Raw genomic sequence first — 119,234 nt, 5'->3', positions numbered from 1 at the left:
CTTGCTTGTCCTATTTTGCTCTGTGTGTGCTCACTGCTCAATGATTATCTATATTACTATTGTAATTGTTTTTAATAACCTGCCCAGGGACTGCGGTTGAAAATTAGCCGGCTGGCTAAAACCGGCACTTTTACTGAAACGTTGATTAATGTGCCATGTCCCTGTAAAATGTTTAAAAAACTTGAACTCAAACACTCCATTATAGACAGAATACCAGCTGACTGCTTCTTCCATAAATATTTCTTGCATAGGTTGGAGCTGTGCTTTGGGTCATTGTCCTGTTGTAGGAGGAAATTGGTTCCAATTAAGCGCTGTCCACAGGGTTTGGCATGGCATTGCAAAATGGAGTGATAGCCTTCCTTCCTCAAGATCCCTTTTACCCTGTACAAATCTCCCACTTTACCACCATCAAAGCACCCCCAGACCATTACATTGCCTCCACCATGCTTGACAGATGGCGTCAAGCACCCCTCCACTCCTCCAGCATATTTTCATTTTTTATGTATCTCACGAATGTTCTTCTTTGTGGTCTGAACACCTCATACTTAGATTCGTCTGTCCATAACACTTTTTTCCAATCTTCATCTGTCCAGTGTCTGTTGTTTAACCCATCTTAATCTTTTCTTTTTATTGTCCAGTCAGATATGGCTTTTTCTTTGCAACTCTGCCTAGTTGGCCAGCATCCTGCAGTCGCCTCTTCACTGTTGACATTGAGACTGTTGTTTTGCCGGTACTATTTAATGAAGCTGCCAGTTGAGGTCTTGTGACCCGTTTGTTTCTATAAACTAAACACTATAATGTACTTCTCCTCTTGCTCAGTTGTGCACCGGGGCCTCCCACTGTTTCTATTCAGGTAAGAGCCAGTTTGCACTGTTCTGTGAAGGGAGTAATACACAGTGTTGTACGATGGAATAGCCTTCATTTCTCAGAACAAGAATAGTCTGACGAGTTTCAGAAGAAAGTTATTTGTTTCTGGCCATTTTGAGCCTGTAATTGAGCCCACAAATGCTGATGCTCCAGATACTCAACTAGTCTAAAGAAGGACAGTTTTATTGCTTCTTTAATCAGAACCACAGTTTTCAGCTGTGATAACATAATTGCAAAAGGGTTTTTCTAATGATCAATTAGCCTTTTTAAAGTGATAAACTTGGATTAGCTAACACAACGTGCCATTGGAACACAGGAGTGATGGTTGCTGATAATGGGCTGCCGTACGCCTATGCAGACATTCCATAAAAATCCATTTGATGTTATTTTAATGGACCATAAAAATAAGATTTTCTTTCAAAAACAAGGACATTTCTAAGTGACCCCAAACTTTTGAATGGTAGTGTATATCCATTGATTCTTGAAGGATATAACTTATGAATGCCTCATGAGCTTAGTTCAACAGTCACACTTCATGAGAACCCAAAATATAAGCTTGTTTTACTCCAATTTTTTGCCTCATAACATGGTTAAAACCATTTTTATATTATGGATGGTCAGTCCTTGCATCCCTAGCTCTGTCTATTAATCTGAGAGTGGTCACATTTCTCCAGGCCCATCCATCAGCTTTTTACCAAAACAGAGGCAGGGCGATTTGTTATGTTTTCATCTGTGGATTTGCCCTTTAAACAGATATCAAAGTGTCAACAACAAAAAGGTAAGCAATAGTTCTAAAGCAAATGCAGCATATGGCATTCATTTTGGCAATCACTAGCCTGCTATTCAGTGGAGTGGGTGTGTGGTCTGGGTTTCAGAGTCTCTTTTACAAGCTTAAAAGGGTAAACATTCAACATTGGCCATGCTGCCACGCTCAAAACAAGTGGAAACATTGAACTGGGAAATCTCAAACTTCAATGAGTTCAAGACAACTGGGAACTCTAAAAAAATGTTTTTTAAAGAGCTCCGGATGGGAAAATACATTTTGAACGGTCATTCAACTCGGAATTGCAAGTCAGGAACTCGGGCCTCTTTCTAGAGTTCCCACCTGAAGATCACTGATGTCATCATGATTCCACCTGTTTTTTTGTCAGAGTTCACAGATATCTTTCAAGCACCATAAATCCAGAGAATGCCAGACTTTGACAAAGATTGATGACAAAATTATCCCTATGAAGGACCCCCGTGACACCTTCCTGTTCAAGTGAGAACAGCACAACAAGGTGAGTCCAAATGTGTTGTGTATGCTGCTGCATAAATTATGTAATATTCCAGAGAGATATGTTTACTGTAGATAAGAAACTAAAACTAAGTGTATGTTGTAAGCTGTCAGTAGCCCATTTCAAAAGCACTGAACAAATAGTTATATTGACTACGTCTGTCCTAGCTTGCTCATTAATGTCTAAATTGAAATTACGGATTGCCTCTTATCTGCTTGTTGTCCCCTTATGCCACAGTTTGTACATCTCAATCAAATTCAATCAAATGCATTTATAAAGCCCATTTTACATCAGCCGATGTCACAAAGTGCCATACAAAAACCCAGCCTAAAGCCCCAACAGCAAGCAAATGCAGATGTAGGAGCCCGGTGGCTAGGAAAAACTTCCAAGAAAGCCAGGAACGTAGGTAGAAACCTAGAGAGGAACCAGACTCTGAGGGGTGGCCAATCCTCTTCTGGCTGGGCCGGGTGGAGATTATAACAGTACATGGCCAAGATGTTCAAACGTTTATAGATGACCAGCAGGGTCAAATAATAATAATCACAGTGGTTGTAGAGGGTGCAACAGGTCCACACCTCAGGAGTAAATGTCAGTTGGCTTTTCATAGCTGAGCATTCAGAGACAGCAGGTGCAGTAGAGAGAGAAAAACAGCAGATCCGGGACAATGTATCACGTCCGGTTAACAGGTCAGGGTTCCATAGCCGCAGGCAGAATAGTTGAAACTGGAGTAGCAGCACGACCACGTGGACTGGGGACAGCAAGGAGTCATCAGGCCAGGTAGTCCTGAGGCATGGTCCCAGGGCTCAGGTCCTCCGAGAGGGGAGGGAGAGAGAGAGAATTAGAGGGAGCATACTTAAATTCACACAGGACACCAGATAAGACAGGAGAAATACTCCAGATATAACAGACTGACCCTCGCGCCCTGACACATAAACTATTGCAGCATAAATACTGGAGGCTGAGACAGGAGGGGTCGGGAGACACTGTGGCCCCTTCCGCCGATACCTCCAGACAGGGCCAACCTGGCAGGATATAACCCCACCCACTTTGCTAAAGCACAACCCCCACACCACTAGAGGGATATCTTCAAACCACCAACTAACTACCCTGAGACAAGGCTGAGTATAGCCCATGAAGATCTTCCCCACGGTAAGAACTCAAGGGGTGCTCAAACCCGGACAGAAAGATCACGTCAGTGACTCAACCCACTCAAGTGATGCACCCCTCCCAGGGACGGCATGGAAGAGCACCTGTGTGCCCATGACTCAGCCCCCATAATAGGATTAGAGGCAGAGAATCCCAGTGGAGAGAGGGGAACCAGCCAGGCAGAGACAGCAAGGGCAATTCCTGCTTCAGTACCTTTCTGTTCACCTTCACACCCCTGGGCCAGACTACACTCAATCATAGGCCCTACTGAAGAGATGAGTCTTCAATAAAGACTTAAAGGTTGAGACCGAGTCAGCCATATCAGCTATGTTTTTTTAAAGGCAGTGAATGAGGCTGAATGAACTGTTTCGCTGCCAGACAAGGAATCGCTGATAGCCACATGTAGCGTTGGTAAAGTGTTTGGACTCTGCTGGTACAGTTTTCTGTAGGCCCTAATAGTTTGTGGGCACGGTTTGTCACCATTATAGTGCAATTAATATATTGTTCAGTGTTGTGTTGTGTATTGGCTTTCTGGCATACATCAAAAACAATGTATTTATTTTCTTCCCCACCAAGATTTACATGCTAAAATCGTCACTGGTTGCTACCAACCAAATGAAATGCCAAAATGAAACATTTGTTTACCAAAAATATTGTTCCCACTCATTAGTGCTATTTAACACTGTAAATTAAAGGAATGAGTGGTTTTGGGTGGATTTTTACTTTATCCCAAATCCAAACCCTAGCTTCATGTCCACATCCCGATTCAACCTTAACGTGCATTTCACAGTAACTCAAATAGCAGTTAGTTGCCTGGAATTTTCTGTGAATTGTACATAACCTAACTGACAACCAGCTGTCGGTCAGTTATTGTAAAAATCTCCGTTTCTTAATAACCAGTAACTGCTAGTAACTTACTTGCAACTAGCTGCCAGTAACTGACTGAACTTTTCTGATTACAAGATAGCTTAACATTAGTTAACAACTACTATGCATTCTTTGTGGTGAGCACACTTGGGACTAGGTCGGTTCCCGAAACAAAATAGATCTTAGTCGACCAAGAATCGTATATTCTTTCCACCAATCGAATGGTCGACATTTTAAACGTGTGTTTTTCCATGAATAGACACCCTGTTTGTCATATCAATTTTTTCTCTCACCTGTGTGCACCTACGTTGTAAACGTTCATTCATAGGCTAGGTTGCAGCAACCTCATGATGGGCATAGTAAACATGTGAATATCATGTAGTCGCCTAATCCCATCGATGTTACATTGAACTGCGTGAATGGAATATGAATGATAGTCATCCAACATGCTGTAATAGAAACAAGGCCATGATCATGAACCAAAAAAATTGTCCTCCCTCATAAACGGCACTGACTGCCACTAGATCACACCTACAGTGTTATGCGTTTTGGTACACCAGAAGTACCTACATTAATTTCTAATGGAACCCTGTGTTTGCCTTCTTGCAGTGCGTTCTGTGTGGCACATACATTGGATTTATCTAATATGCATCAAACTGTGTGCGTAGGCGGCTTGACAGAAATGGTAGCAGAATGATTACGTTTAACACATCCAGATGATGCTTACGTCCGATTTTGCGCAATGACATCGTTGGTGTGATCGAGGCGTCAGATTGAGATTCTGTGACGCTTGCCAAACAGAGCGCCCTCAAAGTTAGGAGAAGCAAGCCACCTAGAAACCTTTTTAGGCATGCTTACTGGTGATATTACTGCTCCTACTTTATCAGAAGTGGATTCAAGTTGAGGCTGACTATACAACTGTGTAATGCTTTTTTGGGAGAAAAAGTAACCTGATGGAGTTTATGGACGATGCAATCGTTTGTTCTCCTCGCTTCTCTGTGTGGATGCGTCCTTTGCTCAGGTACATAATTACTGTTTCTCTTTTTTTAAATGTCAGTGTAGGTTTATTTATAACGGTGGAAATCCGGAGTAATAATTAATTTCTTAATTACTGTCTCGTTGCCCCAAAATCTCTCAATTTAAAGTTTATAGTCTAGAATAAAATGAGATTTTTGAGAAGCCTTTTAGCCTACCCAACTAAATCCATGCGTTAAGGCTTTCTGCTAATATAATGTATACATTAGGTTCTAAAATGATGCAAATATGAATGCAATCGCTTTAAATGTAGACTAAACATGCGCAATTACACACAATGACAGAAATGAATGATTGAACTTGTTTTACCTTTGGAGTCTGAGCCAACATGTCATAATCATAATACCAGTCGGTGAACATGATTAAAATGGCCATTCTGTCAATCTGTCATTCAGACAGACGCATGACTAATTTCTGCTCCATCAACCTTATAGTTAGACAGGTTAATATTTTTGTTTGAACTATGGCTAATGCAATAATAATGTTTAGCCACATTGCATTCATATTTTATAGTTAATGACCTGACAGACAGAGACAAAGTACAGTACCGTGAATATAGGATGTAATCCGTTTTTGGGAGGTCAAATTAGTGATATAGCGATGTGTTTTACAAAGTGCTCCTATAATGCGTTTTATGTGTTGCAAGCAATATCCATCAGATCATGCAGGCATAACATATCAATCAAGCCCAGATAGTCAGAGGAAGCACAACAGATCTATTCCAAACGTCTGTTGAACACTAGCTGGGTGACTGGACTGATTACAAATATGGAAGCATGGTTGAGTGAGTCAAGGATTCTTCATACTAATGATTATCTCTGTATTGGCTGTTGGGATTTGGCATTTCACCACAAGTGACTGGATAGCCTTCACATTTAAAAGTGCATCTGAATATCTCCTTTTCCTGAGACAGTGGTCATAATAATAGTGTGTTAAGATGAGTAACACTGTAGTTGAAAAAGCAGTGGTTATAGCATTTTAAGCAGGTTTAAACCTCTGCTGTTTTACTGTCCAATCTGATTGAAAAGGGCACTGGACAATGGATTAATCAATGTATTTGAGGGAATAGGCATAAACAGAAGGAAATGGCTCCCTCTTGTGGAGTTTCTGCACTGCATTATCTCCATGGAGGTTGCTTGGAAACACGTACTTCCATTCTCGTGCACTGTAACTAGATTTCCTTCCATGTATTTTAGGCATCACAATTAGTGTGTGTGCATGCGTTTCAGTCTGGCCTTATCAGATGCAGTGTTACCACTGTGAAGAGACTCTGTTGGACAATGACTGTTCAGCTCCAAAGTTCATTGTCAACTGCACAGCAAACATCCAGAATGCCTGTCAGAAGGAGGTGATTGTGGGTGAAAATGGTGAGCCTTGTTGACTTTTTCTGACCTCAAGTCAATTTATTCTAGTAGGTTAATAGTAAATAACTTTTGTTTTACAAGATCTAAAATGTGCACCCTTTGTGTAATTTTTGGCCAAGGCTTTGTCTTCTCTATCTTCCTCTAGGTGTGATTTACAGGAAGGCCTGTGCCTCCTTCTCCACCTGTCTGATTGTTTCAGCAGGGTATCAGTCTTTCTGTGTCCCAGGTCGGGTGGGCTCTGTCTGCATTAGCTGCTGTAACACCCCCCCTCTGCAACGGACCCCGCCCCCCAAGGATCTCCCTGGCCCCCAGCCATCCCCCCACCAGACCCACTGCGCTCCTCCTCATCATCACTGTTTCCATGGCAACACTGCCCTGATATGGACACTGGTATTGGCTAGATTGGACTGAATGTTCTCAGGTGTGGAGGTCCCTGGTGTTGGAGCAAACACTGTCCTGAGAGATGACTGGACAGGGATTCTGAAATCAAAGCAACAGAGCTGTCCGACACATACCGGTCCGTTGAGGGGGGGTGAGAAATTTAGGAAGTATATTCAATCTGACCCAAAAGTTCATAAAAATGTTGCATCCATAGTAAATTACACTTTAATCATTAGTGCAGACTGCACCAAATCAAAGTGTTTATATCCCAGAGATGACAGGGTACATTCAGTACTATACACAATGTTTACAGTTAGGATGACACACTTGTGTACAAAACAAATTAGGAACACTTTCTAATGTTAAGTTACACTCCCTTTGCCCTCAGAACAGCCTCAATTCATCAGGGCATGGACTCTACAAGGTGTCAAAAGCGTTCCACAGGGATGCTGGCCCATGTTGATGCCAAATGCTTACCACAGTTGTGTCAAGTTACCATTTTTGACACACACACACACACACACACACACACACACACACGAAACAGTTGTGCATGAAAAACCCAGTAGCATTGCAGTTCTTGGCAGAAACCGGTGTGCCTGGCACCTACCATACCTCGTTCAAAGGCACTTTTGTCTTTCCCGTTCACCCTCTGAATGGCACACATACACTATCCATGTCTCAAAGCTTAATGTCTCCTCCCCTTCATCTACACTGATTGAAGTGGATTTAACAGATGACATCAGTAAAGGTTCATAGCTTTCACCTGGTCAGTCTCATGGAAAGAGCAGTTGTTCCTAATGGTTTTGTACACTGTCAGATAGAAGTGACTAAACCCTGTTAAAAATCCCCATAGGGATGGAGGTGTGCTACTTTGCAACCATTATTAAAACATGAGCATAAGTGTCATTGACTTAATCAAATTTTATTTTAACAAATTTAAATTACATTAAATGTAGCAGAATTACAAAAGTAATTCCCATAAAAGCAAAACAAATTTCACAGTATAAGATATGCAGTTATTTCATTTTTGAAACAGTAAAATCCTCAGTTGAAAAGCAACAACAGGTGATTAGTTTGGTAAACTTGTATTGTTATTGGCACTTCTAAGAAAATAAAGCCTTGAGCTGCATAGCAGAGGATGTTTGACTGCCAGATTATCTGTTCAATGTCATTCAATTAAAAAGGTTAAAAATTAAAAAATGGACTACGACCCATATCAGAAAAAGTACATTTCACGTCATCTAGATTACCAACATCAAGCGAGAGGTTGAAACATTTGTATTGGCTAATCCTTTAGCCAAGCTATTACTTGGCAGATGAGGATACGTTCTGACTGGTAACTGGATGCTATGCCATGTGATTCAGTGAGTTAATTGACTTTGGCAGTACTGCCATACCTTCTCAATCCCGTAACCCATGTCACAGGAGATTCTCTCAATAAAACTAAGTGCACCTTGAAAATAAATGTTGTTACCCCTGCACATAGGGAATAACATGAAGATTAGTGGGATTTCTTTCATGTCACCTAATTACATGAAACACAGATTCTCTACTGATCACCTCTATTTCAAGCACTGAATCTTTGTTAGTAGTAAAAAGAGAACAAGTTTGACAAAATTCATTATCAGGAAAATATGTTACACTTCTCAATACAAGTCCATCCAAAAAACATCACTTTCTTGACACCATAGCAGACGACACCACCAGCAATTACATTGAAAAATGTCATTTATGTTTCAAGAGATGAGTCCGTGCAAGGTCTGAATATTTAACATCGAAGATGCAAATCTGTCTGCTCTATCATTTGCATCTTATTAAAACAAACTGACACGATCCCCTATTGGCACAAACTACAACAGAAAGACTGGTTAGAGCAGCCTCACAGAGAGAATCAATGTCTTAAATTACTCTGATCATTCAAGGGGAAATGTTACGAATGCATGACTTCAGTAAAAAGGGATTGTACTGTAAAAGTACTAGTAATATTTGTCATTTGCTAATAAATGATACCCCATGTAAATGTCCACTTTACAAATGCATCATGTTCGTCATTACGCATCGCAACAAAAAGCCTGTGATGTCATAATGGAGACTAATATAGTGTGTGGCTTATTTAAAATGGCAGAATTCCCAAATGGACAGATAATATTCACAGAATTAACAACCTCACCACAACTCCAAACTGATACTGTACTTTAATCAGTTGGTATATAAAAAGTGTCCATAAAATGATTTGAGGCATTGATTTCCTGCTTAATCAGATGGAAGAGAAAATAACAAATTGTCTCAAATCGTTACTTGACAATGCAAAAATAACTATCGAAATAAGTATGTTAGTTAACTACACCATCCCTTCAAAATGGGAGTAAAAAATAAATTGAAGACACAGGGACATCTAAAACCTTAACATCAACTTTTAAAAACGTCAAACCTTACGCCAAAGCCAAATTCCAAACCAATCGATTCCTAACAATTAAGACACTATATCAAAGTACAAAATCAAACATGGTCTAAATAATTAGAATAATTAAGCAGTTATGTGAATGCACCAGAAGCACTCCTGAAGCAATTCCAAGTCACAGATCTTTTATTTGCTTGCATTCCTCCACATTTACTTCTTCTCCTTCTTCTTGTTGTCCTGCTAAATAAAGAGAACACTTCACCTGACTGACATTAAACCATTATTAGCCTAGCAGTGCAAAGTGCAACATTTCTACAATGTACAATATGCTGGTTTATTGCACATATTGTATTTAGAATGCTTTCTGGTCCTAGGTTCATGTTTTTCTATGGTTCAAAACATAGCAACGTATGAGAGATAGTGGTAGTGTATTATAGTCGGTATGCTATATAAATAGCAATACACTGTCAATATGGTACCTTCTCATTCATGGCCAGAATAACCATGAGCTTCCTGAAGATGGTCACAAAGTCCAAGAAGAGATCCACAGAGTGCCTTCAGAGTGAAAAGAGAAGTTATTGTATATCTTACAAAACACTTCATAAGATCATTGTAAAAGAGCCCCAATTATCAAGTGCATTGTATTGTATGTTTCTGTGTGCAATCTTTTCTTCTCAACCTAAAGCGCAACCATAAACATGCTCCTTAATATTTTCTTGTGCGACCTGGAATTTCTCTTTGGGAGCATCAGTGTGCCTAGAAAAAAACAACCAGATAATTGTTGTAATGATTAAGTGTCACTGAACTGTTGTTTCTGGGTGTCTTAGAGAGAAAAAAGCCAACAGATTCGTCAGAGAATATGGTTGCACGAATACTAGGCCACATCAAAAAAACAGATTTTGAAAGATTCACTCAATTTGCCCAGGTATATCATGAGACATGAACAGAACGGATCAGGGATTCGGATTTCCTACAACCTTCTGAAGATGCAAAGCACAGGAATGTCCCTTCTGTGTGCGCGCGCGGTACCGTTCGTGCGCATGTCTACCACTTCGTGTAATCATTAGCATCGCTAACGGCAACTGCCTTCTGGTAGATGGAAAGGCTTTCTCAAAAACCTTCTCAATTAAATGTTAAGTACAAAGTAGCCTATTGCCTACCTGGCAGAAAGATATGCTTCCTTGCATCAATCCATTGGACATTTGTTTTGCAAGCTCTGCGCGCGCACGCACGCTACAGAGACACTTTTAACCAAACAGTCTATTGCTATAGGTGCATGGTGTGCACTTGAATTAAAGGGTAACTACACAAAAAAATGTAAATATCTTAGAAAAGCAGTCTCCTGATGTGGTTTAAGTATTGTTTTGGACTTGAAACTGGATGTTCTATTTTTTTTTAAGTGAACACTAAACGGATGAAACGGAATTTGGGCAAAACAAAAATGGGAAATTATGTTAACAAAAATAAAATACATTTTATAGGGCCATAACTATGTAGAAATCTAATACTCCAGAAATAACTATTTTCAGTGACGGGTATTTACATCAAAATTTTAGCTTTTTATAAATTAACAAATCTATTTACAGGGTTACCTATTAGTTTCTATTGCACAACATGTGCTTAGTCAAAATCATATATGCCCAATATAAGGCTATATCTCAACAACAAAAATGTTTATCCTTTTTTCTGGTGCTCCAAAATGTTATGTTGTGCTCCTAACTTTAGGAGTGATACCAATTAAACATTTTAATTTACAGTCACGGGCTGACAGACTCATTTCCAGATGACAATGGCAAAAAAAATGTGTTTCAACATCTAACCACTCACCCTCATCACCAGGCCCAGAGAGAGTGTGTGTCCCTTACCAGATGTAGTCTTTGTCTCCCATCTCAGCCTTCTCAATGATGAGTTGAGTGTCAAACAGCACAAATCCACACATGATGACCAGACCGAGGTACATGTGAGCCTAGACACACACAGAGAGAGAAATGCTGGGTGAAAATGACAACCAGTGCACAAGTCATACTGTAACTAATAGCTACGTCCATGAAGAGTAGCATTGTTTAGCAATAATAATGGATCAAAACAAAGCAAACATAACCCAATATTGTTATTTTCCTCTTTACCGTAAACAACATGACAGACCCCAGGAACATGTTGAGGAAAGAGACCAGGAGCAGGATGGACAGTCCGGACATTAGAGTACCTGAAAGACAGAAATATTTTTGCGATAAATGAACAGAATAGAAAGTTGGAAACTTCTTTATTAAGGGTATGTGCATTTGGTAACATTTATTTAGTGAGCACAGTCTCACTAAATCCAGAGTGGTAAGCTTCAGTTCCTTAATAAAAAAGGAAAACTCCAGCACACTGGTAATGAGTACACTTTTTTCTCTATGCACCTGGTAGCACTTCAAGGTGTGTGAGTTTACTTTCTATAGTTTCAGTTCCTTTACATTACACAATATCTGGTAAGCAGCACAGAACACTTTGGTATTCATTAGGATCCCCTTCACTCTTCCTGGGGTCCACATGAAACAATAAAGAACATTATTAGTCAAGGACCGCAATACATACATTTAAAAAAACCATCACATACAGCCTACATATCAGTACATACACACAATATCTAGGTCTAATACATAAGTGCAAAGTACAAAACAAGATATATAAAATGACCATCTCTTCACAGTCCCCTTTGTGCAGTAAGGTGTTCTTTTATCTGTTTTTTATATTTTTTATCTGTTCTTATTGCTAGCTTGGGCTCCCGAGTGGCGCAGTAGTGTAAGCCACTGCGTCTCAGTGCTAGAGGAGTCATTACAGACACCCTGTTTCGAATCCAGGCTTTATCACAACCGGCCGTGATCTGGAGTCCCATAGGGCGGCACTCAATTGGCCCAGCGTCATCCGGGTTTGGCCAGGGTAGGTAGTCATAGCAAGTAAGAATTTGTTCTTAACTGACGTAGCTAGTTAAATAAAGGTTACATTTTAAAAAAAATACCTGCAGTGGCAGAGTTCCATATAGAAGAAGTTAACTTCTTAGTGCTGCAATCCCGTGAACGGGATCGTTATGACAACCAGTGAAAGTGCAGGACACCAAATTCAAAACAGAAATCTAATAATTAAAATTCCTCATCCCACCACAGTGTCAGATTTCAAATAGGCTTTACAGCGAAAGCACCACAAATTATTATGTTAGGTCAGCACAAACTCAGAAAAATTCAGCCATTTTTCCAGCCAAAGAGAGGAGTCACAAAAAGCACAAAGAGAGAAAATGAATCCCTAACCTTTTGATCTTCATAGGGTTAGGGTTAGGACTTCATGTGACACAATACATGTATGTTTTGTTTGATAAAGTTCATATTTATATAAATAAATCTCAGTATACATTGGCGCGTTACGTTCACTAGTTCCAAAAACATCCGGTGATATTGCAGAGAGCCACATCATTTTACAGAAATACTCATTATAAATGTCGATAAATACAATTGTTAGACATGGAAATATAGATATTACCTCTCCTTAACACTTTTTTCTTAAAAATTCTAAAAGCATTGTTGGTTAAGGGCTTGTAAGTAAGCATTTCACTGTAAGGTCTACTACACCTGTTGTATTTGTCGCATGTGGCAAATAAATTTGATTTGATTTTGTTAAGGATGTTAATTATTTTACTGTGGCAGCTCATGTGTATACTGTTGAGTCGTCGGCGGGCATAGACACAGGCTTTATTCAAGGTCAGTTTTTCCCCAAAAGTTTGCTAAGCACTTTTAACTGGCTGATTGGTCAGCTGTTTAAATCATTAAAGTGGTGGGTGCTCTGCTATTCTTGGGTAGCGAAATGACCTTTACTTCCATGTCTGAGGGCACACACACCATCTTCTAGGCTTACATTTAAGATGTGACAAACAGGAGTCACAATGCATTCCACCACCAACCTCAGCAATTTACCATACAGGTTGTTGGTACCAGGTGGTTTATACTTATTTATAGATAGCAAACAATATGTCACCACTTCCACACCCACTTCGTGGAACTCAAAACTACAGTGCTAGTCTTTCATTATTTGGTCCGTTATGCATGAATAAGAAAGTTCAGCACTTTACCTCCAAGGAAGAGGTAGCTCCTGCGCTGGGCGTAGAGGGCACTCAGCGTGAAGCACAAAAAGATGATTGAGGTCCCCAGGAAAGCTGTCACAATGATGCTGGTTGTAGGAGCAGAGAGATGTGAGGGTCAGTCAGTCACCTCAGGAGAAACCCCTCATTGAAAGAAACTAGCTACTATACACATTATTACTGTCATCTTACCTTGGGTTAATAGAGATGACATAATCCATGGTTGGGCCCAAACCAACACCTGAAATGAAGAGGAAAACATTAGCTCATGGCTACTTCAATAGCTAAAAATACATAGGTAGAGAATTGGAATGCAGCCTTTCTTTGGAAGTGTGTACTCGTACCCTCCCCTCATGGGAATATGGGGGAAAACATAGAATTAGAACGGACATGAACCTTCTTATGATGGAATAAAAGGTCAGCCATTGTGATAAGATTATTTTACACAATGAGTTTGAAGAATGATTTTTAATGTTTGTTCACTAGCTAGCCATCCACTTAAATAAATAATTTGAAAAATATTTATGAAATTAACTGCCAATATAAAAACATTCCATTCAAACAATAGTCAATCTACAGCCAAACACTGGCTGAAATCAGTGATATTGTATCATATAATAGCACTCACAGCTTTCCAAGAAAACAAAAAATGGAGACATTTGTCTGTTTACATATTTAGAGGATATTTATACAGAATTTCTAAAAACCTGAATAAGCTGTATTTATAGTTATGACAATATTTTTAGGTTGACAATTCTATTACGTTTCCTGATATCACATGCCTCACTTAAATTTTCCTGCTCAAGTCAAATCAGGATTATGCCTCTAACTAATGGGAGTCATGTGACAGAAATATGCCTGCTTTTTCAGAAACATTTCAGTTGATTTAACACAGCTAACCTGTAACAGTATTTAGTAACTTACAATAACACGCCACGCTTTACGAGCTAAATCAAAGAAGACATCTCCTGACAACAAAGCGCTAGCTACCATGTTAGATGAAGCTATTGTAAACCAACAAGAGTTCATCGCCTCAAGAGTTTAGTGGAGTACAAAAAAAGTTGGATTTTATTCAGGATTACGTTTCCAAGTGCATTACTGATGTTAAAAAAAAAACGAAGGGAAAAAAATTATATGATTGTCAGTAATAAGGAATCAAGGGTGCTTGCTTTGCACATTCAGCTAGAGCTAGCTATGCAGCATATTTTAGTTGTAAACCAGCACAAATGTCATGTTGCTAAGTACCTCAATAGTCCTTTCATAAACAGTTAACCATACAAAGCTAACGCTAGACGGTGCACACAACTAGACAGCTTCGGCAAAAATCGGCGTTGTAAGCTAGTGATAATTCACAGCTTACCTACCTCTAAAAACAATGCAACTATACATGACGTCGAGGCTCTCTGATCTGGCTGCAATCACTCAAATAAAAAGCTACATCATATCAAAATCCGGGAAAATGCAAGGCAAACCTTTACTTCGTCACAGGGAACAACCGAACTGACCAGTCAGTGCAGCTTTTAATGTTGCTAGATTTTTCCTTTGGTGTGGTTTTGCACCAAATTTGACATGGATAAAAGGACGCTTCTCTGGTGGGATTACTAACTGACTGTTTAGAAAGACTGATTAGTTCACATACTACATCAATACTAGCCTGGAGTGAGTTAAACAGCAACGAAGAGAGCTGGCTAGTACAGGAAGATGGACACGAGTCGGTCTGGACTATTGTTAAAGGCGTATAATATTGTACAGGCTGATTAGCTATTCCTTGACTGTCAGTTGATTTTATTGTGACCACAACTGACAGTATGTTCTATTCAAATCCTTGAAAGTTAACAGGTTAAAGTTATTCAAGTTAACTCAGACAGGTAACCTAATATTGATACAGTTGGGATGCAATGGTGGGATTTTGCACAGGCACAGTGTTAGGTACACACTTTAGGTAAATGATAGGGTTTACAGTTGTGTGCATACTTTCACTACAAACAAAACATACGTTTTCTATTATTTTTATTTCATCATCTTTGAAATACAAGAGAAAGGCCATACTTTCAGACAGGAGTCAAGGTGTAATTCAGATTTTTGCCACCAGATGCCAGCAGTGTGCACAACATTTTACACTGATCCACTGAAGAATTACATTACTGCACAATATTTTGTATCAAGCCTGCCTGGAGTTTGCCCAAATGTGCCAAATTGGTCAATTGATACATTTTCAAGTAGATAACTAGATGGAACATACAAAAATGCTATGGTAATATAAAAATACATTTACACACTCCCAGGAATGTCATACATGATGGCTCATTAACTTATACACATCTAGATGGCCAGGCAGGGTGGGTGTGGAGAAAGAGAGTCAAACTGTAGACCCCAGTTCCTACATTTGATTATAAAAATTGATTTTTATCAAACTATGCTAAATATTTATCTCTGGGACCCTAAGGATGACAAATCAGAGCAAGATTACTGAATGTACGTACATTACTTAGCTTCAGAGGTGAATGTATCAAACCAGTTACCGTGAAGTGTTGTTGTTGTGCACTCTACTCAAACAAAAGCATGGTCTTTTTTTTCTGTAATAGCTACTGTAAATTGGACACTGCAGTTAGATTAAAAAGAATTTAAGCTTTCTGCCCATATAAGACATGTCTGTCACATTAGAGCACGTTAGCAACAACCGTCCCGGGTTAGGGACACAGATCCCGTAGAGGTTTTAATGATAATTCAGCACTTATGTCATTACAGTAAAGACTGTATAACTGTCAGGTTTGACAAAAAACAATTGACAGCTGGTTATTGAAGAACTACTGGAGCAACTTTATTTCCCAAACGATTACCTGTTCATTATCATTTTCTTTACTTGTTACTCATGTGCAAAAAAAAGTGTACCTTGCTGATTTTATCACAATTGCTTGATTACAGTATTTAATGTCATGGAGATCAGGTTGGGTGAGTTGGGGTGGTCACCAGGAGGGGCTGGGGTGTAGGTTGATGCAGCACGGGTGGGCAATATACATTGAGTGTACAAAATATGACCAACTGACCAGGTAAAAGCTCTGATCCCTTATTGATGTAACAGTGTATGGATGTATAGGCCATGTGGTCTATTCTAATTGTATTTACCTACTGCATGACCATTCCGGCTGCTTTTTGTTATGGTCTGTGTTCCTTTAAAAATAAATAAAAGGTTGATAACAAAAAAAAGGATTATGCCTAGACTGCCATTCATTCCAATTAGACTGGTTTGGATTTCTCCATGACCAATATAAGATGCGGTAAAAGAGTCAACGGAACACAGATGTTCCATTGACCAGATTGGCCCACATTCAACAAATCTGATGTAACAAAAGGGATATCTGTCATCCGTCAAGTTGTATGTATTGTAACAGGCCCACAAAGTGGTTGCTAAAGTCCAATTGATACATTCATCTGTTTTTGTTGTAAAACATGTAGAAGTTGTCCCTTTTCAGGTTTATAAGAAGCGACTGCTAAATGCTAACTCCCGTTCATACAAGCACTATACTCCTGATTATTAATACACATTTAAACAATAGCCTAAAATGTAACCTAATTTTGCTCGGGGGCAATGGGGTGACTCAGGATCTTGCCACCAAGAGTTTCCATGGCAATTCCATTGTTGTGGACAAGTTCGATTGACCTCTTTACCGCATTTATGGCTGCCAATTTCACCCCATTCTGGAGGTGAGGGTTTATGAAAGTCCCTTTCGTAATTTAATAGGATCTCTATGGTGAAAACTCCCTCCAGCCATGTTTGCACCAATCCAATACATGAGAGTGATTGAATGAGTGCACACACTGGGTAAGCCCTTTTCTGACAGAGCTATAGGGCAGATGAGGTTACCTGTGAAGAAGGCAAAACCAGAGAGGATGGCCAGTCTCTTCTTCTCAGTCACAGGGCTGTGGGGAGTCATAGCCAGCCAAGCCATCATGGCCAGGGAGCCCAGCATGGTCAACATCCCTCCCTAATGGACACAAAAAACACAGCAACAGTTATAATGTAATAACATCAATGGCAATTGTCATTCACCAGTTAAATGAAAAACCTTCAAAGCATTACCAATTTTATGTTATGTGGCCACCTTTTGTAAAATCTATCCCCCTTACACAGACACACTGAAGTTTGTGGCTGTACTGGAGTAGATCGAGAGCTTCAAGTTCCTTGGTGTTCACATCACTAACTACCGTGATCCAAACACACCAAGACAGTCATGAAGAGGGCACGACAATGCCTATTCCCCCTCAGAAGAATAAAAAGATTTGGCACGGGTCATCAAAAAGTTCTACACCATCAACAGCAACTGGTTGCATCACCGCCTGGTATGGCAACTGCTCGGCATCTGACCGCAAGGATTTACAAAGGGTAGTGCAGTGCGTACAGCCCAGTACGTCACTGGGGCCAAGCTCCCTGCCATCCAGGACCTCTACGCCAGGTGGTCAGAGGAAGGCGCTATTTTTTTTTATTTTTTTTTTTAAAGGGTCAAAAGTCTCTAGGTTCCAAAGTTTAAAAAAACTGTTCTCTCTGCAGCCGCTCGGCAAGCAGTACCGGAGTGCCAAGTCTAGGTCCAAAAGGCTCCTTAACAGCTTCTACCCCCAAGCCAACATACATATGAACATATGAAACCTGGTGGTTCCTTTTAACATGAGTCTTCAATATTCCCAGGTAAGAAGTTTTAGGTTGTAGTTATTATAGGAATTCTAGGACTATTTCTCTCTATACAATTAGTATTTCATATACCTTTGACTATTGGATGTTCTTATAGGCACTTTAGTATTGCCAGTTTAACAGTATAGCTTCCGTCCCTCTCCTCGCTCCTCCCTGGGCTCGAACCAGGAACACAACAACCACCCTCGAAGCAGCATTACCCATGCAGAGCAAGGGGAACAAACACTCCAAGTCTCAGAGCAAGTGACGTTTGAAACGCTATTAGCACGCACCCCGCTAACTAGCTAGCCATCGGTTCACATCGGTTACACCAGCCTCATTGTTACTATAATTGAATTATGCCAATGTGCTTTCATCAATTGAAAGCCTTTAATCTATTTTATGAGAATTTGTAAGATTTCTTGTTTGCATAAAAAAGACGCAGACCAGTCTTTCAATAATAGGTAATACAATTTATTCTCGGAGCGCGCTACCACTTAAACACGCAGCAGTTTATATAAAGAGCATGACGTCATTTCACTGCTTTAACAGAATCCCCTCTCGACCGGGACAAAGTAAGGTGAAAAGTTCATTCTAACACACTCCCAGATAACTTTTGACCCTTCAACATTATCGATCACCACTGAACTGACAGTTTTAATTAACTGAAAAGGCAGTGAGTGCATTCCTAGGTTATCTAAAACCCCCAGAGCTAAGTTTCAGTAGGGTCAACCATAGGCTAACGACCTTGTGTTTACACAGTCCACAACCCATTTGTTTCTGCCTAGTTGGAATGGTGTTCATTAACCTGTTACTCCTACCCCCTACTTTTTTGAACATTCTGTTAAAAATCGCACAACATTTCAGCACCCTGCTGCTCATGCCAGGAATATAGTATATGCATATGATTAGTATGTGTGGATAGAAAACTCACACGTTTATAAAACTGGTTAAATCACGGCTGTGACTATAACAGAACGTGCATTTCATCGAAAGGTGCAGGAAAATCTGATCACTGAAAATGGAAAAGTATATCCATGTGCGACTTGAACCCATTGATAAAGGTGAACCACATTTAATGGGGCTGAGGTTGCAATACCTACAGCTTCCACACATTGTCTAGAGTCTTGTCATTTGCCTACTATTTGTTTCTTGGTCAAACAGACGCAAGGCAGCGCAGTTCTTCCGGTCTCTGACCGGATATTTTGGTTGAGATTTACCCGGACATTATTTCCAGACGGACAGCTAAAGAATATACTTTGCCTCGTGATCAATTTGATCGCTTATTAACGTTTACTAATACCTAAAGTTGCATTACAAAAGTATTTCGAAGTGTTTTGTGAAAGTTTATCGTCAACTTTTTAAATACTTTAAAAATGACGTTACGTTATAAGACGCTATTTTTTTCCGTTTATCACAGTCTTCATAGATCGATATCTAAGCTATATATGGACCGATTTAATCGAAAAGACCCAATAGTGATTATGGGACATCTAGGAGTGCCAAAGAGGATGGTCAAAGGTAATGAATGTTTTATATTTTATTTGTGTGGTTTGTGTAGCGACGACTATGCTAATTATTTTGTTTACGTCCCCTGCGGGTCTTTTGGGGTGTTACATGCTATCAGATAATAGCTTCTCATGCTTTCGCCGAAAAGCATTTTAAAAATCTGACTTGTTGCCTGAATTCACAACGAGTGTAGCTTTAATTCAATACCCTGCATGTGTATTTTAATGAACGTTTGAGTTTTAACTAGTACTATTAGCATTTAGCGTAGTGCATTTGCATTTCCAGATGTCTAGATGGGACGCCTGCGTGTCAGGTAGGAGCAAGAGGTTAACTTATTACTCCTTGTCCGTGTCTCACAATCCCCTCTTATGAACTCATATTGTTAATCAGATATAATAAAGAGTATAAGTTTATTTACAGTTCCATTTTAAATGATTTGTTCAGTCATATTAATCGTAATTTCCTAACACTCATCTAGGGAGTTGATAGGCTTGAAGTCATAAACAGCGTAATGCTTGGCGCATAATGAAGAGCTGCTGGCAAAATGCACGAAAGTGCTGTTTGAATGAATGCTTACGAGCCTGCTGCTGCCGCCTACCACCGCTCAGTCAGATACTTGTATGCTCAGTCAGATACTTGTATGCTCAGTCAGATACTTGTATGCTCAGTCAGATACTTGTATGCTCAGTCAGATACTTGTATGCAACGCAGGACACGCTAGATAAACTAGTAATATCATCAACCATGTGTAATTAACTAGTGATTATGATAGATGTTTTTTTATAAGATAAGTTTAATGTTAGCTAGCAACTTACATTGGCTTCTTACTGCATTCGCGTAACAGGCAGTCTCCTCGTGGAGTGCAACGAGGCAGGTGGTTATAGCATTGGACTAGTTAACTGTAAGGTTGGATCCCCCGAGCTGACAAGGTGAAAATCTGTCGTTCTGCCCCTGAACGAGGCAGTTAACCCACCGTTCCTCGGCCGTCATTGAAAATAAGAATGTGTTCTTAACTGACTTGCCTAGTTAAATAAAGATCAAATAAAAAGGTGTTTAATTTTTTTAAATAATTTTTTTTTAAATACATTTAAAAATCGGCCAAATCAGTGTTTAGAAATACAGTTTTCCGATTGTTATGAAAACTTGAAAATCGGCCCTAATTAAAAATAAACATTATTTTTAACCTTTATTTTACTAGGCAAGTCAGTTAATTACAAATTCTTATTTTCAATGATGGTCTAGGAACAGTGGGTTAACTGTTCAGGGGCAGAACGACAGATTTTGTACCTTGTCAGCTCAGGGATTTGAACTTTCAACCTTTCGGTTACTAGTCCAATGCTCTAACCACTAGGCTCTAACCTCTAACCCTGCAGCCATTCCGATTAAAATCAGTTGACCTCTAATATACAGTACCAGTCAAAAAAGTTTGGACACCTACTCATTCAAGCGTTTCTTTATCTTGACTATTACCGACATTGTAGAATAATAATAATAATAGTGAAGACATTAAAACGATGAAATAACACATGGAATCATGTAGTAACCCAAAAAAAGGGGTCAAATCAAAATATTTGAAATTCTTCAAAGTAGCCACCCTTTGCCTTAATGCCAGGAGTGTGCAAAGCTATCATCCTCTCAACCAGCTTTATGGAGGTAGTCACCTGGAATGCATTTCAATTAACAGGTGTGACTTGTTAAAATTGTTTGTGTTTGAGCCAATCAGTTGTGTTGTGAAAAGGAAGGTGTATAGAAGAGAGCCCAATTCGGTCAAGTACAAGTCCATAGTATGGCAAGAACAGCTCAAATAAGCAAAGAGAAACAACAGCCCATCATTTCTTTAAGACATGAAGGTCAATCAATGCGAAAATGTCCAGCACAGGATATGAAGACCCAAGACCCGCTGCTGCAGAGCATAAGTTCATTGGAGTTACCAGCCTCAGAAATTGCAGCCCAAATAAATGGTTCAGAATTCAAGTAAGAGACACCTCAACATCAACTGTTCAGAGGAGACTGCATGAAATCAGGACTTCATGGTTGAATTGCTGCAAAGAGACCACTACTAAAAAAGACACAAATATGAAGAAGAGACTTGCTTGGGCCAGGAAACACAAGCAATGGATATTAGACCGGTGGAAATTTGTCCTTTGGTCTGATGAGTCCAAATTTGAGATTTTTGGATCCAAACGCTGTCTTTGTGAGATGCATAGGTGAACAGATGACTTCCGCATAGGTAGTTCACAACACTTCCATGCTTCACTGTGGAATGGTGCTTTGCTGGTGACACTGATTCATTTGTATGGCTTAGGTGGCATGTATGGCTTTGGCTACCACAGCATTATGCAGCTATACACCATCCCATCTGGTTTACACTAAGTGGGACTATCATTTGTTTTTCAACAGGACAATGACCCAACACACCTCCAGGCTGTGTAAGGGCTATTTTACCAAATAGTGTGATGGAGTGCTGCATTAGATGACCTGGACTCCACAATCACCCAACCTCAACTCAATTGATATGGTTTGGGATGAGTTGGACCGCAGAGTGAAGGAAAAGCAGCCAACAAGTGCTCAGCAGGAAACGGTTGGCTACTATGAAGAATCTCAAATAAACAATTATATTTTGAATTGTTTAACACTTTCGGTTACTATGATTCCATGCGTGTTATTTCATAGTTGACATCTTCACTTATTCTACAATGTAGACGACAATAGTCAAAATAAAGAAACCCTTGAATCCAAACTTTTGACTGGTACTGTACATCCCACTGTTTTTTTATGCATCGTCAAGACTGGATGGCAGATTCGGGTAAGACGATAAGATTGCGCCACCAGCTGTTCTTGACGCTACCCATCCCTTAAGCGGGATAATTGTCATCAGCAACCGCTGAATAGCATAGCGCCCCAGTCAAATAATATTACTAAAAATATTTATATTCATGAAATCACAAGTGCAATATTGCAAAACACAGCTTAGCCTTTTGTTAAGACACACCCAATCTCTAATAAGTAAGTCTAAAGTTTTTGCTCACCCAAGTTAGAATACCTAACGATAAGCTGCAGACCATTCTATTTACCAAGAGAGTTGTCATCAATATTTACATTAATAAGTGCAACGACGACATCCTCCCCACAGATCTTTAAACAAGTAAACTTTTGCAAGGCAGCGGGGCCAGACAGAACACCAGGACGTGAATAGTCCCCGTCTCCAAGAACGCCAAGGTCATCAGCCTAAATGACTGTCACCCCGTAGCACTCATGTCTATAGCCGTGAAATGCTTTGAGGATGGTCACAGCTCCCGTCAACACCATCATCCCAGACACCCTGGACCTATTCCAATTTGCATACCAGCCCAACAGATTATGCAATCGCCATTTCACTCCTCACTGCCCCCACCAACCTGAACAAAAGGAATACCTGGGACTGAACTAGGGCTGAACCCATTTAGTCACCTGGTCGATAGGCAGTTCGTCAACTGAGATTTTTGAATTGATAAGTTGCAAATGACTTATTTCATGGCACACGAGACATCGGTCTGTTGGCGCCGGTCTCAGACTAATCCATTGCAGAGGCAGTGGGATGGCACAGTAATCACTCTAAGAAATCCATTGGCATTGTAAGGCACCTGTGCCGCAAGGGTATTTTTCCTCAGCACGCCAATCAATTTAAGTGATCAAATAAGTGAAATTGCTTGGTTCCCCATACAATGGCTACTGCTTTGGACCCGACACAGTTTGTGAGAGAATTCCTTAAGCCTACATTATGGGTCTTAGGTAAACATTTTAAAATGTGTCAAGGAGAGTTAAGCTTAGTCTCTCTCCCCCCCATTCATTATCGCTTCATTGTGTGAATTGTTTGCCTCCGATTGTTAATGTTTATCAATTTATTTCATACATAACCAGTAGTACATTTAACCTTAATTTCTAATCTCCGTGTTTGTTTGGGGACGGTAATTTCTGTTAATGCATTAAATAGGTTATTACTAGTCGTTTCTCATTGTCAGAGTGGACAAGATGTTTGTAGAGCTCACAACCTATGCTACACTTATGAGAAACAAGTTTTAGTTGCTTTCATTCCATTTGAGTATTTTGGGAGCGTTCCCATCCATGTTGCGGAAAGACGTGTACCCGATTACACAGAAAGAACTAGGCCTAGGCTACTTTTCCTGCAAGCATATGTATAAATGTGTCCATTTGGGGATGTCTGACAGCATTTCTGATGGTCTTAAAACTCAACCACCACTAACGAGTTGTGGAGCTTGAAAGTATCTCTTCACCTCAAACAAGTAAACAAAGCCTGTTTTTACATCCATTGACAAATAAACTATTGCCAAATGTAGGCTATTTGAAAAATTAACCAAGGAATCTACATTTTGATAACTGAGCATGTTGTGAAAGGGAAATATGTCATGCTCTGATCCAGTGGTGTGGGAAGCTCTGAGGGTCCAGAATAGTTGATACGATGTTGCAAGTTTGCTAGGGGGAGCTGCAGGACATACAATGTTTCAAGTTCGTTGCAGAGAGATGAATGCGATTGAAGAACAATCCTTTTGTGGGATATTTATTTATTTATAGTTTCTTCTTAATTGTTGGCTTTATATAGCCTATTTTCTTTTACCTAGTTGGCAATAGAATAAAAATAATACTGTTCCACGAAAATGTGAATATGAAAATTAGAACTGGAATGCAGATTGGTAGAAATGGTCAGAAATTGTAAATTGCCCTACCGGCAACTTCGGGAGCATAACGGCAGAATCGGCATAGGCCAGCAGGAGGAAGCAGATCGGGAACAGGTTCTGGTCATCTTGACCTCTGGCTCCTTCGTGTCATTTGTGTGTCTTAATTATTTCATCAAACAGTGCACTTAAAGCGTGCAGATTTTATTAAAAACACCTAGGGTGTGTCTATTGTAAAATATCTAATGAGCACATGATGTTTTGGGAGGGGGGGTGACACCCCTAGACTGAACACCTCCCTCTGCAACTGGATCCTGGACTTCCTGACAGGCTGCCCCCAGGCAGTGATGAAGGGCAACACCACATCCGCCATGCTTACCATCAACATGGGGGCCACTCAGGGGGTGTGTGCGAATGCCGCATTCAAAACAACTGGGAGCTCAGAAATCTCCAACAATGTGTGTTTAAAACTGGGACATCAAAATAATAATAAAATATATATTTTATCATCAAGTTCGCTGACGACATGATGGTAGGACTGATCACCGACTACAGGGAGAACGGAGACCTGGCAGTGTGGTGCCAGGACAAACTCTCCCTCAACTTCACGAAGACAAAAAGGAGCCGATCGTGGACGACAGGAAATGGGGGACGTGCTCGCCCCTCCCATCTACATCGATGGGGCTGTAGTGGAACGGGTCAAGAGCTTCGTGTTCCTCTGTGTCCACATCACTAAGGAATTAACATGGTCCACAAACACCCACACAGTTGTTTAGAGGGCATAATAGTGCATCTTCCCCCTCAGCGGGCTGAAAAGATTTGGCATGGGCTTTCAGATCCTCAAAAAGTTATACACCTGCACCACCAACTAGAGGGTTGTGAGTAGAGGTCTTTCCGGATCCGCACGTACCAAAGACCCGATCCAGGAACTAAATGCGTCCGGATCCAGAATTCTAAATAATGTCACGGGTCTGAGTCAGATCTGATTGTTACGGTCTTGATCATGTGCAATTGTAACGGACTTGGCTGGAAGGACTAGTACAAATCTGAACATGACTGCTGCAGTAGGGAAACATTTGATCATTTAGGCTGCTGCTCTTCCTTTTCACGAATAGAGCGTTGCACATGTAGCTTGCTATTGGCTAGTCATAAGTCATCAAAGCAGCAATAGGCTACAATCATAGAGCCTACTCCGTGTGGCAAAAGTTTTTTTGGAATTGTGAAAACCTCTAACGGTGAGTACAGCCAAGTACACCACTGGGGCCTTGCTCCCTGCCACCCAGGACCTCTTTGCAGTGTCAGAGAAAGGCCTCTAAAAATTGTCAACTCCAGACTCCAGCCACCCAAGCCATACACTTCTTTGCTACCGCCAAGGCAAGCAGTTCCCCTGCACCTAGTCTGGAACCAACAGGATCCTGAACAGACAGTTTCTACCCCAAAAGGCTAAGAGAGAACATTCCTTATGGAGAATTCCAAACAGTCTGCAGAATTTGCGATCAGTAAACAGACCAGTGTCAAATCCGCTGAATTGGGAGTCTCGCTTCGTGAACCAAGGTTACAGCAGTCAGGTTCTGTAAGAAGCAGGGACAAGGAGTGGACATCTTGACAGAGAGGACTTTTTGTAGAGAGGATCTCCTTGTGATGCACCAGAGTGTACTTTGTTCTAAAATGTAGCACTGAAGCAGAGAACATTAAAAGAACCAAAAATAATTGTGGAATCATTAAAGTGATACGCTACTACAAAGTCTTCCCAGAGCCACCAGACATAAGCTTTAAGAGAGCTCTTAACCTGAATAACAAATTAGTCCACAACTACCTTCGCAACAGGTAGCCTAGTGGTTAAGAGTGTTGGGCCAGTAACCTAAAGGTTGCTGGTTCGAATCTGGAGCCGACGTGCCCTTGAGCTAGGCACTTAACCCTAATTGCTCCTGTAAGTTGTTCTGGATAAGGGAACCTGCTAAATGACTTAAATGTAATGTAATGTAAATGTAACTCAAAAGATTTGGCTTGAACACAAACCCAGGGGCTCTTTCGAATGAAACTAGCACACAGTATCAAGTCAAGCCTTTCATTACCTGCAAAACCACTCATGTCATCTACAGATTGGAATGTCCACAGTGCAAGGTATTCTACATTGGACGGACAAAGAGACGCCTTCAAGACAGCTTAGCGCAGGGGTGGGCAAACCTTTTGGCTCAAGGGCCACATACTATATGCGTGACAAAACATGTGAGGCCTTTATTCATTTCCACACCGACATGCAACTACTAGTGTACTGTAGGTGTACATATGCAGAACAATTCTACCCTTGTACCATCTCTACCCTTGTTTTATGAACAAATTTCAAAATATTGATATAATTTATAACATCACAGACAGTCAAAACACACACAGATCCTGCATCTCCACCCTTGTAAAGTACAAACTTAGTCACAATATGCAAACTTAAAAACCGATATTATAAACAACTGGAGACATGTAAAATGTAACAGCAGGTGTAAAATAAACTACTGTAAAATTTGACTGAAACATATGGTAAGAGCATCCGTTTCATTTGGAAGGGTCCGTTATTGAAAGCAGATTAAGGAACATTTCTCATTTCAATTGCGAGCCATATTTACAGTTATCCAATCACCTCAGGCCAAATCTGACTGAATAAGTGTTAGTTGTCAGATGTATAGGGACATGTATCCAAATGCATTGCTGGATAATTCTCACTACATAACCATCAACATGAAAAATAATCCTTGCCTACCCCAGTCACACTTATTCAAGTCTGGTCACCTCTCTTGACAAGGGAAAAGTGTGGTGTCATCTTTGATGTAGAGATTCTCAGAATATGATGACAAGTGGTCATTTTTTGTGACGGGATTTGTTGTAATTCATGAATGAGAACGTTTGCTTACACACACACACACACGCACACACGCACACACACCCGAATAAAACAAGCATCCTTTGGACGTGCTTTTTAATGTTTAGAAACTTGGTCCTTGGTCAGCTCTCCCGCTATCTCTCTCAGAATGACCTTCTTGATCCATTTACATTACATTTAAGTCATTTAGCAGACGCTCTTATCCAGAGCGACTTACAAATTGGTGCATTCACCTTATGACATCCAGTGGAACAACCACTTTACAATAGTGCATCTAAATATTTTAAGGGGGGTGAGAAGGATTACTTTATCCTATCCTAGGTATTCCTTAAAGAGGTGGGGTTTCAGGTGTCTCCGGAAGGTGGTGATTGACTCCGCTGTCCTGGCGTCGTGAGGAGTTTGTTCCACCATTGGGGAGCCAGAGCAGCGAACAGTTTTGACTGAGCTGAGCGGGAACTGTACTTCCTCAGTGGTAGGGAGGCGAGCAGGCCAGAGGTGGATGAACGCAGTGCCCTTATTTGGGTGTAGGGCCTGATCAGAGCCTGGAGGTACTGAGGTGCCGTTCCCCTCACAGCTCCGTAGGCAAGCACCATGGTCTTGTAGCGGATGCGAGCTTCAACTGGAAGCCAGTGGAGAGAGCGGAGGAGCGGGGTGACGTGAGAGAACTTGGGAAGGTTGAACACTAGACGGGCTGCGGCGTTCTGGATGAGTTGTAGGGGTTTAATGGCACAGGCAGGGAGCCCAGCCAACAGCGAGTTGCAGTAATCCAGACGGGAGATGACAAGTGCCTGGATTAGGACCTGCGCCGCTTCCTGTGTGAGGCAGGGTCGTACTCTGCGGATGTTGTAGAGCATGAACCTACAGGAACGGGCCACCGCCTTGATGTTAGTTGAGAACGACAGTTTGTTGTCCAGGATCACGCCAAGGTTCTTAGCGCTCTGGGAGGAGGATCAGATCAGTCAGGTTTCAAGACTAGTCATTCAACTGAGACTGCTCTTCTCTGTATCACAGAGGCGCTCCGCACCGCTAAAGCTAACTCTCTCTCCTCTGCTCTCATCCTTCTAGACCTATCGGCTGCCTTCGATACTGTGAACCATCAGATCCTCCTCTCCACCCTCTCCGAGTTGGGCATCTCCGGCGCGGCCCACGCTTGGATTGCGTCCTACCTGACAGGTCGCTCCTACCAGGTGGCGTGGCGAGAATCTGTCTCCTCACCACGCGCTCTCACCACTGGTGTCCCCCAGGGCTCTGTTCTAGGCCCTCTCCTATTCTCGCTATACACCAAGTCACTTGGCTCTGTCATAACCTCACATGGTCTCTCCTATCATTGCTATGCAGACGACACACAATTAATCTTCTCCTTTCCCCCTTCTGATGACCAGGTGGCGAATCGCATCTCTGCATGTCTGGCAGACATATCAGTGTGGATGACGGATCACCACCTCAAGCTGAACTTCGGCAAGACGGAGCTGCTCTTCCTCCCGGGAAGGACTGCCCGTTCCATGATCTCGCCATCACGGTTGACAACTCCATTGTGTCCTCCTCCCAGAGCGCTAAGAACCTTGGCGTGATCCTGGACAACAAACTGTCGTTCTCAACTAACATCAAGGCGGTGGCCCGTTCCTGTAGGTTCATGCTCTACAACATCCGCAGAGTACGACCCTGCCTCACACAGGAAGCGGCGCAGGTCCTAATCCAGGCACTTGTCATCTCCCGTCTGGATTACTGCAACTCGCTGTTGGCTGGGCTCCCTGCCTGTGCCATTAAACCCCTACAACTCATCCAGAACGCCGCAGCCCGTCTAGTGTTCAACCTTCCCAAGTTCTCTCACGTCACCCCGCTCCTCCGCTCTCTCCACTGGCTTCCAGTTGAAGCTCGCATCCGCTACAAGACCATGGTGCTTGCCTACGGAGCTGTGAGGGGAACGGCACCTCAGTACCTCCAGGCTCTGATCAGGCCCTACACCCAAATAAGGGCACTGCGTTCATCCACCTCTGGCCTGCTCGCCTCCCTACCACTGAGGAAGTACAGTTCCCGCTCAGCTCAGTCAAAACTGTTCGCTGCTCTGGCTCCCCAATGGTGGAACAAACTCCCTCACGACGCCAGGACAGCGGAGTCAATCACCACCTTCCGGAGACACCTGAAACCCCACCTCTTTAAGGAACACCTAGGATAGGATAAAGTAATCCTTCTCACCCCCCTTAAAATATTTAGATGCACTATTGTAAAGTGGTTGTTCCACTGGATGTCATAAGGTGAATGCACCAATTTGTAAGTCGCTCTGGATAAGAGCGTCTGCTAAATGACTTAAATGTAAATGTAGAAACTGTGTTTCATTCAGTGAGTCATAGAACTGGTGTATTGTTGCCGTTTTGTACTTCTCCTTCAAAGCACTGTCCCATTGGATGTTGTTGAGCTCCAATTGTGTGTCGGGTGGTGCTTTCTCAGTGTCGCAAAACCGGGGGCATGATACAAGCTCCAGCTCAGTCTTGGTGAAGTCTGAGAAGCGGCGGGAAAACTCAACATGCAGGTCGATCAAAGTGTTACTGTATGTCTGGGTGAGGCACTGCTGCCAGTGTCAGAAGACGAGCGAGAGACCGGCTGCTCATTTGTCTTGAGAACATAAGTTTGGCCTTGAATACTTCCACATTGGAATACAGTTCATGCACAAATCACAATTTCCCTGCAGTTTCACATTTAGATTGTCCAGATGCACCAACATGTCCACAACGAAAGCAAAGTCGCCCAGCTAGTCTGTCTTTCAACTCGGAGAAGTCATCACTTTTACCAACCGTATCAAGGAACATACCTACATCACCTCAGTTCCCACACAGCTAAACACTTTCCCCAGGCTTAGCCAGCACACATTTGAATGATACAACAAGTCCTGGTGCTGTCTCTGTGTCATTGAGCAGCTGAACGAACTGACCATGGTTAAGCCCCCTTACCCGTTAAAGTTGACAAGTTTTACACCCACTTTGACAACATTTTCCAACTTTAACATTATTTTACACAGATCTTCCTGATGAAAAGTACAGTGAAGAAATATAAGAAATATAAATTCCTCCGAGTTAGTAAAAGGAGAAAGCCCATGTCTTGGTCTACTAAAAAGATTACAATGTTTTTACAAGTTAGATTTGGTGATCCATCCGTTGTTATGATTGTCAGTTTGCTCCACGGTATAATTTTTTTTCCCAAGTGGGCAGACTCCCTGTCATATAAGTCAGAGCCCCTGGTTGTTCCCATCAAAGTCCAACGCAAGAAGTTGTCATTTATTCCTCTGACAAAAATGTAAAGTTGAGCAGTGTCTCTGATGTCAGTACTCTCATCCAGTGCTACAGAAGAAAAAAAAATCAAAGCCATCTGCTTCTTTCTTCAATTTGGAGATTAGCTCCTCACCTATCACTTCCATGCGCCTGGTGATTGTCTCGAATTGGCTTTTACTCTCAGGACAAAGTACACCAGCAGTCTCCACCATAGTCTTTCACAAACTCCCCTTCAGCAAAAGGCTTGCTATGTTTGGGATTTTATGTGACACTGTGTAACTTGCCTTAGTTACAGTCTTGAGTAGAGCACCGTTTAGTAAACATATTTTGTTGGGCTTTTAAGTTTGTGGCAAGTTGAGGCCTTCCTTGCCTTTTCCTGAGAGGACAGGTGGCTAGCGTAGTTAGTATGCTTGCTTGAAAAATACAATTGAGATTATATTTCTTTAAAATAGCAACACCAACTTGGTATATCAGACATAAGTATTTTGCTGTCCATTCTTCTTTAAAAACACACGACATTCAGAGTCCACTTCTCATTTTCCCAGCACTCATTTTTCACATCAAACGTCATCAAGCAATGAAGTGGCTATGATGATTGAGTGCATTCTGAATTCTGACTGTAGGACCAAATACAGACCACCCTGCCAGGCTACAACGCCATCTATTGGAGGTTGTTTGGATAACATGGAATGAGTCAAAAAGGCCAAAAATTGGAACTCAAATATAATCTTTTTTAAATTTTTATGTCTCGCGGGGCCTCCCGAGTGGCGCAGTGGTCTAAGGCACTGCATCACAGTGCTAGCTATGCCTCTAGAGATACTGCATGCACGCTGACACGGTCGCCAGGTGTGCGGTGTTCCCTCAGACACAATGGTGCGGCTGGCTCCCGGGTTAAGCGGGCATTGTGTCAAGAAGCAGTGCTGCTTGGCTGGGTCGTGTTTCGGAGGACACGTGATTCTCGACCGTCGGCTCTCCCGAGACCGTACGGGAGTAACAGCAAAGGGACAAGACTAACTGCCAATTACATACAACACAATTGGGGAGAAAAAGGGGTAAAGAAAACATAATTATAATAAAGTCTCGCAGGTTGGATTGAAGTGCCCGGCGGGCGGGATATGGCCCGTACTTCGCGCCACCTTGGCTTAAAGGGACACACGTATGCCACACAGGTAGGCAACAAAGACTACCCCATAGATTGTAACTTCCATCAATGTAATTGTCTGAGTCATTTCCAATCTACCCCCAAATTCTTATAATAATAAAATAAAAAGACACCATGGCAAGGGGCTACAAGTACTTACACCATGGCAACCCTGCCTCCCTACAAGCTATGGGTATTGATCATGTTCAGGCCTAAACTAGAAGGGGACTGCTAACCCAAAGGGAAAGTTTGGGGATTTACAAACTACAGCCCACTAAATACCCTGGTTTAAAAGAAAGACATGGATTTTTCACAATTCCTGTAGGGTCTTAGTGTCCCTTTACAGTCCCTTTACTGTCATCTAGTGGACATAATGCCCTATGCTATGTTTGGACTGCATTGGTCCATGTTAGCCATCATCTAGTGTACTATAAATGTATGGCTCTCCCATTCTCAATCTCCCACTCAAGGCTAGAATTACTTTGTTTTCTAGTGGTTCTAATACTTCTGACCTTGATGTGCATTTTGATAGTACATCTATTTCAATGATGAATGTAGTGTTGTTTACTAGTTGTTGTCCAATTCATTTTCACTATAAGCTGTTCTGTGACCACTCCCTCTTCAATCAGGGTGGATTGGAAAATGGTTTGTTCAAAAGACGACATCGTATATTTGTACTACCCGATGAAGTCCATGCAGCCGAAACACATCAAAGTATTTAAATCTTTGTTCCATTAAAACATGCTATACAAATAAAGGCATTTTAATTCATTATATGAAGCGTGCTTTGGTTCTCTTTTTTTTGAGATTCTACTCCCAAGCCAATAGACTGCTAAACAGCTAATTAAATGGTTACCCACTGCTGCTACTGTCTATGATATATCCTGTTGCCTAGTTACTTTAACCCTACCTATAATGCACATAACTAACATAGAAAACGGTGGTGCCGATAGAGGGCTGCCTCGCTTCTAGTCCTTACAAGCATTTAGCTAAACTCGCAATAACATCTGCATGTGACCAATAAAATTTGATACAACCTCATAACCCTGCACATCGTGCACTTTTTCAAAAAAATATCTTTAAATCTACGTTGTTGAAAAAGGACCAGTAGGTAAGCATTTCCCAGTCTACACCTTTTATTTACGAAGCATGTGACAAATCAAATTTGATTTGAGCCATTTGTGATTGGAGCTATTTTAATTGAAAACAATCCCAGTAAGGTAATTAATTGTTAACCAGGAATGATCTGATATTGAGATAAATAAAATAAAAAAATACACTGCATTGGCCCTTTAATATTACAGCACACTAACAAAAGTGCTTCAGTTTGGATGTACTTGTTCCCACTGCCTCTGCTTACCTGGAAGAGCCTGGTGACGACGTGGACGTAGGCTCCTGCTGCAGCCACAAACATGCACAGGGCCAGGCTGGAGTAGACATTCTTCAGGTGCAGCTGAGTGGAGTGGGAGCTGTATTGTATAAGGAATAGATGGATAGATTTTATTTTTCTTCGTTAAGTTGCAAGACATCAAGAGAAAACTATATTGACACAGATAAATTGATGCATCACTACCCTACCCCATTATAGCTAGGTTTGTAGACTGAGTGGAGTGGGAGCTAAGATAGAGGGGAGAGTTTTTAAATTGTACAGGTTTAGCTCTACAGAAAATACACTAACAAAAAATGTCCGCCTCCTTATCAGTTAGGCCTATCTAGTCATAATCTAATTTGGTAACACATCACTGTCTGTAGCACAACCAGTTTGTGAACATTACAGACTGCTTCTGTTCAATGAATGACTCATGATGATGATGATGATGATACAGTCATTGTGACAGTGAGTCTCCTTACGGTTATCAGACATTGTGTGGAAACAGTAAAAAAGATACTTACATTTGGGAAAATTTAAAAAGGGAATCAAAATTTATACTTCGATCGAACACGTTCATCTTGTCTGGATTTGGTTGGACCCTGTCACAGGAGTAAATTTTCCTGAAACAAAACCGATATGAGATGGACATTAGACATTGCTGTTGATTAGTACAGTAACAGCATGAAATAAACACAGCCTTCTTAATTTAGAAACTTGAACTAGTCTACATGTCCTGGAATGGTAGAACTGGAAACATGTGTCTGCGTCACCAGAACCAAAAGTACATTGTCACTTCCTATCTATTCTGGATCACATGCTTTGGTAGATCAAATAGATAACTAACGTTAACTCTCTGGGTCTGAACTTGAACAAATGTAGCCTCCTCCACTTATGCAAGGAATGAATTGTTTTGATTAACCTAAGTTACATTGCATTCATTACTTAGGTCTTGTATGGGGGCTTTGCCAAAAAGATACCGACCCTACAGTCACGGTTATTTACATTGAGCCGCACTGGGGTAGGAACGTAATTATGATTAAACGTGGATAACGACAGACACTTTAGTAATTTTATTTATTTATTTTAAATCGGCACCCAAAAATACCGATTTCCGATTGTTATGAAAACTTGAAAATCGGCTCTAATTAAAATCGGTCATTCCGATTAATCGGTCGACCTCAAATAAATAGACTATGTCCAACTCCACAAACAGAAAATACAGCCCCCTACCTTGTCGGCTTTCCCAGTATCGAAAGGTTGGCAATCTCCGAATGTCACTAAACATTTGTTTTGTAACAGATGTCTCTTTCCATTCAAATTGGCAGCTGCTCAGTTTGGATTGATATTATTTCTCAGTTAAAAATAAAAATACACAATTTTAAGTGACTGGGATTGCAAAGTTGGGGACTTATTATTTTTCATGTGAATATTATACAGCCTCCACTCTTCTGGGAAGGCTTTCCACAAAATGTTGAACATTACTGTGGGGACTTGCTTCCATTCAGCCACAAGAGTATTAGTGAGGCCGTGCAGGCCAGTCAGGTTCTTCCACACGGATCTCGACAAACCATTTCTGTATGGACCTCGCTTTGTGCAATGGAGCATTGTCATGCTGAAACAGAAAAGGGCCTTTTCCAAACTGTTGCCACAAAGTTGGAAGCACAGAATAGTCTATATCGTCATTGTATGCTGTAGCATTAAAATTTCCTTTCACTGGAACTAAGGGGCCTAGCCCAAACCATGAAAAATAGCCCAGACCATTATTCCTCCTCCAAACTTCACAGTTGGGGCAGGTAGCGTTCTCCTGTCATCTGCCATGCCCAGATTCCAGAGAACTTGTCTCCACTGCTACAGTCCAATGGCGGCAAGCTTTACACCACACCAGCAGACGTTTGGAATTTCACATGGTGTTCTTAGGCTTGTTTTCAGCTGCTTGGCCATGGAAACTCATTTCATGAAGCTCCCAACAAACAGTTATTGCACTTATGTTGTATCCAGAACTATGTAGTGTGTTGCAACAGAGGACAGATTATTTTTATGCTATGGGACTCGAATCATGGCCGGTTGTGATACAGCCTGGAATCGAACCAGGGTCTGTATTAACGGCTCTAGAACTGAGATGCAGTACCTTATGGGCTCCCGAGTGGCGCAGTAGTCTAAGTTGACTGGGGCAGTTCAAGCAGGGTAGAAATGTTGACAAACTGACTTGTTGGAAAGGTTTAACGTCACTGAGCTCTTCAGTACGGGACATTCTATTGCCAATGTTTGTCTATGGAGATTGCATTACTGTGTGCTCAATTTCATACACTGCAGCAACAGGTGTGGCTACAATAACCAAATCCACTAATTTGGGTGTCCATATACTTTTGACCATGTAGTGAGATAGATAACCCCAGAGAGATATGCTGGTGGCATGCTCTGACACTGAGATGCATTTCTTTATGTCAGATGGCTACGGCTTCTGCTAGGTCTAGGCGAAATGGGCAAAATAACATGGTATTTTTTTTACGGTATTCTATGTTTTTGATTAATAAAAGTTATACAGTTGCTTAAGGGGTAGTAACACATTCTACATTTTTTCAATGGGTCTTTCTCCATTCGTATTGTTTTATACCGTTCAATTCAACTTCAAACTAAAATAATTTCCTGCATTTGCATCAATGTCTGCATTTCTTGCACTCATTTGAGATCATTTCCACGATATGTGCAAAAATACTAGGCCTTATTTTCAACCAAATGTTGCAATTGCGATTTAGAGCAAAACACTTGGGTGGACTTTTGGAAACATGGAAATAGAATGTTTATTATAATATAAATAACAGTAGGCACTTTGAATAGAGTGTTGTTTGCCATGGACTAGTTATTGTGACAGGGTAGGAATTAGAGGTCGACCAATTGAAATCGGCCGATTTCAAGTTCATAACAATCGAAAATCAGTATTTTTGGGCGCCGATTTTTTTATTTTTTTATATACCTTTATTTAACTAGGCAAGTCAGTTAGGAACACATTCTTATTTTCAATGACGGCCAAGGAACGGTGGGTTAACTGCCCTGTTCAGGGGCAGAACGACAGATTTTCACCTTGTTAGCTCGGGGGATCCAATCTTGCAACCTTAGTTAACTAGTCCAACGCAATAACGACCTGGCTCTCTCTCATTGCACTCTACAAGGAGACAGCCTGTTACACGAATGCAGTAAGCCAAGGTAAGTTTCTAGCTAGCATTAAAACTTACAAAAAACAATCATAATCATTTGTTAATTACACATGGTTGATGATATTACTAGTTTATCTAGCGTGTCCTGCGTTGCATATCTGACTGAGCATACAAGTATCTAAGTATCTGACTGAGCGGTGGTAGGCAGAAGCAGGCATGTAAACATTCATTCAAACAGCACTTTCGTGCATTTTGCCAGCAGCTCTTTGTTGTACGTCAAGCATTGCGCTTTTTATGACTTCAAGCCTATCAACTACCGAGATGAGGCTCGCGTAATCGAAATGAAATGGCCAGCTAGTTAGCACGCACTAATTGTCGTTGTGTTGCAGGTTCGAGCCCAGGGAGGAGCGAGTAGAGGGACGGAAGCTATACTGTTACACTGGCAATACTAAAGTGCCTATAAGAACATCCAATAGTCAAAGGTATATGAAATATAAATGTATAGAGGGAAATAGTCCTATAATAACTACCACCTAAAACTTCTTACTTGGGAATAAGACTCAATATGAAGACTCATGTTACAAAGGAACCACCAGCTTTCATATGTTCTCATGTTCTGAGCAAGGAACTCAAACGTTAGCTTTCTTACATAGCACATATTGCACTTTTTTTCTCTTCTCCAACACTTATTATTTAAACCAAATTGAACATGTTTCATTATTTACTTGAGGCTAAATTGCTTTTATTGATGTATTATATTAAGTTAAAATAAGTGTTCATTCAGTATTGTTGTAATTGTCATGATTTTTTTTATATATATAATTTTTTTAAATGGCCGATTAATCGGTATCGGCTTTTTTGGTCCTCCAATAATCGGTATCGGTGTTGAAAAATCATAATCGGTTGACCTCTAGTAGGAACCAAAGTGTTTCCTAGGGGACCCTATAATCTTTGGCTACATTAAATCTCTTTATTCATATAGCCAACATATTCATGCTTGGCCTATTCCTCTCTCTGACTTAAAATATACTGTTGCACAAACATGCTGATTTAAGCCTCCACCGGTACTGGTATCAGGCTGTATTAGCTCGCTCCGTTTCCTCTGACACAGTACTTTGTAGCAAGAGAGAGATATGACTCAAGTAGCGGAGTAAAATATACAAATGGAAGTTATGATACGCCATGTGTAACTATTTAACAAACCAAATATTCAAATACTGTTATAAAAGGTAAAGTAAAAACCCAAACCGGTCCGTGCATAAATACCGGCATATAAACATTGAGGATCATTTGTTAATTTTGAAACATAATATTTTGTATAAAGATAAACATGATATTGTTAGATTATAGGAGTAACTATAGTAGGCATGAAACAGTCTTCCTCACCTCAAGTGGAGTCAGTTGGAGCACCGGGGCGCACTGCCTTCATATCATAGGCCCGCATTAGCTAAAGCATACTAATAGCCACGCCATACCAAATGTTTCTGAACTTTATTAGGGTAATATCAAAAAGTTGAGACATTGTTTATTGGGAAAAATGAGCAGAGGAGCGAATGTAAACCTGGGGGAAACGAAATGCCCCCCCAAAAAAAATATTTTTTAAATACACAACCCACCCCAAAGGAAACAAATTATATATATTATTATTATTATTAAATTAACTTGACAACCCTCCCCCACAGTAAATGTCGATCTGTCCCTAACCAGCTCAGTTATGGCCTATCTGAGTTCAAACCTCGATTCTAAGTCTCAAATCGTTCAGATTTACTTAGCTAGCTAGCGACAGTTGCTTAACCTAAACACACGACTATACGATATACGATAAGTATCCCCCCCCTTTAAGATTTAGATGCACTATTGTAAAGTGACTGTTCCACTGGATGTCATAAGGTGAATGCACCAATTTGTAAGTCGCTCTGGATAAGAGCGTCTGCTAAATGACTTAAATGTAATGTAAATGACTACTGTAAATAGATCTAGGCCAAAATCCCCCGCCACCAGTAACTACAAACTATTACGGCTAACTACCGGGAAATATTTAACAGCTCTGTCTAATGTGATCAAACATTATCGTAATCGCAAACGAGTTAACAATTACCCAGTTACATCAGGCTACCTACGCAATGGATTCAACATGACAGTAACGTTAGCTACTTGTGAGAGGACAAAGTGTAACCAGAAAGCTACAGTAGGTAGCTAATTTCAGGCTACAACATATGTCATTGGCAATTTGAGTTAGTCAAATCTACCTAACTAGATATTTGGGTAGTGTAACATAATGCTCCCAAACCATGATTCGGCTCGTTGAAGGGGGCGTTGTCATTATAGCCAGACATGTAACGTAACTTGATGTCGAACTATCCTAGCTAGCCAGGCAATTTGGCTAACGAAGGCCCTCTCCCCCAATCAAGCGCAACTCAATCGAATGATGATTATACGAAACAATAAGCGAGCTAGCTAACGTTCACTCGCTAAATTCCAATTACAAACAATAATATAAGCACAAGCCTTAAAATAAAACATTGTATCAGGACAGTTTGTTTATATTCATCGACAACAAAATGTAGTAGAAAGTCAGCCATTTAGCTAGCTAGCTTCGTTACCAGTAGCTGCCATTGACATTACTGGCTAACGACGTTTTGCTTCTCGGTCTCCTGGCTCTTCAGTAATCACGTCAAAACAACAATCTCAGGTGTCGTTTACAATTTACTGGTTGGCTGCATTAAATATACTTTAATTAACATACCTGACGTCAATATTTCCACAGCGGTAAGCAACAGATTGATTTGCAAGCTATTTCTTTCCACACTTCAGCCTTTTGATGCTGTCGTTGTTTCAAAGCGTACGTATGAAAGTTATAGGGTACGTTGTGACATCGTAGGAGCTAGATAGACACGCCCCGAATATAGTGCAACAAAAGTGCAACAGTTGCATGAATTGCATTGAATAAACCTTTATACAGTGCTGTGAAAAAAGTATTTTCCTCCTTTCTGATTTTCTCTATTTTTGAGAAAATCGAAACCTAATATTAGTAAAGGGAACCTTAAGTTTACAAATAACAAAAATAAATTGTGCTTTTTTATTTATTTCATTAACAAAGTTATGCAACACCCAATTCCCCTGTGTGAAAAAGTAATTGCCCACTTACACTCAATCACTAGTTATGCCAGCTTTAGCTGCAACTGTTGCATGTGCCCCATTGTGCCTGGCGAAAACCAAACACTGCATTACACAGTAAGAACCTTATACCAACTGTCAAGCATGGTGGTGGTAATGTGATGGTTTGGGGACACTTTGCTGCCTCAGGACCTGGGTGACTTGCCTTAATAGAAGGAAACATGAATTGTGCTCTGTATCAGATAATTCTACAGGAGAATGTCAGGCCATCCATCTGTGAGCTGAAGCTGAAGTGCAGCTATGTCATGCAGCAATGATCCAAAACACTCAATCAAGTTTACATGAAAATGGCTAAAAAGCAACAAATGTGAAGTTTTGGAATGGCCTAGTCAAAGTCCAGACCTAATCCCACTTGAGGTGTTGTGGCAGGACTTGAAACAAGTAGTTCATGCTTGAAAACCCACAGATGTCGCTGAATTAAAGCAGTTCTGCATGGAAGAGAGGGACAGAATTCTTCCACAGCCACGTGAGAGACTGATCTACAACTACAGGAAGGATTTAGTTGGAGTCATTGCAGCTAAGGGTGGCACAACCAGTTATTGATTGTAAGGGAGCAATTATTTTTTCACACAGGGGCATTGGGTGTTGCATAACTTTGTTTATGAAATTTATGTAATTGTTGTGTTATTTGTTCACTCAGGTTCCCTTTATCTAATATTAGGTTCTGGTTGAGGATCTGATAACATTCAATATAAGAAAATATGCGAAAGTAGAGAAAATCAGAAAGGGGGCAAATACCTTTTCACAGCACTGTACATGCACTGTATATGAATGAGTGTTTGACTTTGACATTATTAATAACAATTTATTGAATCTGGATGGGGGGGTGTACTCTCTAACTCAGGACTTGTGCACTACAAGATGAGATACACGTAACATTTCCCCTTTTTTATTTGTTTATTAAGTCCCACCATACCATATTACATTCAACAAAACTACAAGAGATATGGTAGCAGTGTGTGGCCGGAACACAGAAGAGTCAATAAAACAATCATTCAGAATACACAGATTTTTTGATTAGGTTGATCGTATTCAACATGGACATCCATATACTTATTTGAGAGGCAGACATACAGTATATAGTATGATATAGGAACATCTTTTTTAAATGCACAATTAGGAACAGACAGGTGCAGGTTTTTTTTTAGACTGACTGTCATTAGATTGAAATAATAAGACATCAATTCATCAGAGATGAATTCCCCTTAAAATAAGCCTTTGCCTTTTTTAATGCTCAGCTGCTTCCATTGAGGCAGGCTGGCAAAGTGGTCTTTAGACATTCCAAATATGGCACTGAAGTCTGAGTCTGAGAGATGTTTCTGGAAGACAGAGGAAGGAGGAAAGAGAGAGAGACAGACAGAGAGTGAAGGAGACCATTGTTATTTTTCAAGGCAACATTCAAGTGTAAAGAATACATTTGTCAAGACACTATATTAAAACCAGCTATAATACACCGTAACTCATAGTAGTGTATGGAGGAATCTACTTTTCACACTTCAGAAACTACTGAACAATATTGCATCTGAGGGTATCAGTGTGGCAGTACTTTGAACACTAGTCATTTCATTATAGCAGCTCAGAACACCTACCTCCTTCTGGGTGGGGTCGACACCCTCAGGCAGCTCATTGGCTAGTTTGTTGATCAGGTCCTCTGGTGGGTAAGACTGGAAGCTCTTCCTGGTCTCAACACCATTCTGCCCCTGAGAGTAAATGATTCGATTCAGGTTTGTCTGCACAAAAATGTTAACACAACGGTTGTCGAGTCATTGCATAATAGTTGTGTAATCATTTTTCTTTATACAAGCTCTCTGTTGTAGCCTCTCTGTTGTATCACAAAACTAGCAGTTGTATCACAACCAAAATGGGTTGTAAATGTGTTGTACGACCTTACCCACTGTCCACAAATGTCAGTTCAACGCAGTGGGGAACCATGAGTTCACGTTGTATTTGTTTTTTGATGTATTTTATGAAATTGTATATGTAGAGCTCTCATGTAAAAGAGACACTGGTCTCAATGTATACATGTTTTTTATCACATTTCATTTTGATTTCTATTTCATCTTTAGAATTTGTTTTTATGATCTTCTGATTTCATTAATACTAAAGAGAAAACAATATCCAATCAGGATTTTATTTGGTGGTCCATAGGTAGAAAAATCTAGCTAGTCCAGCCAGCCATTGGCTAGGCCTTCAAAATCTGGAGAGAAGTCCTCTGCCATTCAACCAAATACAGGCTAAAACTGCTTCTCCAGTAGAAATCCCTGATCACACTTGTCATGGCGACATTGGCTAGCAATGCTCGTGCTCTGAACTGCGCATGTGCAGCCATTAAAATCAAAGGCACTCATTCAATATAAAGTTATTTTTGACAAAATTGAAAATGTCTCAGTTTGCAATTTTCATTGGGTTGGAGCAATATCATGTTCAACTACTTAAGGCATTAGCTCAATTATAGGTTATGCCTTTAGATTTCTCTAAAATTAACAACTCATGAAAAATGTTTAAAACCCCAGCCTGGTCTGCTTGGTCTGGTTCACAAGCGTTCCCAGAAGTCTCGCAATATTGTGCCTCTGGGTTTAGAAACTCTGTGGTTCAACTGTATCAGAGCAGAATTTTGCCAAGAGATGAGTTCAGAATGGTCTGCTATGTAGCATGCTTCTGTATATGATATGAGCTGCTCGGTACGTGTAGGTAATTCTTTCTAATGCATTTTTTTTTAAGATATCACAAAGAACTGTAAAAGTGTTGCAAATTCTTTCCACTTTCTGGAGGACGATCATGCCTTGCTGACTCTCAAAAAAATCAGACAATGAGGAAATACCTGATTTGGGTAAAAACATTTTCATTGAACCAGACTGTTATGCAGGTGAATGAGGACCCAAAAGCGACTTGGCGAAAACAGAGTCTTTAATCCAGTTTAAGGAAATAGCAATACTCCTAGACAAATCGGAGCGGTAAATAAAGCATAAAAACAATATCACTCGTAATCACGAGAACTGACTGGAGACTCGATAATAAACTGCAGGTTGCCTCGGGAAGGCACTTGACCGTAGCAGACTCAGACACCTGCTCACCACGCAGCATCTGAGGGAAACACGACACGACAGGGCGATACAAAGACACAGCACGGTGAACAATATACAAGGATCCGACAGGGCAGAAACGGAAAACAAGGGGAGAAATAGGGACTCTAATCAGGGGAAAAGATAGGGAACAGGTGTGGGAAGACTAAATGATTGATTAGGGGAATAGGAACAGCTGGGAGCAGGAACGGAACGATAGAGAGAAGAGAGAGAGGAAGGGAGAGAGAAAAAGGGGAACGAACCTAAAAAGACCAGCAGGGGGAAAACGAACAGAGGGAAAAGCAAAATGACAAGACAATATAAGACAAAACATGACAGTACCCCCCCACTCACCGAGCGCCTCCTGGCGCACTCGAGGAGGAATCCTGGCGGCAACGGAGGAAATCATCAATCAGTGAACGGTCCAGCACGTCCCGAGACGGAACCCAACTCCTCTCCTCAGGACCGTAACCCTCCCAATCCACTAAGTATTGGTGACCCCGTCCCCGAGAACGCATGTCCATGATCCTACGTACCTTGTAAATAGGTGCGCTCTCGACAAGGACGGGAGGGGGGAGGGAAGACGAACGGGGGTGCGAAGAAAGGGCTTGACACAGGAGACATGGAAGACAGGATGGACGCGACGAAGATGTCGCGGAAGAAGCAGTCGCACAGCGACAGGATTGACGACCTGGGAGACACGGAACGGACCAATGAACCGTGGAGTCAACTTACGAGAAGCTGTCGTAAGAGGAAGGTTGCGAGTGGAAAGCCACACTCTCTGGCCGCAACAATACCTTGGACTCTTAATCCTACGTTTATTGGCGGCTCTCACAGTCTGTGCCCTGTAACGGCAAAGTGCAGACCTCACCCTCCTCCAGGTGCGCTCACAACGTTGGACAAACGCTTGAGCGGAGGGAACGCTGGACTCGGCAAGCTGGGATGAGAACAGAGGAGGCTGGTAACCCAGACTACTCTGAAACGGAGATAACCCGGTAGCAGACGAAGGAAGCGAGTTGTGAGCGTATTCTGCCCAGGGGAGCTGTTCTGCCCAAGACGCAGGGTTTCTGAAAGAAAGGCTGCGTAGTATGCGACCAATCGTCTGATTGGCCCTCTCTGCTTGACCGTTAGACTGGGGATGAAACCCGGAAGAGATACTGACGGACGCACCAATCAAACGACAGAACTCCCTCCAAAACTGTGACGTGAATTGCGGGCCTCTGTCTGAAACGGCGTCTAACGGGAGGCCATGAATTCTGAACACATTCTCGATGATGATTTGTGCCGTCTCCTTAGCGGAAGGAAGTTTAGCGAGAGGAATGAAATGTGCCGCCTTAGAGAACCTATCGACAACCGTAAGAATCACAGTCTTACCCGCAGACAAAGGCAGACCGGTAATGAAGTCTAGGGCGATGTGAGACCATGGTCGAGAAGGAATGGGGAGCGGTCTGAGACGACCGGCAGGAGGAGAGTTACCTGACTTAGTCTGCGCGCAGTCCGAACAAGCAGCCACGAAACGGCGCGTGTCACGCTCCTGAGTCGGCCACCAAAAGCGCTGGCGAATAGAAGCAAGAGTGCCTCGAACACCGGGATGACCAGCTAACTTGGCAGAATGAGCCCACTGAAGAACAGCCAGACGAGTGGAAACAGGAACGAAAAGAAGGTTACTAGGACAAGCGCGCGGCGACGCAGTGTGCGTGAGTGCTTGCTTAACCTGTCTTTCAATTCCCCAGACTGTCAACCCGACAACACGCCCATAAGGAAGAATCCCCTCGGGATCAGTAGAAGCCACAGAAGAACTAAAAAGACGGGATAAGGCATCAGGCTTGGTGTTCTTGCTACCCGGACGGTAAGAAATCACAAACTCGAAACGAGCGAAAAATAACGCCCAACGAGCTTGACGAGCATTAAGTCGTTTGGCAGAACGGATGTACTCAAGGTTCTTATGGTCTGTCCAAACGACAAAAGGAACAGTCGCCCCCTCCAACCACTGTCGCCACTCGCCTAGGGCTAAGCGGATGGCGAGCAGTTCGCGGTTACCCACATCATAGTTGCGTTCAGATGGCAACAGGCGATGAGAAAAATAAGCGCAAGGATGAACCTTATCGTCAGACTGGAAGCGCTGGGATAGAATGGCTCCCACACCTACCTCTGAAGCGTCAACCTCGACAATGAATTGTCTAGTGACGTCAGGAGTAACGAGGATAGGAGCGGACGTAAAACGTTCTTTTAGAAGATCAAAAGCTCCCTGGGCGGAACCGGACCACTTAAAACACGTCTTGACAGAAGTAAGAGCTGTGAGAGGGGCAGCAACTTGACCGAAATTACAAATGAAACGCCGATAGAAATTAGCGAAACCTAGAAAGCGCTGCAACTCGACACGTGACCTTGGAACGGGCCACTCACTGACAGCTTGGACCTTAGCGGAATCCATCTGAATGCCTTCAGCGGAAATAACGGAACCGAGAAAAGTAACGGAGGAGACATGAAAAGAGCACTTCTCAGCCTTCACGTAGAGACAATTCTCTAAAAGGCGCTGGAGAACACATCGAACGTGCTGAACATGAATCTCGAGTGACGGTGAAAAAATCAGGATATCGTCAAGGTAGACAAAAACAAAGATGTTCAGCATGTCTCTCAGAACATCATTAACTAATGCCTGAAAAACAGCTGGCGCATTGGCGAGACCAAACGGCAGAACCCGGTACTCAAAATGCCCTAACGGAGTGTTAAACGCCGTTTTCCACTCGTCCCCCTCTCTGATGCGCACGAGATGGTAAGCGTTACGAAGGTCCAACTTAGTAAAGCACCTGGCTCCCTGCAGAATCTCGAAGGCTGATGACATAAGGGGAAGCGGGTAACGATTCTTAACCGTTATGTCATTCAGCCCTCGATAATCACGCAGGGCGCAGAGTACCGTCCTTTTCTTAACAAAAAAGAACCCCGCCCCGGCCGGAGAGGAAGAAGGCACTATGGTACCGGCGTCAAGAGACACAGACAAATAATCCTCGAGAGCCTTACGTTCGGGAGCCGACAGAGAGTATAGTCTACCCCGAGGAGGAGTTGTCCCCGGAAGGAGATCAATACTACAATCATACGACCGGTGAGGAGGAAGGGAGTTGGCTCGGGACCGACTGAAGACCGTGCGCAGATCATGATATTCCTCCGGCACTCTTGTCAAATCGCCAGGTTCCTCCTGAGAAGTGGGGACAGAAGAAATGGGAGGGATGGCAGACATTAAACACTTCACATGACAAGAAACGTTCCAGGATAGGATAGAATTACTAGACCAATTAATAGAAGGATTATGACATACTAGCCAGGGATGACCCAAAACAACAGGTGTAAAAGGTGAACGAAAAATCAAAAAAGAAATAGTCTCACTGTGGTTACCAGATACTGTGAGGGTTAAAGGTAGTGTCTCAAATCTGATACTGGGAAGATGACTACCATCTAAGGCGAACATGGGCGTGGGCTTCCCTAACTGTCTGAAAGGAATGTCATGTTTCCGAGCCCATGCTTCGTCCATGAAACAACCCTCAGCCCCAGAGTCTATCAAGGCACTGCATGTAGCACCCGAACCGGTCCAGCGTAGATGGACCGACATAGTAGTACAGGATCTAGATGGAGAGACCTGAGTAGTAGCGCTCACCAGTAGCCCTCCGCTTACTGATGAGCTCTGGCTTTTACTGGACATGAATTGACAAAATGTCCATCAAATCCGCAATAGAGGCACAGGCGGTTGGTGATCCTCCGTTCCCTCTCCTTAGTCGAGATGCGAATACCTCCCAGCTGCATGGGCTCAGTCTCTGAGCCAGAGGAGGGAGATGGTTGCGATGCGGAGCAGGGAAACACCGTTGATGCGAGCTCTCTTCCACGAGCTTGGTGACGAAGATCTACCCGTCGTTCTATGCGGATGGTGAGAGCAATCAAAGAGTCCACACTGGAAGGAACCTCCCGGGAGAGAATCTCATCTTTGACCACTGCGTGGAGTCCCTCCAGAAAACGAGCGAGCAGCGCCGGCTCGTTCCAGTCACTAGAGGCAGCAAGAGTGCGAAACTCTATAGAGTAATCCGTTATGGATCGATCACCTTGGCATAGGGAAGCCAGGGCCCTAGAAGCCTCCCTACCAAAAACTGAACGGTCAAAAACCCGAATCATCTCCTCTTTAAAGTTCTGGTAATTGTTTGAACAATCAGCCCTTGCCTCCCAGATAGCTGTGCCCCACTCTCGAGCCCGGCCAGTAAGGAGTGAAATGACGTAAGCAACCCGAGCTCTCTCTCTAGAGTATGTGTTGGGTTGGAGAGAGAACACAATATCACACTGGGTGAGAAAGGAGCGGCACTCCTTGGGCTGCCCGGAGTAGCAAGGTGGGTTATTAACCCTAGGTTCCGGAGGCTCGGCAGACCAGGAAGTAACAGGTGGCACGAGACGAAGACTCTGGAACTGTCCAGAGAGGTCGGAAACCTGAGCGGCCAGGTTCTCCATGGCATGACGAGCAGCAGACAATTCCTGCTCGTGTCTGCCGAGCATGGCTCCTTGGATCTCGACGGCAGTGTTACGAGCGTCTGTAGTCGCTGGGTCCATTCTTTGTTCGGATCCTTCTGTTATGCAGGTGAATGAGGACCCAAAAGCGACTTGGCGAAAACAGAGTCTTTAATCCAGTTTAAGGAAATAGCAATACTCCTAGACAAATCGGAGCGGTAAATAAAGCATAAAAACAATATCACTCGTAATCACGAGAACTGACTGGAGACTCGATAATAAACTGCAGGTTGCCTCGGGAAGGCACTTGACCGTAGCAGACTCAGACACCTGCTCACCACGCAGCATCTGAGGGAAACACGACACGACAGGGCGATACAAAGACACAGCACGGTGAACAATATACAAGGATCCGACAGGGCAGAAACGGAAAACAAGGGGAGAAATAGGGACTCTAATCAGGGGAAAAGATAGGGAACATGTGTGAAGACTAAATGATTGATTAGGGGAATAGGAACAGCTGGGAGCAGGAACGGAACGATAGAGAGAAGAGAGAGAGGAAGAGAGAGAGAAAAAGGGGAACGAACCTAAAAAGACCAGCAGGGGGAAAACGAACAGAGGGAAAAGCAAAATGACAAGACAATATAAGACAAAACATGACACAGACATTGTAGAGTCTTCTGATGACAGTGATGGGGAAGAAACAGCGATCAACAGTTTTATTGCCATGGAAGAAGTTGACCGAGTTTGAAATCAGTGGAATGCCCGGTAAAAGCAGAGTATGATAGCTAAGAAGATGGAGAAAATTCTGGCTTTTTATTGCAAATATGCGGAGGGAGTATAAAAGAGAATACAGAAGGCTGTTGTATAAAAGGAGAGGGAGAAGCGTTCATCCATGTATACGGATAAGAGTCTAGCTACCTACATTTTCAGTTATTATATCTCATTTTGTCAGCAAGTTGTTTTAATAGCAAGTTAAAGTGTACTGAGGTGTACATTTGACCTCCATCATCTAGGATGTGACAATGGTAAATAAAATCTCTTAATTTTTGCCAATTTTTTTGTGCGGTCTTGCAGGCCTTCTCGTGCAGCTGCAACTGCGAGTACATTTGTAATTCAAGACCTGTCTTGAGTTGGGCTCTGGGGTGGTGCAATTGTTGAGTCAGTGAGCTTATGGTTGTCTAGGGGTATGGGTTGCGTGTGTGTGGGTGTATGTGTGTATCGCACAACTGTTGCGAAGAAGTAAAAGATGTTAGGGACAATAGAGGATGATCCACATGTCATGTATTGTATTGTCATGTCTTGTCCCTGTGCTTTCTCTTCTCTTCGTTTCCCCCTGCTGGTCTTATTAGGTTTCTTTCTCTCTCTCTATTCCTCTCTCTCTCTATCGTTCCGTTCCTGCTCCCAGCTGTTCCTCATTCTCCTAACGACCTCGTTTACTCTTTCACACCTGTCCCCTATTTTGCCCTCTGATTAAGTCTCTATTTCTCTCTCTGTTTCTGCTTCTGTCCTTGTCGGATTCTTGTTTGCTGTTTGCTTTGCTTGTGTTCCGTCCAGTTGTATTCTGCCTCGTCATCAGATACTACGTGTGAGCAGGTGTCTCTATCCTCTACGGCCCGCGCCTACCCGAAGGGACCTGCAGTCTGTTGCCGCTAGCCCTGCAACTCTCCTCAACAACTAGAAGGGGGACTCTCCTGTTAAACTAGAGGATTTGTGTTTTCCCTGTTTGGACTTCCCCTGTAATGATTGAGGATTTATGTTTTCCCTGTTTGGACATTAAAAGACTCTGTTTCCGTTATATCGCTTTTGGGTCCTCACTCACCTGCATAACACCACAGCTATATATAATACAAATCGAGGTGAGGGCGATGGAAATGCATTTGGCAGTTAATCTACTTCAATTTGGTAAATGGCACTGTGTGCTCTTTCCAAAGGATGGATCCCAGTCGGTTATGGGTTATGGGATACAGGGGGTCGAGGGTGGTCTGCCGGGCATTGGGATGACAAACCAACTCGGGATGAGGAGGGCTTTTAGCTGGTGGAATAGTAGGGACCAATTGGAGGTTTACTTAGTAGAAAGGCAAAGATCATGGTACAGCTATATAGACACTTCATCATCATGTTACTTTTTAATGGTACGTTTACAAACATATATTTGTCATGTTTTGTCTTATATTGTCTTGTCATTATGCTTTCCCTTCTGTTCGTTTCCCCCTGCTGGTCTTATTAGGTTCGTTCCCTTTTTCTATCCCTCTCTCTCCCCCTCCCTCTCTCTCCTCTCTCTATCGTTCCGTTCCTGCTCCCAGCTGTTCCTCATTCTCCTAACTCACTCATTTAGTCTTTTCACACCTGTCCCCTATTTTGTCCTCTGATTAGAGTCCCTATTTCTCCCCTTGTTTTCCGCTTCTGTCCTTGTCGGATCCTTGTATGATGTTCGCTGTGCTGTGTCATTGTCTCGCCCTGTCGTGTCTTGTCTCCTTCAGATGCTGCGTGTGAGCAGGTGTCTAAGTCTGCTACGGTCGGTGCCTTCCCGAGGCAACCTGCAGTCAATGGTCGAGTCTCCAGTCTGTCCTCGTCACTACGAGTGGATTTGAGTTTTTTCATGTTTTGTTTTCTTCTTTTATTGTCCAGGAGTATTACTTTTGCTATTTACTGGAATAAAGACTCTGTTTTCGCCAAGTCGCTTTTGGGTCCTCATTCACCCGCATAACAATATTTTGATAAATAGAATTGAAAGTCGTGTCTCATTATGGTAAGTGGTGAAATAAGTATAGCCAGTTACAATTGTAATGGCCTAGCAGATAATAAGAAAAGACAATCAGTATTTACCTGGCTAAAAGAGAAGGAATATAATATTTATTGTTTACAGGAAACCCATTCAACAGTTTTAGATGAAGTTTTGTCGAAAAAGAAGTGGTGGGGGGGGGAGATATACTTCTCCCATGAGCAATGGTTTTAATTAACAATATTTTTTATCCAAATGTGCAAATTGTCCAAACAGATCCTCAAGGTAGATGGATTATTTTAAATATGTTATTGGACAATAAACAGATATGGCTTATTAACCTATACTGTCCGAATAATGATGATCCAAGCTTCTTTCAAAAGATATATAAGAATCTATCAATTCTACAAGCAACACTAGACTCTATTATTATGGTGGGAGATTTTAATACGGTCTTAAATACCTCTATGGACCGGAAAGGAAATCACACTACAAACTATCACCCTCAGGCATTTAAGGAAATCATGAATGTCATGGATATATTGGAATTAGTGGATATATGGAGACTAAAATACCCTGACCTAGTGAGATATACATGGCGGAGGCTTAATCAAGCTAGTTACCTTGACTACTTTCTTATACCATTCTCTCTGGCACCAAAAGTTTTTAAAGTGTTGATAGGGGACAGAATGTGGTCGGATCATCACATAATTGGCATATATATTACTCTTACGCAATTTCCATGTGGGCGAGGATACTGGAAATTTAATCAAAGCCTACTAGATGATAAATTGTTTAGAACTAGGACAGAAGAATTTATAACTGACTTTTTCAGACATAACATAGGTACAGCAGATCCCCCTTACTGTATGGGGCACTTTTAAATGTGCCTTTAGAGGCAATGCAATACAGTACTCATCTATAAAACAAAAGCAATTTAGATCAAAAGAGTCCATAATAAAACAAAGGAAATTGAAGGACTAACAGTACAGTTAGATAGCAATAAAAATGGTACTATAGAGGCACAGAATAAGTTAGAGGAAAAACAAAAAGAAATGGAGGAATTTATTCAAGAAAGATCCAGTGTAATATATTGTAAAAATAAAGGGAACTGGATGGAATATGGGGAAAAATGCGCCAAATTCTTTTTCAATCTTCAATATAGAAATGCTACCAAAAAAAATGTATTAAAACTTGTTACAAATGATGGAGTCACGCATGATTCACCGGATGATATTTTGAAGGAGGAAGTAAAGTACTTTAAGAATATGTTTTAATTTCAGACTCCTCCATCTCCACTAACTGAAACTAATTGTATGGAATTTTTCCCTAATAATAATGTAAAATGAATATCTGTACAGAAAGACTCATGTGAAGGCCAAATTACAGAGGAGGAACTGCTTGAGGCAATTGGGGCCTTTAAGGATGGGAAAACTCCAGGGCTGGATGGCATACCAGTGGAAGTATACAAAACTGTTTTTGGTATACCCAAAGGACCATTGTTGGCTTGTTTTAACCACTCCTATATAAATGGTAGATTATCAGACACGCAACAAGAAGGTCTGATATCATTATTACTGAAACAGGACCCAAGTAGTATATATAAATATCCAGTCCATTAAAAAAATTGGAGACCTCTTACACTTCAGTGTTGTGATGCAAAACTCCTAGCAAAATGCTCGGCACACAGAATTTAAAAAGTATTGTCAGATATTATTCATCCTAATCAGACAGGCTTTTTACATGGACGATACATTGGAGATAATATAATACAAGTACTGGAAACAATAGAACACTATGAAATATCGGGGACACCAGGCCTGGTTTTCATAGCTGATTTTGAAAAGGCTTTTGATAAAGTACGACTGGAGTTTATATATAAATGACTAGAATATTTCAATTTTGTGGAATCTCCTATAAAATGGGTTAAGGTTATGTATAGTAACCCTAAGGTGTAAAATAATAAATAATGGCTACATCTCAGAAAGTTTTAAACTATCTAGAGGAGTAAAACAAGGTTGTCCACTATCGGCATATCTGTTTATTATTGCCATCGAAATGTTAGCTGCAAAGATTAGATCAAACAATAATATTAAGGGAGTAGAAATCCGTGGCCCAAAAACTAAGGTGTCATTGTACGCTGAAGATTCATGTTTTCTTTTAAAACCACAATTGGAGTCTCTCCATGGCCTCTTAGAGGATCTAGATACTTTTGCTATCCTCTCTGGATTAAAACCAAATTATGATAAATGTACCATATTACGTATTGGATCACTAAAAAATGCACATTTTACATTACCATGTAGTTTACCAATTAAATGGTCTGACGGAGATGTAGACATACTCGGTATACAAATCCCAAAGGAAAGAAATGATCTCACTCCAATACATTTTTATAGAAAGTTAGCAAAAATAGATAAGATCTTGCTACCATGGAAAGGAAAATACCTGTCTATTTGTGGAAAAATCACCCTGATTCACTCCTTGGTTATATCACAGTTTACCTATTTGCTTATGGTTTTGCCTACAAATAGTGACCTGCTTTTTAAATTATATGAACAAAAAATATTCCATTTTATTTGGAACGGCAAACTGTGCCATATACATTGCAAAATAGTTGGGACGAGATTTTTGATGTACCCATTCCATGGCACATGGTTTATGAATTGATACGCAAAACAACGCCGGATTCAAAACTTCAAATTTTTCAATATAAATGACTATACAACATTCTTGCAACTAATAGAATGTTATATATATGGGGGATACAATCCCAGCTCTGCAGATTCTGCTGTGAGGAGGCAGAGTCATTAGATCATTTATTTTGGTATTGTCCATAGCTCATTTTTGGTCACAGGTCCAGGAATGGCTGAAGAATTGCAACATTTGCCTAGAACTAACACTACAGATAGCAATACTGGGTGATTTGAAAAGCCATAGTCAATCAATCAGTAATATAATAATTATTTTAGCAAAAAAATATATTTTTAATTTACAATCTGTAGAAGCTATGAGAATAGGAAGGTTCAATTATTTTGTGAAGCATCACAGCACAGTTGAAAAATATATGGCAAGTAGAAATCCAAAATGGATGATGTTGAGAGACAGATGGGAGGGGTTGAGTGGAGCTGAAGGGTGGGACTAATAACAAGATAAACAATGTAGGGCATAAGGGATCTGTAAAATGTATATAGGTTCGGAGCTTTTGTGAAATAGCATAGTTACAAATAGAAATCAAACTGGATGGATCAGAAATAGAAGAAGGACTAAGAACAAACAAGAGAGAACTATTGTAAAGTAGACTGTGTCTGTAGAGTGTGTATAAGATGTATGGATTGAAGGTTGAAGCAGAAGTGTTTATTAGTTTACTCCAATTGGGGGATCGGCGGAAGGGTTTGCGGGGAATAATAATAAAGGTATATTCTTTAAAAAAGTATGTCTATATAGGTATGTGTATGTATATATGTGTATATATATGCATGCGTGTATGGATATATATACAGTGCCTTGTGAAAATATTCTGCCCCCTTGAACTTTGCGTCTTTTTGCCACATTTCAGTCTTCAAACATAAAGATATAAAACTGTATTTCTTTGTGAAGAATCAACAACAAGTTGGACACAATCATGAAGTGGAACGACATTTATTGGATATTTCAAACTTTTTTAACAAATCAAAAACTGAAAAATTGGGCGTGCAAAATTATTCAGCCCCTTTACTTTCAGTGCAGCAAACTCTCTCCAGAAGTTCAGTGAGGATCTCTGAATGATCCAATGTTGACCTAAATGACTAATGATGATAAATACAATCCACCTGTGTGTAATCAAGTCTCCGTATAAATGCACCTGCACTGTGATAGTCTCAGAGGTCCGGTAAAAGCGCGGAGAGCATCATGAAGAACAAGGAACACACCAGGCAGGTCCGAGATACTGTTGTGAAGAAGTATAAAGCCGGATTTGGATACAAAAATATTTCCCAAGCTTTAAACATCCCAAGGAGTACTGTGCAAGCGATAATATTGAAATGGAAGGAGTATCAGACCACTGCAAATCTACCAAGACCTGGCCGTCCCTCTAAACTTTCAGCTCATACAAGGAGAAGACTGATCAGAGATGCAGCCAAGAGCCCCATGATCACTCTGGATGAACTGCAGAGATCTACAGCTGAGGTGGGAGACTCTGTCCATAGGACAACAATCAGTCATATATTGCACAAATCTGGCCTTTATGGAAGAGTGGCAAGAAGAAAGCCATTTCTTAAAGATATCCATAAAAAGTGTTGTTTAAAGTTTGCCACAAGCCACCTGGGAGACACACCAAACATGTGGAAGAAGGTGCTCTGGTCAGATGAAACCAAAATTGACGTTTTTGGCAACAATGCAAAACGTTATGTTTGGCGTAAAAGCAACACAGTTCATCACCCTGAACACACCATCCCCACTGTCAAACATGGTGGTGGCAGCATCATGGTTTGGGCCTGCTTTTCTTCAGCAGGGACAGGGAAGATGGTTAAAATTGATGGGAAGTTGGATGGAGCCAAATACAGGACCATTCTGGAAGAAAACCTGATGGAGTCTGCAAAAGACCTGAGACTGGGACGGAGATTTGTCTTCCAACAAGACAATGATCCAAATCATAAAGCAAAATCTACAATGGAATGGTTCAAAAATAAACATATCCAGGTGTTAGAATGGCCAAGTCAAAGTCCAGACCTGAATCCAATCGAGAATCTGTGGAAAGAACTGAAAACTGCTGTTCACAAATGCTCTCCATCCAACCTCACTGAGCTTGAGCTGTTTTGCAAGGAGGAATGGGAAAAAATTTCAGCCTCTCGATGTGCAAAACTGATAGAGACATACCCCAAGTGACTTACAGCTGTAATCGCAGCAAAAGGTGACACTACAAAGTATTAACTTAAGGTGGCTGAATAATTTTGCACGCCCAATTTTTCAGTTTTTGATTTGTTAAAAAAGTTTGAAATATCCAATAAATGTTGTTCCACTTCATGATTGTGTCCTACTTGTTGTTGATTCTTCACAAAAAATACAGTTTTATATCTTTATGTTTGAAGCCTGAAATGTGGCAAAAGTTCGCAAAGTTCAATGGGGCCGAATACTTTCGCAAGGCACTGTATTTACCCCAAAAATATGGGGGATTGGAAATAATGCAGACAATTACATTGGAAGCAACATTTTTTCCGCAATATTAAGATGATCTACCCTCCAAAAAAATAAACAAACAAGTGTACTGTTAGATAGCTAGATTACGTCAGCTGGCTGGCTTGCTAGTTAACGTTACATGTACGATCTGTGTAGTAATATTATTCTTATCTCAGAAAGCCATTTGCATGGCTAGTTATAGCCTAATGTTAGCTAGCTAGCTAACATTGAACCTAGTTGGTTAGCTACCTGCATATTCATGCATGGTAGTAACATTATGAGTTGGGATTATGGTTCATTGTTTAGCTAGCGAGCTAAACAAAAGACTCCACTATGCAAGTAACCATTTCAAGGTACCTTTTAATCCTTCTGTATTTTGTGCATGTGACAAATAAACATAGATTTGATTTAATATAGTGTTTGGGGGCGGCAGGTAGCCTAGTGGTAAGAGCGTTGGGCCAGTAACCAAAAGGTTGTTGGATCGAATCCCTGGGGTGACAAGGTAACAATCTGTTGTTCTGCCCCTGAAAAAGGCAGTTAAGCCACTGTTCCCTGGTAGGTCATCATTGTAAATAAGAATTTTCTCTTAATTGGCTCGCCTAGTTAAATAATGGTTAAATAAAGAAATACAACCTTTTTCTTTCTTTTTTTACAACATTTACCAAAGACAGCAATGTGAAGAACAACATGAGCTCCACCAAAGTAAAATTAGGATATAACATTAGGCCAACGTTAGGGCAATTCTCCAGTAGAATGCCCTGCTTTTATTTTGCAACATTCACAACCGTGAGCTATTTTTTGTCATTAACTGTAATATTTACAAAATAATTGCTAAAATGAAGACGTTGTCAGCCATGATATGGTCATTATTTGAACTGGCTAGCCAGCTAAGTTAACGTCAGCTAGCTAACAAACTAGAAATTAACCAAAACATTGTTTAGAAAGTTGCTTTTAGTTGCCTGGTTTGCTAGATTGGCACATACTGAATTCATTTTTAAACGGATGGGTTTATTGGTGTTAAAAAACACCAGTTATGCTGTTTTGGACCACCGGGCTGCTGATGTCATGCAGCCTGTTGTTTTTGTGTTTATACTTTTTCATAACAACAACAGCAAGTTTGATGTCGGAAGACAATAGAATGTTCATGATGTCACTGCGAAAACTGTCTACTAGTATAAATCAGCCTTTAAATCACACTACCGTACTCAGTCTGTTCAGCACATGGCCTCACATGTGAATCCTTAAAGATATGGGAGGGCAAAGGCTTAAGAGGTTGTGAATGTTGAAGAATGGGTGTAGACAAAGAAGAGCTCTCCAGTAGGTGTATCAAAACATTCAAGGGCCATTTTTTCAAAAGCGGGGTTACAAGTTTATTAACTTTTGAAGCAGAATTACTTTCCTATTGTTCCTCAGCTGTAGTGTATGATGTACAATTTTCTAGCTCTGAGTCTCTGCTTTTATCCAATTCTTAAAAAAAGATGATTTAAAATGTTGCGACATAAGACCAAATCGAGCCGGTCGGTCCCAAATGGGGTCACGAGAGAATTTCCAAAATCCTGAAGAAAAAATATATACAGTACCAGTCAAAAGTTTGAACACACCTACTCATTCAAGGATTTTTCTTTATTTTTACTATTTCTACATTGTATAATAATAGTGAAGACATCAAAACTATGAAATAACACATGGAATCATGTAGTAACCAAAAAACTGTTTAACAAATCAAAATATATTTTATATTTGAGGTTCGTAGCCACCCTTTGCCTTGATGACAGTTTTGCACACTCTTGGCATTCTTTCAACCAGCTTCATGAGGCAGTCACCTGGAATGCATTTCAATTAACAGGTGTGCCTTGTTAAAAGTCACCTTTTGCAGCAATGACAGCTGCAAGTCTCTTGGGGTATGTCTCTATAAGCTTGGCACATCTAGCCACTGGGATTTTTGCCCATTCTTCAAGGCAAAACTGCTCCAGCTCCTTCAAGTTGGATGGGTTCCGCTGGTGTACAGCAAACTTTAAGTCACACCACAGATTCTCAATTGGATTGAACAATGGGATTTGACTAGGCCATTCCAAGACATTTAAATGTATCCCCTTAAACCAGTTGAGTGTTGCTTTAGCAGTATGTTTAGGGTCATTGTCCTGCTGGAAAATGAACCTCTGTCCCAGTCTCTGGAAGAATTTCCCTGTATTTATCACCATCCATCATTCCTTCAATTCTGACCAGTTTCACAGTCCCTGCTGATGAAAAACATCCCCACAGTATGATGGGATAGGGTTCTCGGGGTGATGAGAGGTGTTGGGTTTGCTCCAGACATAGCTCCCACATGCCTTTTGATGAACGCCAAATGTGTTTGCTTATTTAATTTTTTAATCAATGTCTTTTTTTTCTGGCCACTCTTCCGTAAAGCCCAGCTCTGTGAAGTGTACGGCTTAAAATGGCCCTATGGACAGATTCTCCAATCTCCGCTGTGGAGCTTTGCAGCTCCTTCAGGGTTATCTTTGCTCTCTTTGTTGCCTCTCTGGTTAATGACTGGTCTGTGAGTTTTGGTGGGTGGCCCTCTCTTGGCAGGTTCGTTGTGGTGCCATATTCTTTCAATTTTTTGATAATAGATTGAATGGTGCTCCGTGGGATATTTGAATGTTTCTGATATTTTTTTATAACCCAACCCTGATCTGTTCTTCTCCACAACTTTGTCCCTGAACTGTTTGGAGAGCTCATTGGTCTTCATGGTGCCGCGTGCTTGGTGGTGCCCCTTTGCTTAGTGGTGTTGCAGACTCTGGGGCCTTTCAGGACAGGTGTGTACAGTTGAAGTTGGAAGTTGACATACACCTTAGCCAAATACATTTAAACTCAGTTTTTCACAATTCTTGACATTTAATCCTAGCAAACATTACCTGTATTAGGTCAGTTAGGATCACCACTTTCTTTTAAGAATGTGAAATGTCAGAATAATAGTAGAGAGAATGATTTATTTCAGCTTTTATTTCTTTCATCACATTCCCAGTGGGTCAGAAGTTCACATACATTCAATTAGTGTTTAGTAGCATTGCCTTTAAATTGTTGAACATGGGTCAAAGGTTTCAGGTAGCCTTCCACAAGCTTCCGACAATAAGTTGGGTGAATTTTGGCCCATTCCTCCTGACAGAGCTGGTGTAACTGAATCAGGTTTGTAGGCCTCCCCTGCTCGCACACGCTTTTTCAGTTCTGCCCACACATTTTCTATGAGATTGAGGTCAGGGCTTTGTGATGGCCACTCCAATACCTTGACTTTGTTGTCCTTAAGCCATTTTGCCACAACTTTGGAAGTATGCTTGGGGTCATTGTCCATTTGGAAGACCCATTTGCGACCAAGCTTTAACTTCCTAATTGATGTCTTGAGATGTTTCTTCAATATATCCCCATACTTTTCCTGCCTCATGATGCCATCTATTCTGTGAAGTGCACCAGTCCCTCCTGCAGCAAAGCACCTCCACAACATGATGCTGCCACCCCCGTGCTTCACTTTTGGGATGGTGCTCTTTGGCTTGCATGTCACGTTCTGTTTTTTTTGTTATGTCTTTGTTTCAGTATGGTCAGGGCGTGAGTTGAGTGGGTTGTTTATGTTTCTTTTTCTATGTTGTGTTTTGCGTTTGGCCTGGTATGGTTCTCAATCAGAGGCAGGTGTTGTTAGCTCAAATTAAGAATCATACTTAGGTAGCCTTTTCCCACTTGTGTTTCGTGGGTGATTGTTTTCTGTTTTGTGTATTCACCATACAGGACTGTTTCGTTTAGTTCATTCTCGTTATTTTGTTTTTTGTGTTCATGATAATAAATTATCAATATGGACACTTACCATGCTGCGCATTGGTCCTCCGATCCTTCCTACTACTTCTCCTCAGAAGAGGAGGAAGACGAGCGTTACAAGACTCTCCCTTTTTCCTCCAAACATAACGATGGTCATCATAGCCAAACAGTTCCATTTTTGTTTCATCAGACCAGAGGACATTTCTCCAATATACTCAAATGATGTCAATTAGCCTATCAGAAGCTTCTAAAACCATGACATCATTTTCTGGAATTTTCCAAGCTGTTTAAAGGTGCAGTCAACTTAGTGTATGTACACTTCTGACCCACTGAAATTGTGATACAGTGAAATAATCTGCCTGTAAACAATTAATGGAAAAATTACTTGTGTCATGCACAAAGTAGATGTCCTACCTGACTTGCTTAGTTTGTTAACAAAAAATTTGTGGAGTGGTTGAAAAACTAGTTTTAATGACTCCAACCTAAGTGTATGTAAACTTCCAACTTCAACTGTATATATATATATTTTTTTACCTTTAATTAACTAGGCAAGTCAGTTAAGAACAAATTCTTATTTTCAATGACGGCCTAGGAACAGTGGGTTAACTATCTGTTCAGGGGCAAAACGACAGATTTGTACCTTGTCAGCTCGGGGATTTGAACTTGCAAACTTCCGGTTACTAATCCAATGCTCTAACCACTAGGCTACCCTGCTTTCACGTGACAGATTATGTGACACTTCGATTGCAAACAGGTGGACTTTATTTAACTAATTATGTAACTTATGAAGGTAATTGGTTGCACCAGATCGTATTTAGGGGCTTCACAGCACGCACCACTTTTCCATTTCACTTCACCAATTTGGACTATTTTGTGTCTGTCCATTACATGAAATCCAAATAAAAAATCAATTTAAATTCCAGATTGTAAAGCAAGAAAACGCCAAGGGGGATGAATACTTTTGCAAGGCACTGTAAGAGAACTAACGGGACTGCCCCGGGGGAGAGCCCGACCGACGTGTACTATGGTGCATTAAGTTTGTTGGAACCTCTCCAGCTTGCAGATATGAAAGAATGATTCATTTTATATTAACTTCATGTGTCCCTGGCGATAATTTCCACGACTCTGGTAAGCCTCTGGGCAGAGGCAGTCGGCCTTCAATGCTGGCATATGCCTTGTTACAATAGTCTAAGTATATAACATGAATGATACGACCGTAATAATCATCATGAAACGGCCTTGGAGTGCCATAAGATTAAGCCAACATAACTCGTTATTTTACATTAACCTATTTAAATGCATTGATATGGTTTAATTGATCATAGTCTAGACTCGTTATAGTTGCAAATTCCACGCAGTTGCACCAGGGAAATGTTAACCAAACAGATCTTTTTTGCAGGTACTCTGTTTCCCCACATTTATTGATAAATGAATTTCCCATCATGATAATGTAGCCCCCTTCCCCAATCAAATTCCTTCCATTGATACTACAAAGAAACAGACAAATACAACTTTTTACTATAATCTGGCAACCCTCATAAAATCCGACATAGCACAAGTATCCCAAAGTATTAAGCGAAAACAAAAATATAAAACAGCATTGGCATTAAACAAAAACAAAAAAATATATAAGGCCACTATTATATGACAAGTATTTCGGTGACAACCTGGTTTATTACTAATATTAGGTTGCTAACACTTTTTAAAAATGTTTATACATAAATGTTGGACTCAAAAAAGGCAGTGTAGAACCCCATTACCCAAAATGCACTGCTCCAATAACTTGCATAAGATTGTTCTGAAGTTTCCCCCAAAAATGTATTTTCCTATGAATAAAGTCGTACATTTTTTTTCTTCTACGAATTAAGTCGCAAAAAAATGTGTATTGTCACACGAATTAAGTCACACAAAAACGCAAAATACGCACGAAATCTGCTGAAATACTTTTAATACGTATTTGCACAAATTGAGTGTGAGATTGTGCTGATGTCACAGGCATATTTAGGAAACTTAACGAATTGAACGCAAGCATGCAGGGGAAATACAAAAACATTCTACAGATGAGTGACCGAATCAGTTGATTCAGAGGAAATAATTCTTATTCGAGAGAGACTTTCAAAACCGAACTCAGACCCCTTCCTTCTTCTGTGCATGTTTCTAACAGAAAACATCTTCTGTAAGTGTCTCACACGAGTGTTGACTGTTCACCTTCAACATTTGGAATAAATACCCTGCCGTCTCCCTGAGAGATTATGTGCGCACTGTCGAATACACCCGTGATTTTGAGAAGCTCCGACTCCACATGAATCAAGCACACCAATCTCATTAGTGGTGGGACATTATGTCAGATTAATTTGCAATTGACTGCCATAGCCCCACATTAAAAGTATATCATGGTGAGTTGAGAAGTTGTTCAGAAATACTGTTATAAATGTTTTTCAATTGACTGCCATAGCCCCACATTAAAAAGTATACATTGTCTGTTAATTACATATCTTTTTTTCACATGGTTGGGTTCGCGATAATTTGGGGTCGTGGGCCCAAAACGTTTGGGAACCCCTGGGTTAGTGTGATGAAAGTGATCAAATATATTTGCAATGGGAAGTAATAGCTGGTTTGTTCATTTCATTTTGTAAATTAAATGGTTGTGATTTTGAATTGTTGTGTTTTCATGGGGCCTGCTGGAGTGAATGGGCTGCTTATTCTTTAACATTATTTGATGTTGTGTGTGACTGTTGTCTATCAGCTGTATCTATGTGTTTGATCAAATCCGTCTCTCCTTCAGCGCCATGGAGTGCCGAGTTATTACGGTCGCTGTCCTTTCAGTACCATGAGCCAGTCACCTTTGATGTGACACTGTTGTTGTCGCTATTGATGATAGTGTGATAGTGGTGCTAGGGTACTATTGGTTGTATAAACAGTGTGTTTTTGTTTTGCTGGTCGCATTATTTTATGCTATTTGTCACATGTTGTGTCCATGCCGGGTTCGGGCTCTGTGTTGCCGCAGCCCAAAACGCTGCCAGGCCTATTTTATTAATTCTTAATGTTATCAAAAAGAATTGCTCCTCTGGTCCGACTACAGAAGATATAACGTCGGGCGCATTAAGTGATGTTATTTTCTTTGATACAATGTATTGTAATATTTTTGGTCCCTCTGAAGGCCTAGGTCCTATAGTCACGGTTCGCCACTAGTTCAACGTCTAGTTTTGATTTACATTTGGTTGAGTTGTCAACTAACGTGAATTCAACAAAACGTTTCACAATTTCATTGGAGTTACTGTAGGTTAAAAGTTTGTTGAAATATTTACGAAATGTTGATGACATTTTGCAAATTCAATGAGTTTTCCACATTGATTCAACACCATCACATTGTGTTTTTTTGTTGAAATGATGTGGGAACAACGTTGATTCAACCAGCTTTTGCCCAGTGGGAAGTGTGTATGGGGCCAATAAAATTGATGTAACCATGAGTTTGTTGGGTTGAGTTCACAGCAAAGTTAGATAAATTGATTTTCTGGATCCAGCTCATCATTGTCTCAATCCCACTCGTTATACCAAGTTTTGGTGAGTGCATAGATAAATACAATTGTGCTTACATTTGTGATCCTTACGAGGGATGTCACCTCACCCAACTCTTTCTTCAGCTCTTCATACGTTTTCCCACCCTAACACAAAACATGCGTGTACAGTATTATTGATGGAATATTTTAACTTAAACAGTTGTGTAAACTATTTGACACACACACACACACACACACACACACACACACACACACACACACACACACACACACACACACACACACACACACACACACACACACACACACACACACACACACACACACACACACACACACACACACACACACACACACACACACAAGCAGACCAAGAGTTCATCTGTAAGAGAAGGAGATCATTTGCACTCACACTCCATTTGGAGGGGTCCCAGGCGGTGAACCAGCCGGTGAAGGTGGGGGGTTCATACCGCTGCTTGATGAGGAGGATAGGGGTGTCAGGGTCCCGGGACCCTGGGTGGGTACGCAGGTACTCCTGACTGGTGACCACCGCTTCCTTCCTCTCCACCTCATTGGCCTCGTTCCCCACCCAGAGGAAGACCTGGATGAAACATCAAATAATTGATGTCGGCCCACAAATGGGTGCTTGGCACTGGTCTAATAGTATTATAGTCTAATGTTTGGACCTACACACTGAAGAAGGCTGTTAAACTGACATTTTAACAATACACACGGTACCTGGTCCCACGTGTCTAGCAACATGACATCATCCTCGCTGAGGTCATCCTGGGTGAACTGGGTCACCTCGGTAACGATGAAACGACCAGTTTTATTGGAGCATTCAAAGAGACGCGGCTGATGATCCAGAGAAACCTGCTGTAGTCTTTCACACACAAAACACATACAGAGAACACATACACATTTATATACACCACACTGTTTACTTAAAATCCATAATATCTAGCACAGTGAATCACAATCCATCAATTGTACATGGTTAAGGATGCAATCATTTAACTAACTTCGTACAGCTGCTCCCATTGACATTGTATTAGATAATAGTTGGTTGAAATACAGATTATGGCAAGGCAATTTATGTATTACCTCTTGTTGTTGGCATAAGGGGCCTTCCCTCCAAGTAAATTCCAGAATTCAATGTGCTCCTGACCCTCTGCCATGATCTCTTCAGCAGTCGAGTGCTGACCAATCACAGAGCTGACCTCTTTAGCCATGGCCCTCTCATCCCCACTTGATCCCTGGCCAATCAGAGAGAGACTATTAGACAGAATGTTTTACCATCTCTATATCTCCGTGTCTGTGTCCCAAAAGGCAACCTGTTCCTACTTATTTTGACCATTGGACTCTGGTCATTTGGCACACGCACAGTATCTCTAAGCTGCTATATCTGTAGTATCCACAAGTTCATATACCTAATTCCCCTCCCAACAGTACCTTGCCACACCACAGGTGAATCCCTGACTGGCTCCTCAGCAGAAAGACATCGTTGGAGTTGAGCGAGGCTGCCAGGGCAGGCACCTCGATGGCTTTGGTGTTGGAGGCGTCAGAACCGCGGACCTGGAACAATCTGACGGGTGGCTCTGGGTCAGACACGCCTTTTCTGGAGGTACCGCCCTGTAGAACAGAAGATGAGGAAAGCAGGTGTCACACCCTGATCTTTTTCACCTGTCTTTGTGCTTGTCTTCCCCCACTTCAGGTGTCGCCAATCTTCCCCATTATCCCCAGTGTATATATACCTGTGTTCTCTGTTTGTCTGTTTCCAGATCGTTTTGTTTCGTGAAACCTACCAGCGTTTTCCCCCTTGCTCATGTCTGTTCTAGTTCCTGTTTTCTATTTTTTCCCGGTTTTGACTTTTCTGCCTGTCCTGACCCTGAGCCTGCCTGCCTTTCTGTACTTTGCCACAGAACACTGGATTATTGACCCCTGGCTTCTCTGACCCTGAGACTGACTGCCATTCTGGACCTTTTAAACCCTATCTGGATTAATGACATCGTTGACCTGTCTTTGACCTGTCTTTTTGCATGCCCATGTATTAATAATAAACATTTTTTTTTACTTTGACACTGTCTGCATCTGGGTCTCACCCTAAAACATGATAGCAAGTCAGGTTTGATTTAAATGTACAGTATGTGGTAATAAATTACTTCATGGTTAGAAATCCTATATCAACCTATAATCATGGTTGAACCAAAGACAATCCATTGCTATAAGATAATGACAACCAGTTTCACAGTATTTAAATTTGATCATTGTACCATTACATCAAATCAAAATTATCTCACCTCAAAGATAACCATTTTACCCTTGAATATGGCCATAAAGTGTCTGGGTTCCTTGCCCATGGTGATCCTCACTTGTACAGGCTGGTTGCCATACTTTTGATCCAGGGCCACGGCCTGGAAGGCAGACGCTGCTATCTCATCCTGAGAGGCATGGCGCCCCTAAAACAAAACATTCATTTATAAAATGATGAGACATTTAGCTCGAAAGGGATGCCATTTTGTTGCCATGTTATTACAAATAAAAGGATTCAACTTTATGCATTCTACAATGGCAAGGAGCTCCCTTACTTGCCACATGTAGAGGAGGTAGTTTAGCTTGCTGTGGACCTCATAAGTGTAGAGCACCAGATAGCAGTCTCCTCCATAGAAGAAGCCATGCCACTGGGGTTCCACTGGGACCAACTCCAGGTCCTCGATACGCCACACCTGCATGTGTCACAGAAAGTGTTCAAATGTCCACAAGTAACAAACGGTGAGTAGAATGACGGCGAGATACCTTGGAACAAATGACATGAATCAGAGTTAATGTTTTGGTGAGTTTACCTCCACCTGACCAGTGCCATTGTCCACCATGCGCTCCTGTGCCGCTACTTCTGGCATCACATGCATCCGTGTGGCATCAAACTTCTCCTGAGTCACAATGGCTAAGGTGTATATGTAGGTAAGACAGTGTAGAATCACAAAACAAAGACAAGGTGAGGAATTACATACTAAAGGTAGTATTTGCCAAGCGCTCACATCTCAATCATACATCGAAAAGGAAGAAAGGTACACTTAGAAAAAAGGGTTCCATAGGGGTTCTTTGTGGAGGGATAGGGGTCTACTGAAAACCATTTTCATCTGAAGAACCCGTTTTTTGATTGACAAGGGTTCTTTGTAAGCCAAAGGGTTCTACCAAGAACCTTTTTCATCTTAAGAACCATTGTTGGAAGAAAGGGTTCTTTGATCATTCTTTGGAAGGGCTAGAAGGATTCTTTGGAAGGCAAGAACGTTTGAAATAAAACCCTTCTGAATCCGAATTAACGTACTTTTCATCTTTTAAATAGTGCTGTGAGCATGAAGGTTTACCTCAGTGCATAAACTTTAGCCATCTACAGTTGAAAAAGACTGAAACAGAGAAGTGAAAGTGATCGTGTGAAATTATGAAGTGAGTGGACAGAGAAATACAGCTTCATTCTATCCAATCAGAGCAGACGGGTCCTACAGCTAATCTTTCTCTTTACAAACATGCAAACTAGCCAGTTGAGTTATTTAGACCACATAGTACCTCACTTGACTGACTGACATGAGAAAGAGGTGTGCTGGCACCCAAAAAGTAATTTCTTTCAGATTACGGATAATTACAAAAATACTCTGAATATCCAGTAAATTGCCCATATCCGTTTACTATACGTGTTTTGTCCAACTACTCTGCAAACCTCTGACTTATTGCACCAATTACTGAGATGTTTGTTTCAGTTTACATCTTTTAAGTAGTCTATATCATCAATCTCTCCTACCCTGGCAGTCATTCTGAATGCAAGTCGTGGGTGATTAAAAGTTCCAATTGTTGGATATCCTACCTCTTGCTGGATTCCGATAGGCATTACGCAACAATTTGCACACCTGCATAAGGTGACTTGCAGGCCTGATGTGGCCTGTAAACCAGGTGTTTTCTGAAACCACTGTGTTAAGGTATAACTAGTCCCTCAAAGAAAGGCCTTATAGATCCCACTGGGCACACCACGTAATTTCAATGTGGGAATTTGGGTAATATTTGGTTGAGACGTTGATCAGTGAGATTTCAACCTTTATTCACACACTCAAAAAGACAGCTAGAAGTTGATTGAATTCCCAATGTGTTTTCACTATGCTTTCAACAATCTAAAAGCATAACCAAATTCCAATGGAAAAACAGTCAGATATTTTGGTTTAGTTGTCATCTACATGTGTAATCACTGCACTTTAAAAGCACAACACAGTTAAAATTGGAGTACATTGTCAGATATTTAGTATTTATACAACAACGTTATGTGTTATCACTGTGCTTCATCTAATAGCACAACCAACCAAATTACCTAAATTGCAGTTGAAATGTCATTAAAAGTTCATAGTGAGAGTGATCAATGCTGTTTGAGGTTCAGACGCAGATTATTATAGCAATTTCGATGACCTCCACAGATCTTTGACCTTTGCATGCACGCTTTCTATGATTACATAAGAATACATTTATAGTTATATTAGGCTAACCTCAAAATGTGGCCATAGATGTGTTACTTTAAGGTTGAATAAATAATGTTACATTAGTTTGAGATTTACTGTATTACAAAAGTAATATTGAATTGTGTTTGGCTGTGTCAAGCCTACTCCCGTTGTCCCGTTCCAATGATCGACGGAAGCAGCAGAAAATCCAAACATCTCCCAGAATGTCGTTGAACAGGCACACCTAATCCGGCAACACCACGACCAACTGGCGTAACTGGGTACGGCTATGAATGAGGTCCTCTGCGTTCTCCAACGCCTTGACATCACCCCAGGGGCGTCATCTACAACTAGCCAGTCCCCCAGCCTATCCAGCAGTCCGCCCAGGTCAGCGATACCCGGTTGTCCTCCTGGAAAAATATGACGGGACTCCATCTAAATGCTGTGGCTTCCTACTCCAGTGATCCCTCTGTTTCTTCCATCAGACGAGAGACCACCGAGAGGTTCGAGGTTGCCATGTAATTTCCCTGCTGACTGGACGGGCGTTGGAGTGGACCACGGACGTCTGGGAGAGAGAAGAGGAGGATCTGGTTTCCAATGGGAGGCAGGCTGATTGCTCTAACAAGTTCAGAACTTTAAGAGGAGATGATTTAGTTTTGACCGTTCCGTAGGGAGGCTTTAGGGCCCCTGGTAGGTCGGCTCCATAACAGAGGTTCATGGCTCTGTTCAGGGTGGTCATCGATCATCCACCGGAGGGCGGAGAGGGAGGTGAGCGACTACTCCAACTTCAGGAGGGTGGCTAAACCGCTGCGGAGTACGCCCTCACCTTCCGGACCATGGCAGCCTCCAGTGGATTGAATGAGCCGGCGCTCCGCATCCTATTCAGAAGAAGACTGTGCAAAGAGCTCCAGACGGAGCTGGCGTGTCGAAATGACAACCACAGCCCTGGCTCCTTGGACACCAAGTCAGACCGAAGCTCCTGCTGTGGACGAGTGGTTCAGGCGCGCAGAGGAGGTTTGGAACAATGCCCACGTGAGACTCCAGCACGTTGTCCACCGCTAGAAGGAGTAGGTGGACCACCACCACAGTGAGGCTCCCGTGTTTCACCCTGGTGATCGTGTCTGGCTCTCCACCAGGAACCTCCCACTCCGCCTGCCCTGTAAAAAGCTGAGCTCCTGATTTGTGGGGCTGTTCAAGGTCCTCTGGACGGTCAATGAGTTAACCTATAGATTACAGCTCCCCCATGAACTACCGGATCTCACCCTCTTTTCATGTTTCCCTCCTCAGGCCGGTGGATCCTGGTCCCCTGGCTGGTTCCTTCCCCAGCGACACCACTCCGCCTCCCCTGGACATCGATTGGAGCCCTGCCTATGCCTTCAGATCCCTCCTGGACTCCCAACGTTGTGGGGGTCAGCTCCAGTACCTGGTTGACTGGGATGGGTACGGCCCAGAGGAGCGCTGTTGGGTCCCGGTGGACGACATCCTGGATCCCAACATCATCCGGGATTTCCACCTCCGGACCAGCACGCTCCTCTCTCTCGGGGTGGTCCCCCTGGATGGCGTCGTCCTGCGGCTGGAGCTGTGCGTCAGGAGGGGGTTACTGTCATGCTTACTCCCACTCCGGCTCTCGATGTCGCCGGTCTGCTGACCACTGGTCTTTGCAACCCACATTACGCACATCTGCTCCCCATAGTTATGCACTCCTGGACTTCATCAGGATTTTGATTACTCAACCTTTATTTAGTCCTCAATTAGCCTCAGACTCCAGGCAGTATTGTTTTTGTTTTCATTCCCAGTACGCTTTTCCAGTTTTGTATGTCTTCATTTTCTTTGTTATTAAACTCACCAACTGCACTTTCTTCATGGCTCTGTGTCCGCGTTACAGGTTGACATGACAAATTAATAATTGGTGTGTTGGATTCATGTCTATATCTCAACCAATAATCAAAGTTTGAGAATAGGACTAAATCAAATCAAACTTTTTTAAAGTGCATTTTAAGTTTGATTCGATTTAGTCCTATTCTTTAACTTTGATTCTTGGTTGAGATGGAGATGTGAATCCAACATACTAATGATTAACTTGAAGATTACCAAACTTTAATCAACCAAAGATTGAAACCCTAGGCATACACAGTACCAGTCAAAAGTTTGGACACACCTACTCATTCAAGGGTTTTTCTTCATTTTTACTTTTCTACATTGTAGAATAATAGTGAAGACTTCAAAACTATGAAATAACACATATGTGACTCATCACCTGGATTCGGTCTTATGTAGCAACATTTGAAATTGTGTTTTTTACATTGGAGAAAAGTAGAGACTCAGAGCTACAAAATGGTTTATCATAAACTGCATTTTTAAGGAACAATGGGAAAGTAATTATGCTTTGAATGTTGATAAACTTTTAAACTCACTTTTGAGAAAATGGCCTTTGAATGTTTTGTTATCTAGTGAAGAGCTCTTCTTTGTCTACACACATTCAGCATCATTTACACCCTCTTAAGCTTTAGCCCTACTCATCTCGTTTGCTCTTGGAGAGTTCAGAGCGCACACTTGACGCTCTGGCCGATGATTTGTTTACCTATGAATAACATGAAAACAGCCTAACCAGTTCTATTATGGAATCATGTAGTAACCAAAAAAGTGTTTAACCTGTTGAAGCTATGGGGGCGCTATTTCATTATTGGATAAGAAAACGTTCCCGTTTTAAGCGCAATATTTTGTCACGAAAAGATGCTCGACTATGCATATAATTGGCAGCTTTGGAAAGAAAACACTCTGACGTTTTCAAAACTACAAAGATATTATCTGTGAGTGCCACAGAACTCATGCTACAGGCGAAACCAAGATGAAACCTCAAACAGGAAATGAGCAGAATTTTTGAGGCTCTGTTTTTCCATCGTCTCCTTATATGGCTGTGAATGTGCCATGAACGAGCTTATGCTCTCTGCTGTTCGTCCAAGATGTCTGCAGCATTGTGCCGTATTTGTAGGCATATCATTGGAAGATTGGCCATAAGAGACTACATTTGCCAGGGGTCCGCCCGGTGTCCTTTGTCTAAATTGGTGCGTAATTCTCAGCTGCAAGCATTTTCCCATGCGATTCAGAGGGGAAAGCACACTTCCAGGAACGATATATCATCGAAGAGATATGTAGAAAAACATCTTGAGGATTGATTCTAAACAACGTTTGCCATGTTTCAGTCGATATTATGGAGTTATTTTGGAAAAAGGTTGCCGTTTTTATAACTGAATTTTCGTTTTCTTTTGGTAGCCAAACATGACGCAGAAAACGGACCGATTTCTCCTGCACAAATAATCTTTCAGGAAAAACAGAACATTTGCTATCTAATTGAGAGTCTCCTCATTGAAAACATCCGAAGTTCTTCAAAGGTAAATTATTTGATTTGAATGGTTTTCTGGTTTTTGTGAAGATGTTGCCTGCTGAGTGCTAACACTAAATGCTATGCTAACGCTAAATGCTGCTACACAAATGCTAGTTTTGCTATGGTTGAGAAGCATATTTTTGAAAATCTGAGATGACAGTGTTGTTAACAAAAGGCTAAGCTTGAGAGCTAGCATATTGATTTCATTTCATTTGCGATTTTCATGAATAGTTAACGTTGCGTTATGGTAATGAGCTTGAGGCTGTATTCATGATCCCGGATCCGGGATGGCTCGACGCAAGAAGTTAACAAATAAAATGTATTTTACATTTGAGATTCTTCAAAGCCACCCTTTGCCTTGATGACAGCTTTGCACACTCTTGGCGTTCTCTCAAGCAGCTTCACCTGGAATGCTTTTCCAACAGTCTTGAAGGAATTCCCACATATGCTGAGCACTTGTTGGCTGCTTTTCCTTCACTATGCAGTCAAACTCATCCCAAACCATCTCAATTGGGTTGAGGTTGGGAGATTGTGGAGGCCACATACGTTATTTCATAGTTGAAGATCTGACGTTGTTTCAAAGGTACAAATTCAGCATACAAGGTTTGTATATGTTGAAAATTGGTTTCAATGACGACAATTCCGTGGTTCACCCTTTTTTATCAAATGCATTTTCCATGTAGATTCCACGTCACAATAAATTGACAAATTAGGTTGAAACAATGTTGATTCAACCAGTTTGTGCCCAGTGGGATGTAATATATTGTCATTAAGTGTTTAATTGTAAAGGCTGGTGGAAATGCTCCTCACAGGAGGTTCTAAGAAGAACATTTTAAAGATGAAGGGGTTCTCATAAGAACCGCTCAAAGGGGGTTCTAGCAAAAACCTTTAGATAATAAAAGGGTTATTGGCAGAACGATTTATAGGGGGTAGTAGGAAGAACCCTTATAATGGGTTCTAGGTAGAACCATTTAGAGTTTTTCTAATGATTGATTTGCTTCTGTTAGCTAACATAGAAACACATACCCACTCTCCCCACATTGTGTGTCTTTCCCAGGCCTACAGTCTGGTCCTTCACACTCCAGCTCTGGAACAGCTGCTTAAAGAGGGCAGACTCGGCCCCGTCATTCACTGTCTCCACGTTGGTGGTGGTGGAGTAGTTCTTCAGCTTAATGAACTCCTGTTCACAGAGGCAGGAGACAGTTTCAGAGTCTTCCCATCAAATACTGCAACTGGTATTTGACACACAAAACTCAACTATGGCTTATTTTTTGTTACAGTATGTACAGTATGTGTAATTTCTTGTACCCACCAAAGCTCTGGAAAAGGCAGCCTGTCTCTCGGCCTTGTTGGCTCGCTTCCCCTTCCACACAAAGATCTTCACCCCTCCCTGGTCTAGGAAGTAACAGTCCTGGAGAAAGATGAAGTCACATGAGGTAATATGTATAGCTTGGGAGCCAATTACTCTTTATAATGCCGAGATCAAATTATGTCCGACTTGTACAGTTTGCTGCTCTGCAGACTCACATCATGATTTAACAGGTCCTGAACCAGTGGCCTGGTGGCAACTTCCGTGACTTTCATCTGGCCCTCAGCATTAGACACACTGTTGGGGAAAAGACATACAGTGCATTTGGAAACTATTCATACTCCTTGACTTTTTCCACATTTTGTTACAATACAGCCTTATTCTAAAATGGATTAAATCGTTTTTTCGCTCATCAATCTACACACAATACCCCATAATGACAAAACAAAAACAGTTTTTTGACATTTTTGCAAATGTATAAACTGAAATATCACCCTTTACTCAGTACTTTGTTGAAGCACCTCTGGCAGAGATTACAGCCTCAAGTCTTCTTGGGTATGACACTATGAGCTTGGCACACCTTTATTTGGGGAGTTTCTCCAATTCTTCTCTGCAAATCCTCTCAAGCTCGGTCAGGTTGGAAGGGGAGCTTCTCTGCATAGCTATTTTCAGGTCTCTCCAGAGATGTTCGATCAGGTTCAAGTCCGGGCTCTGGCTGGGCCACTCAAGGGCATTCAGAGACTTCTTCCGAAGCCACTCCTGCATTGTGTGCCTAGGGACGTTGTTCTGTTGGAAGGTGAACCTTCGCCCCAGTCTGAGGTCCTGAGCACTGGAGTAGGTTTTCATCAAGGCTCTCGCTATACTTTGCTCAGTTCATCTTTCCCTCGATTCTGACTAGTCTCCCATTCCCTGCCGCTGAAAAACATCCCCACAGCATGAAGCTCCCACCACCATGTCTCACCGTAGGCATGGCCAGGTTTCTTCCAGGCATGACGCTCAGGCCAAAGAGTTCAATCTTGGTTTCATCAGACCAGATAATCTTGTTTCTCATGGTCTTAGAGTCCTTTAGATGCCTTTTGGCAAACTCCAAGTGGGCTGTCATGTGCCTTTTACTGAGGAGTGGCTTCCGTCTGGCCACTCTACCATAATGGCCTGATTGGTGGAGTGTTGAAGAGTTGGACGTCCTTCTGGAAGATTCTCCCATCTTCAAAGAGGAACTCTGGAGCTCTGTCAGAGTGACCATCGGGTTCTTGGTCACCTCCCTGACCAAGGCCCTTCGCCCATGATTGCTCAGTTTGGCCGGGCGGCCAGCTCTAGAAAGAGTCTTGGTTGTTCCAAACTTCTTCCAATTAAGAATGATGGAGGCCACTGTGTTTTTGGGGACCTTCAATGCCGCAGACATTTTTGGTACTCTTCCCCAGATCTGTGCCTCCACACAATCCTGTCTCGTAGCTCTACGGACAATTATTTTGTCAACTGTGGGACTTTATGCAGACAGGTGTGTGCCTTTCCAAATCATGTCAAATCAATTGAATTTACCACAGGTGGACTCCAATCAAGTTGTAGAAACATCTAAAGGATGATTAATGGAAACAGGATGCACCCGAGTCTCATATAAAAGGGTCTGAATACTTATGCAAATAAGGTATTTCTGTTTTGAATTATTTATACATTTGCAAATATTTCTGAAAACCTGTTTTTGCTTTGTCATTATGGGGTTTTGTGTTGTAGACTGATGAGGAAAGAAAATATTTTATTCATTTGAGAATAAGAATGTAACGTAACAAAATGTGGAGAAAGGGTCTGAATACTTTCCGAATGCACTATATTTACTAATGAGTAAGTATGATTTAGCCTGCGTGCCAGTCGTGCTATCATGCAAACATGGTTTGGCTTGAAAATTAGCAATGGAATTGACATGAGCACAAACACATCTGGGACTAGGCTAAGTATTATTTAGAAAGAGTATAAAACTTTGTTAAGTTCCACTTTCTTTGCAATAAATGCCTGAAACAATTCAAACACGCAAAAAGACAGGACATCTGGACATGGCCCTCAGCCACTCACTGGTACAGAGTAAGCTGAGCTTTCTGTTGTTGGTCCGCTGTTTCATCAGGCATTCCATTGAGAAGCTTGGAGGTCCGTTGCCCCAGGATGCTAATAAGGATCTCCATCAGTTTAGAGGAGTTCCCCTCTGTGTCCCCTTCTATCACTCCTATCTCCGCCCGACCCCCTCGCTCCCGGTCCCGAATGTCTTTAGCCAACAGCATGCCCTAAGAGTCATTGCATGTAAAGTTAGAAGTGCGTGACATGGATTGATTTTCTGTGATTCTAAAACGTTAATTCTAATTTGTTTCTACTAGGGGTCTCTTCAGCCAATCTTTAGGGGAGTGAAGTGGATTTCCCTTCAACTACTCTTGATTTATTGAGCTACCAATGTGGAATTAGCTTCCTTGTGTCACTGGTAGGATGGTAGGTGCAGTAAGATTACATTCTCATTGGGCACACACTGATTGAATCAACCTTGTTTCAACATAATTTGTCAACCTATTATGAAGTGGAATCTACGTGGAAAACTCAATTGGATTTGAAAAAGTAATCAACCAATCAAACTTTTTTCACATCATTTCAACCAGCGTTGTAAACATTTCAATCAGGGTAAAACTTAAAAACTTAAATACAATGACTTAACCTGACTAACAGGTTGTTACATCAATTTAATTTCAACATAATCATCAGAACAAGAGTGAAATTGTTTTTCACCCTCATCACTCTACACACAGTACCCAATAATGACAATGTTTTTAGACATTTCTGCAAATGTATTAAATATATCACATTTACTTAATTATTCAGACCCTTTACTAAGTACTTTGTTGAAGCATGTTTGGCAGCGTTTAAGGCCTCAAGTCTTCTTAGGTATGACGCTACAAGCTTGGCACCCCTGTACTTGCGAGTTTCTCCCATTCTTCTCTGCAGATCCTCAAGCTCTGTCAGGTTAGATGGGGAACGTCGCTGCACAGCTATTTTCAGGTCTTTCCAGAGATGTTCGATCAGGTTCAAGTCCGGGCTCTGGCTGGGCCAGTCAAGAATATTCCGAGACTTGTCTCGAAGCCACTCCTGTGTTGTCTTGGCTGTGTGCTTAGAGTCGGTGTCCTGTTGGAAGATGAATCTTCACCCCAGTCTGAGGTCCTGAGCGCTCTGGAGCAGGTTCTCATCAAGGATCTCTCTGTACTTTGCTCAGTTCATCTTTCTCTCGATCCTGACTAAACTCCCAGTCCATGCGCTGAAAAACATCCCCACAGCATGATGCTGCCACCACCATGCTTAACTGTAGGAATGGTGCCAGGTTTCCTCCAGACGTGACGCTTGGCATTCAGGCCAAAGTGTTCAATCTTGGTTTCATCAGACCAGTGAATCTTGTTTCTCATGTTCAGAGTCCTTTAGTGCCTTTTGGCAAACTCCAAGCAGGCTGTCATGCCTTTTACTGAGAAGTCTCTTCCGTCTGGCCACTCTACCGTAAATATCTGATTGGTGGATTGCTTTAGAGATGATTGTCCTTCTGGAAGGTTCTCCCATCTCCTCAGAGGAAGTCTGGAGCTCTGTCAGAGTGACCATCGGGTTCTTAGTCTCCTCCCTGACCAATCCCCTGATTGCTCAGTTTGGCCCGATGGCCAGCTCTAGGAAGAGTCTTGGTTGTTTCAAACTTCTTCCATTTAAGAATGATGGAGGCCACTGTGTTCTTGGGGACCTTCAATGCTGCAGACATTTTTTGGTACCATTCCCCAGATCTGTGCCTTGACACAATCCTGTCTCGGAGCTCTACGACTATTACTTCTACCTCATGGCTTGGTTTTTGCTCTGACATGCACTGTCAACTGTGGGACCTTATATACTGTAGACGTGTGTGTCTTTCCAAATCATGTCCAATCAATTGAATTGAATCAATTTACCACAGGTGGACTCCAATCAAGTCATCTCAGGATGTTCAATGGACACAGGATGCACCTGAGCTCAATTTTGTGTCTCATTGCAAAGGGTCGGAATACTTATGTCAATAAAGAATTTCAGTTTCGTTTTTTTATATACATTTACAAGAAATTCTAAAAACCTGGTTTCGCTTTGTCATTGTGTGTAGATTGATGAGGAAAACATTGATTAAATGTCTAAGAATAAGGCTGTAACGTAACAAAATGTGGAAAAAGTCATGGGGTTTGAATACTTTCCGAATGCACTGTATATTGCTATTTAATTTATAATGCCCTTTTACATAAAGTCCCACTAAACCTAACATCTTTACTAAACTTTGGACATGTGAGTTACCATACCCGGTTTCAGGGATGGCTAACTCTGGAAATTAATTTGGTCTCTATTGAGTTACGTATATCAGTTAACAAAAAACTGCAGTCGGTTTTAGAATGGGTGGCAAGTAATAAGCTAGCACTAAACATTTCAAAAACTAAAAGCATTGTATTTGGGACAAACCATTCACTAAACCCTAAACCTCAACTAAATCTTGTAATGAATAATGTGGAAATTGAGCAAGTTGAGGAGACTAAATTGCTTGGTATAAGCCTGGATTGTAAACTGTCATGGTCAAAGCATATTGTTGCAATGGTAGCTACGATGGGGAGAGAGGTCTGTCCATAATAAAGCACTGCTCTGCTTTCTTGACATTGCTATCAACAAAACAAGTCCTACAAGCCCTAGTTTTGTCGCACCTGGACTACTGCCCAGTCATATGGTCAAATGCGACAAAGAGGGACATAGGCAAATTACAGTAGGCCCAGCACAGAGCAGTACGGCTGGCCCTTAAATATACACACAGAGCTGACATCAATGACAATCTCTCATGGCTCGAAGTAGAGGAGAGATTGACTGCATCACTACTTGTCTGTTCAAACGACTAGCACACAGCTCAGACACCCATGCATACCCCACAAAACATGCCACCAGGGGTCTCTTCACAGTCCCCGAGTCCAGAACAGACTCCAGGAAACGCACAGTGCTACACAGAGCCATGACTACATGGAATTCTATTCTATATCAAGTAACTCATGCAAGCAGTAAAATCAGATTTTTTTTCAAACTGGTAAAACGACACCTTATGGAACAACGCCGCAGACTGTGAAGAGAGACACACACACAGGCACACACGCGTAAACACACACGCTAGCACTCACACTACGCCCCTGTACAGTACATTGTAATATTGTTGCATGGTGGTATTATACTGTATGTAGTGGTGTAATGATGTTATATGACGTATTGTTTAATTGTTCTATGCAATTTCAACATATACATAGTTCTAATGATTATGTTAAAACTAGATTGATGTAACAACCTGTTAGTCAGGTTAAGTCATTGTATTTATGTAAAGGTTTTATTCTAATTTCAATGTTTACAGCGCTGATTGAAATGAGATGTAAATTGATGACTTTTCACTGTTGACTTTTTCAAAATACAAATGTGCTTCCCACGTAGATTCCACATCACAATAGGTTGACAAATGACTTTGAAACAACATTGATTCAACTAGTGTGGGTTGACTTTACTGTTGGTGCACTCCTTGAGAACAGCATTTGCACAGATCATTACCGTACCTTGAGCCTCTCCTGTCTGTTGCTCCCTGGTCCATTCCACTGAATGATGGTCTTACCAGAGTCCAACAGAAAGACATCCCCAAGATTGAAGCTTTCCCAGCTCATCTCTACCTACAGTGTGCAGGAAATTGTGCAAGATATATTACAAGTAAAATTTCAGGCATTATCAGAGGCACCTCCTGTTGTGTTCCACAGAATGACTTCTCCCTGTATGTGTTTCTCACCTCCATGGCGCTTATCCTTTTCTTCCCTTTCACATGGAGCAGTCTCTGGATGTCATAACTGTTAGTCTCTGTGTGTCTCATTCCTGACGCCACCCCACCCTTCTTATAGCTGTAAGGGGCGGAGAGGTAAGTAGGCAAAACAATCAATCTCTTGCTTTTATTACAGTGCATGGTCTTTTTATATATATCAAATCAAATTGTATTTGTCACATGGAGGCCTCATCATGAAATGCTTAGTTACAGACCCTTAACCAACAATGCTGTTCAAGAAATAGAGCATTTGCTCTAAAATAAAATGTGTTTGAGATTGCACACTAATCACCATTGATAACTACACTCATTTCCTCAAACTACACCCACAGACGAATTACCCTTAGTGCTTCAGAATAAGATCAGAATGAGAATACTGAACAGAGTGTAATGATGAGATTGCTCTCTCTCTCTGTAAGCCTATAAGGTTAATGTGGCTCCCTGGCTGCTCTGCAAATAGACCTACATGACCCCTTGTTTGAAGTATCCTCGGAAGGCATCAGACTCATAGTTCTGGACCTCACGGTGCTGGACAGGCCCTGATCCCAGGAACTCATCCAGCTGGATGGTGTAGACGGCGGCCGCACCCTGTTCATCTTGACTGGACTGGGAGCCAATCCAGTAGTGGATGTCATAGATCAGAAAGCTGCCCACTTTCTGGGTCTGAGACAGACAGGGGGAGATAGAGAGATTGGGGGGGGGGGGAGCATGGAGGGAGAAGCAGACAGACAAAAAGACGGAGATGGAAAGAGGAAACATCACATAGAGCATTGATAATCATGTAGCACAGACTCCAAAGCAAACATAATCTATAGTGCAAACACACTGATTCACTCCAGGGCATTTAGCTAAGTCATAACTCCCTAATTCAACAAATGAATGTGCTGACATGACACCCCTGATAAGTATCATGGCCCCCGGACTCACAGATAGTAGGATGTAGCAGTCACCCTCGTAGAAATTGCCAAGGGATTTTTCAGGGACTTGCACCAGCTCCATTTTCTGGGAGGACAAAGAAATCGTTTTCACCACTGACTATGACTACACACCCTGATCAATTTTAAATAATATACTGACTGACAGCCTCTTTACCTCGATTCGCCAGATTATAATCCCAGGATTGTGGGTTACTGCGCGGAATGTGTACTCCATGTTTCTCAGATTCAGGCAATCTCAATCTGATGTGGGAAAGAGTTCCTTGGCCCACCTCCTGGTTTTGGACCCAGGAAGGAGTAATTTGTTAACCACTTAAACAAATTACATTATCTAAAACCGGAGGTTATTGAGATGGATATTAAAACGACTTCAATATCCATTTCAGGATTACTGGAGGTTTACTGCAGGACTAATGTATTTACATCATAAACCGGTCAGACAGCATGTTGTCGGAAGAAGACAAAGAAGCATTCAAAAGCACTGCATTGCTGTAGACACCCACTGCTATACGTTTGATTCAGTCAATATCACAAAGTTCACGACATACTGTATTTTACTGTTCTGATAGTCAGAGATGTGTTTGCCTCAGCCCTCTGACCATTAACTCCATCGATCCAGCCACAAAACATCCTAACTCTCTCCTTTCAAATCACATCATGAAACTCAGTGAGCCACTGTCTGAAATCACAGAGGGCAGATATGATCAAGTTAAACAGTACCTTGAATTGCAGCTGCGGAGACAGAAGACAAGCGTGTCCAGCTAGAGAGTTGCTTGCTTGTAGGAGTAAGTGTCTCTGTGTGTGTCTGGATGGTTCTTCCGTTGACTCAAGGTTGGACACAGCAGTGCAACCCTCATGAGAGAACCAGACGATTTAGGGATGTCACTGGGGCATCAAAGCATCCTTCTCCTCTTGCTCCTCCTGGCCCTCGTCCCCTGAGAGATTTGCCTGAGTTTGCATGTTCCAGGACCTCCTATCGCTCCGTCCAATCACTGATTAGAGAAAGGGAAAGATACACAAACCAGCAGGCAAATGAGGATAAAGCAGACACAACTCCTATTCAAAAGACCACAGGCTGAAAAGACACTTTAGTGGTAGTGGTGGTGGGACTGTGTGAGGGAGGGGGGAGTGGAGGGGGAGAGAAAGAAAGGGAGGGAGGTGGAGTAGTTAAAACCCTCCCTTTGCCAGGAAATGGATCTGGCTGTATTGGAAGGAAGCCACAGAGCTATGGATTTTTAGTTAAATGATGTACTGCACAGAGGGTGGACCACTGATGCTTTAATGCAGTTGCTGCCTATAATATTCATGCATTAGAAGGTCCTAACAGCCACCCCAAGTAGAGGCCTATACTGTAGGAGAGAATCTCACGAGGCCACATTGCTGTGACATTCACTCTACATTGATTATGTTTTGAATGGTGTTATTGATTTTCAACATCAGAATGCTCTCACTGAATGTCCTTACTGACAAATCTAGCTGCAGTCTAAAAGTACCTTTCCATGAAATCTGATGATTCATGCCAGACACACGTAAGCAGTCTGAAAGGTTTATTCAAGAACTCAACCTTGTTGGACGCATCACACAAATACTGCGGGGCCCTTACCAGCCTGAGAAGTTTGACAGGCAAATGACTTGTGTTGAAGAAGTGTACACAATGCTAAGGACATCACACACCCATATATTTTGGACACGGTGTCAGTCACAGTTTGCTACCTCACCGTTAATGCAAACAATTTCAGAGGAACATGAAAAACTACAGCAGTGGTCTGTTGTGTTCTCAGGGAAAACGCTACAGAATGGAAATGATGCCACCCAGGCAAGATTAGTGAAATATGAAAGGATTTGTTAACACCCAGGGAAGGAGCCACATCTACTCATGCTGACCTCTGTGATTGGTTGGATGTGATCAGAATGATCCAATCTCAGTACGCCCCACCTCTGGCCTGGCTATTTCCCAAATCTAGTTAAGGCTCCATTTTTTTTACATGGCCATTGATGGACAGGGCTTTGTCCAAACACAGTGGACAGCTGATTCATAACATCACATATTATGATGTCATAACGTAATGACTCTCCCCAAAAGCCTGATTGCATCCCAAACGCCACCCTATTCCCAACATAGTGCACTACTTTAGACCAAACTACTATGGTCCCTAGTTAAAAGTAGTGTACTATATAGGGAGAAGGGTGCCATTTAGGGTGCTTACTCTGAATTTTACTTTCTGATTCTACAATATTATTGTGGAATGCAAATCTCTTTGTGATTGGGCATTGAGGTTTGGGTATGTTTGTTTGGTGTGTGTAGCAAGGTGAATGAATGTGTTACTACTCTGGAAATGCGGACATATATACACTACAGTAGACAAACTCACTATAATCAATGTTTTTATTCCATCTTTGAAAAACAATTTTCAGAATTGCTAGTTTAACAAAAAAGCCCCCAAAAATATAATGCAGGAATCTTACGTTAAAGTTTTCAGAAAATAGCTGTACAAAACATATTTTCAAGAGTAAAAGTTCCCACTGGGCACATACTGGTTAAATCAACGTTGTTTTCACGTCATTTCAACAAAATTACATTGAACCAATGTGGAATTGACGTCTGTGCCCAGTGCCTTGATCATTTTAGCAATATACTGTATGTATTTCAGTATCTCCTTCTGCATAGTTTCTGTGTAAGATCAGCAGTTTGTTCATGGTACACAAATCCTGACCCAACCCCACAATTAACCCATTAAAGGATCCAGTTAACAAAAAATAATTTGATCCAAACAGAACTTACTTGCTGAATATTTCCCCATCACTTATCAGAAAATACTACATTGGTCACCATGACAATCTATTCAATAGATTGATCAGACATACAAGCATCAATAGATTGTACCCTCTGAATCATACCTTATTTTGTTCTGATCGTTGGTTGGCATCTAAGAAGCCGCACAGTAAGTAAACCAACTGAACACTTAAAATAAAGAGATTGCAGAAAGATCTCCATATATGTTAGAAATGACAAAACAATCCAAATAGGAATAATCCATGTCCAAAACAAGAGAACAAAGCTTTTTAGAGCTATATTTCAATCCATTATTTGTTTGTAATATTTCATATCAAAAAAGAAAAGAATTACCAAGTACCAAGAATTATTTTTTATTTATTTTTACAATTGGACTTTTTAGGACAAACTAATTTCAAGGACATAACACTCTAGTTCTTTACATTATTTATCTCCAAGTCTTTGAGAAAATAAAATGTATATGTGGAAGATAAAATCAATAGTATGATCTCAATTATAATTGCATCATTCCAATGCATAGGAACAAAGGGATCATGAAATCTTGTATCTCTCACTTAAGAGTAAACTATATTTGAATCAAACACAGGACATTTTTAAAGTCGTATTTGTTGAGGGCCATAGCATGCATTTCATAGACGTTACATATTACCTCACAATCATAGACGATAAACTTTCTCCTGAAACCATGATCCATAACATGACTGTAAATTAACGTTTGACATGTCACCTCTGATTTGAATGTCAATATCTTTCACTACATTTAGTAATTTCATGTCAGCAGACATTTTGACTGAAGTGCTGCATGTTTGATGCAACAATACTGGTTCTTTCGACTAGAAGAAGGGAAACTGGCGCAAGAATGCTTTAATTAAAGTTGTAGTGTGAATATTTGGAGCCCACACCCCTCCTACAACCCACCTCCACAAAATAAAAGTGTTGAGCTTTGGTAAATACTGATGTCTATGACCCCACTTTACCTTTCGTGTTTCAGACATAACAATAACACAGTCAGGTGACACCTTGTGCACCCTCCACCAAATCCCACCACCAGAAGACAAAACTTAACATCCTATCCAACTGACAAAAGAAGAGGATTATTGTGCGCCCCAAAAGGTCATCTATTCCCTATATAGTGCACTGCCTAGCGGTTAGAGCGTTGGGCCAGTCACTGAAAGGTTGTTGGTTCGAATACCCGAGCTGGCAATGTGAGAAATTTGCCGATGTGCCTTTGAGCAAGGCACTTAACCCTAATTTGCTCCAGGAGCATCGTAATACTATGGCTGACCTTGTAAAACACCACATTTCACTGTACCTATCCGGTGTATGTGACAATAAAACCTTTTTTTAGTTTTTACTTTTAACCAGAGCCCATAGTTCTGGTCAAAAGTAGTGCATTATATACGGAATAGAGTGCCATATGCAATGCAGCCAGGGATTAACACGCTTCTAAATATCTACAGAACACATGACAAACATGCAGTAGATACATTTCTCTGACAGTGTGGATGTGGGGTCCACAACATTATTACACACTGCCCTTTCTTTGAATCCCAATGAAACAGCGGAGTAGGATCACTTGGCAAAGAGAGATTTGTGGATTACTCCATTTCCGACCAACACGAGACAGGTTATCAGTTGTAAAATTCTAAAATGAAAAATGGGGATGATAGAGACCCTTGATGTTTTATTCTAAAGCTTTCAACGCAGAAAGAAACCTTAGGCACTTCATAGAGTATAATAGTATAAGGCGGTGCTTTATCTTGTGAATAAAACAACCACAAAACAAATCTCTTTGGGATACAGTGACTAGTCAGGATTGGGCATGCCTGTGTGTGCTTACAGTTACAATTTGAGCAATAGAACATATCTTGCTACCACAAAACCATTGCCGCCCCACGATGTGTACAAAACGTAAGATATGTCAGTGTGAGTACTGTAGAACTTCTGGAACAGGCAATAACGCAAATAAAATTTGTAAAACACATACTTTTACTTCTCAGCATTGTCGTTTTTTTTTTACAAACCGAAATATCTTACTTTAAATAGGATACATTTTAAAATAGTAAAAGTTGAGTGGAAATGACTTGGCAAACTATGGATAAAGGGCAACCGATAGGGGGTAAACTAGTGTGCATTGTGTTCACTCTTAGCAGCCTACTTATCACAAGTCCCTCACGCGACCCAAATATGGCACCCAGAAGGCTTGACACAAAATGTAACAAAAAGGCCTCGGTTTAACCAATATGGCATCCTTAGCAGACTATACACCAGCAGAGAATCACTCCAAATTTGCTACCGAACTTTAAAGTCAAAATTAGTCTGTTCATTTAAAGGGCATTTTTTAAAAGGGGTGCCAAAAATGTAGGGAAACCAGTTCAAGTGTCCTGTACCTGATGCATCTCAGTGTGAATCTGCATAAAGAGGCAGGGTTTATGTTACAGCCCTGCCTTTACACGATGGTGTGACCCTTGGTTTGTAATGGTCCCTATTGGCCGGGGATTAGGTTATCTTCAGCTAATGAGAATGGAGGATTTCATGTAAATACAACATACAGAGGCTGTTAACGTATGGCTGTTCTTCCTCAACATCCAAGACATTACAAAAGTCATCTACACTTCTTACCATATCAAACATTTAAAAGACATCTCAAAAGTGTATAGAAAAACCTAACAATTGAAAAAGAAACATTTTCTGGAAAGAACGCAAATTTTTCTTACTTCAAAAACAAAACCAAAACAGAATTAATATATTTTTCTTTTCAGAAGGCACAAAGATGGAGATCCCTTGCTCCCCATGTAAGGTCTGCTCAAATGAGGTCATGTCATGCACTGTAATGTCATGTCATGCTGGCCTTGGATCAGAAAGACCACTGGGTTTAGCTTTTACAATTAATTTCCTGAAGGACTCAATCCATTCAGGAGAAACTTCCTTAAAAAAGGCCTTTATACAGGCCGTTGTACTACGAAATGGAAATGAAAATCACTATGTGGTTTTTGTAGTTTCCTTGCAATGCTTTAGAGTCCCCCTTCAAAGTTTTTGTACAGAGATTGTTGTCGAAGCAGAGATGTTGTGTGTACAGTCAATTGTTTTGTGTCGCAATTAGTGCTATAAAATCTAAGTCTCGTTTTTGGAGAAACAAAGATCTGGCCAGTCAGTTTAAATGATTTGAGTACTAGTATGTGTTTGAGTACATGTAAAATGAGAAAAGAGTGAGCCACTTTGCATTGTGTTTGTTGGATTTTTTCCAGAACAGCAGTTTTGCAGCACCAGCTAACATACGGAGGGGAAAATAGTAGGAACAGTGGACAGCCGTCCAGACACACAGTTCAGGGGCCAAACAAACACACCACCGAGTGTCTCTAGGATACTAACACCGCACACAGTGTGTGTATGTAAGTAAGGTTTGGTCTTTTTCCGTCGGTTGATGGGTGTGGTCTGGCTGGGAGGGGGAGATTCTGGCTTATAAGAGGGGGTGTGTCGTGTCAGGGGGCCCGTAGCTGCTGCAGTTTGGCGTAGACGTCATCCGCCTCACTCAGCTCTTCAAAGACAGGCAGGAGGCTCAGCAGCTCTGTGTCCTCCAGGTCGTCAAACCAGGACACCACAGGCACCTGAGGACACACACATAGATTAAAACATTTGACATTTTAGAGAAATTAGGCTATTAATTAAGGAAATAAACTTTTCACTGCAGTTGGGAAATGTTGATTTCCACAGTTTAAAAAACCTGGGAATGTTGGCATCAAATAGCTTCTTGCTTAAACCAGGAAGATCACCTCAGTGATTCTACATTGGGACAGGCCTGTAAGGCCATTGGTGAGACAGTAAAGCTCAGGCTGGACAGCAGCACTCACAGCATTCTCAGGGTGGAAGATGTAGGAGGCGGGGGAGTTGTCCAGGATGAGGGTCTTGTTGAGCTGGCGGCCCAGGCGGCTCAGGTCCTTGACGTAGCAGCCCTGATGGAACACACAGGACTCCCGAAAGAGACGCGTCCGGAACACGCCACACTGATCTAGAAGGTCAGTCACTGGGTCTGCATACTGCAGGAGAGGCGGGAGGGAGGAGATGGAGAGAAAAAGAGAGAAACAGAAAGGTAGCGAGGGCCAGGAAGGGAGTAGGACAGAGAGTAGGATGTATGGGGAGTGGTATATTGGGTGGTACAGATGAGTTGAAGGGATAGTTCGGGATTTTGGCAATGAGGCCATTTATCTACTTCCCCAGAGTTGGATGAACTCGTGGATACCATTTTTATGTCTCTGCGGCAGTTTGAAGTTAATTGCTAACTAGCACAAGCGCAATTTCTAACTAGCATTGGCTAGCAACATTACCTCTAACTTCCTTCATACTGGACAGAGACATAAAAATGGTATCCACAAGTTCATCCAACTCTGGGGAAGTAGATAAAGGCCTCATTGCCAAAAACCCGAAGTATCCCTTCAACAATGCTGGAATTGCTACGTTTTCAAGAGGCATATCTCATCGCCACCAGGTGGAGCAAATGGTATAAGTACCAGTTAATTTTCCAAAAGCAATGTTACCTTTGCAAGACTTGCAGTGAAGAGAACACACTCAAACAGCTCTCCCATCCTTTGGAGGAACTCGTCGACATGTGGCCTCTTCAGGACGAAAACCTGGGACACATCACAGCACGGTTATAAGCATCTGGCTAGGAGAATCAAGTACAGCTATCCAGCAGCGACCATCTATGAACACTAGTCTATGGACTAACTAACTGACTGGAGCAACTTCGCACAACTCCAGTCCGTAAGGACCACAGTATCTATTGATCTGCAATCTGATCAAAGTTATTCACTGGCTACAGAGTTGACTCACCTGGCTTAAAAAGCTTAATGTGTTGGCAAATTGAAAAGGCAACAGTGAAAAGAAAACAGAGGCTAGTAAGCACATCTTTCATCCATTCAACAACCTGGTTCAACATTTCAGAAAATAAAATAAAGCCAACATATAAAACTAAACTGAACAGGAAGGTTAAAAAAGGGTTAAACATTTACTGAATACAATGGAGGCCTGCCTCCCTGTTTGGTCTGTCTACTTTTTCCTACTCATTCCGTCTGTGGGTCAGGGAATGCGTCCAAGCGTCTGTCGGTGTGGTCGTTCCAGAGGGTGTGTTGGAAGTTGGCAGCCGCCTCCTGAAACAAGTAATCGAGAATAGGCCGTGCTGGCGGGAACCAGCCTATCCTGGATTACTTGAATCAGGCCGAAGCCAGAGAGCTTTGGCTAGTGTCCCATGACGAGGAGGCCATTATGGGGTGAGGGAGCCCTCGCTGACCCCTGGCTTAATTGTACTATACAGCTTTAACATTTTTACAATTGATACATATGTAGCTATGACTTCTACAATAAGAAATAAATCTATCTTGATCATGGAAAATAACATATTTATACAACAAATGTTCCTTTTGATTTCAAATTTGAATTAATTTATTAATGTTAAATGTGTTCAATTTCCGAAGCAGTTGTATTTCTCTAATGGGCTGAAATAGCTAAACATAAACACAGGGAGGCTGATTATTTGAATTTGTCTGATGGAGCACATACAGTACATACACACAATACATGTGTGTTGATCTGAATGCCATAGTCATTGTAAGTTACCTGGTGTGTTGTTCCTTCAATCTCCACAGGTACAATGAAGTCAGCATTACTGATGGGCTACAGGATCAGAAAGGGACAACCGTTCACCATCATCAGTTTTCAAATCCAATAAAACCAGTTGCAGTGACACTCAAAATACAAAAGTATACATTAACCACAAAGATGAGATATTCTGTAATCTCCCGTGAGTAGATTCTACGTGTAGACCGAGAGAATCTGCCAGGACTGAATGAGATGCGTGAGATCTGAGCAGATTCCCCTTGAGTGCTTTGTGTGTGCGCCCACACCGCCCGGGAGAGGAGGGGCTTTGACTGAAAGTTTCCTTTTGTGAGGGTGGAGACTTCGTTTTTGTCAGAAGTCTTAATTTCTAACAAGTAAAACACAAAAGTTAAATTACACAGCCGACCAACTAACACTAGATTTTAATTCCCGGCTAACAGAGATGATAGTCTTATAAAACATTATTAAAATCATTGTCAAGTTTTTAATGAGGAAAAAAAAAAAAAAACACTCCTCCCCACCAAAAGCAGTTGAAATCATGCCCTATCAAGAGAAACATGTAAACTAAGGGGGATATGTACAACAGTGGTCTGTTTGCCAGTGACCAATGTTTTGTTGATGAATGTGTTTACGGCATCATCATCTCCTCTTTCACTCTCCCAGCCAGTGTAATGAGCTACCTGATCCAGCTAACAGCTGTCCATTACTACATATGACACACAGACTAATAGGGGGATCTACAAGTGAGACGACCACAAACAAGAGGACTATAAATGAAATGATTACATTTTAGTCATTTAGCAGACACTCTTATACAGAGCAACTTACAGTAATGAGTAGGGATGCACGATATATTGGTGAACATATCGGAATCGGACGATATTAGCCAAAAATGCAAACATCGGTATCGGTCGATGTCTAGTTTAACGCCGATGTTAAAAACCTATGTCAAAGCTACCGTGCAAACCTATATAACGTAGGTACATGACGTAATAATGCAACGTCAAATTTTGCGCTCCACGTGCAACACAGCATTCCTAACCTAGCACACAGAATGTCTGCTGTGTGGATCGAGCAGTCAACAAGTTGAGCAGTCATTTGAAAGAGCAAGAACATTTCAGCGAGACAACTCAAAGGTGAAATCCATTAAAGCCAAGATAATGGAATTCATTGCCCTTGACAATCAACCGTTCTCTGTCGAGGGTGATGTTGGCTTTCACCGACTGGTCGAGCACGGGTACACACTACCAAGTGTGCTATTTTTTAGATGTTGCCCTACCGGAATTACACAGTATTAGCGTCACTATTAGCTTCACGACATACACACTATGGAACGCCGTTTGGGTCTTTGCGTGTCAAAAAAGATAGTAGCACTGTCTAAGCTGTACAAAAAAAGTCTACAAACAAGCAAACAAGGACACGAACGATGTCTACAAACAAGGACACGAACGATGTGTTTACAATACTGAGTTGGTAATAAAGCATAATTTGTTCCAAAGCAACTTATGGGGAGGCTAGCTTTAGCTTGGTACCTAGCTAGCACCAATACAACCAGCCTGAAAACAATGACCAGCCGAAAATGCAGTCATTTTTATTATTCTTAGCAATGATTTAGGAAACCTTATGAGTACGTTTTAGCAAGGTTGCCACTTGTTGTTCGCCTATTGAAATGGAACTTCAGTTCATGAAAATGATCGCTAGCCAGCTACTGAACCTCTCTGCGCACCGAACCCGTTAGCGGGATTAAATTTGACAACATACGGTGATCGCTACATAAATAATCATATTAAACATTCATGAAAGTACAAGTGTCTCACATGTTTCGAAAGCCTAGAGTCTTGCTAATCCAACTGCGTTGTCAGATTTAAAAAATGATTTACTGCAAAAGAATACAATGCGATTATCTTGAGGATAGAGCCCCATAAAAAAAAATATTTCAACCAGCACAGGCGTAACAAAATCACAAATTACAATAAAATAAATTGTTTACCTTTGACGATCTTCCTCTGTTTGCAATCCCAATATTCATTGTTACACAATGAATGGTCTTTTGTTTGATAAAATCCATTTTTATAGCCTAACACGAAACATTGTGAACCGCTTGTGTTGTGAATTCCGTCTCATTCAATTTGACGACACATTCGATGTAAATACACACATAGAACGTGACTTTTCCAGTCATGTTTAGTTTCATTGCAATCAACGGGTTTGTTTGTAACACAATCTAACTTGATAGGTCCTTTCGCTGGACGTATTGACTGAAAGAAACCGATTTGAAGACAACAAGTAATGACATCATTGTGCACCAATGATATGACTGCTGTTTCATTGATTGACTGTATTTTAACCCAATCACCACAGATCATCTTGAAATCTAGCTGGGTAGATAGCCAATGAGCCGAGGTAAACGGCAATATGTAATGGTTATGTGTTGGAAGACCAACCCATGTAGTAAACTCTCGCCATTGAAGATTCATACTGGAAGGAGCGCATGTTACGCACAGCACTTTTTTGGTAAAGCGCATCTTCAGCTTTTTATATATCAATCAGTATGGCGACTAAGTCAGGGAAAGCTAAATCTAAGTCTAGATATACAGATGTACACACAATTATAGAAGAAATTGATCGGGAAAGTGAGACAGAGATTGTTGGAGGACGATTCATAGCTTTGATTCCCCAAATGGAGGAATATTTTTTGAACAGAGAGGACATTGTTTTCGACTGGTAAGTTCTTCTCATGCTAATGCCGTTGTTTGAAATTAATAATACAAAATATTGTGTGATTTTTTAAAATTTTAGTAGCAATATATAAAAATGTATTGAAATGTGTAAAGTACACGTTGGCTATACATTGTGGGTGGGGGTATGTTTGTATGTAAGTTTTTGACCCATAGCCTATGTTTGTGTGTGTATATATACATATTGTGAATTAGAGGGAGCATGGCCGAGATGCGTGTGTCTGCCGCTCCACCCCACCCCACCCCCACATGAAATAGCCTATTTGAGGCTGTTGAGGGGAGGGCAGGCCGACAACAGTGGCCAAAGTGAAATGGAGACAGTAGATACAGCTGGTCTGTTGTAATATAATAAAGACAGTAGATCTAGCTGAAATGTCATAATATAAAATAGACAGTAGATCTTACAGGTCTATAATAATATATTCAACCTTATGTTCCCTGTACTCTCATATATATATATATATATATATATATATATATATATATATATATATATATATATATATATATATATATATATATATATATATATTATACCTGTTGATACAGGGCTCATATGTGAAACTATTCTTACTGAACATTTTCTTTCACAGTGACACTGACTCCGAATGGGAGCCCCCAGTGCCAAGGTGTCCATCCCCCACTGAAGCTGGTTCATCCAGCTCCTGCCACAAGTGGTGTTCATCTGCCCAAATTTATTTCTGCAGGCATGGATGTGCCTCAGAGCCAAAAGGGCACAGCATAGAGGTGTCGCTGTGTTCTTTGCAAAATGAAGGCCCCCATCATCTGCACCACATGCTTGGTGACCCTCTGCTTTACAGCAGAAAGAGACTGCTATGGCACCTGGCATCAGCAGCACAATATTGTGTAGAGGACTGAGGGTCTTCTAAATATTGAAAGTGTTATTTTGTAAATGTATATATATTTTTCCCATTTTTTCCCTCCATTTGGGGGGGGGGGGTGTTAGAATATAATTTTGGTATTTAGTATATAGTTATTCCATTCAAAATGTATAACTTCACCAATTTGGCCACTTGGGTACATTTGGGCTACTTGTGTGGGACACCTGAGTGACTTCATGATAAATGTCATGTAAGCACACTCATTTTGGAAGTTATCATTCTGAAACTTTGCAAAAGTACTGTTGCCCTCTTATGTTTTTCACTGAAATTGTCCCCATCATCCTATCTGAATGTTTGTTTTGCCTTGTTCATTTTAACAACAATAAATAAAAAAACATTTGTTTTTTTCATTGTATTATCTAAACCAGATCTATTGTGTTATATTCTCCTACATTCAACTTTACACTAACTTCAGAGTGTTTTCTTTCAAATGAAACCAATAATATGCATATCCTTGGTTCTGGGCCTGAGCTACAGGCAGTTAAATTTGGGTATGTCTTCAGGCGGAAATTGAAAAAAGTAGGGGGGTAGCTGTAAGAGTTTTAAGACCAAATCATTTTTTACAATGACGGACCGGACAAAACAGTTATGGATGCAAGGACTTACCATGTGATGCAGCCTAGGTACTGTAGTGACGCCTCTTGCACTGAGATGCAGTGCCTTAGACCGCTGTGTCCATGTGTGTGTTAACTATTTAACTGTACTAGAATGCTTAAAAGGCTGATAAAAGTTTAAATATCGGTTATCTGCATTGTTTTTTTGGCAAGGAAAATATTGGATACCGGTATCGGCTAAAAATATCATATCGGTGCATCACTAGCAGTGAGAACACACATTTTTGTACAGGCCCCCCGTGGGAATCGAACACACAACCCCGGCGTTGCAAGCGCAATGCTCTATCAACTGAGCCACGAGATTACAACCTGTTGTTGCAAATAAGTGAAGTAAGAGTTACAGTTGAAGTTGGAAGTTTACATACACCTTAGCCAAATACATTAAAACTCAGTTTTTCACAATTCTTGACATTTAATCCTAGTAAAAAGTCCATGTCTTAGGTCAGTTATGATCACCACTTTATTTTAAGAATGTGAAATGTCAGAATAATAGTAGAGATAATTATTTAAGCTTTTATTCCGTTCATCACATTCCCCGTGGGTCAGAGGTTTACATACACTCAATTAGTGTTTGGTAGCATTGCCTTTCAATTGTTTAACTTGGGTCAAATGTTTTGGGTAGCCTTCCACAAGCTTCCCACAATACGTTGGGTGAATTTTGGCCCATTCCTCCTGACAGAGCTGGTGTAACTTAGTCAGGTTTGTTGGCCTCCTTGCTCGCACACGTTTTTTCAGTTCTGCCCACACTTTTTTAATAGGATTGAGGTCAGGGCTTTGTGATGGCCACTCTAAAACCTTTACTTTGTTGTCCTTAATACATTTTGCCACAGCTTTGGAAGTATTCTTGGGGTCATTGTCCATTTGGAAGACCCATTTGCGACCAAGCTTTAACTTCCTGACTGATGTCTTGAGATGTTGCTTCAATATATCCACATAATTTTCCTACCTCATGATGCCATCTATTTTGTGATTTGCACCAGTCCCTCCTGCAGCAAAGCACCCTACAAAATGATGATGCCACCCCCATGCTTCACGGTTGGGATGGTGTTTTCGGCTTGCAAGCCTCTCCCTTTTTCCTCCAAACATAACGATGGTCACTATGGCTAAACAGTTCTATTTTTATTTCATCAGACCAGAGGACATTTCTCCAAAAAGTACAATCTTTGTCCCCATGTGCAGTTGCAAACCGTAGACTGTCTTTTTTTATGGCGGTTTTGGAGCAGTAGCTTCTTCCTTTCTGAGCGGCCTTTCAGGTTATGTCGATTTAGGATTCGTTTTACTGTGGATATAGATACTTTTGTATCGGTTTCCTCCAGCATCTTCACAAGGTCCTTTGCTGTTGTTCTGGGATTGATTTGCACTTTTCGCACCAATGTCTGTTCATCTCTAGGAGACAGAAAACATCCCCTTCCTGAGCGGTACGACGGCTGTGTGGTCCCATGGTGTTTATCCTTGCATACTATTGTTTGTACAGATGAACGTGGTACCTTCAGGCATTTGGAAATTGCTCCCAAGGATGAACCAGACTTGTGGAGGTCTACAATTTTTTGTTCTGAGGTCTTGGCTGATTTATTTTGATTTTCCCATGATGTCAAGCAGAGGCACTGAGTTTGAAGGTAGACCTTGAAATACATCCACAGGTACACCTCCAATTGACTCAAACAATGTCAATTAGCCTATCAGAAGCTTCTAAAGCCATGACATCATTTTCTGGAATTTTCCAAGCTGTTTAAAGGCACAGTCAATTTAGTGTATGTACATTTCTGACCCACTGGAATTATGATACAGTGAATTATAAGTGAAATAATATGTCTGTAAACAATCATTGGAAACATTACTTCTGTCATGCACAAAGTAGATATCCTAACCGACTTGCCAAAACTATAGTTTGCTTTCAAGTAATTTGTGGAGTGGTTGAAAAACGAGTTTTAATGACTCCAACCTAAGTGTATGTAAACTTCCGACTTCAACTGTATATACTGCATGATCATCTGCCCTGGCTTGCACAGGATCAAAACAACATCTCTCGGAATTCTTCATATGTGGTGAGATAATAGGTCAAGGTTTTCTATCAGCACCATTTCTTATTAAGTGTGTGTGTGTGTTACCTTGAATGAGCTGTGCACCAGCGTTTCGTCCAGGTCAATGACCACACAGATCTTGCCCTCATCCTCAGGGGTTACCTCTGGCAGTAGACTGGTCTCTGGGACCTGAAAGGGGCGGGACAGGGAGAATGGTAGGGAGAGGAGTAGGAGGGTAGAGGCAGGGTAGAGGTGGGGAGGTCAAAAAGGAACCACATTTCCCAGCCTGCACCACTACATGTGGCACTCATCCTACTCTCTTTTTCACATTACAGTGCACCAGTCTTGTAAGAATCGCATTGGCTATAAAAATCACATAATTCCCAGTAAAATAAGTGGCCATTGTTGATTATATTTTAGAAATACTTCCGTCCCACCGTTTAAAACTACTGTAAGTGGTTAATTGTTATATCTAGGATTCTTATATTCAGAGTGCACTGTAGTAACATGTTTGGCCACCAGGTTACACTTTCCCTGTGTTGAACCTTTTCTTGCCCAGGGACCCTCTCCCAAACCGGCATGTCAGGGACACCATCATACGTTAGCAAAACAGTTTTTCTTGTCTTATCAGGTGAATGGCAAGGAGAAGTAATTAACATTTTAAAATTAATATTATTTGTAAATTATTTTGATCTCCCCACATTATAATTGGAAGAGGAAGTAGAAACTCTAACATAGCCTATTTGCTAGAAGGGCAACTCCAAAAACATTTTCACTAAAAGCAGCTGTTTAGCTGGTAAAACAAAAAGGTAAGCAATGTGTTGGCAAAGCTTACCAGCTGTGTGCCGCACTGGTAGCCTATTCACGGGTGCTTTTTCAAAGCCTTAGGAATAATATTAGGAGTTGAGAAATAATGTGGGCATTATTAGAAAGATGATATTATCCTCTATTCTACTCTAAGTATGTAATTAAACATGTGTTTATTCGGTTAGCAATATTCATAAAAACATTGAAATAACAATAATAAAAATCTCAGACCCTCTGCAGTACCTGAATACCCATCACATCCCACACTTGACGACAGATTCCAGAGGGAATCCATAATCTAATAACCTGGGACTCTGGTACAATTCTATACAGGAATCACGTTCAATGTGAGTTTCCGAAAAATGACCTATCTACAATCAAAATTGAAGACATGTATCCTATTGCACAATACACTGTCTTGCAAAACTGAATTCATTTCCTTTTCCACCCCAAATACAATAGCATTTAACAGCTGTGTATAACATGTCTGACGATAATGGATCTAAATAACAAAAAACTGTCATAAAACATTTGCCTGAGCATCATCCCCAATTTGACAGTTTAATTTAACCCCATTCAGTATAGTTCTAACTTCCACAAAAACCAGTGATATTGTCCTTTACGTACTTGAAACTGGTAGCGAAGGTTTTGAAGTAGATCAAGCTAATCAGAGAGATGAAAGACCATTAACTAGGTTCTAGAGTCTCCCACACATCCATCCCAAACCCACCAACAGGGCTCAACACAAACATCTATTCTAGGCCTATATCCATGACCGTTCTGAACTGTGCCTAGTAGAAAAAAAACAGCATTAGGCTACATATCAGCAACAAAGTATTTTATTGGCTTGAGGACAGGCCTAATACAGCCTACCGTTGGGAGAAAAGTAGCTTAATTTCTGCAACCAAAATATTTTCCTCTTTGGTCTAAATGTGCTGCTGCCTACAAGTAGCCTGCCTATCTATTCTAAACCTATCCACACTCTCTCTCTAAACACTTTTAACAGAAGAACAGTGAGGTCCACACGGTTGTGTTAATCTATGTTATAAAGTCAAACATAACAGATGTGTTTTTGTTTTTACTGACTAATGTGTTTGGTAAACAGTTGAAGCATCATCAGTCGAAGAGGGTGCTTAGTTAGCACAGGGAAGAGTTTAAGGTGTTAGCCTTAGTTAGCACAGGGAAGAGTTTAAGGTGTTAGCCTTAGTTAGCACAGGGGAGAGTTTAAGTTGTAGCCTTAGTTAACACAGGGGAGAGTTTAAGTTGTAGCCTTAGTTAACACAGGGGAGAGTTTAAGGTGTTAGCCTTAGTTAACACAGGGGAGAGTTTAAGCGGTTAGCCTTAGCTAGCACAGGGGAGAGTTTAAGTTGTAGCCTTAGTTAGCACAGGGGAGAGTTTAAACGGTTAGCCTTTGTCTGAACAGCTCATATTTAAAAAGCCCATTGACCAACATGTTAACTAAACCAGTGTCATCAATATATAGGGTGTCCACCCACTATGCCCAGAGTGGGTGAAAACACACGAGAGAGGAAATTTCACTTCCTTATGATATAAAATACATTTAACACGACAAATATGATTATTCATGTTCTGAATCGTTCAGTGGAGTATTTATCAAACATTTCATTAACAGTATCCAAAAAGTCAGGTTTCGTAACCTATTACATCCGATAATACGCACGGAGTTCCTTCAGTGGATTTTACATGTTGTGATGGTAGTCTTCCTGTTGTTTTTGTGGGTTGCAAAAATCTAAATAAGTATGGCACGGGATGAATTAAATGTAAAAGGTTTTGAAAATAAAAAGCTTCCAGTAAGCTCAGTGCTCGGTTGAAAACACTACATGTCTCAAAATGGATCTCTCTTACCTCTAAATTGTTTCATATCCTGCAGAGTCGAGATGAAAGATGACTAGTTCAATCATTCTCGCACCACATCCAGCCTAGCTGACATGATGCTGTGCAATTCTCCTTACTTCTGACCACTCTTTCTCTGGCCTCCATTTATTTGTCCATCTTACAAGGGCAAAAACTAACTTTTGAACCGATTATGATAGAGACATGAGGTTTGGACCATTGGTTTTCTTAGAGGATTATCTATACAATTAACATTTTACCCATGGTCAAAATCTGCGTTTTGTTTGGACACCCTATAATATAAATAAATAAATACAGGGGGACGATCTGGGAAGCGTGGTAGTTTCAACTGTGGCATTTGAATAATTTAATTATATTTATCTACACCCTATTATCTTGGCCCAATTAAATCCTGAAGACCTAAGTGAACTACCCTGTGGGCCCTGGTAAAAAGTAGTGCACTACACAGAAAACAGGGTGCCATTTGGGATGTAGTTATGCTTACCCACTGACCCAAATACAAGTGTTGTACTGTATGGATCTACTATAGTTGGTAAATTACATTAATAGAGCCATAGCGATTCATATTAGGCCAAATAGGCCATTTAATATAGTAATTACATGGTTTATCTAGAGTACTGAACAGTGTGAAAACAGACAGAATAATACTGAATCTGAGGAAATAAGATTGTAGAGCATGAAGACCAATTTATCTGTCAGGGAGAAGTTATAAAATCTCCATCTAGGCTTTATTCTCCATTCACTCCGATTTATCTAACATGACATTTCATTGAGTTTGCCATTTTTTAAGACCAATTCTGATGTAAATTGCATCGCTACATGCCATAGCCTCTTGGACAGAAGTTGCTAGGGGTGGGGGCTGTTTGTGTTACCTTGGCGATCGTCCCATTGTCCTCAGGAGGAAGTAAGGTATCCTGGGCAGGGGGTGGAGGCTGAGAGGCATCCTGTGCTCGGAGGCAACAGAAGAGCGCTTTGAAGATATTTCGGCTCCGAGGTTTCTTTGGGGAAGATTTGTTCACCTGGCCTAGGGAGACAAGGAACAAAAACAAAATCAACAAATATGTAAATAAACTCACAGCAGGTGAAACCCATATGGGTATACCCACACCTAGAATATAAGTTACTGAGTGTTTTAATATGGGATAAAGAGAAGACACAAAAATTAAATCCCTTACCCCTAAACAGACTTTGCCGGGACTACTTTCATTTGCAATCATGAGTCTTCCAGTCAATCTCAATCACTAACTAACACCCATAACAAGTAGACCTACAATAACTGACATCCTAATTGGTACCAAACATTTATGATGTCACCCTCTCTGATAACCATTATAAACTGGGTGGTTCGAGCCCTGAATGCTGATTGGCTGAAAGCCATGGTATATCATACCGTATACCATGGGTATGACAAAATATGTATTTTTACTGCTCTAACTACACTGATAACCAGTTTATAATAGCAATAAGGCCCCTCTACTGTTTGTGGTATATAGCCAATATACCATAGCGAAGGGCTGTATAAAGGCACTCCGTGTTGCGTTGTGCATAAAAAACAGCCATTAGCCATGGTATATTGGCCATATATCACACTCCCTCGGGCCTTATCACTTAAGTATACCCTTAAGGCCGGTTTCCCAGACACCAATTAAGCCAAGTCCTGGAGTAACGGAGATTGGGCTTGTTTTTTATTCCAGGACTAGGCTTCATCTCCGACGGCCATTATATGCCTTCCATATCGCTCTCTAGAGGAGAATCGTGTTGTCACTAGAATATATCATTCAGGCCTCCCTCCCTAGTCTTTACCAGGGCTGACAGATCAGAGCAGGCAGGAAACCGATCCTGCTCTCTGTGTGGGTCTATTTCTGCATGAGCTCAGTTCACAGGGTCAGAGGGAGTCGGCTCCATTTACACACTCAGGCATCTGGGAGGCACGAGAGGAGGAAGTATAAAAAGCCACTGACTGACTGACTGGTCTGAGTCCCAAAAAGCACCCTATTCTCTATGTAGTGGACTCTGAGCCTTGGTCAAAAGTAGGGTCAGGATGCTACCAGTATCTCAACACTCGTTAGTATCATGCAAGAAAACAAAACATGAAGCGCATTTAACTTTAGGAAAACAGCACTAATGTTGGAAAGAAACATGTTGTAGGGTTGAATATTTTCCAGTTATTTTACAAAATGTTCCATCTCGAGGACAAATAACTTTGCTCCTGGGTAACCCAGTATTTCCGACCAAAACCAGAAGTGTCATTCTAAAGCATATAAATATGTCTGGATTTGATTACAAATTTTGTAGGAATGAAAATTCAAGCCTGATGCACACTGAACCATACAGTAAAGATATTTTACGAGCTTAAGACATTTCATGAGCCCGAGCCCAAAAGGATTGTGCCGTGATTCAGCACATGGATAGCACATTACACACTACAGAAAACCATAAAAGCCCATAGATAAATGGAACAAGCTACAGTAGGCTAATATTTGAGTGTGGACTGTATTAGGCCTACTGTACTGTATTAAAGTAGAATTACGCATCTCGATCAAACCATGAAGATGGAAACGAACATGCAATACTGGTACAGGACATGCGTCCGACAACGTTACACTTATAAGCTTGTAAATTTGATTTTAATTTAGAAATTTACATTTTTACATTTAGTAGGCTGACGCATATATAGATTTTATAATATTTCCCCTAATGATGTGCGTATTACTCTCTCTCTCTATTGTTGCTTCCTCCTTCCTCACTTTCAACAGTTACAGTGCATTCGGAAAGTATTCAGACCAGTTTACTTTTTCCACACTTTGTTAAGTTAGTTGATTTAAAAAAAAATGTTTACACACAATACCCCATAATAACAAAGCGAAAACAAGTTCAGAAATTTTTGCAAATATATTCAAAAACATAAATATCTTATTTAGATTAAGTATTCAGACCCTTTACCATGAGACTCGAAATTGAGCTCAGGTACATCCTGTTTCCATTGATCATCCTTGAGATGTTTCTACAACGTGATTGCTGCTCCCCAGATTACAGCTCCACTAAAACACACATTTAATTGGTCACGTTTGCAAATGTATGGAAGCATGCTAAACTGGGTCCTATCCCAAAAGACAGCAAAGAACCCATTACTCCTGCCAACAGTCGACCAATTAGTCTACTCCATTCATTCAGTAAGATATTGGAGGATATTGTGAGTAGACAAATATGGGAGTACATGGAAAAGAATGATCTGATTACAGTCAATCAGCAAGCTTATCGCAAAACCCATTCCACTACTACTGCATTGGTTGACATGACTGACCAGTGGCTCAATGACATGACTGACCAGTGGCTCAATGCTATGGATAATGGCAGGTTTGTGGGTGTACTATTTCTAGATTTTAGAGTAGCGTTTGATTTAGTGGATCATTAAATAATTTACAAAATTATTGCATTATGGTTTTAAGAAGGTAGCATTGAATTGGGTACAGTCATATCTAACTGATCGGAAACAGTCCACCTATATCAATGGTTATTTTTCTTCCCCTCATGCTTTAAACTGTGGAATACTGCAGGGCAGCTGCCTTGGGCCACTTCTTTACTTAATATATACCAATGACCTTCCTTATGTCTTATCTGAAACTCAAGCTACTACATTTTCAGATGATACTATAATTGATACAGTAAGACATCGGTTCAACAGGTACAGCAAGTGCTACAAGTAGATCTGAGAAATATCAGGGAGTGGGTTTGCTGTTACAAACTTGTTTTGAACACCAAGAAAACCAAGGTTATATTGGTCTGTTCCCCCAGGAAAAGGCCAACACAGCATGGGATTAAGTATGGGGGGAGTACAAATTGAGGAAGTGGCAGAAATCAAACTACTAGGAGTGCAGCTAGACAACTGCTTATCAAGGTAGTCTCAAATAACTATATAAAAAAACTGCATGCATGATCAGAAGGATAGCTAAATATTCACAGAGAAAGATTCTTAAGCAAATAACCCAAGCATTAATTGAGAGTCAGGTGAAGTACTGTTCTGTATGCATCAGCAAGTGAAATTAGGAGGCTGCAGATTGTACAGAACAAAACAGCAAGGATTGTTTTAAGGTGGAGATATGGATCTTCTGTTGTAGTCATGTTTAATGCTCTTGGTTGGTCATCAATCAACAAGATAATTGAAAAAAACAGTCAAACTCTATTCACAACAGTATTCAGTTGGTAAGAGACATACATTCGGTAAATACTAATAATAGATTGTCCACCATCGATGTGTTATCCAGACAGGCAAAATAACATTTCGATTTAGAGCAATAAAGAAATGTAATAATTTATCTGAGCAAACAAGAAACCTTTCAATATATAAATTCAAACAATACTTTAAAACCATTTAAATATAACACATAGGAAAAGTTGTGCTGGACTATGGTAGACAAATATAATCTATTTTTTTTAGACAGAGTATTTATCTGGTCAATATGTCAGAGTATTTTGACTGTGTTAGTGTGTTATATGTGAAAATGTCATTGTATTTAAATTATTGATGACTAAAAGAGATCCTAATAAAATAAAATCACCTGTGGTAAATTCAATTGATTGGACATGGTTTGTAAAGGCACACATACCTGTCGAAATAAAGGTCCCACACTTGACAGTGCATGTTAGAGCAAAAACCAGCGCTGGAAATCAAAGAGTTAAAAACATTTTTTAATGAGAGGACAGCGGAGTACATGGGGATATTGCACAAGAGACAGAAGCTAAAAATTAGCTTATGCATAACCCATCCTTCATAGCTAAATAAGGCTAATTTATTATGTGAAAGCGGTAGGATATATATAGATACACACAAAAGTATATGGCCACCCCTTCAAATGAGTGGATTCAGCTATTTCAGTCACACCCATTGCTGACAGGTGTATAAAATCGAGCACACCGCCATGCAATCTCCATGAAGAGCTCAGTGACTTTCAACGTGGCATCTTTCCAACAAGTTTTTTGAAAAGTTTTTTTTTGGAGTCTTCCTCTGACACTGCCTGGTATAGAGGTCCTGGATGGCAGGGATCTCTGGCCCCAGTGATGTACTGGGCCATACTCACCACCCTTTGTAACCCCTTGAGGTTGGGCTCCCGTACCAAGCAGTGATGCAGCCAGTCAAGATGCTCTCAATGGTGCAGCTGTAGAACTGTGAGGATCTGAGGGCCCATGCTGAATCTTTTCAGCCTCCCCGAGAGGGAGGGATGCCCTCTTCATAACATTTTGGGTGTGTGTGGACCATGTTAAAGGTCACACACAGTCATACTATTTCCCAAGTAATAATAGCCTCAACTTCCTAGTGACAGGGGGGTAGTATAGAGTAGCTTGGATGAATAAGGTGCCCAGAGTAAACTGCCTGCTACTCTGTCCCAGATGCTAATATATGCATATTATTAGTAGTATTGGATAGAAAACACTGACATTTCTAAAACTGTTTCAATGGTGTCTGAGTATAACACAACTCATATGGCAGGTGAAAACCTGAGAAAATCCAACCAGGAAGTGGGAAATCTAAGGCTTGTAGTTTTTTAAAACTCAGCCCCTATTGCAGATACAGTGGGATATTGGTTATGTTGCACTTCCTAAGGCTTCCACTAGATGTCAACAATCTTTAGAACTTTGTTTCAGGATTCTACTGTGAAGTGTGACCGAATGAGAGGAATGAGCCAGGTGTCTGGCAGATTGCCACAGACTCTGAAGCAGACTCTGAATAGGAATTCTCCAGTTGGAACATTATTGAAGATTCATGATAAAAACATCCTAAATATTGATTCTATACCGAGTTTGACAAGTTTCTACGGGCTTTAAAGGAACTTTTTGTCCGGAGTTTGGCTGGACCTGAACGCACTTTTGGATTTGTTTACCAAACGCCCTAACAAAAGAAGCTATTTGGACATAATTGGGCATTATCGAACAAAACAAACATTTATTGTGGAACTGCGATTTCTGGGAGTGCATTCTGATGAAGATCAAAGGTAAGTGAATATTTATAATGCTATTTCTGACTAATGTCAATCACCCAATATGGCAGATATCTTTTTGGCTGCTTTGTCTGAAATCTGTACTCAGATTATGCTTTTTGCTGAAAGTTTAAAAAAAAAATCTGACACAGCGGTTGCATTAAGGAGAAGTATTGCTCTAATTCCATGTATAACAGTTGTATTTTCATCAAAATTTATGAGTATTTCTGTAAATAGATGTGGCTCTCTGCACAACCACCACATGTTTTAGAACTACTGAACGTAACGCGACAATGTAAAATGAGATTTTTTGATATATGCACTTTATCAAACAAGACATACATGTATTGTGTAACATGAATTCCTGAGTGTCATCTGATGAAGATCATAAAAAGTTAGTGATTAATTGTACCTATATTTGTGCTTTTGTGACACTCTTTGGCTGGAAAAATGGCTGTGTTTTTCCTGTGAGTTGGTGGTGACCTAACATAATCGTTTGTGGTGCATTCGCTGTAAAGCATTTTTTTAAAAATCAGACACTGTGGCTGGATTAACGAGAATTTGATCTTTAAAATGGTGTAAAATACTTGTATGCTTGAGGAATTTTAATTGAGATTGTTGTTCTGAATTTGGCGCCCTGCACTTTCACTGGCTGTTGGCGAGGTGGGACGCTACTGTCCTACATATCCCCGAGAGGTTAAGCACCAAAACATCACCATTACATTTATTTACACTATTAAAATGCTCAGAATTGAGAATAGAAATATGACCTCTCATCTCCAACTATCAGGATGCCTGAAAGAACAAGCTGAGTGGGTGGGGAGCTTATATTCATGAGCTTGCCCTTGAGGTCATTGCCATGTAACAAGGTAAACAATGGGGCACATGTCATTCCAAGCCTAAATAGTATGTCATTCTCTCAGCAAAATGCTCTCATGGTCAACAGAGTTGATCGTGGACTGTTGGATATCAGACAAAACGGAATTACACAATTGCATTTCTATTGCTTTGTAACCAATTACTGAATAGTTCACTGATAGATTTCACAAGAATTCACCTTTGAAGCTTAGACATAAGGGAATGTACATGAAAACAGCATACAATAAGTGTACTAGACAAATTATCGGTGCACCTGCATTAGCATTATAAATGACAATATGTTCAGAATTGTACACATTGATCAGACATTTATTTGATTATTTACAACTCGCCAGCATAGTCAAAACATTAATCAACATGAACACTCATTAGAAATAAAGTTGAGAAATAATGATGAGACATTTCACGTAAAAACTTTTAAAATCTTAGAGCCATAAGCCTAATATAGGCACCTGGCCGCCCTACAGTGTGCAGCACACATTGATTTGTACAATTTGTAGCACTCATCTCCCATCCAATGAAAAAAATACTAAGTAACAAAATGTGATATTTCATGTAAAACTGAATTACAACCAACTACAGACATTGATGGGGAGGGGAGTGGGAGAGGAGGACTCATGTACCCTGCTTCCATCATCCACTTGACTTCAGTCACCCAAGACTGTAGCGGAAGGAAAATGCAGCTATGGCCTCCTTATCAGGCCTCTCACACTGAGCAGACAGGGGTCCTGGGATGGACAGCTCACACAGCTTCCCCACACATGGCGCTGGATCAAGGATGACCTCGTTGAAGAGGAGATTCAGGAGCCGTCTATGTAGCTTGTAACGTTTTTGAAAAGGAATTAAGAATATATAAATATATGGACGAGGAAAGTCAGAGCGGCAAAGACTACAATACAGTAGATAGTATAGAATAGAGTATAGAATAGAGTATATACACATATGAGATGAGTAATCCAAGACATGTAAACATTAAAGTGGTCAATGATTTCAAGTCTGTAGGTAGGCAGCAGCCTCTATGTTAGTGATGGTTGTTTAACAGTCTGATGGCCTTGAGATAGAAGCGGCTTTTCACTCTCTCGGTCTCTGCTTTGATGCACCTGTACTAACCTCGCCTTCCGGATGATAGAGGGGTGAACAGGCCGTAGCTCAGGTGGTTGTACTTGATATTTTTGGCCTTCTTGTGATGTCGGGTGCTGTTGGTGTCCTGGAGGGCAGGCAGTTTGCCCTTGTTGATGCGTTGTGCAGACCGCACCACCCGCTGGTGAGCCTTGCAGTTGAGGGCGGTGCAGTTGCTGTACGAGGCTGTGATACAGCCCGACAGGATGCTCTCAATTGTGCATTTGTAAAAGTGTGTGAGGGTTTTCGGGGACAAGCCACATTTCTTCAGCCCGCTGAGCTTGAAGAGGCCTTCTTCACCACACTGAGTGGGTGCACCATTTCAGTTTGTCCGTGATGTGTATGCCGAGGAACTTAACTTTCCAACTTTCCACCTTCTCCACTGCTGTCCTGTCGATGTGGATAGGGGGGGTGCTCATCTCCTTTGTTTTGCTGACGTTGCGTGAAAGGTTATTTAGCTGACACCACACTCCCAGAGCACTCACCTCTTCCCTGTAGGCTGTCTCGTCATTGTTGGTAATCAAGCCTAATAATGTTGTGTCATCTGCAAACTTTATGATTGAGTTGGAGGCTTGCATAACTACGCAGTCATGGGTGAACAGGGAGTACAGGAGAGGGATGAGCACGTACCCTTGTGGGGTCCTACCTTCACCACCTGGGGGGCTGCCCGTAAGGAAGTCCAGGACCCAATTGCACAGGGCAGGGTTCAGACCCAGTGCCTCGAGCTTAATGATGAGCTTGGAGGGTACTATGGTGTTGAATGCTAAGCTATAGTCAATGAACAGCATTCTTACATAGGTATTCCTCTTGTCCAGATGGGATAGCGCAGTGTACAGTGTGATGGTGATTGCATCGTCAGTGTACCTATTGGGGCAGCAAACAAATTGGAGTGGGTCTAGGTTATCAGGTAGGGTTGAGGTGATCAGTTGGTAGAGCATGGCGCTTGTAACGCCAGGGTAGTGGGTTCGATCCCCGGGACCACCCATACGTAGAATGTATGCACACATGACTGTAAGTCGCTTTGGATAAAAGCGTCTGCTAAATGGCATATATTATTATATTATTATTATTACGATCCTTGACTAGTCTCAAAGACATTCATGATGACAGTGCCAATAGTCATTTAGTTCAGTTACCTTTGCATTATTGGGTACAGGAACACTGGTGGCCATCTTGAAGAATGTGGGGACAGCAGACTGGGATAGGGAGAGATTGAATATGTCCATAAACACACCAGCCAGCTGGTCTGCGCATGCTCTGAGGACGTGGCTAGGGATACCGTCTGTGCCAACAGCCTTGCGAGGGTTAACACGTTTAAATGTCTCACTCAAGTCGGCCACGGAGGAGGAAAGCCCACAGTCCTTGGTAGCTGGCCGGGTCAGTGGCACTGTGTGATCTTCAAAGCGGGCAAAAAAATGTTTAGCTTGTCCTTGACATAGCTGTTGTTTTTTTTGTAGTCTGTGATTGTCTACACATTCTGCTTGAGCTAGCTACTAGTAGTTTGTAAACAAGGCCAAAGCATGGCATAGGCGCACATTTAATGGCGGTTAAGGCAGTACATATTCAAGACGCTACTTTTGGTGTATATAATCCTCAGCTTTATGCGATGTTACACAAAGCATGAAGTAAATCCTTAGTAGTGCCTGCCTCCTGAATCCAAGTGTTTGATACGGGAGGGGACCAGTAACTTTATGATCAAACTTTATCAATGTATCAGCTACAGTCATTTTCCATACTTGAGTCACCCTACTTAAACTGGTTTCATTCCAAATGTCATCCAATTTGCTCAGGACCTTTAATCTGTAAGTGATGTGGACACTGGGGAACTTGAAGCTCCCGACCCGCTTCATTACAGCCCTAAAGATGTGGATTGGATGTACTCGCCCCTGTTACCTGTAGTCCACGATCATCTTATTTTCAATACTGACCGTGAGGGAGAGGTTGTTGTCCATGTACCACACTGCTAGGTCTCTGACGACCTCAACGTCGATCAGTCCTCCCACCGTTGTGTCGTCAGCAAGCTTGATGGTGGTGGAGTCGTGTGAGACCACACATTCATGGTTGAACAGGGAGTACAAGAGGGGACTACGCACACACCCTAAAGGACCCGTATTGATGAGGAGCGTGACAGATGTGTTATTCTCTCACCGCCTGGGGGTGGCCAGTCAGAATGTACAGGATCCAGTTAAGGGAGGCGTTCAGTCCCAGGGTCCTGAGCGGACTATGGTTTTGAATGCTGAGCTGTAGTCAATGAACAGCATTCTTACATTAGGTATTCCTTTTGTCCAGGTGGGTGAGGGCAGTGTGGAGTGCAATAGAGAACATGTCATCTGTGGGTCTGTTGGGTTAGTATGTGGGGAATTCCGACCAGAGATAAACGTGAGTAAATGGAATGAAATTCCTTTTTATGGACTTTTTACTCTCTATGCATATTCTGACCTTGAACTTGACATGAAAATAGCATGCTATTCATCCGCTATTTATTTGGGGTGGAGTTTGAACAAATGAAGGTGTTGCGGAGGTGTGTCTACAGATATTCCATATTCTGACCTTGACTTAGTTACCTAATAATTACACCCCTTTTACACATGAGGAAACCATGAATAAGGTCTAGAGAAGATCTGTTTGATTAACCTCTTATGACTCCCCCTCTATACTGCCCCTGTTGGAGAAAGTGCGTACCCATAGTAAACTGAAAATATTTTTTCCCAAAATTGCTAATATATGCATATAAAAATTATGATTGAATAGAAAACTCTAAAGTTTCTAAAACCGTTTAAATTATGTCTCTATGTAAAGCAGAACTAAAAGGGCAACCTTTCTCCTAAACTCTCTCTTGTGAAGAGAAAAGTTGGGTCAACTTTGACGTCATGAGCCCCACCCTTCCCAGGGAGCTACAGATCCAGGAACAGTCTCTCTCTCTTCAGCGCGATGTCAGCTTTCAAGTGGCGCGTTCATTGTGAGAATCCCACGAGCCCTGCACGTTTGGCGGGTGAAATTGCTCGCGTCCCTCTGAAAATCATGCACTCTTTTGCGCGCGGCCGATTTGGAGAACGTCTTTTTCCATGATGCAGCATTTCAAGCCGGATTGTCTGTTAGCGTTGCTCTTTGTTCTACATGCTAAAAACATCATAAAGCTCGATTTTGCACATCGTTTGACCAGTTTAATCGACATATAATATGTAAATTGGAAGTTTTGATGCGCAAGAGTGCTGGACCAGAAGTCATTTTTTACGCATTTCAACTGAAGCTGTTAGCATATGCTAATACAGGGACACACAATGTGAAACCAAAACGATGTATTGGGTAAGTATGACTCCTTCTACGTCTTCAGATGGAAGAACATCAAAGGTAAGGGAATATTTATGTGGTTATTTGGGGTTTCTGTGGACTCCAAACGTAGAGGAGACATAGTGCTAATATCTGAGCGCTGACTCATAGTATAGCCCAGTGAACGATGTCTGTAACGTTAAAAATAAATGTAATACAGCGGTTGCATTAAGAAGAAGTGTATCTTTGTAAATATGTGTAGAACATGTATATTTAGTCATGTTTATTGCTTGTTATCTGACCTTATCTGTCGGAGCTATCATCATTTCTCCGGACATTTGAGAAGCATTTTTTGAAATGTCGTCATTGTAAACCGAGATTTATGGATATAAATGGCATATTATTGGAAAAAAATTAAATGTACTGTGTAACATGTAATATTACTGTCATCTGATGAAGATTTTCAAAAGGTTAGTGAATTATTTATTTTTTAATCCTACTTATAAATTTTATTTTTTTCTGGGACAAAATGGCCGCCGCTTGCCTTTTGTTTCGGTGGTTATCTAATATAAATATGTGCTATGTTTTCGCCGTAAAACATTTTAGAAATCTGACTAGCTGCGTAGATTAACAAGATGTTTATCTTTCATTTGAGCTATTGGACTTGTTAATGTGTGGAGGTTAAATATGTTTAGGAATATTTTTGCGCATTGTGCGTTATGGTAATGAGCTTGAGCTGTAGTCACGATCCCGGATCCGGGATGGGGAGTCGTACGAGGTTTTAACAGAATTGTAAATAGAAATCACACTTGATTTAGATCTATTTTATTATAATTATATATTATATTATAATTATATTATAATTGCTGGAGACAAATGTGAAACCAGTCATAATGGCAGAAAACTGTAGCATATCACCTTTCCCCAAGTTTATGAAATGCTGTCTCATTATGCAGAATTTAAATGTGTACTTGCAGGGATGGGTACTCTCGGGGCGGCAACCTAGTGGTTAGAGCGTTGGACTAGTAACCGGAAGGTTGCGAGTTCAAACCCCCAAGCTGACAAGGTACAAATCTGTCGTTCTGCCCCTGAACAGGCAGTTAACCCACTGTTCCCAGGCCGTGTTCCCAGGCCGTCATTGAAAATAAGAATATGTTCTTAACTGACTTGCCTGGTTAAATAAAGGTAAATTAAAAAATAAATAAAGGTAAATTTAAATTAAAAATGTATAGGTTACCCCGACTTTTCGGTTTCCTATTTCAATCATGTTAAATATTAGCCACTATCATTGTCGGCCGTCAGTGGGCATAATAAACTCATTTAAATGCCAATTTACTGTTAGTTCCCTACAGGTGGTATAACCTACATTAACATTCAATTTACCTTCATTTGCTTCCTCTGTAAATGCCGTCACAGCCGTGTGGTTGGTGCTTAGGGTCAGTAAGTAACAGTTGATAATATAAGACATGTATGCTAATTAAACGGATACGGAGCGGAGCACAGACCAAGACGTAACCGTTTGAAAGCGACGCATAATACGATAATTGGCAGTGTCATCACACAATTCCATGATTAATGCAAGCAATAGATGAGGTTATAGCCTCATATAATTATATTTACACTAACCATACATTACCATGGGTTGAAGAACTGAATGTGGCAATTTTCTGAATGAAATCACTTTATTTTGTGCATAAAGGCTCTCCAACCTGTTCATGACTCAAATACTTCCGAAAACAAAATAATCTATAAAATCAGAATATTTTTTGGATCAACCAATTGGTGCTGAAACAGACAAATATGCAGATATTTCGATAGATTTCTTTCTTATTTTCCCCCACGGAAGGCCTTTAGCTCATCTGGAAGGTCGCTGGGCAGCTCACTGCTGGGTTTCCCTTTGTAATCTGTGATAGTTTACAAGTCCTGCCACATCTGTCGAGTGTTGTAATTGTCATTATTACAAATAAAAATCTTAAAAAATTGGCCGATTAATCGGTATCAGCTTTTTTTGGTCCTCCAATAAATCGGCATCTAGTTGAAAAATCATTATCGGTCTACCTCTAGCCTACATTGCTGAAAAACAATAAACTGCTTCCTGTTTGCCTGTCAGACATGATGTAGGCCTACCTGTGCAGGACAACAAAGGACAGTTGACGTGCAATAAATAACACCTACACACCGCAGCTCAAGTCAATCTGGAAAACAAATATGGAGTCTCCCATCTGGGCTCCCGAGTGGCGCAGCGGTCTAGGCACTGCATCTCAGTGCTAGAGGCGTCACTACAGACCCTGGTTTAATTCCAGGCTGTATCACAACCCAGCAGTGATTGGGAGTCCCATAGTCCCATCCGGGTTCTAGTTTGGCCCTGGGTTAATCCTGATCAGAGAAGGAGTATAAACAACACATAGTGCCTTCATATGAGCTACAACATCCTATTACCATTAAGCGACTCGTTTCAGGAAACTTAACGTATGTCGCGTGTCACTACTTCACAGGAGAGCCATTTGAACGCAAACATTATTTTTTAAATCAAAATGCATTTTTGGGCAGAAATGGCTTCTGGAACATGTGAAGGTTTGTGTGCCTTAATATTAAACTTGCATCCCATCTGTAAATATGAATACAATTGTTAAATTACAAACCTAATTGGTTTAGCCAAAGGAAAAGTATGCAACCTTCCCACTAGCCATGATTGACTGAGATAATGAGTGGGCTGAACATGCCGAGATGAGTTTGGATTGGTCTGCCATGTAGCACGCTTCTTGTCTATAAAATGAGCTGGTCAGTATGTGTAGGTAATCATTTCGAACGTGGCTTTTATGAAAGATATCACATAGCAGAACTACATAAGTGTTGCTCTCCACTTTCTGGAGGAATGGGTTTTGAAATCAGTGGCACTAGAATATGATAGCTAAGGAGATGGAAAAAAAATATAGTAAATATGCAGACACAGTAGAAAAGAGAACACACCGAAGGCTGTTGCATAAAACAACAGTCTCCGTATTACATCTTCAAACTAAGGGCAACCATGTCATCCGTGACAGAGGGAGAAGCGTCAACCCATGTATTTGGGTAAGACAGTCTAGCTAGCTACACTTTCACATTACACATTTCTAATTGTCAGAAAGTTGTTTTAATTTCAAGTTAAAGTGCACTGTTAGTAGCTAGCTAATGTTAGCTGGTTGGCTCACAAGCTATTGTTACGTGTATGATCTGTGTGTAGTTATATTACTCATATCTCAGAGTCACTTCCAGTGTTGTTATAGCCTAAAGTTAGCTAGCTGACATTGAACCTGGTTGGTTAGCTACCTGGAGGGTAGTAATGTTATAAATTGCTATTATGGTTAATTGTTTAGCTAGCTACCTACATGTCTAAACAAAAGACTTAACTACTATGCAAGTAACCATATCAATAGAATTTCATTATGTCACTGCAACAACTGTCGATAGGCGGAGCTGGTAAATTCGCTCTGGCTATCCACTCTGATTTCGGAGCACTCTCGTCTAGGTGTGCCAGAGCGCAGAATAACTTTTCAAACACACAACACCCATAGAATATGGCCGGTGTCAGGAAACGTTGGCAAAAAGCGTAATTAAAATTGTTGCCAGCAGCACAGTTGCAGTAACCAACACCCTGGATAAGATAAAAACAGCCCAACTAGCTCTGCTAGGGCAAGTAAAATGGTTAGTGAAGTGTTCTCTCATTTGTGTCTGGAAGTAGCTAGCAAGCTAGCCGATGTTAGCTTGGGTGCTTGACAGCTGGTAAGTGAGAATGCTCAGATCAACCCTACTCCTCGGCCAGAGCGTCCAGTATGCGCCCTGAACGCTCCTAGAGCGAAACGCTCTGAATTTACAAACAGATAATCTGACAGCGCTGAGTTTACGAATGACCAGAGCGCACTCTGGCACTCCAGATTAAATTTACAAACACACCCATAGCATAAACCAGCCTTTAGTCTTGAAATCTTTGGTTGTTCAGTACATGGCCTCACGTGAATCCTTAAAGAGATGGGTGGAATTAGGCTTTAGAGGGTGTGAACCATGCTGAATGGCACCAAGAAGAGTTCTCCAGTAGGTAGGTGTATCAAAACATTCAAAGGCCATTTTCACAAAAGTGAGGTTACAAATTCATCAACCTTCAAAGCAGAATGCATTATTCATTGTTCCTCAACTGTAGTGTATGATATACCGTTTTCTAGCTCCATGTCTACTCTACTCAATATTTTAAAAACTATTTCAAATTTTGCTACATAAGACCGAATCAAGCCTGTTGGTCACATTTTTACATGTGGGTAGGGTACTGGTTAGGGGTGACATCTGAAACGTGCACAAACATGCGCAACATACATACATCGTAACCATCTTTGTCGCCTGTGGCATTAACCATATCTTATGTTGACTTTCTGTAATGCTTAGGTATTTAAGTAGACAATTTTACCAATGTTTTTATGTTTTATTAAAAGAGCATCTACTTTGACAGATATAATTGGATTACAGACCATAGGTTTAAAGTAGCTACATCCGAGCCAAACAAATGAATGTATACAAGCCGATATGACAAATTGCAAACAAAAGAATTCTGTTACTGTATGGAAAAAATAAGCTGACCAGGCATACTCCAGACAACTAGTAACTTCTAAACTTTCACCACTTGTCTGTCTCAATTGAAAAGCCGTGAAACAATGTCAAAAAGTACTAAAAAATAAATGTATATAGTTATTTACTACGTGGCTCACAATATAGGGTACAATAGATTGTTTTTCCAACAACGTAGTTCGCTAGTTAGTTTGCTGTTAAAATAACTTTATCCAGAGGTTCCCTATACCTGACTGACGCTATCGTCTGCGAGATGGTCGTTTAGCTACCCGTAACGAACTAACGAGTTACGTTATACTATTTGACTCGCATGCTGAATGTAAAATGGACACCCACACAGTGGCAAATCTGATTCAGTACAACCAGCATTTGGAATATCTTAATGTCGTACATGTAATGTCAAACACATTTACTAATAACTTGTTCACATGACAAAACTCACTCAAACCTGAAATTCGTGAATTAGACGGGCGCAAGCCAATGATTGGCGTGTAGCTATTAGCATGCTAGCAGCGCCTACCAGTTAGCTCGCGCGACAGTTGGCTGGCTTCTTCCGCTTCAACAAACAATATTATACATTGCGAAAGTGATCTCACTGAGCGGATAAACACGAGGACTTACCTGTTTTGAACGGCAGTTGACTATCTTCTTTCTGCACTTGAGTGATAATAGAACTTTCCATCTAACAAATGCACAGCCCCTCAAAGTCCAATCCGTTACCCCAATTTGCAGGTACTTTCAACATTCAGCTAGCTGGTTAGCAATCACGTTTACCAACCCGTTGCGTTTGGTATCCGAAAATATTCCAATAAAAAGAGCTTCTTGGTTTTTCTCGTATCAATTATAGCTTCCGCTATCTTTCCTAGTTCAAGCTAGGCAGTGTGCGTTCAACATGAAGTGTATTAGTGTAACGCTGCGGTCCCCTCTGATAGCTAGCTAACACTAGGAAAGACCTCGCTATAATACTCCAACATGGAGAATCCAGGCGAAAAAAGCAAAACAACCGAGGAAATGGGGCAGGGTGCGGTTTCAAGTTCCCCTTAATACTGATAAACAACCTTGAATGATCATAATCCACTATACGAAAACTGAAAATATGTTGGTCAAATAATTACTTATCTCGGTCCAAATGAACAATGTGTATATGTCTGATTAATAAATGATTGTTTTAGTATATTGGATGACGCTTTGTTTTTGCTCTTCTGAGGATTTTGGGGGCGCCTTGAAACCGCTCATCGTCGAGGATTGGATCACGTAGAAGTGGGAGTACCACAGGCATTCTTCTCAACTCGCTTCGGAGTTCGTTTTGAGCGCATTCCTGCATTCACTAGTTGTCGCAGGGTATATGGCCAGGTTTTATGGTCCAGGCTAGAAGGGATCCATCTTTTGTCAAATTAACCTCAGATTGGACTTTTCGTTGAATGTTACGCACTAGGTTAGGATAATTAGGTTACGGTTAGGAACAGGGGGGAAGGGGGACTTTTGAAGTTAATTTCCCTCCTAGCAATGACCATGTTTGGTTGCGTTCCCTGCTCAGATGTTGCATGCATCAACCAATGGTTGCGTGCTGTGTCATCGATTGACAGATTACTATAACATATAATTTGGTTAGCTGATACAGGCCTAACTATCCAGACGTTGTACAATCGGGCAGGCGTCAGTCAGCAACGCCTGGGCAGAGACATGCGCCCATTATCGATATAGCATATGGCTCACGGCCAATTTGTTTAATATCCGTAGACTATGCTTATTTAGACGAGTTTGACATTTAATATACATTTAATAAATTATATATTTCAATGCTGAATACTATTCTAAATGCTATTTATATATATATTAAGTAGTAGACCTATGTGGTTGAAGCCTATGCAAAGGCCTATTGCCAAAAATGATAATCTATCTGCGGCAATTGAGGACAAAATAAATTACTGCCATGTGAAATATTTGAACTGAAGAATATAAAGTCTGCATAGTGTTATGTTTTGACCTTGTGGCAGCACTAATCGTTTGATTACAATCCACATTTTATAATTTCATCATAGGCTAAAATTAGCCTAGCTCAACCCGTTTAGAATGGCATTTATAGGACCGTTTTCATCACCTAGTTTTTTGGTTTTTGATTGATATTCTATGTCAGGGTTTCCCCCAAAAACGCGTTCAATCGTTTTTTGGGGGGACATAAAAGACCATGAAATTAACAGGAAATCAGCTCAAGGTCATTTTAATTTAGGAAATATGTTCAAGTATTCCCATGTAATAAATAGAGAGGCTTATGTGACCGTATCCCAATGTAATCATGTTTTGAAATTCTGTTTTTGTCTGAGGTTTTTTGTGGTTAATTTACATGTTCTGGACAACAGACCATCTGTTCAAGAGAAAATTGGCCCATGGCTGAATGAAATTGGGACCCCTGTTCTATATTGTCATACAGAGTATGATTGTAAACTGCGTATAAACATTATTAGGTACATACTTGTATGATTAACCTACATATCCTCTTAATCATGCATGTAATAACACATCAAAGTCAATTCTAAGATTTTTCTCTCCATTATGCAGAGAGAGAGTGTTTGATTGTTGTTTGGAAATATAGAATATCTGCAACACCGTCTGCATAACAATGATTGATGGTATGTTTGTTTAAGGGTTTGTTGAATTCGTTTTTAAGAGATGATGACATATAGAAATCAAAAGTTTTCAACACAGCTGGAAAATAAATGAATTTACTGAAAACAGAATATAACAGGTGAACATGCATAAGTTCTAACAAACACCAAGCAAAGAACACAGGATGTGTTTTGATAAGAGCAAAGCTCATTAAAAACAGCAGTGTGACTAGGCTGCAGATTGGATAAATGATTTATATTAATTTCATTGTGATATACATTTTTTTAAAGTGCATTGCAGCCAATGATGAATAGGCTTACGGTTGACATCACAATGATATCTGTTTTCTATATGTTGATTCTAATGTTTTATCATGGCCTCTGAGGACTAATGTCATTGAGTAAACCTTCACATGTAAAATTGAATTCGGAAGTTTACATACACTTAGGTTGGAGTCATTAAAACTCATTCTTCAACCACCCCACAAATTTCTTGATAAACTAGTTTTAGCATGACAAGTAATTTTTCTGTATCACAATTCCAGTGGGTCAGAAGTTTACATACACTAAATTTACTGTGCCTTTAAACAGCTCGGAAAATTCCAGAAAATTATATCATGGCTTTAGAAGCTTCTGATAGGTTAATTGACCTAATTTGAGTCAATTGGAGGTGTACCTGTGGATGCATTTCAAGGCCTACCTTCAAACTCAGTGCCTCTTTGCTTGACATCATGGGAAAATCAAAAGAAATCAGCCAAGACCTCAGAAAAAAATGTAGACCTCCACAAGTCTGGTTCATCCTTAGGAGCAATTTCCAAACACCTGAAGGTACCATGTTCATCTGTACAAACAATAGTACGCAAGTATAAACACCATGGGACCACGCAGCAGTCATACCGCTCAGGATGGAGACACGTTCTGTCTCCTAGAGATGAACGGACTTTGGTGCAAAAAGTGCTAAATCAATCCCAGAACAACAGCTAAGGACCTTGTGAAAATGCTGGAGGAAACAGGTCCAAAAGTATCTATATCCACAGTAAAACGAGTCCTATATCGACATAACCTGAAAGGCCGCTAAACAAGGAAGACACCACTGCTCCAAAACTGCCATAAAAAAGCCAGACTACGGTTTGCAACTGCACATGGGGACAAAGATCATACTTTTTGGAGAAATGTCCTCTGGTCTGATGAAACAAAAATAGAACTGTATGGCCATAATGACCATCGTTATGTTTGGAGGAAAAAGGGGGACGCTGCAAGCCGAAGAACACCATCCCAACCGTGAACCGATTGGCAGCATCATGTTGTGGGGTGCTTTGCTGCAGGAGGGACTGGTGCACTTCACAAAATATATGGCATCATGAGGCATGAGGAGAGTTATGTGGATATATTGACGCAACATCTCAAGACATCAGTCAGGAAGTTAAAGCTTGGTAGCAAATGGGTCTTCTAAATGGACAATGAACCCAAGCATAATTCCAAAGTTGTGGCAAAATGGCTTAAGGACAACGAACTCAAGGTATTGGAGTGGCCAACACAAAGACCTGACCTCAATCCTATAGACAATTTGTGGGCAGAACTGAAAAAGCGTGTGCGAGCATGACTTAGTTACATCAGCTCTGTCAGGAGGAATGGGCCAAAATTCACCCAACTTATTGTGGGAAGCTTGTGGAAGGCTACCCAAAATGTTTTACTCAAGTTAAACAATTTAAGGGCAATGCTACTAAACACTAATTGAGTGTATGTAAACTTCTGATCAAATGGGAATATGATTAAAGAAAGAAAAGCTTAAATAAATCATTCTGACATTTCACATTCTTAAAATAAAGTGGTGATCCTAACTGACCTAAGACAGTGAATTTTTACTAATATTAAATCAATGTCAGGAAATGAGAAGAACTGAGTTTAAATGTATTTGGCTAAGGTGCATGTAAACTTCTGATTTCAACTGTAATATCTCACTCTCTAAAAACATACTCCAACAACCTGTCCCAGATATGCCTGAGCAATACAGTGTGCGCTGCATTGTGCGAGGTCTGGCACTATATACAGTAAACCAATACATTGACCTATAGGGGAAGAGAGAGCACACATGTGCAGGCAGCAGAACAGTGAAGTAACAGGGAAATAGAAGGGTGTGATACTGGATACCTATTGGTTGAATGTGAGGAATTTATGGAAAACCTATACAGAGGTCACGTGATCCTCAGTGTCTGGCAGGAACAAGGGGGCTGAAGAGAGGGAGACAGGATAAGTAGAGAACATCAGAACTCACAAGGGTGGGGCAAGCAGACACGCATAGCGACGTTAACTAAAACAGTGGTGTAATAGTCCCTTTTGATTAATACCCCTGGTTACAAATGCTTCTACACCTGCATTGCTTGCTGTTTGGGGTTTTAGGCTGGGTTTCTGTACAGGACTTTGAGATATCAGCTGATGTACGAAGGGCTATATAAATACATTTGATTTGATTTGAAATATATTTATATCTCAACTACATCGTAGACCATAAGCTGAACTCATGAAGTAAAGAAACCTCCTGTACCATGTGATTTGCAGGAAGACTGCTCCCCCTCCTTGCCATCCTGCCCTGAGGTGGCCTCTGCTGTAGAGCCCTGGTTCCAGGAAAAGGGGCCGAGAATGCAAACTGTGATGCCTGGGCAGAGTGGAACAGGAGGATAGATAGAAAGTGGGAATAAGAGAACTACAGAACGAGAGAGACAGCCCGGAGAGAGGCGTAGTAAAAAGAGATGATAAAACAACGGAAGCAAACAAAAATGCCCAAATTGAGAGATTGAGGGAGACAGAAATTGTACAACTGAATGTATTCAACTGAAATGTGTATTTTGCATTTAACCCTCTGAAGCAGAGAGGTGGGGGAGAGAAGGAAAGAAAATGCGGAGAAAAACCTCCCATTTTTACATAAATCCTAAAGCAATCTCACTGTCCAGCAGTGCAGACTGCTCACTTTGGGAAAATAAGGGATTTCATGGAGAACCCCTTTGTAGAGTAACACCAGTTGGCCTACCTGTAAAATGGAATAGATGTTTGAGGAAGAATAAAAAATGTAAAAAATTAATGTAGAAATGATGTGCAGAGACTTTCATTATTTATAAGGATGTCATCATAAGACAGAATGGAATAACTTGGGAGTGCAATAAATGTAACTGCAACAACAGCAAATAAGCAATAAAATGTTTTTTTTAAACTGTGGCAAGTATTATAAATAACTGTCGGGGCAAAGATCCTCTCTGGTTGACACAAGACACTTGTTTTACCTCGCGGGCACCCCCGTGTGTATTCAGACGGTAAGCATCACCAGAGATTAGGGCCTCACTCCCTCCTATCCGAGATAACTACTTCAGCCCTCATCCCACACCGGTTCTGCCAGTCACATTCTGTTAACGGTCTGTAGCTTGCGACTGGAACGAGCTACAAAAAACAGTCAAACTACAGTTTTATCTCAATTTCTTAATTCGAAGACTAAATTATGGACACTCACGACAGTTGTGGCTGCTTCGCGTGATGTATTGTTCTCTCTACCTTCTTGCCTTTTGTGCTGTTGTCTGTGCTCAATGTGTGTGCCATGTTTTGTTCTGCTACCATGTTGTGCTGCTGCTATGTTGTGGTCATGTTGTGTTGCTGCCATGTGATGTTGTTGTCTTAGTTCTCTTTATGTAGCGTTTTGGTTTCTCTCTTATCGTGATATGTTTTGTCCTATATACAGTGCCTTGCGAAAGTATTCGGCCCCCTTGAACTTTGCGACCTTTTTGCCACATTTCAGGCTTCAAACAAAGATAAAACTGTAGTGTTTTGTGAAGAATCAACAACAAGTGGGACACAATCATGAAGTGGAACGACATTTATTGGATATTTCAAACTTTTTTAACAAATCAAAAACTGAAAAATTGGGCGTGCAAAATTATTCAGCCCCCTTAAGTTAATACTTTGTAGCGCCACCTTTTGCTGCGATTACAGCTGTAAGTCGCTTGGGGTATGTCTCTATCAGTTTTGCACATCGAGAGACTGACATTTTTTCCCATTCCTCCTTGCAAAACAGCTCGAGCTCAGTGAGGTTGGATGGAGAGCATTTGTGAACAGCAGTTTTCAGTTCTTTCCACAGATTCTCGATTGGATTCAGGTCTGTACTTTGACTTGGCCATTCTAACACCTGGATATGTTTATTTTTGAACCATTCCATTGTAGATTTTGCTTCATGTTTTGGATCATTGTCTTGTTGGAAGACAAATCTCCGTCCCAGTCTCAGGTCTGCAGACTCCATCAGGTTTTCTTCCAGAATGGTCCTGTATTTGGCTCCATCCATCTTCCCATCAATTTTAACCATCTTCCCTGTCCCTGCTGAAGAAAAGCAGGCCCAAACCATGATGCTGCCACCACCATGTTTGACAGTGGGGATGGTGTGTTCAGGGTGATGAGCTGTGTTGCTTTTACACCAAACATATAACGTTTTGCATTGTTGCTAAAAAGTTCAATTTTGGTTTCATCTGACCAGAGCACCTTCTTCCACATGTTTGGTGTGTCTCCCAGGTGGCTTGTGGCAAACTTTAAACAACACTTTTTATGGATATCTTTAAGCAATGGCTTTCTTCTTGCCACTCTTCCATAAAGGCCAGATTTGTGCAATATATGACTGATTGTTGTCCTATGGACAGAGTCTCCCACCTCAGCTGTAGATCTCTGCAGTTCATCCAGAGTGATCATGGGCCTCTTGGCTGCATCTCTGATCAGTCTTCTCCTTGTATGAGCTGAAAGTTTAGAGGGACGGCCAGGTCTTGGTAGATTTGCAGTGGTCTGATACTCCTTCCATTTCAATATTATCGCTTGCACAGTGCTCCTTGGGATCTTTAAAGCTTGGGAAATCCTTTTGTATCCAAATCCGGCTTTAAACTTCTTCACAACAGTATCTCGGACCTGCCTGGTGTGTTCCTTGTTCTTCATGATGCTCTCTGCGCTTTTAACGGACCTCTGAGACTATCACAGTGCAGGTGCATTTATACGGAGACTTGATTACACACAGGTGGATTGTATTTATCATCATTAGTCATTTAGGTCAACATTGGATCATTCAGAGATCCTCACTGAACTTCTGGAGAGAGTTTGCTGCACTAAAAGTAAAGGGGCTGAATAATTTTGCACGCCCAATTTTTCAGTTTTTGATTTGTTAAAAAAGTTTTTCATGATTGTGTCCCACTTGTTGTTGATACTTCACAAAAAAATACAGTTTTATATCTTTATGTTTGAAGCCTGAAATGTGGCAAAAGGTCGCAAAGTTCAAGGGGGCCGAATACTTTCGCAAGGCACTGTATATATATATATATATATATATATATATATATATATATATATATATATATATATATATATATATATATTATCCCAGCACCCGTCCAGCACGAGGCCTTTTGCCCGTCATTG

At 41.1% G+C, this 119,234-nt stretch overlaps 4 protein-coding genes across 6 annotated transcripts; 1 reads left to right on the top strand and 3 right to left on the bottom strand.

Moving 5' to 3' along the window:
- Positions 1 to 4,955: 4,955 nt before the first annotated feature.
- On the top strand, positions 4,956 to 7,430 carry LOC124002582 (ly6/PLAUR domain-containing protein 1-like). Of its 2 annotated transcripts, none has more exons than XM_046310094.1 (3): positions 4,956 to 5,178; positions 6,422 to 6,559; positions 6,756 to 7,430. In XM_046310094.1, the coding sequence occupies exons 1-3, from the start codon at positions 5,127 to 5,129 to the stop codon at positions 6,965 to 6,967; spliced, it is 402 nt and encodes a 133-aa protein (XP_046166050.1). In that variant the 5' UTR covers positions 4,956 to 5,126; the 3' UTR covers positions 6,968 to 7,430. The 2 variants fall into 2 exon arrangements, with proteins under 2 accessions (XP_046166050.1, XP_046166049.1); XM_046310093.1 differs by having other exon boundaries at positions 6,702 to 7,430.
- Positions 7,431 to 7,841: 411 nt separating this feature from the next.
- Positions 7,842 to 38,997, bottom strand: LOC124002581 (probable Bax inhibitor 1). Of its 2 annotated transcripts, none has more exons than XM_046310090.1 (10): positions 38,856 to 38,997; positions 33,476 to 33,574; positions 32,943 to 33,051; positions 17,318 to 17,438; positions 13,645 to 13,693; positions 13,444 to 13,541; positions 11,468 to 11,547; positions 11,207 to 11,307; positions 9,821 to 9,896; positions 7,842 to 9,581 (listed from the first exon to the last, which is right to left on the bottom strand). In XM_046310090.1, the coding sequence occupies exons 2-10, from the start codon at positions 33,529 to 33,531 to the stop codon at positions 9,552 to 9,554; spliced, it is 720 nt and encodes a 239-aa protein (XP_046166046.1). In that variant the 5' UTR covers positions 33,532 to 33,574; positions 38,856 to 38,997; the 3' UTR covers positions 7,842 to 9,551. The 2 variants fall into 2 exon arrangements, with proteins under 2 accessions (XP_046166046.1, XP_046166047.1); XM_046310091.1 differs by having other exon boundaries at positions 7,842 to 9,578.
- A 1,181-nt stretch (positions 38,998 to 40,178) lies between these two features.
- LOC124003415 (advillin-like) lies at positions 40,179 to 78,935 on the bottom strand. Its single transcript, XM_046311663.1, has 20 exons — positions 78,710 to 78,935; positions 78,147 to 78,264; positions 77,982 to 78,056; positions 77,521 to 77,717; positions 77,025 to 77,133; positions 76,801 to 76,911; positions 73,265 to 73,470; positions 71,416 to 71,494; positions 71,201 to 71,299; positions 70,915 to 71,068; positions 64,866 to 64,966; positions 64,611 to 64,748; positions 64,323 to 64,481; positions 63,475 to 63,654; positions 63,127 to 63,278; positions 62,761 to 62,905; positions 62,435 to 62,623; positions 62,098 to 62,166; positions 40,876 to 40,986; positions 40,179 to 40,605 (listed from the first exon to the last, which is right to left on the bottom strand). The coding sequence occupies exons 2-20, from the start codon at positions 78,204 to 78,206 to the stop codon at positions 40,492 to 40,494; spliced, it is 2,448 nt and encodes an 815-aa protein (XP_046167619.1). The 5' UTR covers positions 78,207 to 78,264; positions 78,710 to 78,935; the 3' UTR covers positions 40,179 to 40,491.
- Positions 78,936 to 80,357: 1,422 nt separating this feature from the next.
- On the bottom strand, positions 80,358 to 112,437 carry LOC124002810 (carboxy-terminal domain RNA polymerase II polypeptide A small phosphatase 2-like). Its single transcript, XM_046310564.1, has 7 exons — positions 111,814 to 112,437; positions 96,226 to 96,377; positions 92,759 to 92,860; positions 86,397 to 86,453; positions 85,319 to 85,411; positions 84,635 to 84,820; positions 80,358 to 84,391 (listed from the first exon to the last, which is right to left on the bottom strand). Exons 1-7 carry the CDS (start codon positions 111,872 to 111,874, stop codon positions 84,266 to 84,268), a joined length of 777 nt encoding a protein of 258 aa, XP_046166520.1. The 5' UTR covers positions 111,875 to 112,437; the 3' UTR covers positions 80,358 to 84,265.
- Positions 112,438 to 119,234: the final 6,797 nt, after the last annotated feature.

Source organism: Oncorhynchus gorbuscha, linkage group LG18 (genome assembly GCF_021184085.1).
Source record: "Oncorhynchus gorbuscha isolate QuinsamMale2020 ecotype Even-year linkage group LG18, OgorEven_v1.0, whole genome shotgun sequence".
NCBI classification, from domain to species: Eukaryota; Metazoa; Chordata; class Actinopteri; order Salmoniformes; family Salmonidae; genus Oncorhynchus; species Oncorhynchus gorbuscha.
Note: the sequence above shows the minus strand (reverse complement) of the source record. Positions and strands in the feature narration are given on the sequence as shown.

What these genes read in the sequence shown, in the direction of transcription:
- LOC124002582 (XM_046310093.1), top strand. Translation starts at nt 5,127, where the DNA reads ATGCAATCGTTTGTTCTCCTCGCTTCTCTGTGTGGATGCGTCCTTTGC. An exon ending in TGGATGCGTCCTTTGCTCAG is followed by an intron (nt 5,179 to 6,421) that starts GTACATAATTAC and finishes CATGCGTTTCAG; the next exon opens with TCTGGCCTTATCAGATGCAG. An exon ending in GGTGATTGTGGGTGAAAATG is followed by an intron (nt 6,560 to 6,701) that starts GTGAGCCTTGTT and finishes ATCTTCCTCTAG; the next exon opens with GTGTGATTTACAGGAAGGCC.
- LOC124002581 (XM_046310090.1), bottom strand. Translation starts at nt 33,531, where the DNA reads ATGAACGTGTTCGATCGAAGTATAAATTTTGATTCCCTTTTTAAATTT. An exon ending in TGGTTTTGCCTTCTTCACAG is followed by an intron (nt 13,694 to 17,317) that starts GTAACCTCATCT and finishes TCTTCATTTCAG; the next exon opens with GTGTTGGTTTGGGCCCAACC. An exon ending in GAGCTACCTCTTCCTTGGAG is followed by an intron (nt 11,548 to 13,443) that starts GTAAAGTGCTGA and finishes TCTGTCTTTCAG; the next exon opens with GTACTCTAATGTCCGGACTG.
- LOC124003415 (XM_046311663.1), bottom strand. Translation starts at nt 78,206, where the DNA reads ATGGAGTACACATTCCGCGCAGTAACCCACAATCCTGGGATTATAATC. An exon ending in GCTCAGCTTACTCTGTACCA is followed by an intron (nt 71,495 to 73,264) that starts GTGAGTGGCTGA and finishes TTTCCCCAACAG; the next exon opens with TGTGTCTAATGCTGAGGGCC. An exon ending in ACACAATGTGGGGAGAGTGG is followed by an intron (nt 64,967 to 70,914) that starts GTATGTGTTTCT and finishes TATACACCTTAG; the next exon opens with CCATTGTGACTCAGGAGAAG.
- LOC124002810 (XM_046310564.1), bottom strand. Translation starts at nt 111,874, where the DNA reads ATGGAAAGTTCTATTATCACTCAAGTGCAGAAAGAAGATAGTCAACTG. An exon ending in TTGAAGGAACAACACACCAG is followed by an intron (nt 85,412 to 86,396) that starts GTAACTTACAAT and finishes GATGTGTCCCAG; the next exon opens with GTTTTCGTCCTGAAGAGGCC. An exon ending in TCTTCCACCCTGAGAATGCT is followed by an intron (nt 84,392 to 84,634) that starts GTGAGTGCTGCT and finishes GTGTGTCCTCAG; the next exon opens with GTGCCTGTGGTGTCCTGGTT.